Source organism: Sus scrofa, chromosome 13 (genome assembly GCF_054392235.1).
Source record: "Sus scrofa isolate SSC_HxYL_T2T_F1_AM1 chromosome 13, Sscrofa_HxYL_maternal_Yorkshire_Landrace_v2.0, whole genome shotgun sequence".
NCBI classification, from domain to species: Eukaryota; Metazoa; Chordata; class Mammalia; order Artiodactyla; family Suidae; genus Sus; species Sus scrofa.
The window spans coordinates 140,128,544-140,272,722 of NC_139395.1; the positions used below are offsets into that span (position 1 = coordinate 140,128,544).

At 43.7% G+C, this 144,179-nt stretch overlaps 1 protein-coding gene and 2 long non-coding RNA genes across 12 annotated transcripts; 1 reads left to right on the plus strand and 2 right to left on the minus strand.

The window, feature by feature from the left end:
• Nucleotides 1–1,792: 1,792 nt before the first annotated feature.
• BCL6 (BCL6 transcription repressor) lies at nt 1,793–26,002 on the minus strand. Of its 7 annotated transcripts, none has more exons than XM_005657112.4 (10): nt 25,747–26,002; nt 15,238–15,276; nt 14,246–14,417; nt 12,473–12,694; nt 9,909–10,880; nt 9,191–9,375; nt 7,656–7,823; nt 6,159–6,289; nt 5,902–6,039; nt 1,793–3,001 (listed from the first exon to the last, which is right to left on the minus strand). In XM_005657112.4, exons 3-10 carry the CDS (start codon nt 14,404–14,406, stop codon nt 2,858–2,860), a joined length of 2,121 nt encoding a protein of 706 aa, XP_005657169.1. In that variant the 5' UTR covers nt 14,407–14,417; nt 15,238–15,276; nt 25,747–26,002; the 3' UTR covers nt 1,793–2,857.
• A 46-nt stretch (nt 26,003–26,048) lies between these two features.
• LOC106508008 (uncharacterized) lies at nt 26,049–104,317 on the plus strand. Of its 4 annotated transcripts, XR_014822653.1 has the most exons (12): nt 26,049–26,306; nt 38,458–38,573; nt 42,584–42,663; nt 45,688–45,874; nt 47,097–47,211; nt 49,845–49,898; nt 53,236–53,411; nt 56,657–56,871; nt 84,080–84,516; nt 89,743–89,958; nt 94,916–94,998; nt 103,986–104,317. It is a non-coding gene; the product is annotated as an uncharacterized LOC106508008 (long non-coding RNA). The 4 variants fall into 4 exon arrangements; XR_014822655.1 differs by lacking the exons at nt 45,688–45,874; nt 89,743–89,958; nt 94,916–94,998; nt 103,986–104,317; XR_014822654.1 differs by lacking the exons at nt 45,688–45,874; nt 84,080–84,516; nt 89,743–89,958; nt 94,916–94,998; nt 103,986–104,317 and adding an exon at nt 65,749–67,593 and having other exon boundaries at nt 49,845–50,000.
• Nucleotides 52,438–53,825, minus strand: LOC146397661 (uncharacterized). Its single transcript, XR_014822656.1, has 2 exons — nt 53,583–53,825; nt 52,438–53,160 (listed from the first exon to the last, which is right to left on the minus strand). It is a non-coding gene; the product is annotated as an uncharacterized LOC146397661 (long non-coding RNA).
• Nucleotides 104,318–144,179: the final 39,862 nt, after the last annotated feature.

The window sequence follows — 144,179 nt, forward strand, 5'->3', positions numbered from 1 at the left end:
GAGCATGCATCCTGTTCTATAAGCTACGTGTCTGTGAAAGATTGCATTCATGTCACACTTTTGTAATAAAAATTCTGGCTTCCCTTTGTCCTAGCTTATCTGTTCAGGGATGTTTGCCTTTTACTTAGTATTGATTGTCCATTGGCTGCAGTTACTCTTCGATCTTCCCTTTTGTTTGAACTTGAATGCCACCCACACTGTCTGCCCCAGCCCCTAGTCTCTCTATTAAACAGTGTTGATGCATAAACAAACTGGGAGGCCCTTGGGGAGCAAAGGGGCCCTGAGGCCAGCCTCCCCAGGGCCTGTGAATTATCATTCCTGAAGTTGTCTATTTTGTAAGTTCTTCTGCCAAGTTTCTATGGGAGCAGAGGGATCATTTTCTCCCTTTCCAAAGAGCAGGGTGAGCTGAGGCCTCGAGCTGGCAAGTCCTTTAAAGTCGTTTTCAAAGGAAACCTGAGCTGCAAGGCCATGTGGCTGGCAGAGGGTGGTGTGACTTTCTGAGGCTCTCTCTGGGGCTTTGGCTGGTCAGTTCCCACAGGCTTCCCAGCACGTGCTCGGAGCCTGCTGCAGAGGCACTGCCAAGGGACACCACTGTCCAGCCAGTGGCCCAAGGGCCCAGGAGAGGCTCTGTTCCACGCCCCTGCTCCCGGCCACCCAGAAATGGGAAGCAGGGAGTGCGGACTTTCTCCTCTGGGCCAGGGGCCAGGACCACACTTGTCCTCACTGCTCTTAGTTCTTGTCAATCAAAGTTGGTTTTGGAGGGGTTTTGAGATAAAATAAAACTGGGTGCCAAAGCAAGCTAGGGTGAACTTACATCTGAATCATGGAACTGTAAACAATCCAGTTAATCCAATCCCACAGGGGTGGGTGGGAAGAGGACTCAGAGGGGGAATGGATGTCCTAAGTCACACAGGAGGAGGTGGCTGACTTCCACCAAGGAGGTCTTGGGACAAGGTACACTTCTGTAGGGATAGAGGTTGGCTTGGCTCACAGCAATCCATAGTTTCTAAGTCTATAGGTGTCCGTCCATCACCCAGTAGAGAGCCAAGAGCCTCCCAAGGCACCAAGGCAGAGGAATACATGAATTGAGGCTGATGCCTCCATACTGTCCTTAGACCCCTACAGAGAGAAACTATCAAGCCAGGAGGCAAGGTGAGCCTTCTAGCTTCAGAGAAGGAATGGGCAGATCCTCCAAAGCCCAGAGGAGGAAGGGACTCACATTTATGTCAGAAGGGCTAGAACTGAGGCCATTTAAAACTAAGCCTCAGAGTTTCCATTGTGGCTCAGCGGTAATGAACCCAACTAGTACTCATGAGGACACGGGTTTGATCCCTGGCTCTGCTCAGTGGGTTAAGGATCCAGTGTTGCTGTGAGCTATGGTGTAGGTCACAGATGCAACTTGGACCCCATGTTGCTGTGGCTGTGGCGAGGCCAGCAGCTGTAGCTCCAATTTGATCCCTAGCCTGGGAACTTCCATATGCTGCAAGTGCGGCCCTAAAAAGACAAACAATCAAAAACAAAAACAACTTAGCCTAGAGCTCTGAGGGGAAAAAAAAAAAAAGGTAGGGGATCAGTCAGAAATAGAGGGAAGAATTCCATCCAAAACCCTCTCACCTGAACTCCTTCTGGCCAGAACCTGTAGTCTGTGGTCCACCTGGTGCTAGAACATGGAAGCTACCAGGAGCAAACCCCAGCCCCAGCCTGTGCTTTCCCACCAGGTAAAGAGCTGGGGAAACAGACCCATTCAAGTCTTGATTTGGGGCCCCAGGAAAGAGCCCCGGGACAAGCCAACTTGACTTTTCAACATTTTATTCTTGTATTTGTACAGCTATATTTTACAACGCGGTAATGCAGTTTAGACACAGCCAAACCCTGTCTCCGGAGTAGTTATAACACAAGCATGACGCAGAATGTGATGAGACAAACATTCCCAAAGAGAGCTTAGTTAGTGACAACTCCAAGTCCCTGTGTCTGCCTACACTTCCAAAAGGGATGGCGCAGTCGTCCCCCGTTGAAAACTTCCATGAAAAAAGGCACCGTAGGACACGTTGTACAATTATATACAAACCGAAAACTAGAACAAAACTACACATTTTTCCTTCCGCAGCTTTTTTTGTTCTTTTTTTTTTAATACACACTTTGTAAATTGTAAACCTTCACTTGCAAAAAAATACAAATACACTGAGGCATTTTAGACAAAATATTTTCTTACTTATACAGATGCAATACTTAAAATATTCTCTTAAGTGCTCTTTCTCAATAAAGATTCTCAGATCCGTGTCTGCCTGCAGATACAAAATCGAGCCTTTAACGCAGTTTTATATTTTTAATATATCTTTTTTAGGTTTATATATATTTATTTTATATATATATATATTTATATATTTACAACTCTGCCATATATTCCTTCACCTTTGGTTAAAAAAATTAAAGCCCTCTCTTTGATAACATACCGAAGTCTCTTCTTTTAAAAGAATGCACATTTACATACAAAAGAAACATCTGATCCCACAAAACATATACATTCCTCATTTTGCAGACTAAGTCAAGTCAGAACTTTTGCAAACGCCCCCCGCTTTGATATATAAAATGATTTTGCTCTTTGCTGACATGGTTCGCCTTACACATAGGAGAAGAAGCAATATTATTTTCTTAATGTTTTACGGCAGTGGGGGATGGGGAGCTGCCTCGGCTCCCCGTCCCCCTGCCCCTCCCCCCACCCCCCACCCCCAGCTATGATTTGCACTAGTGGATGAAAGAGGCACTACATCATGGGACGAACATCGTAAAGTGTTACAGTATCCTTTGGGTAGATTCTGAGAAGGGGCTCCAATGGAAAGCATCAACACTCCATGCTTCAGCAGGCTTTGGGAAGCTCCGGGGGCAGGTCAGTGGCGGACACGCGGTATTGCACCTTGGTGTTGGTGATGGCGCCGTGCTTCTGGCGCAAGTGAAGACGCAGCTGGCTTTTGTGACGGAAATGCAGGTTACACTTCTCGCACTAAAGGAGAAACCAGAGGCAAACTGTCAGCACCCCAGGAAACGTGTCATTACTCAAGGCCCTTCAGAAGGAGAGTCTCCCTTTGAGGGATAGGGCAGCTCTTTCCTCTGGGAGGCCAGGTTGAGAACCCACATGAATGCTGGCTGCTGCGAATTGACACGGCAGCTTTGTGCAAATGCCCCTTGTCTGCTTTCCAAAGCCTTGCTCATGCTTTTTCCCTGCTTGAGACACATCTCCCTGCTTGAACTCCACAAGTTCAAGTCTTACCCCAAAATGCAGTTCAGATGCATACCCTTCTAATTATTATGGCTTTCCTGAATCTCTAGGATGAAAATAATCCCTCTTTCCTTTGAACTCTGTGAGATAGCTAGCCTTGCTCTGAAATGCAGATAGCCTCACCATCCCATACATCAGCATCCTTCTCAGGTGGGGAATGCTCTGATGGCAGTGACCACTTCCTATTAAACTCTGTAATCTTCCCAGTACCTAGTGAATATACCTCTTAGGCGATTATGCAATAAATCTGAACATATTTGGACAAATGGATTAGAACGATCTGATTCCATGAAAATTCTGGAGTCTAGGGCACACTTTAAAAATGCAGTTATATTCCTTTAACTTAGCAAGATCAGCTAATAAAGCATTAGCCAGTAGAGCTATTTCTTGTTTTGACTCAATATAAGGATGATTCAGTAGGAAAGTTCTTTAAAAGTAAAATAGATCACGAAATGTAATGAGAACCTGATGCAATCATGAAACAGTAAAAGCCAGAAAATCCAAATAAAGTATGAACTTTAGTTCATGAGACTGGACCAATACAAGTTCATGAGTTGTGATGAACATACCCTATTCAGAAGATGCTAACAATAGGAAACAGTGCATATAGGCACTCTCTGTACTACCTTTGCAACTTTTCTATAAATCTGAAACTATTCTGTAATAAAAAATGTTTATATAGAGAATATGTTTTCAAATAAAAATGTAAATAAGTTTAGAAATATAAAAATATTTAATAAAATGGGCAGGACAGCAAGTAGAAAGAGCCCTGGTCTTGGGAGAATGTGGGCACCCCCTCATATCTGTTCCATCCACTGCTGTGCATCCTGAGTCCCTTACTGAGTCAATATACTGAGAAGGTCACTCTTAACTCTGACATCCTGTGCATCTAAACATTTAGCAAGTATAACAGTAAATATATACTGGACTCTTACAATGGGCCAAGCACTGTTCTGAACACTTCGGGGAATTCATTAATATAATTCCACGTGGTTGGTGCTGTTATCAGGCTCGTTTTACAGATGAGGAAATTAAGTTACTGAGAAGACAACTAATTCACCCAAGAATGAGCAGCAAGTAAGAAGATATTCACTCCAGGGTTGATAAACAATTGAATGAAAATAACCACCTTTTCAGATTAACATTCACACATATGGATGAACCATTCATTCATTCCTTCGTCCCTGTGCCCATCACTACCTAGAGTGACGTCATAAATACATCAAAGTCAGCATCATCTATAACAGTACTTTCCACACATGTAAGCCATGGGATTCTTTTTTTCAAATTAAATGGAAACCATAGAGGAAAAGAGGCCACTCCAGCTGCATTCCAGTCCTCTTCTCTGGGGTTGCAGAACCTCAGCAATTCAAAGAACACAGTTTGAAACCTGTTCATCTACAGCATCCTCACCATTTCATAGAGGTAGAGAAATGTGGCCCCATGAGAGGGCCAGGGTTTGCCCATGGTCTTAAGGAGGGTCAAATCCGATTAAGAACCCAGAGAGCCCAGCAGCCCGGCCAGTATATTTCCCCTTGATAGCAGAGATTGGCACATTGCTTGTGTAAAGAGCCAGGCAGTAAATATTTCACACTTTGTGGCCCTGACATTCTCTGACACAACCACTCAGCTCTGTGTAGTGGCATGAAAGTGAGCAGAGACCATGCATAAACAAGTGAGCCTAGCTGTGTGCCAACAAAACCTTATTGATGCTCGTTGAACTTTAAACTTTATATAATCTGCATGTCACAATATATTATTCTTTTGATTTTTTTTTTTAGCCATTTAAAAATATAAAAATCAGGAGTTCCCATCGTGACTCAGCAGTTAATGAACCTGACTAGCATCCATGAGGACTCAGGTTCGATCCCTGGCCTCACTCAGTGGGTTAAGGATCCAGCATTGCTGTGAGCTGTGTGTAGGCTGCAGATGTGGCTCGGATCCTGCATTGCTGTGGCTATGGTGTAGGCCAGCAGCTGCAGCTCTGATAGGACCCCTAGCCTAGGAACCTCCATATGCCGGGGGTACGGCCCTAAAAAGACAAAATATATATACATATATAAATCATTCTTAGCTCACAGAATTTCAAAAATGAGCCCACAAGCCATAGTTGGCTGAGACGATGCCCTAGAGCACTGTGATTCCCGTGGCCCAGTTGTGGCCTCTTGCTGCTGGCCGCCTGCAACTGTCTTTTCTCTCTCTCTTTTTCTCCTTATATCACCACATTCTCTGGCTCTCCTACTCTATGACTGTTCCTTCTCAAACACCTTTGCTTCTGTGAAACAGACACCCAGCCCAGTTTCTCAGCACGTTGGAAACACTCAGTGTTTGTGGAATGAATGAATGAATGAATCCAATATCTTATTTATCCACAGTCCAGACCTCTTCCCTAGGATCAGGATCACCTAGCCAATCCCTCCACTTTAAAGATGCACAAACTGAGACTCAGGCCAAGGTCAAAGTCAAGCGTCTTTGAAAATCAGGACTACATCCAGGTCTCAGGCCCATTAGAGTTTGGTGGTCATCCCCCTGAGTGCGAGCATCGGAGCAAAAGGTTCTGCTGCCCCAGCCCTCCACCTCCTGCCCCTCCCAGGCCCACCAGCAGCCACAGGAGGCTCACGTACATGGTAAGGTTTCTCTCCCGTGTGGATTCGCAGGTGGCTCTTCAGAGTCTGAAGGTGCCGGAAACGGGTGCCACAGATTTCACAGGGATAGGGCTTCTCGCCAGTGTGGATGAGCACGTGGGCACGCAGATGGGCCACCTGAACAGAAGAGTGAAGAGCAAAATGAGAGGCTCTGCCAGGGAGGCCCACAGACGCGCCAAGGTCCCACCTCTGCACACAAGGTCAGTCCAGGTCCTCTCCCCACCCTCGCTGCTCACCTGTACAAATCTGGCTCCGCAAGTTTCGCATTTGTAGGGCTTCTCTCCAGAGTGAATTCGGGTGTGGGTTTTCAGGTTTGCCGGCCGGTTAAACTGGGCCCCACAGATGTTACAACGATAGGGTTTCTCACCTGTTATCAGGAGAAGGGGAAAAGGAAAGTCATGCTTAGCAGAGGTCTCTACAACTGAGGTCATCCCTAGATCCTGGATTTCAAAGCAAGCTTCCCTCCCTGGGGCCGCTTTGGCTTTCTTTCCCTTGGAAGATGGCAGAGAAAGGCATCAGGAGCCTGCCACCCCTCTCTCTCACACACACCAGCATGCCTCACCCGAGGCCAGGGTCAAGAAGCAGGTAGTGGGAATTCCTATCATGGCTCAGCAGAAAGGAATCTGCCTAGCATTCATGAGGACACAGGTTCAATCTCTGGCCTAGCTCAGTGGGTTAATGATCTGGTGTTGCCATGAGCTGTGGTGTAGGTTGCAGACGTGGCTCAGATCCCGCATTGCTGTGGCTGTGGTGCAGGCTGGTGGCTACAACTCTGACTCGACCCCTACCCTGGGAACCTCCATATGCTGCGGGTGCGGCCCGAAAAAGACACACACACACACAAAAAAGAACCAGGTGGTGACATGGAAGAAGGGAAACAACACCAGGCAAAGGACAGGGAAGAAGCAAGGTTCCAGGAACCAGCTTTGTCATTAGGATGCTCTAACTGTGGGATGTGGACAAGTCCCCCTCTGTCTCTGAGCCTCAGTTTCCATCCCTGGAACCTGAGGGGTGACTTTAGATGACCTTGGAAGGTTCTTCTAGCTCTTCGCTTGGCTAAGACTGATTCAGTCATCAACCCACTCGCCAGAGAGATACAATCTGCTGCTCTGGTTTCTCTCCCTGAGAACAAACATGCTTTTCCGCTTGTGGCAACTACAGCTGGATTCCATTTGCAAGAGAGGTGGGGCCCGGCTGGAGGAGACGCTCAGACAGAGGAAACCAATAGAAGGGCCAAGCCTCCCTTCATGGAAAGTTTCTGGGATAATGAACCCCTTTAAAATACCAGCAGGGAGTCAACTCTGGACAACAGTCAGGTTATGAGAAGCTAGCTGGTAAAGGAATGTGGGTCGATAAGGAATAAGCCCTTAGAGGGAATCAGGATGCCTATAGTGTATGTCTGGCTTTATAAAAACCAGATCGACTTTGCCTTTCTCAGCCTAGGTTTCTTCCCCTGTTCAATGGGATTAACATCTCCGACCCCAGCAAAGGTGCAGAAGCAAGACAGAGCATCTCAGAGGAGAGAAAAAGCATAGAGGGAGTGGCCGGCTCACTAAGCAGAGACGTGGCAGGGCTAAGCCCGCACTCAGGCCAGGCCAGCACCTGCTCCCTGCCTCACCCCACCAGGCACCAAGGCCTCACACTGCTTTCTCTAGAATCCTCTCCCCATCCTGCCCCCCACCCCCACCCCCGGGAAACCTGGCAAGCTCCGGGCGGATGGTACAGGGCCATACCTGTGTGGACGGTCTTGTGGCTGGCAAGGTTGCCCTTGTAGCGGAAGGAGGCCTGGCAGCGGTCACACTTGTAGGGTTTGTCACTGTGGGTCTGCAGCGTGTGCCTCTTGAGTGAGGCCTCCTCAGAGAAGCGGCAGTCACACTCATTGCAGAAGAAGGCCCCATTCTCTGTCACAGGTGGGGAGGGGACACCAGCATGAGCACAGGGCTCCAAGCCTCTCTCATCTGTAGCTACCCCCCAGTGCCAAACTGAACCTCAGCGCCTCGCCCGCCCAACCCTCAGCGGAGCCCAGAGCAAAGTGCCTGTGAGGACCTCTTTTTCATAGTGGGTCGAGTCTCAGATATGGAGGAGGAAGGAGACAGATTTGGATATTAAGGTACAGAAGGGAAACTCAAACCCCCGGTACCCACAGGGCCTGCGCCAGTGTGAGGAAAGCTCAGCAGGGCACATCCTTCTCTCAGAGCTCTGAGAACTTTCCTTATCAGTTCATAGTTCTATTTACATTTGCTCACAGAAGCCCTCAGGTAAGACAGCCTCTGTCTGTGTCTCTATCTCCAAAATCAGGATAATAAACCCCTGTCTTGCCTACCTCACAGGAGCATATTGAATGACATAAAGCATCATAGGAATTATGATAAGAATCAAAGTCAAAGATACTTTGAGGTCATTGAAGGAGGAATGAATGATGACATGGTCACCCTTGCACCTATCTGGGCTCCACGTCTCCCAAACACTCCTGAGATAGGGAGACCAAAGACGATGGTGGAAGCAGAAACAGAGGCACAGAGAGAAGGAATTAGAGTGTTGAGCAAAGGCAAATGGCCAGCAGGCCGGGGATGGGGGAGTACAGTGCTTGCTCTCCAACTGCCCACCCATGACCCTGTGCCAAATCTCTCGGTATAAGGAACTAATTTTGTTTTAACAATTAAAAAATGACACATCGTAGTGGCTTAGCCCTGAGGAGGTATTCCTGGGCTATCCCACTATAGCCAGAGCTGGAGGAAGAGGTGAAAACTGGGGATGCTGAGCACAGATGATCCAGAGACTTCAATTTGATAATCGGTTCAACTAATCAAATTCAGCTACCATGAACTGAGGGCCTACTCCGTGCTAGACTCACTACAGAGTCTAGTCGCCTAGGGGAGATGCTGGCCTGAAAAGGACCCCTGCTTCTCCTTCTAGAATATCCAGCCCAGCAGGGTGAACATGCACACCAATCAGTACCAGAAGTTTGGGTCCAGAGGGACAGAGAAGGCTCGGAGCTAGTTAGAGCCAGCCCCACAGCTGCCTTTGCTGGAAGGAAGCGAAGCGGGCTGCATGATCATTGTCTATCCCCCCCAGATTAACAAATCCTCGGTCTCTTTCTTTGTTCCCTACGAGATCAGGAGTAGGAATACGGAAGCATGGTTTAGATGCCGATGGACTTCCCAGCAGTGGCTTCTCCCAATCAGTAACAACAGCATTAATAAGATGGGAACACAAGCCCCGTGTGCAGCAGAGGTAGGGGTGGAGGGAGGGCAGGGAAGGGACTCACCACAGCTGGAATCCGAGTACTCAGACTGGGTCTCCCCCAGCTCCTCGGGGAACGTCGGGCCGGCAGCATGGAGGCACATCTCCGTGTGCTGCGGGGACTGCGAGCCACAGGATGTGCACTTGGGGGGGTGCAGGTAGAGTGGAGAGTGGCTCTCGCTGCTGCTGCGGGGGGAGCCTGTCAGGGACCTGTGGGCAGGAGGAAAGAGCTTTAGCAGCTGGAGCAGGGCCTCCACGCTTCCCCTCCTGCCTGTGCTCAGGGGAGCCTCGAGGACACTCCACTCCACAGTTATTTGTATCCCCAAGCCACTTCCAAACAGCAGACACATAGAGATCATGGGTGGGGGGTGCAATGAGCCCAAATGCTATCCTGGGCCCAATTTCTTCCCCTCAGGGCTGCAGTTCACAGCCTCTCTCGGTCCATGGCAAGTGGGAGTCCCACCCCCACCCCCCCACTGCCAACCCCCCGAGACCACAGGAGCTTGGGATTCCTGGGACGCTCTTCTAACATGCAGGGGAGCTATCTCTTGCTATGAAAATATACTGAAGCTTAATATCCTGCCTTCCTTAAGTTAATTCAATCAACAAGCCTTATCCCCCACCACCAACAGGATCAGTGTTTCAGGCAAGAGGAGGACACAACCCTGCATCCACCAGAAGGGACCCTGGACCCCCGCCCCAGGTAAGCCCTGACTCCAGGCCCGGACTGCCTCTGAAATCACCTGTTGACGATGTTATTGAGCCGGCTGGCCTGTGGGATGGTGGAGTCCTCCCCATTGGTGCTGAGCTTAGTTGGGGACTGGAGGTCAAGGGTCTCAGGCTCCATGGGTGGCTGACAGGCTGGCGGGGCAGTGTATGCTCGAGGGGAAAGGCGGCCCAGCTCAGCCGGCTCGGGTCCCTCAGGTTTGGCATTCTGGTTGAGGCTGTTGAGCACAATGAACTTGTACTTCTTCCAGTTGCAGGCTTTGGGGTCAGTGGGGCTCTTGGCCGGTGGGGAGCCAGAGGTCTGGAGGATGCAGGCATTCTTGCTGCTACAGGACTCGGTGGGCGAATTGGGCTGGCAGTCGGATTTCTGAGGGCTCTGTGGACTGACCAGACCCTTCCGGTTCAGGGGTGCATTGGGGGGCTCGAAGTGCAGGGCAATCTCGTCCTCCGAGGAGGGTCTCTCTTCCTCCTTCCCGGCCTTGTCACAGGGGAAGTACGGGGCGCCCCGAGCTGAGGGGGCAGCAGGCTTGGGGCCTTCAGCCACACTGTAGTGCATGTCACTCCGTGCCTCCTCTGGGGCTGCCTCCTTGGGTGAGTAGATGCTGCTGTGGCACATGCTGGGGGATATCTCCATGGCCGGCCGGCTGTAGTCAGCGTGGATGGGCCTGGCACTGTCGCAGGGGAGGGCCCGCTCCTTGGGAAAGGGGTTGGCCACAGGCATCCGGGCATCCCGCAGCTCCTCGTCGGAGAAGAGGAAGCTGCTGACCGGGAGGTGGCCGTACACAGGGTAGGAGGCTGGCGGTGTGGACAGGCCGTTGTACAGGCTGGGGGCGAAGGCTCTGCTCTCGCAGCCAGGGGCGTTCCTCAGTGGTAGGCTGTTCTCCACCACCTCCCGGCCCCGATAGGCCATGATGTCCTGAGGCATCAGCATCCGGCTGTTCAGGAACTCTTCCCGGGGAGGCTTGATGGCAGGAACCATCTCTGCTTCACTGCAGGAGGGAAAAGAGAAGACCCAGGCCTCTAAGTCAGAACTTTCCAAGTGACACGAGTCTAGGCTCTAGGAAACCACACTTGCCCTTGGGTCAGCTAGACATGGGCCATGTGGTCCTGCAGCAGGGAAACCCTTGCACTTACAAGGCAGTTCTGCAAATGCCTAGTAATCTAGCCCACAGCTGGGGAAATGAAGCCTAAAGAAAGAAAGAGAGTTAGACAGCCTGTGCCTGTTTATATGTGATTCTGTATGTTTAAGTCCCATATGTTTGTATATGTGTGAATCTATAATTATTTAGACGCCATAGAACATTAAGCTTTCAGAGCCCTTGTCTGCTTTCATCCCTGCAGAATCCTGCAGGAAGGTACAGTAGGCACGACTATCTCCATTTTACACACATAAAAACTGAGTTTCAGGGATGGAAGAATGTATCCAATGCTGGTGCACAGGCTGGTTCAGAGGGTCATTGTCAAACTAGTGCCCTGTGAAGAAAGGACTCGCCCTACACACTGCCTGGAGTTTTGGGGAAGTTGACTTTGGAGAACAGGCCACTCATGCCATTGCAGGGAGGACTGGTTCTGCAGCAGTCACACCTGGTTTCCAGTCCCAGCTGTGCCACTTAGCAGCTCTGTGACCTGGAGCACAAGGCCTGACCCAGAGAAAGCACCTGTAAATGATAGCAATGAGGATCTTGCCACCATCATCACCCACAGGAGACAAAGAGTTCAGGCTGCCTATACTGGAAAAGATATTATGTGGGCAAAATATAGGCCAGCTCAGTCTGATCCCAGTTCACAGAACCAGAACCAAGGAGTAAAGGTGAAGGAAGCCGGATTTCAACTCGCCATATAGAGGAGCTTTCAAACTGTCCAAGGTCGACTGCATGGCTCTGGGAACACTGAGTTCCTAGCTCCTGGAGATGATCAAACGGAGGCTGGAAACCTCTCTGTTTGAGAAGGGAGGCAATCAAATGGTTCTAAAGAAGTCAAGCCCTGAGTCTCTGTTCCACTTAGCAAAGCTCTTCACTTCTGTGCCTTGAAGGTTCCTCACCTGTCAATGGTGGTCGTGTCTTACTAGCCCTCAACAGGGGCTTAGACCCAGTGAACCCACTTTAATTCAATAAATGTCCTCTCTAGTAGGAGCAGGGTGACATAAAAGACATGCTCTGGTGGAGGAACTAAGGGGCATATGTAAATAGTTACAACAGAAGCCTAAAGGAGAACTGAAACACATATGCAAATAGTTAAAATAGAAGCAAGGTCAATGGGACCAGCAAAAGGCTTTGGGACATAGTGGAAACACTGAGGAAAGAGCTAAGTGATAATTGCACAAACATCTATGAAGCAGCTGGCATCCAGGCATGGTTTTTCAGGATGGGTGGGAGGAAAGAGCCTATCAAGTGAATGGCAGGAAGCAAGAAGCAGGGATGCCCATGGCATATCTGGATAGCAGGAGTATGCAAGCGCAGTGGAAAGTTAGGTTGTGGCATGCCACAGAGGATTCTTTTTACTGCATGCACACATTATCAAAAGTTTATGATCCTTTCTGATCCCATCCATTTCCAAGGCTTCCATCTGGGTGGCAGCTCACCTGGCTTTGATGAACTTCCGGCAAGTGTCCACAACATGCTCCATCTGCAGGTACATAGCTGTGGCCATCACTGCCATGATGTTGCCCTCCCGCAGATTGAGCCGAGACGTGTACATGAAGTCCAGGAGGATGCAGAACCCCTCCGGGTTGATCTCGGGATCCAGATTGATCACGCTGAGATTGCATTTCAACTGGTCCGTGAAGATGCTGTAGAAGAGGCCACTGTAAAACAAAGAAATGTCTCACTATAACAGACATGTAGAAACTATCATCAGTTATAGTCAGCATCCTGGACCTAGCTCCAGAATTTCCTTGGCAATTAATCATAGCTGCCATTTATAGAGGGCTTAATCAATGCCAGAGAGTCATTAAGCACTTTCCACACACTGTCTTGTGTTCCTTACAACCTTGCCAAGGATAGTAGACTCTCTCCTTGTCTCCCTTTACAAATGGGGAAACTGAGATCAGAGGAGTCAAGTGATTTTCCCAAAGTCACAGAACCTGGATTCCTTTTAGTCTTAACTTCATGGATTACCAGAGCTAAATTTAGCACTCATTTGTAGTAACTATTTTAGTCTCTATCTTTGGGATAAGCATTTTCCTTCTTGTTCCAATACATTACCCTTAATTTTAAATTCTTAGTGTTTGTTTTAGAAGCCAGTTGGGTGTTGATAACAAATAAATAAAATGACGCCTGCCATCTATGGTTTACTGACTCTCTAAAAGTCCATAGACTATTACAAGATCCATATTCCAAGGAGAGCCAAGTCAAAGTCAAGCCATGCCTCCAGGAACCATGATGTCTGGAAGAGGAAAGAGCACTCAGTTAGAGGCCAGAATTCTCGACTGACATCTGAATTCTGCTCCTTCTGAGCGAGCAGCCAGAAATGAACTGGACTTCACCCCGTAAGTAGCTATGCAACCTTGGGTAAGTTACATCACTGCTCTGCACCTTGCTTTCCTTATCTGCCCAGCACGAAACATGCTGTCTATCTTACAGGGTTGTGGCAGGAATGAAAATGTAAAAGGGACAGAATGATGCCTGGCACATGGTAAGCACTTGGTGAGCATTATCTATTCTTTTTATCTCTCTATAAACCTCTGTTCTCTCTGCTGGTAAAAAAAAAAAAAAAAAAAAAAAAAAGTGCTCGTTGTAGGTGTTGAATAAGCCTCTACTAGCAATTGGGATCCTTGGCTCTACATCAGTTCACCTATGAATGTCTTCATTTTATCATCTACAAAACAGAGCTAGTCATGCCACCTACAACACAGGCCACTAGGAAGATCCAGGGAGATGATGTAACATAAAACTGCTCTGAACCCTTGGAATACTTGTCAATCACTTTCACCAACTTACATATGCTCTGAAAGACCTGTGGAAGTATAGTCACGGCATAAAATAAAAATCACAGGAAAATAAAAGAGCAAAAGATTTCAAATTAACTTGCTTAAAATATTTTATAACTCTCTTTCACTTTTCATTATTTCACTGGTTCACTGAAGTCATTCACCAGATTTGCCCCAAACACATCTCTGGAGATGGTATATGATTTCTTCTCCTCTATTCCCACCGAATAGAAATGCTTTCTTTTCTAAAAGTGTGGTCATTCATTTGCTTCCTGGGAACCCACCCTGCCAGGACAGTGCTAAAGATCTGGAGACACAGGAGACGTGATCCCAAACCCGGAATGGGGCCCCCACGCTCCGCACTGGCAGCCGGCACTAGCATACCCCTTACAGCCATCATCTGCCTTCTGCTTCCAGATCCCTCACCTGCAGGCCATGAGGACCGTCTTATGGGCTCTAAACTGCTCTCGGCTCACCACTATGACAACATCAGTCAAGATGTCGCGGCTCCGGAGGCGATTAAGGTTGAGAAGAACGTCGCTGGCATGGCGGGTGAACTGGATACAGCTGTCAGCCGGCGAGGCCATTTTTCCTTCACCTGAAAGAAAAGGTTAAAATCCTGTTACTCCTCCAGGACCTAGTTCCTTCTTCCCAGGAGTGTCAGAGCAGGTGGGCCAGCCTGCTCCCTTGTGTTTGCTTTTGAACAGTTCATGACCCATGTCTGGACACTGCTCTCCACGTCTATAAAAATGAGATAATAATCTTTATCCAATTTGTTAATAGAAACCCCTATAAGGGAAAGAGGAGGGAATGAATATTGGATGAATGTTTTCGGTTTGTTTGTTTGTTTTTTTTTTCCCAGATACCAGCATTGAGAGGCAATGAGTATGACAGAGGAGAGAAGGCACGCTTTGAAGGTTAGCATGTTGGCCATACCTTTTGCAAGCTGTGTGACTTGGAGCAGCTTGTTTTATGGTTTCTGGGCTTGAGTTTCCCCCAAATGGGAGTAGTAATACCCATGGGGTTGTAAAAATTAGTGGAATTTCTCATAAATCACAGCTATTCTCATCAGTATCTCATTTCATTATCCTAGCTACCATCTGTCTCTCCTCTACCAGGCTTCAGAATTATTTGAATGTATCTTGAGCACCAAGCACATTGCTGGTACACAGTAGGTGGTGAAATTAGCGTGAACCAAGAACTGAGTAAGGAAATGAATGATCACACAACAGTGTTAAGATAGTCCAATGCCAGGGTAAAGGGGTTGGGGGCAGGGCTGGCTGTGATGGAGAGGCAACACACTCTCCTTTATCTCATCTAAGGAAAAGTGGCACTGTTCACAGAAACACACGCATTGGCAAATTTGAAAGAAACAGTTTCTCCACAAAATTTTAAAGCATATAATTCAATTTACTTACCCAATGCCTTGATTCACAGTCCAAAATTTTGCTTAAAACCTGCAGGGAAGAGAAAAAAGCAAACAGAAATTGATTTAATGAATGTAAGATTGTCCACTATAGTCTTATTTTAGGACACACATATTTAGTTTTACTTTGATAGCTGCAGCCTGCCAGCTGGTGCGGTTTTACCACAAGCTAGCACACATTTTTTCCAGCTCGGCTCTTACGGAAACAACAGGCACTCGAAGCTATGCAATAATAATGTTTTTTACCCCGAGTATTGGGAATACGATTTCATACATCCATACACACACACACACACACACACACACACACACACATGTATTTCTTTTCTCAAAGTAAGAAATGTATGCCGTTGGGTTTATGGTAAAGAAAAAAAAAAAGAAAAACTATTCTTTCGATATTAATGAGAATGATCCTTCAGAGGCCTAAAAACTCAGGCCACTTTTCAAAATCTGCTAAAATATTATCCTTCAAGTCTTCAAATGATTCCACAAGGCCAACAGGGTCAATCTCTTTATCCCTATTTCACTGATGACAAAACTGAGACTTGGGTTCAAATGGCTTGCTCAGGACAAACAGCCAGGCAGCATTTCCTGACTGTCAGGAAACACTTAAGACTGAATAAAGAATCTGAATACAACCTGAGATGACATATCTACTCTTTTCTCCAGAATATTTGCCCCCCACCCCCACCCCTGCAAAGTTTCCTCTCCCAAGCCTCCTGGGGCTAAGATCAAATCTAGTGCTACAAACTTCCAAGTTTGTGCTTCCCCCTGCTGGTGAAAGATTTGACTGTGTGGTTTAGCTGAGAACTGGCCAGGCAGCACTCATGAAATATGGACCCTCTCCAAATTGGTTTCCCTAAAACAAAATAATTCAAAGCATAGGTGAAAGACTCTCATTTACGATCCCATGTGGGCTGTGAAACAAAACGACATTTGAACCCTATCCCCAACCCAGCACCCCTCCATCGATTTTTTTAAAGCATAACCCTTTAGAGCTCTTTTCTGGGTAAAGGGGCCTGAGGCCAGGGAGGTCATGTTGGGCCACATAGATGGTGAGCGGCCCGGCCCTAGGTCTCCTGGCTCAAATTCCTGTCCCCTTTCCAAATCAGCCTACGTGCTGTTGAACATGCAAGACAGCACCCTGATGTGGGTGAATCTCATTTTTAAGTTCCTTCCCCCACACAAACACTTTGCCCCCATTCCAGGCTGCTGAGTCTTACCAAATGAGCACTCTAAAATGAGAGGTTTCCTTGAGTCTGTAACCAAACACTCTGACATTTCTCTGTGGTCCCAAGTGCCAGTCACTCAATCTCATCGGCTTCAAGGTTAATGTGTGCATGTGAGAGAGGGGGGTGGGGGAAGGAAATGGGGGAAGGGAGAGGATAGAAAAAGACAAAGAACCTATTTCCTCCTCTCCCCATCCTAACTCAAGATGGGCAAAGAAAGATACACTAAATTGGTCCTAACCCAAGTTCAAGGATTGTCTCCTTGGAAAAAGAATGCTAAAGACACATGTGAGGTTTCTCCTCTTCTCCCACGGAAGAGACCCTCTCAACACTTCTGGAATACCTAAGGCAATCCTTGAACCAGCTTCAACCACCATCTCACTTGTGGATTTCCAGTCACAGACTTCTGGAACCACAGGAAGCCCAGATTTGCCATTTCACCTTGACCAGTGGCAGTGACTCACTCCAGATGTGGATTGAAACAAACAAAATAATTCCCCTGTGTCCACTGTCAGCCAGGCCCTAGGAATGGGCACTTTTCACCCTAAACCTCTCTGCCTGGCTTGAAATACAAAACAAAAACAAACACCATACACCAAGCCCTTGTCCCTACTAACTCCACTCCTTTCTAAGCGAGCTTTATCTTAGGAGACGCCACAACTAGTATGTGGGTCATGGTGGCTGTGGACAACACTGCCTCCCTCTAGGTGTTGGAGGTGTGGAAGCCTGACTAGCATTTGGCTTGTTTTTCAGGGACCACTCAGTTCTTTCCCATCCGTTATTGTACCTAATCCTCATAAAAGCCCCAGTTTACCGGGAGGATACTGAGGCTTCAGGGGATAAGGCTTACCAGAGATCTCAGAACTAATTCCAAGCAAAGCCAGAGACACATCCTACTTGCTTTAGCCATTCCACCAGCGCCACAGACAAGACCCCGTCCACAGAGACAACCAAGAGAGCAGAGCTGTCAGAAATTGACATCTGCAAAGGCCCAGACCTGGACTCCCCTGACCCCCAGCCCAGCTCTAGCCCCAGTAACAGCCAAGTGAGAGTAAAACAGGGTTTTTTCCACCCCCCACACACTTTCTCTCCTTTGGCCATTTGCCTGTATATTATTTTCAATGAGGCACCTTGAGAAAGCAGATCCTTTAAGGGTTTGAACAAGAAAAAAGAGGGAACTCCCCCTCAAAAAGGTGGGGGGGGGGGGAAGAGGAAGAAAAGGGCTGGACGAAGGGGAGAGAGACAAGAGAAAAGAGCTAGGGGCTAGGGGAAGAGAGAAGCCAGCCAATAAGAAAGACCCCACCTTTTCCTCCCGCCTCCAGAGGCAGCCCCCATCTCTTGCTGGCTTACAAGCGCACACACCCCGAGCCCTGCGGCCCCGGCCAGCCGGTGCAGATCTGCGGATTTGCCCACCCTCACCACACTGTACCTGTCTGCCAGGGACCGCCCACCCGCGGGCGTGATCCCGGAGCCTCGGCTGGTCCACGTCGAAGCCCCCGCAGGCGCGGCGGAGGCCAGTAGATACGCTGGTGGCAGCCCTTTAATTTGGTTACATTCAAATAAAACTTTTCATGCACCTCGGTAGCTAACATTGTGTATGCTTTTTTTTTTTTTTTTTTTCCTGTTACGCTGTCAAGGCAGGGGGCAGTGAGGGGAATGGCACAGCCCTCTCATTCCCGGAACGTAGTCGATCTCAACTCAGCGGATTTCACAGAACACTCTCTGCCTATCGCCGGCTCCAACGAGAAGTAACTTTCCAGGAAGCTGCCTGCCCAGGCAGTCGCCAGGATCTCTGCCTGCGCCGCACGGGCCGCCGGGGATTCACCGGGGGCGGGGGGGGGGGGGGGTGGGGTGGCCCGGGTAGGCTCGCGGGGAATATGGCACACTTTCCCCTAAATCTCTCGCCCGCGCCGGGCTCAGGACGCTTAGAGTTCACCTAGTCCAACCCAACCCCTACAATTTTATAAATGGGGAAAGTCAGACAATTTAGTTGCACAGCCGGTCTAGATTGGTTTCGGGTCCAATCCCAGGCTTATTTCAAACAAGTTACCCAATCCCAGTGTGTGTTTGCCTGGTGCGTCTTTTTTTCTCTGTCCTGGCCCCTCCACCCCCTATTTTAAAGGGAGCGGTTTGGCAAGGCCTCGAGGTCAAAAAGATGGAGTCCCTGGGGCTGAGGGTCGCCATCCAGGGCGCCGCACCCGAGGTGGAGAAAACTAAACCGAAAGCCCCTTCCGCCTACGTTGGCAAGAAAGGGAACCCAACTCTATTAGGTTTCCGCCCAAGGTCTTTAGAACAGGAGCTACTACGGCGAAGCTGGGCAGATTTCGGGATTTCCGAATCCAATTTCTTTGGAAAAAAAGAGAAAAGGTCGGGATTCGGCAGGGGCCTGAACGCAAACCCCAGCGCGTTCATGGGCGCGCACCAAGGTTGCCTTCCTCGAAATTATAACCCCTGGGGGCAATATCTTAATCGGTCGCAGCAGCAGGCTCTGAGAAACACTTTCAGGGGCCAGGGGTAGGGAATGGGGGGCACGAAAAGAGGTAGCCTCTAAGGCCGCAGTCCAGTCCTAAAACTGGCGGGTAGCGTCGCACTACGCTGCGCACCACAGCAGCAGCGGAGGCGGGGTCAGTAAAAACTAGGCCTCTTTGGCCTCATAAAATCTTACTTTCTCATCTCCTTGCCTGGTGAGATAAAAGTGAAAGCGAAGGCTGAAATGTAATACGCGATGGGGTGTGAGTCTAGGAAGGGAAGCTAAAATTAAGTAAATGCACTTATTGGAAATTAGGAGTCCCGTGGTTCCTGGAGCTCAAACCTAATGATGTTCTATCGCTGCCTAACACTAGAGGGAGCCCTCCACCAAGGCTTGAAACGGACAACTCCTTGTCGCCCCGCCCCTCCTTCCATTGACCTAGTTTAGACACAGTCTCCCGATTTGGAGAATGCCTTCCACCCTTCCCCCTTCTCTATCCCGTTCGGCTTTGGATACTTGGTAATCTAATAACTCCAATAACTCGTTGAGAAATCCAAAGGAGAATATGGAAGTGCAAAGCACTGTTTAGCGGCAGGGACGAGGAATTTTAATAAGCTGCCGCAGTGAAACTCGCGTCAGGGCTCCAGCAGGAGCGCTCCCTTTCTCTGCAGTGTCTTTTAGGCTAATCAGCTGCTCGGGTCTGGCGGTGGGGGGGGGGGGGCAGGGTCAAACTGCCGAGCCGTTATTGTCCTAGGGGAGAAACACTCTTCGCGTTCTTGCCTGGGGGGGCGGGTGCAGAAGGGTGGGGGAGACGACAGTAGATAAAAGCGAATTTGATAACACGGTGGCCTCGGCAGTCGCTTTGAGTGACCGAGGAGGTGTTCAGGGACTTTATGTCCTTTCATTTCTATCACATTTCTTGCCAACAGTGCTCTTGCAAGCCTGCAAGCTTCTAGGAAATGCATTAAAATAGAGGGATGTGTTTTATCATCAAGATCTGAAGAGGAGCTGCAGAAGGGACGCTCCCCAGGCGCCCAGCTCGCGACAGCCTTCCAGAAAGGGCCGGCAGTCAATGCCAGCAGACCACGAGTAGAGATATTTTGGCTATTCTGGCTGGACGGGGCCCGGCCTTTGCAAAAAGGCTGGCGGGGGAGGGGAGAGGCAATGATCTCCCCAAGCAAACAATGCCTTTAAAAATCCGATCTGGACAGAAGTCAGCCAAGGTCTTTATTCACGTTAATGAAGATGGAAGGCACTAACTGTCCTTGGAAAGCGATGAGTCAAACTTGACCGCTCTTCAAACACGTCCCCAGATTCGCTTCCAACCTGAACAGAGGCGCGTTTCTCCCACGCGGCCTCCAACAGCTCCCGCAGTGGGAGAGGCAGAACTCGATTCTGGCCGACCAGAGCGATGGAAACAACCGCTTCACCCACGGGTGTGCGCGCCGGCGGTCGCTAGGGGACGCCAGCACTCGGCGCGCGTTTGCCATCTTAAGTTTTGAGCTCCAAGAAAGAAAACTTTGCTGAGAAGCTGTTGTGGATTACACTCTGCCTGTCCATAGGACGGACACACACACACACACACACACACACACGCGTGATTTCACATCAAGCCACTAAGCAAAGTTTAGAAAAGGAAAAGAGCTATTTTAGGATTCAAATGTGAGCCTCCGGCGCAGCAAGGTGCATTTCTGCAAGTCTAGGGACTGGGCCTTAATCACACCCTAACACACGCACACTCCCTCCCAAGTTCTGAGACCCCTCCCCCAACACACACACACCCCTCAGCACTACAGTAGGCTTTTCACATCTGTTACTGAAAATCTTGGGCCATACTTTCTAAACAAATTCCTCGGAGACAGAGAGGGAACCGTTTCCACCTGCTCCTTTCTCTTAGATTCCTCAAAGGGACGGAGATTAAACTCGCCTTTGACTTTAAGTCACTGACCTGGAATTCAGAAGCTTAAAATCCAGTTCCGGTTAGGTCACTAACTGGCCATTAACCCTCTCATTAGGCTTGACTCCTCACCTGTAAAGAACTGTATGTCCTACAGCCTCCGTGACATCCCTCCACTATTGACTTTCCTTGGGGAGAGGCCACAGAAGCGGGGAAGCAGTGTTCTCAAAACGGGGTACTTTTTGGTTCTCTTAGCGGAGGGATGCCCACGCTGGGCGACTGTGGACGGAGGCTAATTGTCATCCATTTTACCAAAACTCTGGAGGTCAGATGTCATTCTTATTGGAGGTTGCCCTCTCTCAGTCCTAGCACCTCGTTAGGATACTTAGGGACAGGAAGGTGACTCCGTCGGTCCCCTGCCCAAGGCATGGGGAACTCAGCCAGGACCTACCACTAGGTGGCGGACTCAGTCCGTCCAAAATCGTCTTCCACACCCGACTGCCCCCATCATTTTTTTTTTTTTTGATGGGGGGGGCCTCCATAGGTCAATACTGGAAAACACTTAATTTACTGGATATATATATATATTTTCTTCCCGATGTCCACGCCTCTAGGAGCCACAACTCAGTATCTGCAGCTGTGTTCATGTTTCATACGTTGATTTTTCCAGCCTGAAAGGCTGAATGTATTGGGAAGAGAAAGGGTGCACTTGTCTTCAAAAAGCAGAATGGCACTCAACAGTATTATCAGAGTTTCCTGCCAAACACTAGTCGACTAGCAAAAAAAAAGTCGGGAGTAAACTTCTGATTCCCGTGTTGAAAGGGGGCCCTGGAGGCGAAAGGCAGAAGAGTCCAACCCAGGCTTCCAGCGCTCGGCTAAGCTTGGGATGAGGAAGTGGAGACGAGTTGGTCTTTGGATGGGTCTGTTGCTCTCAAACTGGGAAGCCGGGAGGGTTGGGAGGAGCTGTTCCTGGCTTCCAGTGGGGCGAAGAGAAACCGACCAGCTTTCCCACAACACAGCACCCTCCCTCGGATCCCTGTGGCGGCTTTCCCACTTGTTGCGCAGTGCAGGAAACTGGCACGCGCCACACTACTTTTATTCCCAGAGGGCTCCAAACCCAGCTACAGACCAGCTACCATTGCCCTAGTCTATCCAAAAACCTCTCTCCTCAACCCTCCCCTCACAGACACCACCATCACTGCCAGCAAAACTACAAGATGTCCAGTCAGTACGGTTTCTTACATCAAAACATTCTTCCCTATCTCAGAATCACACAGGCAGCTGAATGCAGATGACCGGAGGAGAAGGAAAGTCCTTGAGGGAAAGGGGGCTAACCTCCGCCTGGAAAACTCGCCTACTTAAACCATACAAGGCAACCTTCCTCGTGTGTGTGTGTGTGTGTGTGTGTGTGTGTGTGTGTGTGTGTGTGTGTGCGCGCCGCGGCGCGCGCACACACACACACACACACACACACACACACACTGGAACCACTTCGCCTATCACGATACCCTCCTAGTTGAAAGCAGCTTTTCCCCCTCATTATGAGAGCTCAATTGCAAAGTCTTTTTTTAAAGTTAGTTTTATCTCCCCTTCCTAAAGAAAAAAATCATTTCACAATATTTTTTCAAACATTTGACTTTTGCAAATAGTTTCACCCATCGAGGGGTGGCGCTGCCGCACCACCTCCTCTGAATCTCTAAAAAAATTTTTTACAACAAAGTGGGTTGTGAGTGTGGCTACCAGGCAAAGGAGAGAGGGAAGGAAGAATTTTGACATCCAGTCATGGCTACCATTTACTCAACCAATAACTGGAACTTTTTCAGGCTCAGCAAATGACAGCTTAAGAGTTTAGAGTCCCATTCCTGTCAACCAAACCCAGAATAAAAATTGGACAGTCCCTTCAAGAAAGCAAGGGGTATAAACCTTTCAAAACTGAGCACGGGGGAAGGGGGGGCGCCATTTGGAGGATTTCCACTTCTTCTAGCTGCCTTCTCCTTCAAGTTGCCCAGTCTTTACAAAGAGCTTCTAGCCTTGTCACTATCAACAGACCCTAAAAATCAGTCAATGCTTAGGCCTGCAGTACTGGAAAGCCTTCCAAATAGGATATTGGAAATTTCTATTTTTAAGTGGGGGGAGGGGAATATTTCCCATTTACAGGTTTCTATTTTGGCCTGAAGACTCAATTACAGTCATTTTATGAAAGGAATGCCCCTCTCCTGGTACTCCCTTTCCATTTCCTCCTCCCCCAGGAACAAATATCTTTTCTCCTTTAAAAAAAAAAAAAGCATATATTTTAAAGCAAGAATGTGATTTCACCTTGTTCCTTTGAGCTCATGTTTGCTACCTCCAGGAATAGCGTGTGGACTAGGGCCAGATGAACTTCAACTTGGGCTGCAGATTTACGAGGTTCTGTTCCAGTGCCAAAGGCTCTTGGTAGTAAATAGTGAGCAAAATAGATACCTGTCTCCTGATGGATCTTGCCCCCCCCCCCTTTTTAAGTTATTTATTAAAACCACACACACCTTGCAAAGAAAAGGGAAACTGGCAGTCTCTGTAGAGGAAGCTGGCGGCATCGCTCAGACCCACAAACTGTATTTCTAAACAGCCCTTTCCCTGGTTCCTTCTCTCCTGCCCCATTTTTTTTTTTTTTCCGGGCAGTAAAAAAATGCATCTACTGACACTTTACTTAAAAAAAAAAAAAAAAGTAAAGCACAAGATTTTCCTCCTGGAAGCTATAAACTGATTGAAAAAAAAAAAAAGATCCGTAAAATTCAATCAGTTTCCTTGAGGTGGGGGGATGGCTAGTTCACTGAAGAGGTCAGGGACCGAGTAACAGCTCTGGACTTTGCGCACCCAGTTTAGGGTCATTCCTTCCGCTCAGCTGTCAGGACCCCTAGCACCAAGACAAACGTCGAGAAAGGGCACAACACAAAAAGGGTCTTTTTCCAATCTGTAGGGTTGTGTACTAGTTTTCCATAGGGTAGCTTTTAAAACTCATTATTGCAACACTAGTTCCATTTTTGGCTAGAGTTCCAATAACACGGCATCATAAAGGCAACGCAATCCACATTCTCAAGACATTTACCACGGTCACTACATCCGGCAGCGGGGTGGCCCAGCGCTCCCGCAGCTCCCTAGCGCAGCCTTCCGAGGCTCCAACTCCCTACCCGCTCCCGCCCCGGGCCGCCGCCGCCGCCGCCGCCGCCGCCTTCCCCCATTCTTACTCCCTCGAGGAGAGCCACAGGTTGCAAATCCAACCAACCTCACAATCCGTTTTTTTTTGCAAAATCACTCACAAAGATCTCCCATTCGCGCCCGCGCCCCCTCCTTCCGCGCCGGATTCCCCCAGCCAGGGCCACAAAGTGCCCTTCTCTCCTCCCGGGTCCTGCACGTAGGAACACGGGCTGGGGCAGTTTGTTTTTCCCCTTGCCCAGTGCAAGGACCTCGACAATCTGAAGCCTGACGCCGGCTACTTTCTGACCCACAGCTTTTTGTTTGTTTGTTTGTACAAAGCTTGCACCATGGGAAAAATAAAATTTAGGAAAGCGAGGGAACAGCCATTGGGAGCTAACACCGAGTCACGCAGAGCCCAAAATACAAACACCGCGACCGCCAGAAATCCCGCCACCTTCCCGCTGGGCTGGGCGGGCCTGTGAAGATTCCCGGAGTCCCCGCACGCAGAACAGCACCGCAGGTGCAAAAGCGCATCCTTTTCCGCCCACCCCCAAAATCCCCATCCCGCCACAAGTCTCGCTCCCCAGGATGGGGAGAGAGAGCGCGCGGGGGTTCCCGACTCCCTAGACTACAACCAAGAAAGAATAATTTTCAAAGTATTCAACATCCCCGCCCCCAGGCAAGCTAAACCTCCCCCAAAAACACAGGGAAGGGGACACCAAAACATTCAGATCTCATTAGGAAGACCACGGCTCTGAAAGGAAATAGTAGAACCAATACTTCATCTGGGTTTAAGGGGGAGGGGGGGAAGCCCAAGGAGTTCGCTTGCATTTTTCCTCCCAAATCTCGGCTCGGAGATAGGGAATCTAGAGGACCGAGGCCGATGGAAGGGAGCCAGCGGGGCGAGCGAGCGGGCAGCCTCCCTCCTCGCCTCCCAGAGTTACCAAGAAGGACGGGAGAGGGGAAGGAAGGAGAGGTGAGGGAAAGGAGGAGGGAGGGAGGGAGGGAAGGGGAGGCTAGAGCGAGGGAGCAAGAAAGGCAGTTCGCAAGCGAGAAAAGAGGGAAAAAACACAGCCGCACGAATCCAGCAAGATCAAAAGCCGTACGCAAGCAGCAGCAGAAAGAGCGAGAGCGCGAGAGCGCGTCCTCTCCGCGGTCTGGGGCCAGACAGCCCCCAGACTTGCCCGAATCACCCCCTAAGCACTGTCTCGTCCTCTCTGCTTCGGCCGCCCCCTAATTCCCCTCCTTCCTCTCCTCCACCTCCTCTTCAAAAACCAAAACAACACAAGGGAGGGTGGCAAAAGCCTCCCCAAACCGGCCGATTCACTCAAAGACAACAAGAAAAAAATAATAAATATATAAAAATCTATATCCTAGAGTGGGAGAGACGTGGGACTAATCTTCGGCATTTATTTTAACACCTGACAGCTACAATAAATAAATATATACATATACATCAATAGATGCACACAGGAAACTTGGAGCCAAAGCATTTGGCAAGAGCGGAAAAAAAAGAATTAAAAGGTAAAATAATGATCATGAGCAGCGGCGGCGGCAGCGGCACCAGCGGCAACAGCGGCGGCGGCGGCAGCAGCAGCAGCGGCGGCAGCAACAGCAATAATCACCTGGTGTCCGGCCTTTCCTAGAAACTTCTTGCATCACCACTTCTAAGAACCCCAGTTCTAAGAATCAACAGAGCTCAATTCTCGGAATTTGAGCTGCGGACTTTACCATTGCTGCGTGGCAGGGGAGGACTCGGTGTCAGCTCTCCACGACTTTTGCCTCCCTTCGCCCAGAAAAATCTCTCAAAGCCACAATATTTTCCCACCGTCGGGCATATTTTGGGGTCCTCGCAGGCTGACCGTCTTGGGTTTGGAGGTTTCGTTGCGAGGCTCGAGGAGCCAGACGGTGACTCTCCCTCCCCAGGCCCGGAGCGATGGTACAGCCTGCTCCGCCACCGTCACGTGGGCGCCCCCTCTGTGACGTCGGCGTCTTCGCTGTAGCAAAGCTCGGCCTCTGGAATTCTGAGAACTAATTTGCTATTTGGTGACATAAGAGGGGGAGTGCGCTTTGCTTTCCCGGGGTCTGGGGTTAATTCCTCCTCTCTTCCCCATAAACTCAGCTCCTCGAGCTCAAAACACAAAAGGGAGCGAGAGGTTCGAATCTTTAGGGGAAAGTCTGTTATATACAGTACGTTTCGAGGCGAGTAAGAGAAAAAACAATAAACACCACAGCTTTTTCCAGCTAGAATATTAGGCACCACAAGAAAAATATTTGACAAGCAGTTCTCGGTGGGTTCCTTTGCTTTATTTTTATTTGGGACAGTTTTTTTTTTTTCTTTTTCTTGTTGGTGTGGTGGCTTGGGCTTGGGGTGGTTGTATTTTGATAGTTTTCGGATTTTTGCTTCTGATTTTTGCCTTTTGCAACTTTGTGATGTTACGTAAATCGTAGGATCCCGCATCGGTTGGATTTTGTTCTGAGTGCTTTTTCCCCTGTCTAATCTTTCAAGTGCTTTAAAGACGATGTGTTATTTTAATACTGATACTATTGAAAGAAGCTTACATTTTTGGTCGTACGTAACAATCCCAACCCCCACTTGGGGGGGGTGTAATTGTCTCTCTCCCCTTGGACTTTTACTGAAAGGAGGCTTTCCTGCACTTGAGAGACGTGTTGAAAGGATTTGTTTTGTTTTGATTTGTTTCTTTCCAGGACAGCAAGTGGTGGGTTTTACTCTTTCTGTTATTGTTGACTCTTAGGAAATTTATTGCTGCGAGAAATGGTGTGTATTCGGGGAGAGGGGTATGTGTATGCCTGTGTTCTACAGAATTCTGTGAGCCAAATAAATGTTTGTGTTTTGCTTTTTCTTAAGGTCTTGATTTCCCCCTCCCTCCCAGCTCCTTTCAAGGTCGTTGTAAAAAATCTCTCCTGTCTGTGTTTAAAGCGATCAGCCGGAGGGAATTCTAAAGGCCTGCCGTGCCAGTATCACAGATACTGCGTGTATTTAGAACAGACTGTGCTACAACTACACCACGCTGCACGCAGCAAAGTCCTCAGCTTTAGAGCTGAGTTAGGAGGACGAGGAAAGGGGGGAAATCTTTCTTTTTTCCTTCCTTTCTTTTTAAAGGCAAATGCAAGTGCAGAATCATTTCACTGTGGGCCTTGGTTTGTTTATTCAGAACTGCCAGTTTCCCTATTTAAATGTTGGTTGGGGTTTTTTCCCCTCCTACTCATCCCTGAATGAGGGAGACTCTTGTTTCTTTTATGTCTCTCTCTTAAAAGAAGGGTGTGAGGGGAAAATAATATTTCAGATTCCTCAAGTATTAACCCAAAATGTTTGGACCAGAAGCAGCTTTCAAAGGTCAGGCTGTTCTGAGTCTTGGCTATAAGAGTCCTTCAGGCGACTCATTAAATTACAGATGAGTTCTTAAAGGTTCAACAAAATTTCTGCACATGTTAATTTCTAATAAGATATCTCACAAAAGAATCTACCTTTCCCAACCCCAAATTTGGGTTTACAGTGGAGAAGTGAGCAGAGTTATGAAAGATTGCTGGCTGTTTCCTGGGATATTTGGGTTCTTTCCCTAAAGTCCGTAAGAAGTTCAGATCTGTCGTTCAAAATGTTGCTGTTAGTGCAGCCCCCTTTTGAAAAGGCTGTGTTGGGGTTTTTAGAACCAGGAGAGATCCAGAGGGGCTGATTATTTTCCACAAGGGCTGGAGCTTAGGAAATATGCATAAGTGTCTGTCCCTGTGAAATCTGAATATTTTAATACTTATTGACAGATGGATTACTGCAGCCTCTGCAGAAAAGCCTGTCTTGTGAAGGATTTTTGAAAAATATACATGGGCCTAATCCTGTCACTGTTGTCGAAATGAACATTTTACCCCCCAAAGACTCATGATATCCTCAAGTGCAGATTTATTTCGCCAGAAGGCAGACTTTTTTTTTTTTTTTTTTTGGGTCTCCTTCCCCCTCATAATCAAAGAGTTTTAAAGGAATCCCACTGGATTCAAAATGACACCCCGATTTTGCCGATCTTCTTTGTGTATTTACGCGGGTGATAATTTTTCTATCGTTTTTGAGTAGTAAGAAATTTAGGGTTTCTCAAGTGTTATCTGTATGGTTTAGAATGTGAATTGTATGGCCCTGCCCTATTATTGATTCTACAGTGAGATTACTTTGGGGTCACTCTTCTTGTCAAAGTTGCCTTCCAGCCTCATTGGCTCCGCCGCCACTCTCCCCTCCCCTCCCCCCGCCCGACCGCCCGCCCGCCGCACACACAAAGCATGTCCCTCCCGCGTTCTCTTTGCCACTCCAGTCTTAGCCCCATGGGGGCGCTGCAGAGCAAAGGGAAATGTCCCTCTGGCAGTAGAACCAACCAGAGTGGGGGCTGGGAATGAATTCACCCTTCTTGAAGCTTAGTTCTCTTTAATTCTCTGCGGGGAGCCCTTGGAGGGAGACCCCACCAGGCCAGGTTTATAGATAATTAATCCCACCACCAGGGACCTCAGACTTTCTCAGCACATTATTTTTGGGGCGGGTGCCAGAGTCTCACATTTTTACTACTGTTGGGGGCGGGGGCATTTGTTTCTTTTGCCAAATTAAAGTGTTTACCTTGAAAGAAATTTATCAGAACAAGAGATAAGTTAAAAATTATGGAAAAGATGTTAACGCTACAGATTTACTATAGATATATCTCTTCTCTCTACTGAGTGAATGGTGAGGAAAATTGTGCACCCACTTTTCAATCTTGTTTCAATTCCTAGGCAAATAAGTAACTTTATCAAACTCTATATCGATTGAATATCTTCTAAAATGTCCTGTCTTTTCTCATTCTTGATCTCTCCCCATTTAGCCAGTTGGCTTCTCTATGTGGTCCGCGCTCACTCCAGCAGGATTAAAGAAAGGATTGACTTGAATATATTTAAATTCTTTTAAATCATCCTTAAGAAGCTCTATAGAGAGATTCCATTTCTGGGGTCTTAGGTGTGATTCCTGTGGACTTGGAGGAGCTATGTATCAACCAGTCCTGTGATTTAATGGTTACTGACTTTTAATACTCAAGAGTACAGGACCAGACCAGCCCCTTTGCCTGGTGGCCTGGGTGGTCTGGGCATAGTAAGAGGTTCTCAATCACCAGTTCTGAGTAAAGATAAGCTTTGTTACAAAATAAAATAGCTTGGCCCTAATATTACTTCTAGTTAAGAAGAGGAACAGATTTTTGCCTCCAGTTCCCCTCATGAAACCTTGCCCACAGTTCAGTCATCTCTGAAAAGGAAACTATACTTGGAATAAACACTGTCATGGCCTATTTCTAAGGGGCTCCAAACCGGAAATGAGTTTCACCTGTCAGGAGCTTTTGGCACCTTGGTAGATCTTTAAACTTTCACATCACAGAATTATAGATTGTGGAACGGGAAGGATCCCTGCAGATCTATGACTCAACTCCTGGAGGCTTCCTTCTTTCAAGAGGACAGGACAGCCCTCACTGAGGCATGTGGGACCCCAGGACACAACTGAAAACAGATCTTTGTGGTGTAATGGTTTTGTGTCATTTTAGAGAATCAGGGTGATCTGACTACCTGGATTTGGAGGTGGGTATCTTGTTTTCTGGCAGAACTGAGGAAAGGAAGGCTGCTTTGGGCTCTGTGTAAATCGTAAGCCAGTTCTCGGAACAAACTTCAAGTCCCGATGAATATTGGGCTTGGAGGGTCATTTGGGGCTTGGTTATGCTTGTCACCCCTGCTACAGCACTCAACACTATTTGTGAAGGATAAGGGAGATCTTATTTATCCATTCGTTTTATTTCAAATCTTTTACTTAGAGCTATTGTAAGCGAGCTCCCTATATTATCTTTAGAGAAAGAAAGAAATTTTCTTGGTATGATTTAGAGAAATTGAGCAGAAACTTTTGAGACATTAAAAAAAATAAGGAAGATGATTTCCAGCCACTACCTTCAGAAAAAGAAGTGTCAACGTTTAATTTTGATCCATATGCTGCCTGCTTTCAGCCTGTATTAATTCTGAGCCTTTTTTTTTCTTTAGAAACCTTTTCAGCCTAGCTCAGAGTTTTCCCCCAAAACACTGATTTTTTTTTCCTACACTTTTCTCACTTATTTAAAATGGAAATAAATATCAGGAGCTTAAAATAGAGAAGCGATGGGGGTGCATAATCATTTGTTTATTGCCTTCAATCACTGTTTTGAATAACAGGGTTTTCACTTCCTATGAAACCTTAGCATGAGGGAAAGCAGCAGCTGGACCAGGAGGGAGATGCAGGGAGGAAAGCACTTGAGTGTTTGTCAACTCAGGGTGTCTGGCCCACCCTCCCGCCAGGCTGCCTTACTTAGCTGTCTTTACTACCTAAGGCTAGAAGTGGAAAAACTTGATTTGCGTGTTGTGCCTGCATTTTTTTTTTTTCCTTCTCCACACCGCCCTCTGTACACCTGACCATGCCAAAGCCTATCTGAAGCCGGCTTGACTGCAGGCAGAGCTGGAGAGCAGAAGAATGTGCAGAGGGAGGGAGTGCTCGGTACTTTTCCATTCACATCTCCACAGTGGCTTTTCTTGTTTATTTCAACCTCCACCCGCAGAACCCTTTCAGCTGCCTGAAATCCGAGTCATTAAACTGTTCCCTGAGGTCAGACCACAGATGCTTGGTGCATGTTTCCTACGTGTCCACGTCTATGTAACATATGTACATACAGAGAAATAGGCACAAACGTGTAACTCCATGGGGGCACAGTGTGAGGTAAAAGAAAAACAAAACAAAACATGGATTTCTTGCCAAAGAACCTTGGTTTCTAATTACGGTTCTGCCTGGAACTCCTTATGGGACATGGGGCGAAACCACGTGTCAGGACTCAGTTTCCTCAACAGTTTGAAGGAGTAACCCAGATGTTTTGTAGGCTGTCTCTCTATTCTAACTTTTATACTTTTATAGCTAAATACACATTTAGATAACTTTAAGGTGAGGGGGGCTGGAAAAGAGGCAAGTGTATATGTGTCCCTGAGGTGAGAGAAGGAGTTAAAATGTAAACTTCTAAGTAAAGAAGGCACTCCCAGAATCCTCACCTCTATCAATTTTTAACCAATTGTGGACCAAAGTCTGGGATTCTGCTGAGTAAGTCCAAAAGCCAACTGAAGATTTTCAATGTTAAGAGCTGGAGGAAGCCAATTCTAAGACGTTATACCTTTGATCTCCAGCATTTATAATCAGATGTGACAGTTCCCAAGCATCTTTTCTGCACTATGTTTTTTGTTTTTTTTTTCCTTCTTTTTCTGTTTGTTTTTGGAAATTGTCCCAGTCAGTGATAGGACTTGTAAGCTGGACACTCTTTAAGCCGCTAGGCTCCACATGGATGTAAAAAATATGTCATAATAGTCATAAACACACACACACACACACACACACACACACACACGAAGAAAAAGGAGGGAAAAAAAAAAAAACCTAGAGAGAGATTCCTGGTGAGAAACTTAGAAGTACTTCAGCCGTCATCGCATTAAAGGTAATTATTTGAAGTCAGAGGAAATAACAGATGAGAAGTTTGCCCTTATTAAAATAAATAAATAAATAAATAAGCCTTGCTCTACCAGAACAAACTTGAAGGCAATGAAAGAGATATTTTCCATCAATACTTTGTATCCTTTTTAGATCTCCACTCTTTAAAAAGAAAGGTCTAAGGCCTGCTTATCTGGACAAAGAAAGTCCTTTAACAGACTTTGGCATCTGCAGGAAATAATAAAGTAACTCCTATTTATTAAACGCCAACCTCCCCACCAACTGTGCCCTTCCACTCAGACCTTCTGGAATATGGATGCCCACATACAAGAAGAGATGGAGCCAATTACATTCTCTAAGGGAAAACTATTGAGAGTTGTCATGTGCAACCCTGGGAGGGTCCTCAGCAATTTTCCAATCCAACATGACCGATAGTGTGTAATTGAAAATTGAGGCCCACACAGAATGCATTTGCCACATGCACTGCATCAAACTGAACCAGATCCAGAACTCTGATGTCCTGGTTTTAAATCCATTGTGTTTTTCCATGGCTTATTGTGAAAAGAGGATGTGGGGTAAGCAGCCCTGCAAAAGAGCCATTTGCCATGACCTTCCCTTCAGAGAAGGCCCCACCTTTGGTCTTTTGACATCAGCTCCACTGAAGTTCTAGTCGGTCTTAGCCGTACACTGACAGGATGGAAAGGAGCAGACCGTCATCCATACATTCTGTGTGTGTCCCAGTAGAGGACCCAGCATAGGAGGCCCCACAGGCTCCTGTGGTACTGTGATTTAATACTGTTAATAAACCTATAATTGTCTCATGAAGAGTACAACTGTGCTGTAATTGTATGTATGTTAGTGTTAAAAATGTAAAATGTAATATATTTTTGGCCTAGAAGCAATGATGCTGCAGTATCAAAGACCCTGCCTGGTGCCAGATCTTAATTTCTGATACTTTTCTCCAGTAAGAAAAGCAAGGCAGGAGCTTCTCCCAGGAGGGAAAATTGCTGGTTCTATATCTCCAAACGGGACAGGGAGTATGGAACATAGCACCCTAAATAAGGAAGCACTAAAAAGCAAACAAACAAAGCCCACATTGATGGGGAAGATTTCAAAGAGACACTGGAGCCACCTGAAGAGCTTCCAATAGTCAAAGCCAGAGAATTTTTGAGGGGGGAAAATTGAGTAATATTGAATTACAATCCAAAGTATAAAGTAAATGTACACGAATCCTCAGTGATATGAATAAATTTTAAATAAATTAATAAATGGGAGAAAAGAGACAATTCTCCCTTGCAGAATTCCAAATAATTTATGCAGAAACACTGCTCTCAAAGATGGGGGTGGAGGTGGTGGGGGGCGTGTTTAACTCCTCACTCCTCCAATGTGAACTAGGCATAGTGACTTCCTTCCAAAGGCTAGAATATGGGAAGGGAGGAAATGAGGGAGGGAATAATTTTACATGTAGAAACCTGACAGACACTGCACCAGCCAGGTTATCAAGGTCTATATCAGCAATTATAAACCAGGGTGATTGTATGTACCTTGGATATGAAGTGATGAGAATGGCTCTTTACCTCTGTGGTCTTCTCCCCAAACCCCAGTGTACTTATGAGAAATGTATCAAATTCCAACAGAGGAGCCTTTTACAATATACTTCACTAGTGCTTCTCAAAACCATCAAGGAAAGTCCGACAAACTGCCACAGCCAAGAGTAGCCTAAGAGATATGACAATATAATATAGTATCATGGATGGGATCATGGAACAGAAAAAGACTTAAGGTCAAGCCAGACAACTATGAATAAATGATGAACTTCAGTTAGTAATATTGTGTCAGTATTGTTTCATTAGTTATAAATGTAGCATAGTAATATAAAATGTTAATAATACAGGAAACTGGGTACAGGGTTGTTCTCAGTACTATCTTCTCAATTTTAGTGTTTAAAAAATATTGGGGGGGCATATATTTATTGTTATATTCAATACCAGCAACCTCCAAAAAGTGAGCTAGGTCTCTTTTGAAATCGGACAGACTGGCTTCCCACTCAACCATGCCCCCAAAATAGAGTCATGGAAATGAGGGATCTGCATTTATTCTTTTCGTTTACTAAATTGAAAGCAATTTAGCTAATTTCTGTATGTCACCATCTGGATAAAGAACTGTCAGGAGAACACTAGGGAGGCACCAAAGGCCAAATGTTGTCATGGTGGTAGATGACTCAAGTCACCTCATCAATCTGCTTATTCCACATTTCTTTCTGAAAACCCTCGACGGAAACAAGGCCCTGAAAGATCTAGCCTTCAGTCCCTATGGGAGGTATAATACTCAGAGATCCACCACTGAGTTTGGAAGAGCCCCAAGAGCTTCCTAGAATGTTTGGCCTCTCATGGTACAACTCTGGAGGAACTGTGGATCTCATCAGAGTTTAACTCTGGGTCTGGAGAAGAATGCTGAGTGGACCCTGTAATGTTACAAGTTTGTCTTTATTATCTGAATATGACCCCATCATCTAAACCAGAAGAATCCAGAGAGGGAAACAGTTTGCCAAGACCACCGCACAAATTAGTGGTAGAGTTGATTCCCATTCACCAGTGTTCCCTGAATCATTTATTTGGCTGCAGTATTCATTTTAGTAAACTGAGGACTGCTATTACATCAATATACATTATTTCAGAAATGCCTTATTCATTTCTAACCAATTGTCAGTTACCAGTGGTGCCCATGCTGCACCAAGTTTTAAAGGTTTCTTCCTTCTTCCCCTTCACATTTTTTTTTTTCTTTTTCTTTTTAGAGCCACAACCATGACATATGGAGGTTCCCAGGCTAGGGGTCTAATCAGAGCTGTAGCCGCCGGCCTACACCACAGGTAGAGCAAGCGGGATCGAGCAGAGTCTGCAGCCTACACCACAACTCACAGCAATGCCGGATCCTTAACCCACTGAGCGAGGCCAGGGATTGAACCTGTGTCCTCATGGATGCTAGTCAGATTCATTTCCACTGAGCTATGCCAGCAACTCCCCCTTCACCTTTTCCCGCTGAGATCAGCCTCTCTGCCAAGTGGTTATAAGATCTTTGGTCCAACACTTATGTTCACTATGGAGGCTGATGTTTAAATAATTCTTGGTGAAATGCACCGAGACTGAATGCTTGATGGCATGATTCCTCTAATTTGATTAGTATGACTCTCAGCAATCTGTTTGGTCACATGTCTCAAGAATCAAAAATGCAGTTATGCCTTTTGACCCAGTAATTCTACTTCTAGGAATCTATCTCCAAGGCACAATTCAACACACAGGGGGAAAAAAATGAATGAATGAGTATATGCATCCAAGCATTGTATCGAACAACAAAAAAGTTGAATAACCTTTATGTTCTCTCATGATTGGTTGAGGAAAAGGTGCTGGATAGAGAGTAGCCAAACGAATTATAATACAACTAATTTTTAAAAAGCAGAATTGGAAAGTACTTATGATAACAGGTAAAGTGAAAAGAAGTAGTATATATATGCATAGTGTAATATATATATTTTGTATATGTATATATCATATTTATAACTATGTTTAAAAAATACTCTTACATAAAAAAATATATCAGGTTGGGAATTCCCATCATGGCTGAGTGGTAATGAACCCAGCTAGTATCCATGAAGACATGGGTTTGATCCCTGGCCTCGAGCAGTGGGTTGAGGATCCAGAGTTGCCATGAGCTGTGGTGTAGGTCCCAGACATGGCCTGGGTCCAGCATTGCTGTGGCTGTGGCAGAAGCCTGCAGCTGCAGCTCCAATTTGACCCCTAGCCTGGGAACTTCCATATGCCTCAGGTGTGGCCCTAAAAACCAAAAAAAAAAAAAAAAAAAAAAAAAAAAGAAAAAAGGAAAAGAAAAGAAAAAAATAGACTGGGTCAAAACAAAAATACACAACTAATAAAAGACTGTTTAGATTGGCTGTTTTAGGACAGTAGGATTATGGATGCTTTTTTCTCCTTTATTCTTTTATCTTCCAAATTGTGTGATGTTTATATATTAGTTTGATGCCTATCTCACAAGCACACACACTTGAGACCCTAAAAAGCCTTAGGTAAAGTTTTCTAAATGCAAGCAATTAGCCCTCTGATTCACAATGTGAATGCTTGACCTAAAGCTGAAGCCTCCCACATGTCTAGGGTCTACAGCAAAAGCAAGCACTGCCCACCCACTCTTGGAGAAGACCTTTCACTCTGGGAGACACTTGTCTCCATACCAAGAAAACATCACCCTTTCTGAGCACGTTGGCCATAACGAGATTAAATAGATCCTGTACATCTTTGATCTGTGTCCGCCCCCTGGGTCTTAGTGTGCTTATCTTGTTTATTGGTGTTTCACAGCATTTGCAAATGTCAAAGGGTTTCCTGGTTACTTTGCTGTCTCTATGAGGCCACCTTGGAGCTCTCCTGGTAAAAAGACCTTCTTTGAGATCCTTCTGGGGTTACAGGAGATTTGTTTTTCTTATAACACGTTTGACCAGTGAACTCTAAGGAAGACAGTTTTAAAATAAACGATATCAGTGTTTTCATCTTCAGAGAATCACAAGGTTGTTAGGCACTTGGGGGGGGGGTGGTTACAGTGAGTGGCTGGTTCTCAGAAAAGGGCATGGGGGTGAATATCAGGCTCTAGGAGGTGAGGTAAGGACCGTGTGCTGTTAGCCCCTCTTCCCTTAAATCACTGATCCAATTCCTCACACTCAGCTCACTCATTCACCCATTTACATCACACACAGTTCATTGGCAGCATTTTGTGGGATAGACACTATTCTGGATGGATGCTGGGGAAATGAATATGAAGAGAACAGGGGACTCTGACCCCAGGGAGCACACCATCTACTGGAGAAACAAAGGCCCAGAAAAGTGCAAAAGCTTGCTTGAGGTCATGTAAAACATAGGACCCCAAACGTGTCCTGATTCTGAGCGGAATAAAACTCTCTGACTTCTTCTCAGATGCTGTGTCCTGCCTCCCACTCCAACAGCAGTGTGAGGCATTGACTCCCTCCTTGAGCAGATTTAGCATCTGAGTTTTTTATCCAGTATTGCTTAGAACAGGATATATCCCAGCTGCCTCAGTGAACCATCCAGTAATACCCAATGCCCAATGCAGAAAAATCTGTGAGATCCTGGAGCTCAAAAGGTCTCAGCTGTCTCTACCCAGTGGGCTCGGCTTGCAGGCTAGAGCTTTGGCGGGACCCTAATTTTTATATCTTCATATGCCTGACAGGTTCTACTATGAATAGACATCTCCCAGCTTTTTTCCAAAGCACACAGACTCAAGTAACATCCACAACACTGACTTTAGAACCCAGCACCATCTCTAACAGGATCTGGATACCTAATAGATTCTGATGAATACTCACCTAAGCCCAGGTTTACTTCCATCCTCTGGGAATCCAAGATCTTTGTGTAATAAACTAACAGGTGATAGAGCCAGGCGCCAGCCCTGCACCCAGACCAGTTTCCACAGTACCCTAGCCACCAAGGGATTGGGCCTATATGCCAGGAGCTGTAACCATTTGCTTTCTAAGGCCACACAAGGATGAGTTGGATATAAAAACGGCACATGTGTAAAACCATTAAATAAGATTTCAGCAAGCTTACAATTATTTGGAAGTCCAGCAGCTTTCAGTGTCTAAATATCAAGGTTGCTAAGAAAAATTTACCCTTTGGAGACACTGGCACCAAAATGCCAGCGAAATGCTTAAAAGAAAATGGGACAGAAAAAGATGAATAGTGTCATTAATAAAGGCCACAATTTCAGAAGGTATATTGAGAAGACTTGGTGGTGATGCTGAATCAATAAATCAGGCACTTTAGGCCCTCAGACTTCCTTCCAGTCTCATCTCCTATAACAGTTTTCTACCCCAGAGTCAGCATTCTCCAAGGACCCAGACACTTACCTCCACTCCACACCTTGGACCTGGATCTCTGCCTTTCTTCAATAGGCTAGAAGCTCCTTAAAGACAAGAGTACTTCATTTTTAGTGTATTGGCCTTGTGTCCAACACATGGTGCTTACTTAGGGAATGTTGATTGAATTAAAGTAGGTAGAACTGAAAGAGAGTTTGATATGAAATCTGATGATCCGGGTTCCAGTTTAAGTTCCACAACTGGCTAACTTCTATGAGTCTCAGTTTCTTGTTCTCTAAAAGGGTAATTTCTGTTCAGGGACTACATCACAGGATACCCATGAGAATCAAGTCCAGTGAGGGGAAAGTACTTTGGAAATTATAATGTGCAGTTCAAAATGGTTGTTGAATGTCGAGTGAATGGACAAAGTAATGAGTGAACCATCACAGGGAAGCAAAGCCACGAAGTTATTCCATAACAGATGCTGTGACTTGGATTCTATCTGGAGAACAATGTATTTGAAGTGCCCTGTCTTAACTTTGTAACCATCCTTAAATATGGTTATTTCACTTCCCCCCAAATCTTAACACTTTCAGTGTAGGAAGACTTAAATTACTGCTCAGGATTCATGCTCATCCAAAGAGAATTAAAAAGATCATCAGAAAGTCTTTATGTTCTTGAAATGCAGAATTGGAAATGAACCATTTCCCAGTAGTGGGAACTGAAATCCAGTATTAGATCCTCCTTTTTGGTACCTTCTTCCTCTTCCTCCTCTTTCTACCTTAGCCCCTCCCTGCCCCTCCCCTGCACTCAGATTGAAAAAAAAAAAATCATGTGTTTTGAACTAACTTTAGTTTTAGAAAAAGGTATAAACAAAGCACAGATTTATCAGGGCTGTTTTCTAAGTCAAGAAGGCAGATTTCTATAAATTTTTTAAGCCGTTGAATTGATGGGAGAGTTACTAAAACAGGGAGGTAGGATAACTTTATACCAAAGGCCTAACCTAAATGACAGGGAGGACCCTGAGCCAGGTCTATCCTGCTAAGAGATTCCGTGCATCTCTCTACAGCTCTTGACTCTACAACAAACACAGAGTGAATCCCATGAATGTCACAGCAGTGGATTAGGAGCAAGCTGGTCTTGCTAAAGAGGAAAGAAAACCTGAGCATGGGTGCTGGAGAGAAGGTAAGGGCTTCACTCTAGAAACAGAACAAAGCAATGATTAAGATGAAGCAATAGACTTTTGTTTGAATTTAAAAAAAAAACTACTCCAAAGTCCATATTCCACTTCTTATCATCTATGACAATAGGTGCCTAAAAGGAACAAAATACTCAGTGGACTTGAGAAATAAGAGCAAACAATCTCCAAGCCACCAGAGCATGTGGCAAGATAAAGTTCCTAAGAGTTCCCTAGGAGTGGCTCAGCAGGTTAAGGATCCGGCATTGTCACTGCCATGGCTCAGGTATGATCCTTGGCCTGGCAATTTCTGCATGCCACAGGAACAGCCTCCTCCTGCCCCACAACCAGAAAGAAAAAAAGAAAAAGTTCTTAGAACTGGGAGCGCATCTGCCCATGCTTTCCAGTTTTGCCAGCACCAAGCCTATGATGATCAACAGCTCATTTATTTTTGGATTCCTAGAGGTGGGAAGATGAGAATACTGAATGCATAGGGCATTAAAAAAAAAAAAATACACCTTCAACGTGGGAGAGCTGGGAGGATGTCCAAGCTGTCCAAGGGCAGCCACCTCCCCCACATGGTTCCTTTTTTTTCCCTATCCTTCCTGTTCACAACACCTCTCACCCCACCATACCTGTGGAAGCCACGTTCCTGCACAAAATTAAATGTGTTTGGGGGAGAGCAAAGAAAGAAACATAGTACAAAGAGATCATCCTTCTCAACTCCGAAAGCTGGGAATTTCAGTAAGAAAATAGAAGAGTGCTATAAGATTCTAGGGGTTTGGAAGTAAAAAGAAACTATTCAACCTAATTTTTTTTCTTTTTCCTTTTTTTTTTTTTTTAGTCTTTTTTTTTCAGGGCAGCACCCATGGCATATGGAGGTTCCTAGGCTAGGGGTCTAATAGGAGCTGTAGCTGCCGGCCTACAGCAATGCAGGATCTGAGCTTCATCTGTGACCTACCACACAGCTCACGGCAACACCGGATCCTTAACCCACTGAGGGAGGCCAGGGATCAAACCTGAAACCTCATGGTTCCTAGCTGGATCCGTTTCTGCTGTGCCACAATAGGAATTCCGAAAATTTCTTTTCTTTATCACCCATTTGATTGCACATTTTCAGCATGGAATAAACCTATATTAATGTTTTCACATCTTATCAATATGTTTTGAATTAAAAAAAGTTTTGAATTGAGCACCTACTATGTGTTAAGTATCAGGATAAGTATCTTTGCACATACAAAGAACAATCACAGACCTGTCCCTAAAGGAGCTTGTAGTCTAGTTGAGGAGACAAGCATTATACAAGTAAATCCACAGATGACTATGTATTATAAGTTAGGATAACTAAGATACAGGAAATAAGTAAGGTGCTGTGAGATGGGGAAAGAACATCATTTACCTAGAGTACAGGCCTCTCTATTAAAGTAAACTTTAAGCTGAGATCAGAAAAAGGATGGGTTAGCCAGGCCAAGAGTGAGAGGGAAAGTGTGCTGGGCAGAGAAAACAGAGTTTAACAACCCTAAAGAGAGTAGAACCATGGCATATTCAGAGATCTGAAAGAGGCCAGCATGGCACAGAGTGGTAGGAGGAGGGCTTAGAGGGAGAATCAGAAGCTAGACCATGTAGGTCTTTGTAGACCATGGTCATAAATGTAAAGAATATTCTAAGTGTATTAAGTTCTTTAAGGTTTTTCGGCAAGGTGATGCATAATCGGATTTTTATATTTCAAGAAAAGCACCCCCAGCTATTGTGTGGAAGATGAATTAGAAGCTTGAAGAGATTTTTTTTTTTTTTTGGCCACACCCACGGCATGCAGACGCTCCTGGGTCAGGGATTGAAATCAAGCCACAGCCATAACCCAAACCACAGCAGCGACAATGCCAGACCCTTAACCCACAGAGCCACCAGGGAGCTCCATTCCATGAAGAGATTGTTGAAGAAGCTGTGGAAGGAGTCCTGCTGAGAGATGAAGGTGACTGGGACTGAGGAGGTAGCAGTGTCAGTGGGGAGGTGTTTGGAAAGGTTTAAGACACGCTTGGAAGGCAAACTGACAAGATCAAAAGAAAGACTGGATGAGCAGGAGTGGGTGGTGAAGGAGAGACGGGTATCAAGAATGAATCCCAAGTTTCCGGTTTAGGCAATTAGGGAGATGTGTTTCTATTTACTTAGTTAGAAACATTGCAGAGGAGGAGCTTGCCAGCAATCAAGAGCTCACTTTTGATCGTGGTGTGTTTGAGATGTCTCTGAGGAAGGTGTCAAAGTAGGCAGTTGGATATTCAGGACCTGATCTCAGAAGAGATGTCTGGTTTGGCGATATCAATTTGGGATTTATCAAAATAGAGGTAGTATTTGAAGCAAGAGGAAAAGATTGGTTTTCATATCAGACCAGGTGTTGAAAAATAAAATAAAAACCCTAAAGGTAGAATGAACCTAAGAAATCCTCCACGCCAAACTCGTTTCTCAATTGATAGCAAAATCGACAGCCAAAGTAAAGCCATTGGTGGAAGTGGAGTTGAAAGGAAACTAGATATCCCTTTAGGGCCAGCACTTTTTTTTTTTTTTTGATTTTACAATGTTTTGTCAACATTTGACATCAAAATGGTTGAGACTGAGAAATCTGCGTGAGATATGATTCTGTAAGTGTGACTCATGGTGTCATGTCTCTCTTTATATATATATATATATATATATATACACACACACACACATATATATACACACTATACACTTTTTTTTTTCTTTTTAAGCCTGCACTTGTGGCATATAAAGGTTCCCAGGCTAGGGGTCCAATCAGAGCTGTAGCCACCGGCCTCTGCCACAGCCACAGCAACGCAGGATCTGAGCTATGTCTGTGACCTACACCACAGCTCAAGGCAACATCGGATCTTTAACCCACTGAGCAAAGCCAGGGATCGAACCTGCAACCTCCTGGTTCCTAGTCAGGTTCATTTCTCCCATACCATGACTGGAACTCCTCGTTTTATATTTTATGTATGCAGTCAGTAAACCCCCACATCCTTATAACTGACTTGCTCCCTCTTCCATTCAGCAACTAGAAACCTTCTCTGCTGGTTTCCTACATATTGCAAAGAAGCTGCAGTCAGCTCAGTGAACACAACTGGGCAGTTTGCTATCGAGGGGGCCCACACACCTTAGAGAGGGAACTGAACTGCTGAAGGCAACTTCTCTGCAGCAATGTCCTACATAGCTTAGCGGCTGGGGCCCTTGTAATTATTTAGTAACTGGACAGTGTTTCCTCTCCAGTGTGAATGCCTAAAGGTCAAGAGCTACTTTTACTTTCCTTGGTATGTATCTTAATCTCTCCCTGGCACCTATGAGAAGTAACTTACTCATCTAATAGATGTTTTGAATAAGAGAGACCCAATAAACTTTTCATTGGACTTAATGCACTTTTAGTTATCTTTCCATCCTTCCAAGTAAATACAATTACAGAGCACATACTCTGGGTCAGGTATGGTGCTAAATGTTGCAGTTGTGTTTGGTCTTTAAAATACTGGTATTATATAAATGTTGCTATTAGCTACTGTCCAGTGTATTTAGGCTAACTCATCTGTATATATTTGCATATCTTCCATCCAATTCAAAAGATATGTAATGTGCACCAACCACATGTACAGAGGGAAAAGGAGAAGCCTCAGGGTCACTCAGGGCTGTAAGGACAGCGCAGGAGAGCAAGATACGGGACACCAGCAATGAAAAGGGCAATCACTGAGCTACAACAAATAGAGCATTTAAATATGGAAACAATTGCTTCAAACTAAGACATCTAAAAACGTTTCTGGGGGAGGTAGAGTTTGAAGTCATGATAAAAAATTTTGTAATATAGTGACTGTGCCCTTGAAATAAACATCAAAATAATAAAGTAAGCTCTGAAATAATGAGCTGACACATATAGAGGGCTTAGTACATACTGTTCTAGGTACTTTGCATGTGTGCACTTATTTAATCCTCACCACTATCTTATGGAATTCATGGTGCTGTTATCCTCATTTTATAGATGGAACACTGAAGCACAGAACGTAACTGACCTAAGGTCAAAGAGCTAACAAACAGAAGTGGGAATTTGAACCCAGCCAGGTAAGGCTTTGCTCTCAGCCATTATGTTCTCCTGCCTTATAAATGAAAGTTAGGCCTTCAATAGCCAGGTTAGGAAGAGAGGGTGTGGGGAAGGAGGGCGTTTCAGGCAGAGAGAAGAGCTGAAACAAGGGCACAGAAGTTAGGTATACATCTCATAATGTTTTATTTTGCCTAGAGAGCTTTCTAGTTTGCAAAGAACTTTCTCAACAGTTCTCTAACATGCTTCTCCTTGTGACCCTGAGAAATATGCTGTGATTATTATTCCAATTAGAAAGATGAGGAGACTGGGACCCGGGATGGAAAGGCACCAGCTGGGCTAGTGAGCTGCAGCATGAAGTTCAAGATGCAGTCGTTTAACTTCAGAGTGGTGCCTTTTCCCATGCTGTGGTGTTAATAAATACATTCATTGCTCCCTGTTCTGAGCAAGACCCTGAGCAAGCCCTTCCGCATATGCCCTAATGCCATCCTTGCAATGGCCCTGAGAGGTAAGTGTTGTTGCATTTCAAAAGCAGAAACGTTTTAATTCTGCCCCTACTTTTCTTTTTTCTTCTTTCTTTTTTACATAATGATTTTTTTTATTATAGCTGGTTTACAGTGCTTTGTCAGTTTTCTACTGTACAGCATGAGTGACCCAGTTACACATACATGTATAGATTCTTTTTTCTCACATTATCATGCTCCATCATAAATGACTAGATACAGTTCCCAGTGCTACACAGCAGGGTCTCACTGCTTGTCCATTCCAAAGGCAATAGTCTGCATCTATTAATCCTAAACTCCTAATCCATCCCACTCCCTCCCCCTCCCCCTTGGCAACCAGGAGTCTATTCTCCAAGTCCATGATTTTCTTTTCTGTGGAAAGGTTCATTTGTGCCATATATTAGATTCCAGATAAAAGTGATGTCATATGGTATTTGTCTTTCTCTTTCTGATTTGCTTCACTTAGTATGAGAGTCTCTAGTTCCATCCATGAAATCTTTCCAAATCTTTTCTTTTTTTCCCAAATATTTTATTGTGAAAATGTAAAAATATAAAGAATATTTAAACAAAATTCATATCTACCATTAGATTCTACTACTAATATTAGTTTTCTTTTTGAGGATACTGATGATTCCCTATGAGGCATGCTGGTTTAGGGGTTCATGCTTTACCCACTCTTTTGGCCCTTGGGAACCCCTGAGCCTGGAGTGTTACCTGCACATGAGCATATGCAGCTTTTCTAAAAATGGAAAATCCAAATTCATCTCTTTGCAAAAATCTTCCAGTTCCTCCTGCATTTGGCCAACCTCTCCTGTGTGGTGAAAGTCACCATTTAAATATGAAACCCAGCTCAGTTTCCAAAAATTTAATTGCATTATTAAGAATTAGTTGAAACTGGGCTTTGTCAATCTCTGAGGGGCAAGGCTGGGACTGAAGCTGACCAAACCATCAAGGCTGGCCAGAAATTCATTGCAATTGCTGAAATACTTAATGTAATCTGGGGCTGTGTTGGTTGGCGACACCACCTCCAGTACAGTGAGTACCCGCTGGGTAGGGCATAGTTCTAGGCTCTCTGGGGGAAATACAAATTAGTGGCTAGAGAGAAAGACTGGCTTTACCACGGATCCAGTGACAAGTATGTCAAAGGCCAAAGAAAGATGATCAGGCAAGAGCTGGTAAAAATTCATAGCCAGCCCCACAGCCGCAGGCAGCAAGAGCTGGATTCCCAACATCAGCTTTCTTTGCACTTGTTCAGTCCAGGAGTCAGGTAGGAAAGATCCTGTGTTCAGCCCTGTTGCCTTCCAGATTTGATTAAGGCTCTTAGGAGAGTCATGACCTCAGCCTGGAATGGCAACACAGGAAAAAGACAACAAAAAAGAAAGAGAAGATGACTAAAGCATTTAGTGCAAGAGGAGGGGCGATGGATGGAGTGAAAACTGGGAAGTTTCCACTTGATTTTCAAGGCCACGGGTATAATGAAAGGCCTCATTTTCTTGTGCTATTGTTAAGCCTTTCAAAAGAGTCTCCTCTGCAAGCCTGCCCCCAAACCATAGGTCTAGGATGATTTCTCTCCATGCCTTTTGGCTTGGTTTGCTGATTTATAAAGGGGGAAAGCAACTGCTACCTTACAGGTATTCTTTTGAGGATTAAATGTGGTAAAGCTCAGTAAATGGCTCATTAACATAAATGTATAGAAAATAGACTGTTTGATATCCTATCCAGCTAGCCCAGCCATCTGGTAAAAAGTAGGACCAGACAGTTAGACTCATGTAACAGAAATTTGGAAATCATCTGATCCAACACCTGAATGTGGTAGATGAGAAGGGAGAAAGCAGCAAGTGCTTCCGACCAAGGGTGCAGAGAAAGACAGAGGCTGAGGAGGGCTTTGTGGGTGTGGGGAGGAATGAGAGACAGAGCTTTGCTGAACCCCTTGTGATATAATCTAAACTCATAATGAAGAGAGACATAGGCAGAGTCTGCATTTCAGAAGTCGAGGCTCAGAGTTTCCAAATGGAAGTAGTCTCCCTCAGATCCAAGAGCTAAAAAGCAGATGAGGGAGATTTAAACCCTGGCTGAGTTCAGAGCCCATGCTCTTGACCTTACACCATCTCACCAGGTTTTCTGCTTCCTTGCAAAGACCCATTTTTCAAGGTTTCCGTAGCACCTTCAGAAAAGAGGGGTGGCTTGGGAAGGGGGTTGTTTTTATGTTTTTTAAAGTCTGTGAATCCCTGTGGAACCCTTCTTTACACAGCTCAGTTTTACAATCTAAGATGTCTAAGTCCACAGGCTGCCCCAGGCCTCTTTCATCCCTAACATTCTCGGTGTTTCACACCAAAAAGAAAATGGTCCTCCTTTGCCTCCAAATCCAAGTAGTCCTTACCTACAAAAATGGCTTCTTTAAAATCATCTGCCTATGTTATTTATGGTTATCTGAGGCCCGTGCAAAGAGACTCACCTTCCATTTCCTTCCCCCAGGACCTAGTAGGTGCTAAATACACTTTCTAGTACATTTTTCTTTTCTTTCTTTCTTTTTTTTTTTTTAAGAGATGCACCTGAGGCATGCAGGCTAGGGGTCGAATGGGAGCTGCGGCCACCAGCGTATGCCACAGCCACAGTAATGCGGGTTCCAAGCCGCATCTATGACCTACACTGCAGCTTATGGCAATGATGGATCCTTAACCCACTGCGCAAGGCCAGGGATTGAACCCACATCCTCATGGATACTAGTCCGGTTCGTCAACCACTGAACTATGATGGGAACTCCTCCTTTTTTCTTTTCTTTTTGGCATTTCTCTGACCCATGGCCCCAGTATCTATCCATCTGCATATTCATTATCTATCCAAATAGATTTACATGCATAATTACCAAAATCACACCCCTTATTATACATGGTATTCATGTACATGAAGATACCTGCTTATATTCAGTGGACAGTGATTAAGCCTATTATGTGGCAGGTAACAGGCAAGTTGCTGCAGAAAGTGTCACCAGCTAAAATCTAGACTAGATTGCTAATCATCCAAAAAGTCATGCCATTTCTTACACGACTGATTTTAAAAAAAATGTCTGATGCTCTGAAAGACCAGAGGGCATTGCTGTGAGCTACATTATTCTCATGCTTTGCTGAAAATTTAGCTCAAAAATCCCCATTTCTAAAATGTTACTACTCACTGCTATGAGAAAACATTCATAATACAAGGTAGTGGCCTAGACAAGGGTTTAGATTCACAGGTGGCACATGGACCTTCCTTTTCACTTTTGGAAAAACCTTTAACAGCTCAGAGTCTGTTACCTGCCTGGACCCCTTACATTAGACTGGAATATTATTCACTTGCTCAAATTCAGGTGACCGATGTTAATTTAACACTGTTGGCTGCTGAATCAGTTGCATCAAGGTCTCTAGAAAAGGCAGCCTGTGGAAAGAGCACTGACTCTTTCAACAAAGCTGGTTTCTTCCGGCTCTGATGTCAATACCTGTGTGACCCTGAGCAAATTACTTAACTTCTCTGAACTTTGGTTTTCTGATTTCTAAAGAAGGGAGGAAAAATACCCAACTCACACATGTAGGTAAGGGTGAAAAGAGAAGTAATTCCCAGGACCTGATAGACAGGGAATAGCATGGGTCAAGCACAACTCCAAGTTCTTTGGCCTGAGCAAAGGTACCAAATGGAATTGTTGTTTACATTTGAATTGAATTGTTAGCACAGGGGATAAATAGCACTTCATCTGGATATTAGCCACTTCCTCAGGAAGGTACATCTTCCAATCCCACCTTCTGTGTCCCTCCTCTTTCAAAAGCCCTGATGAAGGATTTACGAATTAGTCACCATTTAGAACTCCCATCCCCCCTTTTCTTGCAACTGAAGTAGATAATCTATACATGAGTCTGAGTGAAGATTTCAAAGATACCCAAGCATTTCGCTAATCCCCACTACAATCGTCCTGCTTTCAGAGGTAAAGTACTTTCCCATCTGTCACCTCCCTGGATCCTCACGACCACCCCAGGAGAACGCAAGCCGGTGATGTTATCCTTCTTTGACAGATGAGCAAGCAAAGGATTAGAGAGGGTAAGTGGCTGGTCCAGGGTCACACTTCTAGAGTCAGGTCTAGGACTCTCAATCCCACCCATGGGCTTCCTATTATACCAAGTAGCCATGAGATTTTTGCTACATGCTAAAAGACAGCCAATAAGGTATTCTAAAAGAAATAAAGCCGGGAAGGTAAAGGCTGATGGATAACAAATCTGTTAGTCTCCCTACACTCATGTCCTCCCCCCCACCCCCGGCCGTGGCCCAGTGTCCTTCTCTCTCCCTGGCGCTCCTTTCTCAGCCTCGGGTCACTCAGCTCCTCCCAATGGTTCAGACCACTACTTAAACCCAGGCTCCCCATGAAGCCTTTGGTCCCAACTGCCCCACCCATTTTTTTTTCACCTAAAATTTTCTGAAACACCAGACACAGTGCTCCACTGTCTATGAGAATTTTCTCCTAGTTGGGGAGAAGCAGACAATAAGCTCCCTAGTAAATATGTACAGTAGTTTTTACAGGAATAACTGCTTAACAGTGGGAAACAAAAGAAGTGGGGAAGAGGGACAGGGCATGTGTGAGAGGGGAGGATGGAAAGTGAGACAGGCTGCGAGTAGTGTAGAGGTCCCTCAGCAGGTTACACTAGAAGCTGAGAGGAGGTGAGGGAGTGAACTGTTTGGATCTCTGGTTGAGAGTGCCAGGCAGAGGGTGTGAGCACCACGGCTGTGAGCCAGAACCCACCTGGTGTGTTCGAGGAACAGCACGGAGGCTGGTGTCGCTATGGCAAAGTGAAGGAGGCCAGGACAGCGGGAGAGGAGGACAGAGAGGAAAGGGGGGTTACATTGTACACACCCCATTGAGCGTTGGAAGGACTTTCTATGACTTTGGATGAGATGGAAAGCCCCTGAGGGTTCAGACAAAATCTAAAGTTGATTTTCACAGAATGCCCCTGGCTGCTCTGTTGAGATGGGCAAGGTGGGAGTATAGACACTGTTTAGGAGGCATTATAATAATCTTGGAGACAGACAATGGTGGCTAGGACTAGGCAATGGTGAGCAGCAGTGTTTGAATTCTGTGCACACTTTTAAGGCAGAGCTAAAAGTGTTACTAGTAGTTTGGATGTGGGTCGTGGAGAAACAGGAGTCGAGAACAGCTCCAAGTTCTTTGGCCTGAGCCACTGTAACAAGTGGAATTGTTATTTCCAGAAAAGGAAAGGCTGCAGGTGGAGCAGATCTGCAGGGGTTAGGGGCACACCAGGAACTCTGACTGGGAGGTGTTCAGTCAGAGAAGCCAAAAACACAGGAAAAGCACAAAGACTGAACAGGCAGCTAGATTTCAGAGTCTGCAGTTCCAGAGAGAAATCGAAGCTGGAGATTGAAATTTAGGGGTTGTCACTGTGCAGATTTTGTTGAAATTGTGAAACTGACTAAGATCCCCAGGGAAGTGGATGCAAACAAGAAGAGGTCCAATGGCTGAGTCTTGGGACACTTCCCGGTCAGAGGTTTGGGAGAAGTTCACCAGGCAGGAGTAGTGAGGAGTTGCCAGAGAGCTAGGGGAAAGCCTTTATATCCTTTATGTGAAATCCTAACAAAATTGTTTAGGAGTTTCCATCATGGCTCAGTGGAAACAAATCTGACTAGTATCCATGAGGATGCAGGTACGATCCCTGGCCTCGCTCAGTGGGTTAAGGATCCAGTGTTGCCATGAGCTGTGGTGTAGGTCACAGATGCGGCTTGGATCCCATGTTGCTGTGGCTGTGGCTGTGGTATAGGATGGCAGCTGCAGCTCCCATTTGACCCCTAGCCCGAGAACCTCCACATGACACAGTGCCGCCCCCTACCCCCCGCCCCAAAAAGACCAAAAAAATTGTCTATCCTCTTTGACTCTTGGTTTATGTTTCCTGGGTGGAGGTGGACTCCAGGCATCTTTAGAGCAAGAATCCTGTCATTTCATCCCCCACAGTGCTGGGCACTTAGGAGCCCTTCATGTAAAACAGCTTCTTGTCTTATAGCTGAATCACAAAATAACGAGGATAAGGGACCCAAGAAATTATCTGGCTCTATGATTTCCTAGTTGTATTCTTTGGAGCAAGTCAGAGAGTTATTTTCTGTCATCATTGGGAAACCTATAAAGCTGTGACCCCTCCTTTCCTAGAAGAGCTAATAAAAGCAACAGTGTCCTAGCAATCAAAGACCTCACCCCTTCCTTCTAAGAAATCTTTGCGATTTCCATCAGTTCTCAGACATTTCAGGAAGCTCCAAGGGCTTGGTGCTACTCAAGAACATCTGCAGGGCAGAGGAGCTAAGAAAAAAGATGCTATTCTCTGAGACTCTGGCCTTGTTTCAGATTGAACTGAGAAGGCAAGACATCATCTGCCTTATTCCTTCCTCTTAAGACCAACTGGAGGCCCAGGAACATAGGAATCATCTAGTCTAACCACCTCCTAGAAAGATGAGGCGTTTGGTCCTAGGAAGACCACAGTACCCTGTTCAAAATCACAGACCCAGGGTGTTAGATCCAAGACCTAAAACCAGGTCTCAACTTGAAACTTGCTGCTTAGATTCAGATTCAGCTAAACTCTATGAGCATTTACTATGTGCCTGGAGACATGCCAGGTGTTTTCACATGTTGTCATCCTTAATCCTCTAAGACAGATCTTATTATTCCCCTTTTACAGGTGAGAACAGTGATGTTCAGACAGGAAGGTGATGGGTCCAGGGTCACATGGCTGGTAAGCTGGAAGAGCAGGATTGGAGGCCATGCCTATTTGCCTTGGAGTCCAGTGTTCACCCCTGCATACCCGCTGCCTTCCTGAGCAGCTCTGTCTTACAAGGTTATGCATCCCCATAGTACAAGTAAATGTCCTGAACCCTGCCCCCCTACCCATGGGTGATGCCCCTCCAGCTTGGTGTGTTAGTAAATGACTAAAGTTAGAGTGCAGAATGTGGACTCTGCAACCAAATTGCCTGGGTTTGATTCATGACCCTGCCACTTATTAGCTTTGTGACTTTGGGTCATGGAACTTCCGTAAGCCCCAGTTTCCTCATCTACGAAATGGAAACAATGACATACTTATCCCCAGGGAACTTGGATTAAGTAATAGAATACATGTAAATCACCTAGCACAAAGTCTGACATGTATAGTAGCTGTTCAATAAGCATAAAATGTAATTGATAAATGGCTGACTTTTTAAAAACCCTGGAGCTGTTTTGAAACATACTGTCCAATGCTTCGAAGTTCTTTTCTGGAACATGTCCAGGTGAGGAAGCCAATAGGTAAATCTAGACCTGACATGTTTTAGAGTTTCAGCAACATGTTCTGTATCAATTGGGGTTCAGCTAAGAAAGGGAAATATCACAAGCTATATGGAATTATAGGAATTAGATCTTATACCACTGATAGAAGACCAAGGGTGTATTGTGATTATAAGTCCTAAAAACTTCTCTGAAATACCAATGAAAATTAAAAGGTATGAATAGCAAATATATCTGTGTACATGGAGAAAAAACACTGAAAGGAAACTCACCACCATGCTCACTGTGATATTTCTGAGTGATGGGGTAATGAGAGATTTTATTTTTACTTTCATTTACTTGCTTTCTAATTTTGTACACAAATAGGTATTCAAGTCAGAAATTTAGTGTTAAGATTCATTCATTTTTTTCTTTCTTTATCTAACATCTTTTTTTTTCTCTTAACCCTCCTCCACAAGACAATATCTTGTAAACATTTATGATTATGAAGCTAATTATGGGGAATAGATAAGGTGGAAGGGGTTAGAATGGATATAGGATTGGGATGCAGAGTAGATGGTCACTGGATTTAAGTCAGGAAGTAATCCTCTAGATTCTGAGAGTCATGAACAGAAGGTATCATATCCAAGTGAGAGCTTAAACAAGAAATATCCAGCATGGTGGTGCCATGGAACAGGCATTCAACTGGGGTGTCGGGGTGTCAGGGCTGGAGGCCTGGCCCATCTCAGGAACTGACTGGGTCTCACTCTCCGGTGACTCCCTTTCCTCCTCTCTAAAGTGAGAGCCCTCCACACGAGGGATTTCCTTTCATATCTGTGCATTTCATTTGCTGAAGCCTAAGATCATTGGCAGAGGGAAGGACTGGGGAGGTTGGGGGGCGGGGGGCCGGGGGCGGGGGCTGGGTGATCACAGTGAGACCTCTGACTACTGTGTGGAAAGAGGTGCTGTTTCTCCTGCCCACTATCACCCTGGAAACCCTGAGAAGGGGTAGGCAAATCAAAGGCAAGAAACTTGAGGATCTTCTGACATTCTCGGTTAAGTGTCTGCAGAACAGAATCTGATGTTCTAGACAGAATCAAAGAATGTCAGACCTGGAAATGTCAAAGGCCATGACATCTGAGTCCTCATTTGATAGATGGGGACACTGAAACTCACCAAGGCAGGTGACTTGTCTGACACTACCCAGAGCCTGGAGAGAAACAGGGCCCTCATACTACTTGCTGATTTCTCCAAGGATTGACTTCATGATGCTGATAATGACCAAGAGAGGAGGAGAGGGGAGGAAGGGCCCTTAATCTTAGCCTTATGTAGTAGGAACTGGAAACTTTCTCCACGGGTAGGTACCCTAATTTGGTGAGTTTTCTCCAAGTTCCTGGACTGCTCCCAGTAGCAGACTCTCAGCTTCTGATCGATAATTATCTTCTCTCCCTCGCATTCCAGAGGTGATCCTAGTGACTCTACTAAACAAAGCTCTTGGGCAATGCCAGCTGGCTAGATGCATGCCCTCTATCTGGTCCCTTTCTCTGATAGCAGATGTAGACCTGCTTGAATTTTCTCCTGGATCTCAACAGAAACCTCAAAACTGGTCATTGCTCCCAGAAAACCTTCCTACCAGGAAACTTGCACATAGCCGGCCATGCCGCGGAGACAAAGAAGGAGCCAAGAGAAACCAAAAAGAGTGTGGTTTTGATATACAGGATTTTATTCCTGACATTAGTCAAGTAATCGTGGGCCAGCAAATTTTCAAAGCAGTCTTAAAAAAATAATCCTTTCCCTTGCTTCCCAGACACTGTGCAGAAAAAGAATGATGAAATATAACCTTTTCAAAGCTCCTTTTATCTGAGTCCTTTTAGTAACTCCATGGACTCAGCTCCAGAGTCTAAAGACTAAATCTTAAAAGATTATTGTGTGGGAAAATTATTGTGCGATGTAGTAAAAAATCACACTGAGTCTAAAGTCGGAAAAGTGATGATGTGATGATCCTGTCTGTCAGGTCTACGACCCTGGGCAAGGCATTTTGCTTTCAGGCCCTGCTTTCTCAGAAAAACTGGAGTAATACTCATACTTGTCCCTTCGAACCTTGCTGTGCTGTTCAGAGGATCAGTGCAGGGAGTTTAAAAACATTTGGATACTATTGTTTCATTAATTATAGTTTTAGTACTAGTTTTCAACAGCATTAGGCTGCTGCACAAAATGAAATGGGTATCAAATGTATATGCACATTTCTGAATGGATTGGGAAAAGAAGATAGAAGGAGCAAAAAAAAAAAAAAAGAAAAAAGTCATTCTTTTCCTGGAAAGCTCTGTTGTTTAATCCTTTTCTTGGAGTAAAAAAAATTCCAGCTCTACTGTAGGGAACATAACACAGCTTCTCTTTGATGTCACCACTCACCCCATGGCCAGTATCACTTCTCGTTCCCCCCCACCCCCAGATTCAAAACCCTTATGTTTGGGCTTCTCTGGTGATCACGTTAAATGTTTAAATCTCCCGCGAATATATATTATAGTCTAAACAACCAAAAAGAAGACAGAGGGGAAGGAAGAGGAGAGAGAGGAGAAAGACAGCGATATTGTTGAATGCTTTGAAAGGAGGATGGTTAATGAGACTTACACTTTAGTTTGGAGCCAAATCATTTTCTTCAAAGAGAGAAGGTCACAGCAACTCCTGACAGGAGCGAGCAGGAGCAGAAACCTGAGCTCTGCTCTCCAGCTGGTGGTGTTACCACCCATTCGTGGTTCCTGAGAGAGAACAGGGAGGTGAGCCAGGCCTTAACACCCTGTGTTGCATTGACAAGCATGGATCTGGCCTTTCAGGTACAGTCCTTCTAGGGATGGGCCTCTCTTGACGGTCTTGGTTTCCGCCTTGAAGCCAGGGTGAGTCCTGGGAAGACTCTAAACCCTTCTTGATCTACGCAGACCAAGCTTCCATGCCTACCAGCACTGGACTGAGCCACTTCTTCATCCAGCCAGCAAATCAATGCAAACCCAAGGTGAGTCATGGTGATCCGAAAAATGAGGTGGGGGCGGGGGGGCACAGGGTTGGGTCAAAAGCCTGAGAGTTAGGGCAGGATCCCTCTGTAGTATCTCCTTTACCACGCCGCTCTTTAACTCCTGAGTCACCCTCCACACCCCAGGTGCCAACCAGTACTCAGCTGCCTTACCTAATCTGGACAGATGCTGCAAATGCTGCCTCCAGTGGCTATGTCAATTCGACCCAGTGTCTTCCTGGTTGCATGTCAGATCTTCTCATGCACCTTTTTTCAAGTGGTCACTTCTCCGCTGAATCAAGGAAAGACCAGCCTGGTAAAGACAAAGCCAGTGATCATTAGCCAGTGTTGTGCCTTAAGCAATGCCTGAGTAATTATACTAATCAGTTGATTGATGCAGGTTCAGTTGGGAAATACTACATTTTAAGGAAGTACAACCTTTTAACTTGTGAGCTGAAGTGGGCAGCATGCCACCGGAAGGAGGACTGGCTTAACTAGAGACGAATTCTTTGAGCCATAAGCACAGTGCTGGTCACAGACCAAGTTGGGTCTGTGGATTCTTGGAGGATGCAGGGAGGTAATTGTCAGGTACCATAGCAAATACCAGCGAGGTGATCGTACCCCCTCCTGTGTGCCAAGTCCAGGTTTGGGCATGTCAGTTCCTTCTACTGAACTTTTTTTCCCCACAATGCTGCCATTCATATTTAATCAAAATTTATAAGCCCATGGCTCAGAAACCTGGAGTACTGGCTTCATCACATTAATAGACTCATGTACATTGTTGGCTACTCTCTCTTCCTCAGCAGGGATGAACAACTTGTTTCTGTTTTAAAGCATGAAGATAAAACCCATTACCCACATTCCAGAATTACCCTGATAAGACTAAGTAGAACCACGAAACCTAAAACTGCCAGGTTCAGAAGGAAATTAGGGATCACTCCGTATCTGAATCTCCAACATAACACATCCAACGCAGTGTCCATCCTATTCCTTCTTAGATTATCTTCAGGCTAGGAACTTTCTGCTTCCCAAGGTGGCCCATTCTGTGATTGATCAGATTTAGAAACTGAGTGATTTAAACTTGGACTTAATTTATTGGTTCCATATAGGAAGGGATTTACCACAGCAAGATAACACTCAGCAAAGATATTAGGGACTGTGTGTGATAGGTGACCTCAATGGATGCAATCAGAATACGTGATCAGAGACTACACCCCAAACCCCAAGCCATTTGTTCATCCTTGGTCAATAGAGTGAACAGGAAAATATTGTACCCTGAGCACACAGTGCCAGGACTAGAGAAATGTTTATAAATGACGGTATTGATGACAAAGTTTGTGTGAAAATCCTTCCTTGGTCACAGAGAAAGAAACTTGATCTGATCTCCTTTGATTTTCGCTTTTAAGGGAACATGAAATTCAGGTCAGTATCACACTTTTCCAGACACAAGATGGATAGTTAATCTCTCCAGCAGCTGGCTTAGTCTTTTCTACAGGGTTCCTTCCTTTTGAACCTATACTTCAGTTTGAAAATCATAGATTGGGGTACCTAATACAATTTTAGAACTGGAAGTTTCCCAGAAGACATCTCAATCTGATTTCTTCATTTTAAAACCAGGAAACCAAGGTCCAGAGAGAGGCGGTAACTGACGCAAGGTCACAGAGGCCTTTTGAGATGAAGTCAGAAGTAAATCACTAGTCTTCCTACTCCTAGTAAAGTGCTCTGCTCTTCCTTGTCAATGGTGATATGATGAGTATGTACAAAAAGTGATAATCTGTCTAGGGAGCTTTGGGACAGGCACTATAGAAAGTTCTATGGACTAGAGGAAGGAGCCAGCCTCTCCTGGTTCCCCATGTGACAACCTGGCAGTCAATCCTGCTAACATACCTTTTAAGATATCAGTATACAACAACCACTACCAAATATACTGCAAACACCATCCAATTATATCTGCATGCAAATATATCAAAATTATCCTTCTCATCAGAACTGCTCATTATGAAGCATCTACTATGTTCTAGGCACTTGATATAACTTATTAGCCCAATCCTTTATATACCTTATTTAGTTCTGTGAGGTTGGTGTTATTATGATTGCTTTTCATATGAATAAACAAAGGCTCAAAAGCCACCTGGCCAGTGTGGCAGAATCAAGATTTGGGTCTCAGTCTTCCTGGCTCCAAAGCCTGTACTATTTTCACCATAGCCACCATTCCCTAGAATATCCCAAGCCCATTCCTGGGCTCTGCTGCCCACCAACAAGCCCCAAACATTTTCTGTGGCTAGTTCTGGTGTGAAATAAACTTGAGGGTTTGGGGGAAATTCCTAGACTATTCAATTGAGTTATCTCTTCAGACAACTTGAGAAGTAGCTCCCTCTTTTACTGGTGTGTTCTTTTGTTTAAAGCATCTTAAAGAAAACAGGGTAGAGAAAGACCCTAGCATCTGGTGTGGAGTTGCAATATTTGATAGGTAAACATAAAGAAATAGAAATAATAGCACTTTGAAAATATTTATTCATTAGTCATAATTTTTTAAACTGCTGTTTTTACTAAAACATGTTTACAGTAAAAGACTATCTGCAAAATATAAAATCAGAACTTTTTTTTTTCCCTTGAAGTAGAGTTAGGTCCAGGATCTGGTTATAAATTCTTTGCACAAATAAGTTTTTTCTTTCATGTATGTGTTTTTAAATATACATTTGTGGTTTTAAATAGGAAAGAAATACAGGGGTTAAATCAGCATTTGCCTTAAAAAAAGAAACACCTATTTTCTAGGTTAGAGTAACATTTAAATACCAACAGTAGATCATGGATTCTGATAGATGCAATGGTCTGGTGAAGTGAGGGAAAATATAACTGCGTGGCTTTGGTGGAATTATTTGACGGCCCCATTAAAGTCCACAAACATGGAAAGTCATGATCCATGTGGAGCTCTACTACAAAGGACAAGGACAATTGTAAGGCATTTTAGAGAAGCTAGCCCCTAGGCCAGTAAGAGCACTATCATCTTAGCAATGAAGTAATTATAAGATGTAAGATGTATGGTTTCTCTCCTACTTCATACCCACGTGAAATGTAAGCATCCTCTCTTCCTTCTAAAATTCACTAGGGATTCTTCAGTTCAAACGTACCATCAGAATCAATGGTAGAAGTATAATAAAAATTGCTAACCTTGAGTGAGTGCTTCTATAAGCCAGACATGGTTAAATGTATGCCTCTTTCAGGTATTAACTCTTTGGTCTTTACAGCAACTCAGTGAAGGAGTTGTGATTGTCTGCACTTTCCTATATGCACAAATTTGCAGAGTGGCTCCAGGAGGAAGATTTCATGAGAGTGAGGCAGTGACCTTGAGAGCCTGGGATCTCCCATCACAGTGCTGCCTGGCCAGCCTCCAGCCCTGGCCAGTGATGGGGTCTCCATTCCTCAGTCTGTAGCCCAAGCAGCAAGGGTGAAGTGGATTGTGGTAAGTATTTGCGCAGGAGCTTCGTGGTTTCAGCCGCCTGGATGCCACTGTCTTCCAGACAGAGCTTCCTGTTTTGATGGGTGAGTCATCACTCACTCTTCATGATTTTCAGCTATGTTTCCTCTTTAAGGGGAGGATCCCACTGTTCAGCATGAAGCTTACCTTACTGGTCACTTCTGAATGTTTTTTTGGTCATCCCCTGAGCTTGAATTATTTTTGCTTGGCCAATGTTTGGTCTTTCTCAGACTTGAAAAACACCAGTCAATTCTCATCTTCCTAAAATGTAAGCACCCACAGACCAGGACTTATGTCTGATTTATTCTTTATTCTATATTACCTTCCCAGTATAACTCAGACTTTTGATAAAGCCTAAAAGAATAAATTGTGGTGAGTAAATGTCGAAAGAATGAGTGAAGGGGGTTCCTTTTGAGAACATTCTAGACTTAGCAGTTCCCTGACATCTGCTCTTGTACTGACTGTTTCCATCATGAACTCTGCAAATATTCCTTGAATGGCCATTAGCTGAAAGAGAACTTGAAGTTCTGTGCATAGAATGGGAGTATGTATGCTTGAAGACTCATATTTTTTCATTCATTCACTCAGTTGATAAGCATTTGCTGAGTACATCTTATGCTAAGAACATGCAGGATGCGGAGGCATGGATGTTAAGAACCATGGATTTAGATTGGAAAGGTCTAATTTCTAGCTTGACTTCTCCACTAAGTAGCTGTGTTCTTAAGTGACTTTCTTCACCATTCTGAGCCTCTGTTTCCTTATTTGCAAAATGAGGAAAATACCAGTATCAACATCCTCTGTTAGCTGTGAGGATTAAATGAGATCACACCTGTTAAGTGCTCAATAAATCTTAGCATTCGCTATTATAATTTCCCTGGTAAGTGAAACAAAGAGGAATTAGACCTAATCCTTCTGAGGGAACAGACAAATCTATGCAAATAAACACTTTTAGAATATGAGGTACAAATAAAACTGCTAGGGATATTCAGATTAAGTCAAGATGATGTACAAACAGGGAAACTCAGAGACAGCATTCTTCTCAGAGAAGGCTGCAATTAAGCAGTTTTGGATATGCAGACATGTGGGGGGAAAGACATTCCAGGAGATGGAATTAACCCAAGAAATAAAGGGAAATATTAAAGAACAAGCCAATACTCTGGGCCCCTGAGTCACTGGGCGATTGCTTTGCCTGGACCATAGAAGACGTTAAGGGAGATAGGAAAAGAGGTGATTGGAGAACAAAGGAACTATCCCGGGGAGGATCTTGAAAACCAGTGAGTGAGTTTGGGTTCCATTCTCTGTAGACTGGGTGTGTATCTGTGGTTTTCTGTGCATCATTCACTAGTTTCATTTTTGTTTCCTGTCGATGGGAAAGGTCACCTGTGTCCAAAGCCTTTTAGATTTTAAGTTATTGATTCCTTCATGTTTGAGATGTTCAATCACCTCTGAATGTTCTTTAACCTCCTTCATGTCACTGGAGTGACTCAGGAATGCTGTGAAGTAAACCACACAGGGAGATGAGGAAGCTCACACAGATAGGGAAGATAACCCATCTGCGGCAAGGATTGGTACTTGGATGGACTGGGATGTGAATGTCATAGCTTCTGATTCCAAGACTTTCTGTTTTCTGAGGTGGGAAAATGCAAATATACTGCAAGATGAAAGCCACGGCCATGTTGCCTGAATGGCAGAGAAGAGAAATTTTAATGACAGGGCTCTCCAGCTGGAGATGACTTCTGCCACCATGGCTGCTTTCTTTTGTTGTGATTTGCAGCAGTAAATGCTGTGCAAAATGGAATCAGCTCTAGACATTTCCCCGCTTGACTGGCTTGGACTAGTGGGTACATATCCTCTGGCCTCCCCCCAGGTTTCTTAAAGGGCTTCAAAAGAAATTGATAGTGACTATACTCTGGGGTTATTTATAATGGAAATCCAGTCTCTTATTCCTCCAGACGTCTACAGATGAGTTGGGCTCTTAATCTGAACCTTGGGGAATCAGAGGCCCAGTTAGCTTTATTTAGCTTTCAGGACATTGGTTTTTGTTTTTGTTTTTGTTTTTTGAAAGAGCTCAAAGTTCCACTGAAGATAAAAGTATCCTGTGTTCCAACATACTGACCAATTTTAAGTAACTCTTCTTCTTCTCCAAATCCTATCCTCATATTTCATGAAGTTGGACCTTCTTCTTTACATTCTTTCCTTAGGCAGTTGTAGAAAAGGACAGTTTGGATAAGAACCAACTTAAGAGCATATCTCAGAGGCAGTTTTCTTAGGTAGTACACATATATACACACAATAATTTCAGCACATTCATCTGATAATTTATCCAAGAGTTTGTGGGGTCCAAGGAGGAGGTTCTATGACTAAGTGTTCTGCATTTCCTTGACTTGAACACTTGTCCTTGCATTTAGTATGTGCTCAGTTGTCTGTTGGTTAATGAATCAGCAATGTGGAAGTGTCTCTCCACATGAAGAAGGGCAGGACTACAACTTGTGGTTAATTACAGGGATTTTATTATTTTTTCTGCCTATTTTTCTTTCTTTCTTTTGGCTGTGCTTGCAGTATGCAGAAGTTCCCGGGCCAGGGATTGAACCTGTGCCACAGCAGCGACCCAAGCCATGCAGTGACAATGCCGGATCCCTAACCTGCTGAGCCACAGGAGAACTCCTACAGTGATTTTCTTCAGCTAGAATTTTCTAATGCTTTTCAGTCAGTTTCTCATCCCTTCTCACACACATACACACATGCACACACACAAGTTCTCTAGTTATGTTTTAATATTCTGCCTCTGCTATATTGTTCTAGAGATCTTGCCAGCCACTCAAGACAAAAGTTTTATTTTGACAGAAGTAGTATAAAGTAATATCAAATACACCATATATATGTCCAAAAATTGTCTTTTATACTTAATAGTTGTGTGATCTTAGTCAAGTTACTTAGGTCCTTTGGAGATAATGATAGCATCTATCTCTAGATGAAATGAGATGATGGAGAATGGAGTAGTTAGCCCCGCCTATGGCATGTAGTATGTGTTCAATAAATGTTTGTTAAGATGAAAACAGCGATTTTTTTTTGTCCAGATAAAAGGATTAGCACAATGATATATACACATTTATAAACTGTAAGCCAACTTCTTCTTTGGTAAGATATCAGATTTAAAAAATCCAGTAAAATGTTTTAATTATTCATGCCCTTATTAGCTATGGACTACTCATTTAATCAACATGTTTGAGAAGGCTTATAGTCAAATGGTGTAAACAATATCATCATTAACTTTTGGATTAAGAAAAGCATGAGTCATTTATTGAAACCAAACAGTTATATAGGAGTTCCTATCGTGGCTCAGTGGTTAACAAACCCGACTAGCATACATGAGGCTACAGTTTGATCCTTGGCCTTGCCCAGTGGGTTAAGGACCCGGTGTTGCATGGTGTAGGTTGCAGACACGGTTTGGATCCCACATTGCTGTGGCTGTGGTGTAGCTACAATCCCCTAGCCTGAGAACCTCCATATGCCATGGGTGTGGCCCTAAAAAGACAAGAAGACAAAAATAAAGTTGTATAGCACTTTACAGACTTCTTGGTATTTTTGCGAACATTATCTATTCTAACCCTTAATTTTCACAAGTCTTGTCAGAGAAGCACTATTACTTAACCTATCTGAGGAGGAGTAAAATGACTTTGAACCTAAACTCCTAGTCAGGCTTGTGCTGAGGGACAGTAGGACAATTATCAGCTCTGGCTCTAGATCTGAAGTGTCTCCTGGTCCTCCTACTTTCTAGCTGTGTGAACTGGAGCAAGTGAGATAGTTCTCTGAGCTTTGGTTGGCTAATATGTAAGATTGGAATAATGGTACTTCACCAATTTTTGTGAAGATTAGGTGAGTCAGTGCTTACTGTGGAGACAGAAATGTGGTACACAGGACACATGATACAGGTCGTACACCAGTCTGACTTTGGCTTGAATGGCCTTGAAGGCTTGACATTCAAGACCCTTGGCTATCAGAAGGTGTGACTCAGAAAGGAGGTGTATTTGCTGTGAGGGTAAAGGGAGAGGGGATATCCAAACTGAGTTAGAGAGAAAGCAGGAGGGCTTATAAAAAGAAAAAGAGCCTGTAGCTGTCCAGCCCATTGGATCCAGAAGTTATCCCAAGGAGTAGAAGACAAGGATGGAATGAGAATCAGGAGATCAGAGTTCTAGATTTTTCTTTGCTACTTCAGTGTATGACCTTGGGCAGATCCTTCTCTTCTTGGGAACTCAGTTTACCATCTGAAAAAAGGGACATTGGATAATCCAGTGTTTTCCTTTCAGCCTCGATATCCTATCATAAATTCCAGGGAGTCAAGGTTTGGCTAGAGAAAGAGCACAAGAAAGGGTCGAACCCAGAAATAGCAGGTTTGTCTATTTGGTTCCTATATGGTAATTGATTTGAAATATCTAGCTCTTTACATTTTGTGTCTGAATACCTTTTTCCTCTTCTCAATTCTATTCAAGCCCTCAGGAAATAAAGATCATTACTCACTTTGTTTCCATTCTACATCCTATTGCAGCAACAAACTGGGCAAAAAAGTTGCTAAGTCCACTACAATGCCTACCCATCATGTGATGCAAAAAACCCTGTTGGGTCAAAGGAGTTCCAGCTGGGCTGTCACTTTAACTATCAAACTAGATCCAGCTCATTGTAAGAATGTCTCAGTGATGGACAGCAGGGCTTCTAAGCAAAGAGAGGATAGGGAAAAGGAGATGGAGTGAGAGGGAGGCAAGAGGACAGGGTGAAAGGAAGGAAAAGGAAGAGGAGGAGGATAAGGGAGGGGGGAGAGATGGGATAAGGAGCTTAAAAGCACCTCAGCAAAATAATATTCCATCTTGACCCTCATAATCACCCCATGCTTATTATTACACTTTTACAGAAGAGGAAACTAAAGGCCCCCCCCAAAAAATTTTATTAAGCAACCGCAAAAGCCATGTGAATTGATCTCATTCCAGATGTCTCTCTTTTCATAAATCCCTTTCTATATCATATTAGAGATTTGAGGGGTCTATGTCAGAGGTTCTTCCCCACTGTTCTGCATGAACTGCTTAAGGACAAGGCCTATATTATATTCAAGTCTATTCTCCAACAGAATCTGAAGTTTAACACCTTGTACATAGTAGGTGCTCAAAGATGTGTGGTTGGATAAATAAATAGCTCCCCAAGTATAACTTCTAAAATCAGATGCTATAAAACTCTACCCTGGTTTCTTTCTCTTAGTGAAAGGCAAGACTCAGGTGAGACTATTTACCCAGACATGCCCATTCACCTTTTCAGAAATCATCCCAAGGAACCCAGGTAATGGCATTTAGTAATTTCTGGAGTCCTATTTACTTAGAGAAATTCTCACACTGGTTATTTCATGCCATGAGATGGTAAAGCAGGAATTGTTTGGGACTCATATTTTGCAGACTGTGTCTGGGGAAGTAAGCAGCTGACTTGAGATCACCCAGTGCGGAGTGGCTGAGCCCAGATCATCTGCAATCACCCACTGAGGCTCTGGACCCCATTCCCAGCACTTTTCCTCCTGCGTGTATCTCTGACACCTCCTGAAGTCTCAGCCAGCTCAACGGGAATACCACCCGCCTGAGCCCAAGCCATCAGAGAATGTTTACACTCATAGAATCAAGATAATATGATGGCCTTAACAAGCTAAAGGAAGCTCTCTGCATCAATACAGGCACTGTCAGGTGACATAGTTCCATATCACCTCTGTCTGTAAAATTAAGGTTCCCAGGAGGAAAGGAAAATTTGGCACTTGTATATACCCTAGAGCTTGGTAGAACCATCCCCATGATGGGTGACAGGGTCAAACTTCTGCATTTTCAAGTCTTTGGAACTCCATCTGGTTGACCACTAGTTCTGCCCATCTACAGTGCCCTGAAATTTGCCATGCTTGGCAATGATCTCAGAGGGATTTTTGACATTTTTTTGTGGTCATTGTTTTTATGTCTGAGAAAAGAAAAAGCCCTCCTAATTTGAATTATTCTATACACATTGTCCAATAAAAAAGTCAATGTACAAAATGTATTTTAAAATACCTTAAAAAATGACTCACCATGACTAGTAATTTAATAAATATTTATTGAATGCCTACTTCAGGCTACACACAGTTCTAAGCCCTAGAGAGACAAGAGTGGATCAACACAACAGACAAAAATCCTTGAGCTCACAAAGTTTATATTCTGGTGGGAAGGAATAGACAAGAAAGACATGGCTAGGGAGATGCTACCTGCTATGCAGAATACATTAGGGGGTGGGAGATAAGCAGCATGGATGTACTGCTTAGGGAGGTGAGATTGGAGCCAAGGTCTGAAGAAAGAAGGACACCCTGTGGGAGGAAGAGTGTCCTAATGGAGAAAACATTTGAAAGTCTTATGCTGGGAGGTGTCCTGGGAACTGTGAAGAGGCCGGTGTAATTGAAGCAAAGTTCGTGATGGGGAAAAGGGTAGGAGTTTAGGTCTGACAGGCAGCAGGGGAGTCTGTTGGGTCAGGCAGGCCCTGAATGGGATTATGGCTCTTACTCTTAAGTGAGTCAGGAAGCTGCTGGAGCATTTTGAGCAGAGGTGTCACAAAATCTGACTTGAGTTTCAAATGGATCACCCTGGCTGCTGTGTGGAAAAGAGACTTGAGAGGTGGGTATTATGAGGAGAAGGGAGATGGATAAATAGACCATTCCAAGAGTTTAAGCCTGAAATGATTGTGGCTTGGACCACAATAGTATCTACTGTTGGCTTTAAATAAAGAGAAATCCCTGGGCCAAATTTAGGGATAATTTATCTTTAAAGGCTTGAACTGTGGGAGAAAGTTCAGGAAAATTTAAACTCGATTTAAAGCTATGTGGCTGTTTCCACTTCTCTAGGGTAATGCAAATAAATATTATCTTTGATAAGTATATAGGCAATTTCCCCTTCCAATTTTGGAAAATAAAGTAATATTCCATATCACTTCTCCTGGTTCTTCTAGGACTTGGGTCATGAAATGGGTCGTGAGTTGAATAATTTAGCCAATTGTTAAAGTGATAAAAGAAGGAAAAGAAAATAATTCTCAGGACTCTATGGACGTTAACAGCAAAGTGGAATCTGCGGCAATCAGAAAAGCTGAAATTCTCTCAGAAACATAAATATTATCTTACCATGTGAAAGAGGCAGGAGATTCCACTTTGTCCAAGAAAAAACTGACTCTGGAGGGAGAGAAGCTGTCCAAGTGACACAAAAGTTACTAAGTTTGGACTAGAACTTGATTCTCACTCCAGCATGTTTCCTCCTCCCTAAAAAAAAGGTTTCCTCAGAAAGATACTTTGTTGCTAATATGTTAGCAGGTTTGAATTCTATCATGAATGGGTGCACCCTTAAGAATCCCTGTCTTCTGCATTTCTCTAGCGCCTAACAGTAACTGGCTCCCATCCACGTTATCCTAGCCACACCATCTTGGTTCCTTAAATTCCTCTCTCCCTGTCTCACACTCTATTCTCATGTAGCCCCATGGGGATTCGACTTCTTCTGCTCTGTTTTCCTTGGGGAATCTGCCTGGCTGGCTTGTACCCTCTCACTCCACAAAGAGGGCGAAGCTAAGCAGATAACACCTGGATGTTCAGATGGGTTGGGAGAACCCCCAAATTTTAATGTTTTTTGTTCCTTCACAAAAAGGAGTCACATTTTCAAGCCTTGGAATTTCAATATATGGCTTTGTTCCCACTACTTTATATGTACTCATGCATTAATTTTCTGAGGAAGGAACACAGTGTGAATTTGAATGTCAGAAAATGCATAGGATTCTTTTTATTATGTTTATGATAACACAAATTTAGAAGAAAAAAAAAAAAGACGGGAGGAAAAAAAACTTGAAAACAAGGATTGGACCAGCTCCAAAAGGCACTAGAAAGCTAGACCCAGCTCTAGGACTCAGGGGCTTTGTCACTTTCCTCAAGGTCATTTTCCTTCAGGGCCTCTACCATCTGACCTGTGAAATGAAGGGAAGAGGAGATTGGGACATTACTGCCAGCATCTGTGGGGGGAATCTCAAAGCTCCCTCCTAAGACTTTACCAGGCATATGCCAGACCTTTTCACATATCCCCAGGCCATTTATGCAGTCCCTTCCTCACCCCACAATCCCAACATCCTCCTTCATAATCTCAAATTCTGTGACTCATATTCAGATTAATACATATTTACCGAGAGCTTTTCTTGTGCTCACTGCTGTACTGGGTATCACAGAGCAATAAAAAGAGACATAAGGCATCCTTTCTTTTCTTAAGGAAAACTAATTGGAAGAGACACCTTTTTGCATTAGTGAAAAGTTTGCATTATAGATTTTTTTAAGGAATAAAGTTTTAGTGTCTCTATGCACCTTTTGTAATTTGAAATAAGCTCAGAAAGATCTGCTTAGGAAAGCTCTTAGAGGAATGCTTTAATTAATCCGCCAGACTGCTTTGAAATGAACAAATCAAGGACTCTTTGTAAATGAGGGGGTCAGAGACTTGGAAAACAATCGATTCTCTTAAATATTTGGAACATTTTTGTCATAGTTTTACAATATTAACCTGTTCTATTATGAAAGAAAAAAAATAACAGTCTGGAGATTTTCTGAGGGCTCACATTTTCAGAATGACTGGAATCTAAAACCTGAATGAAAAGTACAATCCCTCTGCCTGACATGCCTTGCTCTTTTCTATTTGTCAAAATTATAACTGTCTTTGAAGGTTGAGTCCAAATATTGCCTCATTCATCACCATCACTGCCGTCATCATCATCAGCACCCCCCCCCCTTTAAATCTGCATGGTTGACCACCCTCACTACCTCAGAGCACTCAAAACCTCTCGCTTGCCTCACAGCAATTTGAGTACCTGACGTCTTTCATCCTGGACTGGCTTCCTGGAGGAGGGAGTGTGTCTAATTCACCTGCTCATACTGTGCCTTGTAAGTAGCAGGATTTTGCATGATGTTAGAGCAGTGGTCTGGTTGCCATACTGTAATGTATGACTCTGTCACTTGGGATAGAATTTCACTTGTTCTGAGAGACCCAAAGTAGTACCGGCTGAAAGAAGTTAGAAATTTCTTTCTTTTTAAGATAAAAATACCCATGGGGAAACTAGGGCTAGTGAGGTAGATCTAAAATATTTGGAAGCCAGACTCCTCCTATCTTGTTGTTTTGCCATCTCTCTGAAGTTGCCCTTAACTATATGGTGTAAGATGGATTATTTGCCATGTCTGGATTCCAGACCATTGGAAGGAGAAAAGGGGGAAGTAGAGGTATCCCATGCACATTTAAGGCACATTTGGGCAGTTGTGCACATTGCTTCCACTCACATCCCATAGAGAACTTCATCTTCTGGTCCACCTAGTCAGTGTTGTGCTGGAGTCCAGTCCCAGGGCATATGAAAGCCCATTGTGTGCATTTCCTCCCAACTCAATGTTCACTGGGTCATGTTGGCCGCTTGAAATCAGACATGAGAGAATTAACACCACAGAAATTGGCAAAGGCTACAAATCAAGGCTTTTTTTTCTTCCTTGAAAGCTGATTGCTAAAAATTTGCTTGTAATCTGCTGCACATAGCTGCAAGAGAAGCTGGTCTGTTTTACCACTCCTTGCTCCCCCATGTATGGACTTGTTAGTCAGACAGCAGTTATTTAGCTAGCAATTCTGTACATGGGAGCAAGGAGCTGTGTTTCTACAGAAGCAGCTAAGGATCAATGTTTGCAAACAATTAGAAGTGTCTCTAAACATGACATCATCTAGAAAAGTAAATTAGGAAATTGGAAAACTTTATTCTAAGTTGATTTAGAACTGAGAGAGCAGTTCTATCTACAAGTGTGTGTTTATGGGAGTTTTCTACTGCCATCTTCCAGCTGTGAAAGACCTCACAAGAGAGAAGCTAAGCTTATTTGTGTGAGCTGAAGGTATAGGTCTCTGGGCAGAGGTTACATGAGCCAAATTCTGCTCATTTTGGACTATTTGTATGGTCCAAAAATGCAGCACTGGTTTCCATCACTTCCAGTGTCCAGGCAGAAGCTGTATGATCACTGAACGGGTTTCCATGGGGGAGATTTCATTCTGACTGGAGGTTTCCCTAGCTATGTCCAAGTCTGTTCATGCTTAGACACTCCGCCTCACCCCTCAGACTCCAGGGCTTCCTGTGCTTTCCTTTGTTCCACTTACCACAGCATAATTATTGCTGTACTAATTCAGTTCATATGTCTCCTCAACCAGCCTGTAAGCAAAGCAGCCGTGTTGTTTTACTCACCACTGTGTCTGCTACATGGAGCAAAGTGTATGGCCATCGTGGGCACTCATTACACTCGTATCTAACGGAGGATGAACACTGTGACACATCATGTATGAAAGTGCCTTGCAAACTGCTCATGATAATTACTCTTTACAAACAAGATACTGAAATACAAAACAGAACAGAAAGCAGGTGAAGGAAGTGGCAGTAAATACTACCAGACATCTAGGGGGAACTGAATTTGAATCTCAGCTTCCTGGAACCAAGTACAAAAAGAGAACATGTTGGGTTACTGCGTTTTCTTTTTCTAATGGGATATGAAGTCATCTGAAGAAGCCAGGTTTTTCCCTAGTGATTTATTAAAATGAGGCCATTGTTTCCTCACAGTTAATGTTTAAGCATGATGAAATTTCTCCTAACTTAAAAAAAAAAGACAAAGAAAGAAAAGAAAAGAAACCTCTCGGGGCAGCTGTCCCACCCGCCCCAATTCCTTCATCCATGGTCCATGCTGTCTCCATATCCTCACCTCCCAGTCATGGTTCAGGTCACTGGAGTCTTGTTCAGCTCTGATCATCCTCCCAGAGCTGTGGCCTGAAGGACCACAATAGGTTGTCCTTGCTCCATTTCTGCTTCAATCTCTATTGCAGTAAATGTTCCTTAATTATTTGACACTCTTAACCCTGCTAGATCCTGTCCCTTGGTTCTGTGACACAAAACTGGTTTTCTTCCTGGATTCTCTCTCTGGCTCTTTTAAAGATTGCTCGAGCTCTGCTCCTCCAGTAAATTTTGGCATTCTTTGGGGTTCTGAAATTTTTTCTTTGACTCTTTTCTTTTCTCACTCCACATACTCTCCCTAGGAAATTTGACCTATGCTAATGGCTTTAATTGCTTATTAGATTGTAATGACTCCTCTTTTGGTTTTTAGGATGGATGATCCACTTATCCAGTTACACTCACACATTTAACTTCCTTATGAATATCTCCTAGGTACCTCTAATGCAGTGTGCCCCAAACGGAGCCAATATTTTTCTTCCTCTTGGCCTTTCATTCCTCATGTGTTCCTCACTTCAGTGAAGGGTCTTACCTTTCGTCCAGCTTCTCAAGACAGAAATCTTTTCATCTTTAACTCCTCTCTCTGACTCCTCATCCCCAATGCTCAGCCAGTAAGTCCTATTAACTCTCCTTCCTAAGTATCTCTCAGATCAGTCCACTGATCCCTAGCATCAATATCACGTCTTTAGTGCAGGCCTCTGGAATTCTGTCATGGCTCTTCATAAGCCATGTCCTGGTCTTACCGTGCTTCTAATTGATTTTCCACAGAGCAGCCAAAGTGGTCTTTTAGAAAGAACAATCTCAACTTGTTCTTGCCCTGCTTACAACTTACCAGTGGCTCTCTGTGGCCTTCAGAATAAAGGCCTAACTCCATAATGAGGTTTAAGTGGCACTCCTGGTCTGACTCCTGTGTACCTTCCAGCCTTGTCTCCTTTCGACTTCCAAACCCCACTCCTAAACACCACACTCCCATCTCAGTTGAACCACATCCTCTTTCCACAGTACCTGGCTCTCTCTTGCCTCAGGAGCATGTGATATGCTCCTTTCCTACCCATCCCTCTATACTCCTCCTAAATTACTCCAATCATCCTCTCACTCTCACCTTAGAAATAACCCCATTCATTCATCCATTCACTCCATAAATATCTGCTAAGCAATCTGATATATGCCAGGCAACCTGCAGGCACTTGTAATACAACACTGAGCAAGACATACGTGATCTCTGCCCCCCTGGTCCTGGTCACGTGGCATTCCTTGACTTTCCAAGTCTGTGGTAGGTTTCCCATGGAACCCTGAACTCTGTCCTCACTCTACATGGCACTATCTCTAGCATATTTTAAAGACTTTTAAACCAGGGGACAAACCAGGTCAATAGACTTTTTCTGTAAAGGAACAGCTTACAGATAATAAACCTTTTTGTCTTTGTAGGATGTACAGTTTCTGTCAGAGCTACACAACTCTGCAGCTGGAGAGGGAAATCAACCATAGGCAATGCGTAAATGAATGGTGTGGTTGTCTTCTAATAAGACTTCATTCACAAAAATAGATGGTGAGCCAGCCTTGGCCCATTGGGCATAGTTTGCTGACCCCTGGTCTAAGTAGCTGAACTAGTATGTTTTTCTTTACCTTTGTATCCACAGTGCAAACAAATACTTGACATAGAGATTCCTCCATGACAGTTGGATGAACAAGAGAGTGGAAAATGAACAAATTAGGATATACCTGTTCCCTTTTTTTCCTCTGTGATCATGATATGCTCTATGTTCATTTTACATGGTCAGTGAACCCCCATGAGATGGTTTTCATCTGTTATGCTCACCTAAACATTTGTGCTGAGCAAATAACGTATCAGGAGTTTTGGCTCCTTTGGTGGCGTTGGTCAAGTTATAAATCCTTTGTCACTACTCCTCAACCACCCCCCACCGCACAGTGGTTAGTTTGTTTGTTTTTTCTAGGCATGATTGTTGAATGTTGGATTCTCCAGATGTACTTCATATAATTCATTATAGACCTCAGTCTTTGTATTTTGTGTGTATAGATATAGTCATTCCTTTGTTCCATAAATATTTATTTAAACCTACCTTAAAGCCTTTCTTGAGCAGGGAGACTACTAGAAAAAAACCCTCAATTAAATCAATGCACAAAGCCCTTACTAAGCATAGGGTACTAGGTGAGGATTCAGTGTGTAGTCAGTGGGGATAAATATAACTCAGATAAGGCATTGTCAGTGAGGAGTAATGAAGAAAGGAGATAAGAAGAGGGACAGATAATTTCCACACAGTGTAGAAAGTGCCAAGTCCTTTTGGAAAGGGATTGGAAAAATACTCTGGGACTTTCATCAGAAGTAAAATTTGTCTTTAGCCAGAGAGATCACAGAAGGCTCTGAGAGAGGAGTATTTGGGTATTTGGAAACATAGGTATTTCGGAAACTGATATATCACTAAAGGGCCTTTGAGACAGAGGAAAGTACAGGCACACCCACAAGTTACTAGAAAGCAAGTTTTAATGAAGCTGCGTCCATGGACTGGCTGATAAAAGTGCAGCCAAATCCCTTCGAGAAGGTGCCAAGTCCATTCTGGTCTGGAATGCATTGATAATTGGGACATTATGCTCAGAGACTGCAAATTGACATTCTGTCGTCATCCCTCTTGGAATAGAAACCCTGATCCTTTAAAGTAATTAGCACCAATTTGGAGCATGTGTGCAAAAATAAATCGCAAGTGTCCAAAAACAGATACATTAAGTTCATGGTTAGGAAGCAAACGTTCTTATTAGCTCCACCTACATCAACAAAATCAGAAGCGATTAGCATTTAAAAATAGAAGAGACAAGGAGAGTTCACAGTTCCCACTGGAAAATTATTATTTATATAAATGTCCACAGTGATGACTTCCATGTGCCCTTCCTGATCTTAGTCACATTGTTTCAATGGCTGAAGGATCGGGGTTTTTTCGTGAAGGTTAGGAGAAGAAAGCTGATTCTGAGCATATTGTCCTGGTTGAAATTGAAAAGTGTTATGTCCACCACACAGATAGGTAGGGCTCTCTCTCCTCTTCATTGGTCCTCACCCCATCTTCTGCATGGATGAGAAGAAGATTTACTGTGTCTCAAGATGATCAGCAGATCTGCCCCTAGAAGCCCACCTGCAGGACCTTTGCCCATGGGACACCTGCCTGTTGTAGAAAGCTCCATGGTTCCCTTGAAGAAGGGCGGCTGTTCCCAGGAACTCACCAGAGCACACTTTGCATGGCCCTTGACATGCTCTTTAGGACATGGAATGTCTCAGTTAAGGAGAGAGTCTTAATATTGGTATTTGCTGTCAGACTGCGGGGGCAAACTAACCACGGGGCACCTGAGGACCTGATGTGGAGACCGGGAACATGTGGCACACAAACACTGGCCTCGGGTCCTTGTGTTACTGACTTGCTCTGTAAACTTGGTCCAACCACTTTTTCTGGGTCTCATTCTCACCATCCTTAAAACTAAGGGCTCATGGAGTTCCCATCATGGCTCAGCAGTAATGAACCTGATTAGTATCCATGAGGATTTGGGGTTGCCCAATGCATTAAGGATCTGGCGTTTCTGTGAGCTGTGATGTAGGCTGCAGATGCGTCTTGGATCTGGCGTGGCTGTGGCTGTGGTGTAGGCTACCAGCTGTAGCCCTGATTAGACCCATAGCCAGGGAACTTCAATATGCCACAGTTGGGGCCCTAAAATGATAAAAAAATTAAAAAATTTCAATTAAATTAAGGGATCTACTGGTTACCTTCTTGCTTTATCCCATGTAGGTTTTTTTTTTTTTTAAATCTTTTTAAAATTCCAGTCTTATTTTTTTTTTCCTCTCTCTTTCTCTTTTTAGGGGCACACCTGGGGCATATGAAAATTCTCAGGCTGTAGCTGCCAGCTTACACCACAGCTATAGCAACACCAAATCCGGGTCACAACTGCAGGTGATCTATGTCACAGCTTGCGGCAATGCCAGATCCTTAACCCACTGAGTGAGTCCAGGGATAGAACCCACATCCTTATGGCTACTAGTCAGGTGCTTAACCTACTGAGCCACAATAGAAACTCCTAAAACTTCAGGTATTTTTTTTTACCTTTTTATCCACTTGCTTGGAAAGATGTGGTGAATGGCAAGCTTGGAGGTAAGTTGTAGGACTCCAAATATTTTTCTAGTCATCATATATAAAATGTGTGAAAATCTATCCCAAAGACTGTGGCTTTAGGAGCACAAGACTGACGTGGGGGACAAAGAAGATCCATTTGGCAGCGGCACAGCAGAACCCATCAGAATGCCACCAGCTTGAGAAACAAACAGCACGTTTAAAGCTGATGGGAACTTGGAATCATTTAGGGCTGAAGGAGAAGGGATTTGCTAGAAGTGTCATGTTAAGGACAACTGTGATTCAACCTGTTGGCGCTAAATCCTCTTTCCACCATGTCTTTATTCTTCTGGCTTTGGGCTGTCTAACCTAGTGTCAAGGCTTAGGGGTTAATGAACATGGGTCTACTTAAATAAAAATATCAGTAGCGTTTTGTGGAGGTGAAGAGTGGATTAAATCTTCGACCATTAGTTTTTGTTAAGGCTTCACTCATTTTTTCCTTACCCCCCTAATTTTGTGTTTTTCTCCCTTATAATTAATACTACTCCCCTGACCACCTTGCATGCACACAAATGATTTTCCTTTTTTTTTCTTTTTGCAGAAATTAAGAGCTGAACTGTCTCCTTCTTGTGTATTTTCCCATCCGCTCGTCATTCTATTCCGACACCTCATCCATAGTTTCCTTGTGCTATTCTAATTTCCCTGCATACAGATCCATCTCCTCTTTTAAGTTCATAAGCTTTTTGAGAACTGGGCATCATCTCTGTGTTCCTGTTTCCAAGGCCAGAACTTCTGCTCAGTTGTCAGCAGAATAAATTAATGGAAAAAAGAAGCACTTTATCTATACCTAGATTGTGCCCTTGAAGCCCCCCTCGAATGACCAGCTTACCAGTGGCCTCCATTCCATCCTTTCTGGGGAATCAGGAAAGGTCAGGGAACACAGATCTCTGGCTGCACTGGCTCTCTTATCTTATTGCGTCTTCCTGGACATAAACTCATCCATGAGCACTCACACGTGGCCAGAGTAGACAGAGGGACAAAACCCAGGCTTAGGAGATGGGAAAAGGAATAAGATGCCAACTCCTAAACTTTAGGTTGCCAGTCAGCATGAGGGCCAGCTTTGGCTAGGGACATGGGTCTGTTCTCCGTGCACCAGCATTGGTCAACCTGGCTATTGGGAGGGGATCCTGGCAACAGACAGGCAGTAGGGCTGGTACCTGAAATCATTTGAGATCAAGTGGAAGACTGTACAACCTTTCTGTTCAGAAGCTTGGAGGAGTAGGAGTAGGAGGGGGAGATAATATAAAAAACTGTCTAACTTCTGTCCAATAGTATGAGCAGGAGAGCAAAGAAGAGGCTCCTCAAAGGGTGGTGAAAGATGAGATGGTGTGGGGATGGGGGAGTGAGAGGCAGTCCTTATGGATGGGAGGTGGAGGCAGAGTCTGGACTGAGGTTGGAGGAATGAAAGACAGCAATAAGAAAGACTGAGGACATCCTACTGTACAGCACAGGAAACTACAGTCTCTTGTGATAAAACATGATGAAAGATAGTGTGAGAAAAAGAATATGTATATATAACTGGTTCACTCTGCTGTATAGTAGAAATTGACACAGTGAAAATCAACAATACTTTAATAAAATAAAGAATTTTTAAAAACCCTAAAAAAAAAAGAAGAAAGACTGATAACAAATAAACATAGGAAGGAAGGCAATGAGGGAGGGAAGGAGGAAAGAAGAAAGGAAGGAAGGGAGGTTAAAATGCTAAAATAAGGAAAGGCACACATATCTGGATAGAAAATCAGAACTAGCTTGGGAATGAGAGAAACTTTTGAGTAGAGAGAAGAGGGATGCTGTGTAGCAGCATAGGTACACACACTGCATGGACCACTTAATGCGCTCAGCTCAGGAAAATTTCTTTGGTGAGCCTAGCAAGGGGAAGATCTGTTCAGAGAGGAAAATGTGCTGATTCCTGCCCAGGGCCTTTTGGAGGACAGAAACAGATCAATTAACCTGGGTGGGGCTCTCCTGTGCCAGGCCTGGCGCTGCCAGTTCTCAGCGCCCAGCCAGGCCAGGCCAAGGACTCTCACATGATCATTAAGCTATTAAAAGGCCATCAGCTGCAGGGCAGAATCAGTCTTTTACACTGAGAAAATGTTGTGCCATCATCTCCACTGGCCCAGCTATCACCTCTCAGCCGGGCCCAGCCCTGGACCTAGGAAGACAGCATCCCTTGGTCTGGGGAGATGGACCACTGGGAATCTGAACAGGCTTCGAGGACCCCTGGGGGGTCAGCACAGTCTGAAACTACCAATGGATGGAGTGATCTTAGGGCATGTCTGTGGGTGGAGCAGGAGATGTCTGGAGCAGAATGTTCCCGTAGATCTTGGATCACTGGGTGCACATTACAGGGAGAAAGATTTCAGCGCCAGGAAGGACTTTGAAATCAAAGCTAGACAAAGCTGGATTCATTCATTGGTACATTCATTATTTTTCCAACAATTTTGGAGCATCTACAGTGGGTGGGGCACTGTTCTGGAAGCTGAAGAGATAAGCCAACACACCCACAGCACTCCGGGAGAGAATGGCGACTTGCTACCCCACATAATGGAAGGGAGATGTGCCCAGAGTGTGTTGAGAGCCCAGAAGGTGACTGATGCAAGGCTTTCAGGAAGGGCACACTGGAAGATCCGCTGGGCAGGGAAAAGAGGAATCCTACACCAAGAGAAGCATGGGTAGACGCTTGGAAGATGTGGCTGGGCAGATGACATCTGGGGATGACCTGGATGGATGGATGGCACGCAGACCTGGCAGGAGATAAAGGTGGGATGGAGGTGGGTCCAGATAAGGACAGGCAAATATAAATATGAAGAGACACCCCACATTTTAGTCAGAAGGGAGTTGAGAGAGGTAAGTCATCTTTGTCCCTGTATTTTTAATTTTAACGTGAGTGTATATGTGTGAAGTAGACAGCATTGAAAGGGTACCCTGCGCTGGACATAGAGGAAGAGACATGACAGCAACTCAAACAATTTCAAACTAAATTTGTGACTCCTCTTCAGAGACCTGCCAGGCTGTTTTCACTGACTGCTTTACCTTGAGTGGTGGCCCCCAGCCTCCTGGCTTCTCATGGCTTTTCTCTTCCATCTGCATCTCAGGTCCTCCTCAGCCCTCCAGCCTGGCCCCCAGGCCCAGAAAATTCTCTCTATTGAGGTTCCTTTAGTAGGTAAGTCACCAGAGAACAAAAGAGCCTCCTGTTTGCCCAGATCCTCCTTCCTTAGAGGGCAGGTGTTAGTTTGTATTTGAAAAGTTCTAGAAGCCCAAAAAAGTAAAAATCACCCTTATGCAGTTCTTTTAAAAAATTACATAATGAACTGAAAGTTTCCTCCTTCAGTCTGTTAGCATTTATCAGTCAAGATATCTTCCCAAGTTAAAGCAAATATATCTCCCTCTACATATATATATATACGTGTACACTCACGTATTTATAGAAAAGAAATTATGCCTTACATATTGATGTTTTTTTAATTTAAAAATATGTTGGGAAAAAATTTCCAACTCCCTATCTCCTAGGCAGTCTAGTCCACAGACTAGATAGGCCACAAGTTTTCAACTATTTTCCTGTTGATGGACCTTGATGATATCCTGTTTGCTTGTACGACTAATGCTGCCGCAAACATCCGTGCATGTGATGTGCCCTTGCTATGATCTCAATAAGGTGGATTCCTAGAGGTTAGCCTGTTAAAGACTCTGCACATTTTATTTATTTATTTATTTAATTTTTTAGGGCTGCACCCATGGCTATGAAAGTTACTAGGCTAGGGGTGGAATCGGAGCTACAGCTGCCAGCCTACACCACAGCCACAGCAACTCGGGATCTGAGCCTCGCCTGTGATCTACACCGCAGCCCACAGCAACGCTGGACCCTTAACCCACTGAGCAAGGCCAGGGATCAAACCCGTATCCTCCTGTATCCTAGTAGGTTTCGTTAACCACTGAGCCACGAAGGGAACTCCGACTGCACATTTTAAATCTTACTAGGAACTACCTCATTCCCTTTGAAAAGTGTTGTGCTAGTTGACACTCCTACAGACAGTTGAAGGGGGCTGCTTCTTCCACACTGGCTTTCCAACACTGGAACTGCCTCCTCATTTGCCAGAGGAGGAAATGGCGTGGAGAGAATTAGCCTTTCTAATAACACATATTTAGATACAGGCACCAAGATTCCAGATCTGTTGTCACTATACAGGGAGATGACGCATGTAGAATATTAAGAAGAGTGCCTGGTACAAGGTAAGTGCTCAGAAAGCGTTGATTGTTGGTATGATAAAAGCACAACGCTATGATAGGGACCCATCAGAAGCTTTATTGGCTGGCTCAGCATGGAAGATGTGCTGGATAGAAGCAAGGAGGCTCAAGTGGTTCCTCCCAGGCTGGCTGTAAAGCCTCTTCTCTTCATACTGTCCCTGTCTCTTCACAACATTGTAATTAATTAGTTGATTCTTTGTCCCTCATAATACTGCCCCTGGAGAAAAAGCAAGTGAGGAGGTATGTTCTCTGATATCAAAGACTTATAACCTATGGGCTGGGATGCTGGGGTCACTCTCAAATACCCCAGAGAAATTTGAAGCGATGAACTTGTGTGTTTGAGGTTCTCTCATTCCATTAGGTGTTTAATGCCTGCAAGTTACCAAGGAGACAGTTATGGAATCATAAAATCTTATAATTTTTAAAATATGTCTCCTCTCCTCAATTTGGATACAAACTTTAAAAATTAGGAATCCTGGAATTCCCTGGTGGCCTGGTTCCCTAGTGTTATCCTTGAGGTGGCTCAGGTTCAATCTCTGGTCCAGGAATTTTTGTATGCTGTGGGTGCAGTCAAAAAAATACAATAAGGAGTTCTCATCATGGTGCAGCAGAAATGAATCCAACTAGGAACCATGAGGTTGTGGGTTCCATCCCTGGCCTCAATCCAGCATTGCCATGAGCTGTGGTGTAGGTCACAGACAGGCTCAGATCCTGTGTTGCTGTGGCTGTGGTGTAGGCGGGCAGCTACAGCTCTGATTAGACCCCTAGCCTGGGAACCTCTAAAATAAAGTAAAATAAAATAAAATAAAATAAAATAAGGGGTCATATCTTAAATTTTTCTACCACAACATCTATAAGGTGAGGACCACACAGGAGGCTCTCAGTACATACCAAGTCGGGGGAAGTAACAACACTGGTCTTAGATGGGATTTAATGTAACCAGACCCTTTGCTTTAGAGTCACGCCTCATAGATAGTGATTGACAAAATCACCATTGGCTATTATCTAAAAGTCAATTTCATCTTTGCAAAGTAATGATGCTACCCTGGGAACTACCCTCACAATGACCTAGCCTTTCTCCTGCACACTCACCCAGGCAGGCCCCTCATTCTTCAGCTCAAGCTGTGGATCTGGGTGGGCCAGAGAGGAATGTCTGGGAAAATGGGATTGTAGAAGGTAACAGCCACTGGAGGAATTTGGCCCCAAAGTCGAGGACTCCTCAATCAATATGCATGACTTTCAGAATTCCTATTTTAATCAGCGAAACGGAAATGAAATTCCAATGTAGCTTTTAGTTAAAAAAAAAAAAACAAAATACAAGTGGTATATGATATTCATGCATACCATTTCCTCTGAAATTCTTTTTAAGAATTGAAGAAAATAACCATATAACATACTGGAAAGAACACTAGCCTAGGCGTCCAGAGATTTAATTTCATGCCCTAAATTTATCACCTAGTAGCTGTGTGATCAAAAGCAGTCAGTTCCCCCATCCTTACCTCATTTCACTCATATATAGAATGAGTGGGTTGATGACATGTAAGCTCCCCTTCAGCCTCAATAATAATTGAGTCCATAATTCCCTGATTAGTATTGAAGATCAATCCATCCATCTATCCATCCATCCATCCATCCATCCATCCATCCATCCTTTCCACAAACATTTGTTAAATTCCTACTTGTGCTATGTCCATATGCTCCTTCTGCTTTAGGTTGACAGCATCATCACCCTCCAAGCTCCCAAATCCGATGTGGAACTGTGATCATGGAGGATCTGACACAGCTCAGTGTTAGATTTCTCCCTCTCCTCTCTCAAAACCTTCCTCCTTAATTGTTTCCTCTTCCATGCACATCATAGTACTTTTTTTCATGACTCTGGCATCTCACTCATCACATCGTTTTACTGTTCATTCTCCATTTGTCACTCTCCAGACTATAAGCTCCTTGATGACAGAGATCTAATCAACTTAAGCCAGCTTTGCAAGTCAGAAACCTTGGGTGGCTCCTTTTTGCCCTAGGGTAGAAGTCCAGACCTTCATATTGGGTGTTCAAAACCCTTGAGAGTTTGTGTCTAACTATCTTTCTAGTTAACTCTGCTAATCAGCCTATATTCGATCCTACTTCAATCCCAAAACCTCTTCTATTCTTTCTAAGAATTTTTTCAGAGAATCCGATCCACCCATTGAGAATTTTCACCTGCTCCCAGATACTTCTTCTAGCAAATGTTCTAACACATGAATGTCTATCTTCTGCAGAGATTTTGTGAACCTTTCTGGCTACTTCCCATATGATGAACTGCTGGGAGTCAGGGGGGAGGGCCCGTATTCCTTGGGTTTTTGGATCCTTCATAGCACAGAGCCCACCCAGTGCTTGGCACTTAATCTGATTCTGTCCCAAGTAGTTGCCACATGCCAGGTACTGCACAGACTCTGTGACATTTTATGCTCACAGTAGGCCAGGAAACTGAGCTCAGAAAGAGTGGCCAAAAAAATCTGCTTAAGGCCCCAGCAAGCATGTAACACAGTTTAGTTAGTCGTAACCAGGTGACACGGTCTCCCTGCAAGGGACCGCAGTAAGTGTACAATGGTTTTGTAGCCGCTTGGATGTTGAGGATGTGCTCAACAAATATTTCCTGATCAGCTAGAGAGATTTCTAAAGGTTTTCCTGGCTGAGTTGGCTCTGATCTTGCCCTTGAAGACTGAAGAGGAATTTCACAAAGATAAAAGATAAGAGTATTCTAGTAAGAGAATACAGTTTGAGCAAAGTCCCTGAGACAGTGGAAGGTGCTTTTGGAGAGAAGAGGGGAGCTATTTACTGATCACTTCCCTAGCCAGACTGTAAGCACAGAAGGAAGGCAATGTCTCGGTCTGGCTGAGGGCTATGTCTCTTTTGCCCACAGCAGGATCTCTTACAGAGCACGTGTTGAATACCCACTTTGTATGAATCAATCTACTCAATACTATCTAAACGTTTTCTGTGTTCATGGACATCTAACCTCACTCTTAGCCCCTAGAAGGCCGAACGCCCTGATTGTCTTTGTCAAGGTTTTCAAAAGCCCAAACCCAAACTTTCAGCCCCTGAAAGTGAAACCTCCAGTCCCTAGAAAGTTTCACTGACCAGCCCAGTTTCACTAACTGGCTGAGTAAAAAACAAACATTAAACCAACAGAACAAGCTATGAAAAATCAAATAAGAAAAAAAAATCTTTCAGTTCCAAGAAACCCAGGTATTTTCAGTAATGTGCCTCCTGTGAGGAAGCCTGAGTGCTTATATGGTATCAGTTTCATTTCCAGTAGAGAGCTTTGACCTTCTGCCTCCTAAGGAGAGAGGAAAAGGGCACCCCTGCCCAGCAGCTGTGCCAGGGGCCTGGGTCTTCAGACCCAAAGGGACCTGAGGCAGAACTGAAGAGGTTCTTTTCATGTTGGATTAGGTTGTCTCCCATCTCCTGGTTCTGCCTCCGAAGAGGCTATGAGTGGGTCTGTGAGGTCTGTCAGTGAGCAAATTCAGATCATGACGTTTGTTGAATCAGTGAGTCAGAAAACGGCTCAACGCGGAGATGGTGTGCGGGGAATTTAGCCTGATGAAGAAGAAAATGTGTCCAACTTGGGGCAGGAGGACAGGCCTGTGACTTTTCCACTGCACATGAGCTTGGGTGACCCTGAGCAGGCCCCTCTTCTCTGGTCCCGTTTCCCCTTTCAGTTATGACATAATTGGCAGGTCCTCATTATGTATGGTAGGAGGGGAAAAATATGTGAAAATAGCTCTGGATGTTTTTAAAAAGGAGACACTTGGAGTTCCTTGTGGCTCAGCAGGTTAAGAACACAACATTGTGTCTCTGAGGATGCAGGTTCGACCCCTGGCCCCACTCTGTGAGTTAAGGATTTGGTATTGCTGTGGCTGTGGTGTAGGCTGGCAGCTGCAACTCTGATTCAGCCCCTAGCCTGGGAACTTCCATATGCTGCAGGTATGGCCCTAATAAATAAATAAATAAAATAAAAATTAAAAAAAGATACTCATGGAAAACTCTCTGTGTGCATGGGAATCTGAAAATTGGAAGGTTTTCCTATTGCTCTAACCTAGGGCTTCCCAACCTTGGCACTGTCACCATCTGGGGTGAGATAAGTCCTTGTTATGGAGGGCTGTTCTTTACCTTGTAGGATGTTTTGAAATATCTTTGATCTCTACCCACCAGACTCCGGTAGCATCCACTTCCCTCTCTCTAGTTGTGACAACCCCAAATGTCCCCAGACATTGCTAATTGTTCCCTGAGGGCAAAATTGCCCCCAATTGAGAACCATATCCCTGGAGTTTCATTTGCAACTGAAAATGACAGATTCCTTAGAATAATGTAGCTGAGGATGGACTTCAGAGGGTGTGGAAATCAGGCTCAGGGTCCCCCTTCACTCCTAAGGACCTAGAGGTGGGGCATCTCACAGAGGTCAGGAAAGGTAGAGGTGCTTGGAGTTTGGAGGCAGGAAATTGGCATTTGAGTCCCCTCATCATCCCTGGCTTTTTGACCTTCACCACACTACTAACCTTCCTGTGCCCAAGTCCCTGTGAATCCAAAGGAAGTGGTACCTCTCCTCCACACACACCTCCCCCTGGCCCCCGTTTTGCTAGTGCCCCCCACACTACCAAAACAGTATGAGGAGGACCCAAAGTTATATAAATGAAAGGCACCATGAGCTGAAAAGTCAAATATGTGTTTTCACACTAAAGCTTTATTTTTCCTAAGAGAGCACAGAAAAGGAACATCTTTCCCAGATAATTTTTCCATCAAGAGCAGTAATGGTAATATTTTCAGGTACCACCACAGCAATAACGAGAACAAATAACAGAGACCCTTCCCAGGGAATACTACCACAGTGCTGGCTCCAAAGCTGGATTTCCATCGGGCCATGAGTTAGAATTTTTTTTTTTTTGTCTTTTTTCCATCTCTTGGGCTGCTCCCACAGCATATGGAGGTTCCCAGGCTAGGGGTCTAATCAGAGCTGTAGCCATCAGCCTACGCCAGAGCCACAGCAACACAGGATCTGAGCCAAGTCTGCAACCTACACCACAGCTCACGGCAACACCAGATCCTTAACCCATTGAGCAAGGCCAGGGATTGAACCTGTAACCTTGTGGTTCCTAGTCGGATTCGTTAACCACTGATCCATGATGGGAACTCCAGAATTTTTCCAGTAAAAATGAAAAGCCGCCTCCTCATAGGAGGTGTCATGGTTTTATTAGGCACAGGCAAGGATGAGCGGTTATCTGTTCATGTGCATGGAAATCACTTGGCCCTGTGCTGACTGTTTCTTCAACAAGGCTGTCAACTTGGATGATGACTTAAGGACTCCTGTCTTCAAACAAATGAGAACTTCAGAGCTAAGAGAGGCTTATGAACATGGGCTGGTTCCTCAGAGTGGGAGTCAAGAGACTCTGGTCATAGTCAGGTCTAAAGTGGGCAGCCCTCCCAACCCCTCAGGACAAAAGCCAAATCAGCCTGTGTCCAGGCTCTGAATTTCACTCCCCAGCAGTGGGAAAGTTCACATCCAGGGTAGCATCCAGCAAGCACCAGATCAATAGGCTGGTGACTACCTAGGAAGCTCCATTAGCCCAGAAACAATCTAAAATTTCAAATCAGAAACCTCTGGGGTTCAAGGGTCAGGTTCAAGTTAGGAGGAATTGTGTAACTCGCATTTGGAAATGCTTTGGTTTATGGACCACTTCTTCATCCTTTGAGGGTAGTATGGAAGAGTGGCACACACTTCTGAGCCATGAGCATTGTATCCTGGCTCGGCTCCTTGTTAGCCTGTGACTCTGGGCACCCAGCAGGTGCTTTGTAAGTGTCAACTGTACTATTTGATGCTACTTGATGCTCACAGCAACCTCTGAGGTCAGTGGTGTCATCATCTCCACGTTGCAGAAGTGGAATCTAAAGTTCAGACAAGTGCATCCCCACAGAGCTCCCCCACGCCTCTTTGCCCTGCTCTTCCTCTTAAGTCATTCTTTCCTCTATCACTGTTATCTAAATGCCATCCACCCCTTGAGTCTGTTCACATGCTAGCTCCTCTACATGTTCTGCCTCCAGAGTTAATCCTTCCTCCAAGCTCCATAACTTCTTGCTGGCATCTCTATGACATCCAGGCACTCACTCGGGCCATGGAAGTCAAGGAAGGGACACTGCTGACTGTGATAAAGACTAGAGAGGTGAAGGGGATCAAAGCAAGGAAGATTTCCTCCCTGAAGCATGCCTTCCCTGCTTCTCCCATCTACCAGTCATAAAACATCATGGTACCTTTTAAAGCCCTCGTCATCTTCTGGTTCCAATCAAAGCTAACTATTAAATGCTCTATCTCTTCTGCAATGGAGTATCTTAGTGGGCGGAGTGGGTTCATCCCCACCTCCCCCATAGCACATGGCCAAAGGTTGCAAGCACTTAAAAACTCATACAGCTCTGAACTGAGAAAAGCTTGCTGACGGTGGGTGATGGTGCTGGATGACGGTGAAGATGATGGTGATAACAGGGAGGTTAACTGAACCGAAACCCAGCCGTCACGAAGGGTGATATACTCACGACGTTTCATTATGACTGAGTGAACAACAAGAGATCCAGAATCAGACCTAGAAACAGAGCCCACTCATTGGCAAACTGAGAAGAAACTGGAAAATGGAAAAGGTTGGGCGGGGACTATCTTAGCATCTTGGGCCTGATCTTTAGATTAATGCAGCAAAATGGCCTGTGGAAATGTTGTTTCCCTTGATGGTTTAAAAAAAAATGTGGCTTTCAAAATCATATAAAAAAACCACTAAATAATAACCTCTATTTATTATTGTCCATTGAGGAAGATAATAGAAAACCAAAGGTATAGGTGAGAGAAACAACCACGTCACAGCAAGCTGGAGACTATTAAATTTCATTGCAGTTCCATTGTCCTACCTGTCTGGTTTTTATGAGGCTGAGATCACACTGATTCTGTGTATTACAAAATATTTTAATGCATTTTTAGGATAAATAGCATACATAAAGTACACAATTTAAAAAGGCACAAAAAAACGGCAGGCAGGGAAAAATCAATTTCTCCCCTGACTCTCACCACCCAGTGTTCTCCCATCCAGATCTCCTTCCAGAGCGGTCCAGGGCTCCCCCTTATCCATGTTTTGAGTGAGTTAATAGCCTTTGACCCTTCAAGATTCTCAGGAATGAAAAATTGTCTGTAAGGTCAAATCATGTCTCTAATATAATGTACTATACTGATAAAAGATAAAATTATACCACCTCGATGCCAGTCACAGAACCAGAACTATATCCTGCAACTCTTCTTAAAGAACATTCTGAACTGACAAAGGCAGCCGAAGGTACTCAACAGTGATAGCATCCTTTAACAGATCTCTGTGCCAGAGATTTCCCTGAGGGGTTCCCAGGGATGCCACCATGGTTCCCAAAGCTCAGACCTTGAAGTCAGAGTCTGTGTGAATCTGGATTGCAGTGACTGTGACATTAACCTCAGGCCCACGTCCCTGGAGGCAGGCCCCTTCTTCCCCCAAAGCTCAGAGCTGGCAAGGATATCCTCACCTTGTTCTGCCCTCGGGTATCTGCTGGGCTAGGAGGTGTGGGGAGAGTGGGTGGAGTAATTCCAGCTCCAATGGAGCAGTTTCTAAAAAGTCATTTCCATAAAATATAGCTTCAAAGAGAGAAAGCCATTCTGCACTTACCCAGACTATGTCTTCTTCAAACTCACCTCCCGACACTACATGTTAAGAAGTGGAAGAGTGGCCCAGGGTTTCCCTGGAGATCTGGTGCCATGCACTGTTCCATGGGCTTACATGATCACAAATCTGCCCCCTCTGAGTGTGCACCAGACAGCACCTTACTGCGGATTTTCTCCCTGGCAGGATGTTTCAAGGGTTTTTCAGGAATGGGCTGCAATTTGGAAGTTTATGTGCCAGTGCAGTGAATTTCTCTCTCTGCTCTCTCTCCTTGCCTCCCAGGATCCATCTGATAAAGTTGCAGAGGCATCTTGGATTTACAACACCCCCTGCCAGCCCCTCACTGAACCACACATCATCTGCAGCAGGAGGCGTTGGATTACATTTGGCTGGAGCGCCCGCATCAACTCCAGTTGTCCCTGAATTGGAACTGATGGGCCTCACGTGCCACAGCCAACAGTTTGTCTTCACCCACTCCCCTCTCTGGAATGAACCTTTCTCTGGGAAAACAAGAAACCTACGTGCCATCCTGGGTGAGAGACAAACAGGAGCTGCATCCCAGGATCGCATCCCCAGTATGATGGGTTCCCCACAGCAAGCCACACTTCAAGCATCTCTGGAAAGACCTTCTGAACCACAGGACACAAATGCTCCCTCTGGAGGACCGGAGCCTCTGTGTTCCTCTCAGCTCACAGGCATCCATTCTTCCTGCATTCAGGGTAAGGCACCAAGCCACTGTCCCTTCAGCAAGCCTCCATGACCTCCCTCCCCTCATTCTGATTTATTTGCTCAGTGAGTCACTGTGGCAGACAGAATAAGATGTCCACATCCTAATCCCCAGAACCCGTGAATATGTTATATTCAATGATGAGGGCTAATTAACGTGGCAAATGGAATTAGGCTTGCAAATCAGCCTAGCTCAAAATGTAGGGACCCAGTCAGTATTCCGTGATGATCTAGGTGGGGAAAGAATCTGAGAGAGAATGGATATATGTATATGTATGACTGGGTTACTTTGTTGTACAGCAGCAATTATCACAGCCTTGTAAACTGACTATATTTCAACAAAACTTTTTAAAGTAGGGATATTGGAGTTCCCACTGTGGTACGGAGGGTTAAGAATCTTACTGCAGCAGCTCAGTTCACTGGGGAGGCATGGGTTTAATCCCTGGTCCCTAACAGTGGGTTAAAGGATCTAGAGAGCAGTTCACAGCTTCAGCTTGGATTCAGTCCCCTGGCCTGGGAACTTCCATGTGATATAGGTGTGGCCATAAAAAAAAATAGGGATATTATTCAGGAATAATCATGTGGCCACAATGTAATCACAAAAGTCGTTAAGTAAAGAGAGGGAGGCAGAAGAGTTAGAACCAGTGGGGTGGCATCATGAGAAAGACTTGACCTGCTGTGGCTGGCTTTGAAGATGTAGGAAGGGGCCACAGACCAAGGAATGTGGGCAGCCTCCACAATCTGGAAAAGGCAAGAAAACAGACTGTCCCCTAGAGCTCCCTTGATTTTAACTCAGTGAGACATATTCAGACTTCTGACCTTCAGAACTGTAATATTGGTGCTGTTATAGCAGCCATAGGAAACCAAGACTGTCACCATGGACTTTGCATGTACCTGGCCTGATATGAGATGCTGAGGGAACATTCTCCAGGCACATTATTTCTACCTTGTACAGTCATCAGAGTCCAACTGGGGGAACTAAAGCCACTCTAAGGGTCTAAATACAGGAAATCTAATGCAGGTCACTGGCTACCCAGGTGATAGAAGCCCAAAACTCTTCCAACCATTAGCCATAACAGTGGTTGCTACTAGGATGCTACTGGGCTGGGCTAGAGGGACAAAAGCCATATATTGGAGTCCAGAGGCCAGGATCACTTGGTAGATGCTGGACCATCGTGGGCAAGTCTAGCAGGGGCTGGAGCCATGGAAGGGACACAACTCTGCAATAGAAGCTGCCTGAGACAGAGAGAGAGAGGAAGAGGGAGAGAGAGACCCTGGTTTCTCCCTTTCTCTTACTCTCCAGTTTCCTTCCACCACCTCTCATTGGCTCTTACCAGCTGGAAGCCAGCTGATGTGGGAGCCTGGCATGTGCAGGAGGCAGCCCCCCGTCCTACAGAGCAGAGCTGAGGAAGAGCACCAAATAGGCTAATGGATTTGCAGGTGAAAAGGCTCCAGATTGACCCACATCTCCTTTCTGCACTGATCACCATGAATCTTGAGGAAACATAATTAATTGTTTAAAATCCAAATTCTTTACCGCTGCTTCTAAGACTCCACATAACCTGGTACTTTTTTAAATTCTCTGCCCTCATCGCATACAGTTGTCCTCTCCTTTACAGCATCCTCCCCGTGCTGGCCTTTGTTCTGTCCTCCATACACCATGCAAGTCTCATCTTGGAACTTTGCACTTCGTTGTAGGACTTGCTGGACTTTCCTCCTCTTGTCTCTCCCCTAACTGATCACCTTTTATCTTTTGAGTCTCAGCTTGGGGAACCCCTTCCCCTACCTAAAATAGGTCCCCTCGCCCAAAGTCACCATGGTATGCCCCTATTTTATATTCTTTAGAGCAGCTATTATTATCTGAAATTATCTTGGTTAGGTGTGTACTTATTTATCGTAACTGTCTCAAAATCCTAAGCTCCTTGAGGGTGGGAAGTTGTTTTGCTGTTTGCTATGTCCTTGTATCAGAGCTGGCTCAATGTTCACCAAAATTTGTTTCTTCTTCCTGGAAACAGAGAAAAGCTCACTTCATATTCCTTTGTGGTTAGGTGTGACAGAGTTCTAGCTAAGAGGACAGGAGCAGTTTCCCAGGCCTGCCCCATGAAAACCTCCCAGGAACTCTCCTACATGTTTTCCCCTGTCTGCCAGATGATGACCGTGCCCTGTGGGATGGTGAAGGCACAAGATAAAAGAACCTGGGCTGTGGAATGACTAAGTGAAAAGGGTTGCCTCGGCCACCTACATACCCATCCGGGACTGTTATGTGAACAAGAAACAAATGTGTTTTGTGTTGAGTCATTCCATTAGCTTATCCTAACCAAAACACTCCCCCTGCCACCCTGCCAAGAATTCCCAAAGCCTTGTCTGTAATGGGCTCTCAATCGTTAGCAAATCATTGAAAGTTAAACTCTTGGTAGCTACCTGTTCGGTGAGGGAAACTCCCTGTATATTGATCTCTGGACTCTCCATGGCTCCCATTGACCCTCAGTCTTTGTAAACGTTTGATGGGCATGTGGAGCGCTGTGTTGCTAGGCAGCATGAAGGAGACGGAGATTGACAAGGCCTGGTCTGCAAATGTGAGTCAAAGGAGGAGTTCTGCGTTGCTGTAACTACAGTGTTTGTGCAGCTCTTTAGAGTTTACAGATTCTTTACCTCTGCTTCTAAGTCTCCGCATCACCTGGTCCCTTCTGAGTTGTTACAAGGGCTACTCACTGGATCCTCGTAACAATTCAGAAAGAAAATTGCCATTGTGATTCCCATTTCACAGATGGTGAGTCTGAGCTCACAGAGGTTAACTGTCTTGTCGAGATCTCACTTTCTCAAGCGATAAAGCTGGTGTTGCATTATTGTTCACAATTTTTATCTAAAATTACCGTTAAGTCATTGTTCAAAAATATGTACGGAGTACCTACGATGCGCTAGCCCCTTCTGCACTTATAGGGACTCAGGAAATAGGAACCCCGCATCCTGAAGAAACTGGAATAATCTCCCACAAAATAAAAGGGAGGCCCCAGTTCTAGCCCAGGACCTAGAGAATTTCTGGGTTGTGCAGCTCATGTGTTTAACTGCGCCGCTGCATGCTTCAGTTCGAGTTTCTGGGTGGTCTCCCAGACCTGCCTGCAGGCAACGACGTCTCTGTAACCCCTCAGCAGCTCTCCCACTTGCCCAGGCTAATGGCCCTGGCGTTCGAAGTCTGCCCTTTTCCATACATTCTTTCCTCCTTCCCGTGCCAAGATTCCACTAGACGATTTAGAGTGGGTTCCAGGCCATTTAGCTCAGTCAGAGATTTGGGCAAAAGTTTCCTCCCACCCATGGCAGTGCTTAGATAACCCATCAGGGTGTGACAGCTCACACGAGGGAGGGGGCAGAAACGCTGGAGAGACTTTCAGGCCAGGGTTGGAGCAAAAGTTTCGGCAGTCACCATATCTCTTCACTCTATTCTGGCTGTACAGAGTGTGTCAGTAATGGGTCGATTGGAGAGCTCAGGACAAAAAGCCCAGGAGGATGTAACTTGTCTAAACAGAGATGGCAATATGTCCCGGAGGGTGTCCTGCAAGCTGGGTTGTTTGCCAAGGCAAAGAAGGCAAGCCCTGGAGTCTGGGGGCTGGAGGAAGTGGAAAGTTAGGCGTCCCGGGCTCTGCCAGGACTCAGCCTTTCCCAGCCTGACGACACTCCTCTCCTGCTTGGGTGATTCTCTCTGTAAATAAATCCTGGCTGCTCTTACAGTGCGGGACGTCCCACATACCGTACATCTGAGGTGGGGTGAAATACAAATATGCCTTTTCATAATAGCTTTACACCTGGAGCAGCAAAGGACTGGTTTATTGCCTTGGTAAACAAAAGTTTGAATTCAAGCGAAGTACAAACTTTGCCCAAGGCACTTCTGACAGTGCACCTTGTGTTTGCGAAGTGAACTCGATATATGTATACGATGTGAAGCAATGGCTGGCCTTTCTTTCTCTCTTTCTCTCTCATCTGGTTTCCAAGGTTTAAAAGTTCACGTGAGTGCAAGGGATGGGGGTGTGTGGAGAGGGAATTTGCTTTGGCTCTGGTTTTTCTGAGCATTTTGAAATCGTGCTGTTTGGTGTGAAAAAGTCTGTTGGCCAATTTATAGTTTTCCCAGGAGAGAGTGTACTTCTTGCTGCTCTCAGGGCGACAGGGTAAACCAGTTTGGGGAACACATAAAGGAATCAGCATTTGCATTGAACTTAAACCATTATGTTAAACATTAAAAGCTAATAAATATGTATTCAGTGCCTATTATGTGCCAAGCAGGGAACCACAAACCTTTAGAGTCATTATTTCATTTTATCTTTGCAACCACATGGAGCAGGGATTGTTGATGAAAAGACCCATGGTCCAAGTAAGGAAACTAAGGCTGTAATTCAAAAGAGATTCAAGTCCCAGTTTTCTAATTCCAGGTTCAGAGTTTTCTGTACTATCCTCCAACCTGTCCCGTCACTTTGTTTGCCCTCCCTGAGTCCTCTCTGTTTCTTTCTCCTTCTCTGCCTGGATTTAAGGAAATGACTCCTCTCCATTCTTTAATGCATTTCTACTTACAGGGCTTTGCTGCTATTTAGCAGATACCGGCCATTTGGGCCACTCTGACACCAGCCTGAACCTCCATGGCTTCAAGTGCAAAGATTTGAAACATATGGATTAGCTTTTCCCTAAAAAACCCAAAGGCTTAAAAGCAAAGGCAGTAACAATGAAGGGAGGACATATAGTAGGTTCGGTTGGCTCCACAAATGCCTCTGCGTTCCCTCATTCCCAGCTTGAATAAATCAGATAAACTTCAGCAAAAGCATCTGAACTTTTTGGGTTCTTTTCCAAAACAAGCCTTTGAACCTGAAGAACTTTGCCCATCTCTGTTTGCCTGTTCACTGCTCAAACGTTCAGCTGGGGCTTGCCTGCTGTAGCACTCAAGCTGGTGAAATTTTAACTCTTTCATCCACAGATGAATTATCAGGCCTTTAAAATGAGAGTGAACTCATTAGGCTTATGTTTAAAAGAAGTCTCTATGAATGCGTCAACCTGTGCCTGTCTCCACAGATGAAGGACTCCTTAAGGGAATATATTTAACTGAGACTAGAGAGAGGTGATGTCATTAAGGCATTGTCAACTCAGCAGTTTTGGGGTACCAGGGCTGTGGTTTTCAAGGGAAAGTTGAGCTCCCCTCCTATCTTCACTCCTTACCACTAATACATCTTTAATTGCAGCTCCTTGAGGAATGCCTTTAGCTCTAGCTATTGCAAGCTTTTAAGAACTTATTGGAACACAAATGCTCATTTCAAGGAAACAGATAACAGTTGCAAATGGATTAAACGTAATCCCTGTGCTGGAGCCCTTGAAGGAAAAGAGATGGGGGTTTCTGGGCTGTGAGATGAAGCTTGGTCAAGGATGCTTGCTTTGAGGACTCTGCTCTGAAAACCCAGGTAAGCAAAATAGTGGAATGTTAGCCCTTAAATGAACTTTGAACCCAACCCAACCCCATTCGCTTATAGAGGAGGAAACCAAGGCTCAGAATGAAACAAGCAAGGCCAAGGTTAACACAACCAGCCAGTGACAGGCCTCCCCAACAGCCTGGGCCTGGGCTCTTAGCTCTCCCCCATGCGGTTTTTCGTCCTGGGAGAAAGTGAAATTAAATAAAGACAAAAAGTTAGTTCTAAACTCTGGCCTGTAACCACTTATCCTAGCTTTTCATTACTGCTTGTCAGTACAGATCCACAGATTGAGTCCACGGAAAGATGTTTACCCTGAGAAAGAGAACAGATAAGAAACCTGGAATACTTCCGAAATGGTAATTGGAAATCTTCTTCAAGGTTAAGAGAACTTAGTGTTTCTTTACATGGTTATAATTTTAGAGCAGAGAAGCAATACTTTAAAAATATCTACAGGAGTTCCCATTGTGACTCACTGGTAATGAACCCAACTAGTATCCATGAGGATGTGGTTTGATCCCTGGTTTTGCTCAGTGGGTTAAGGATCTAGCATTTCCATGAGCTGCGGTGTAAGTCACAGATGTGGCTCAGATCCCAAGTTGCTGTGGCTGTGGTGTAGGCTGGCAGCCGCAGCTCCGATTGGACCCTTAGCCTGGGAATCTCCATATGCCGCAAGTGCAGCACTAAAAAGACAAAAAGCAAAACAAAAAATAAAAACAAAACAAAACAAACAAAAAAAACACAACTATAAAAGTATTGCTTTCCTACCTTCAAAATCATCCTCATTAGCACTCGTAATTTTCTAGCTAGTGATTCTAGGCTGGTCATCATCCCTATCAGTGGGAAGTATAGTTGGTCCTCCCATAATTGGGTCCTAAATTGAAGGAACTGATAAAACCTGAGATTATTTGGCCTAGAAGGACTTAGCGATACTCTGGACCACATTCCCTCCATTTACAGATGAGTATAATGGAACTGAGAGAAGTCAAGTGGGTGAGTTACTCAGTGCATTAAATGCACTACACCACTGGTTTTCATAACCATGTGGAAGGAAGGTCTTTCCATCTGAACTTTGCAAAACAGATCCCTTTGTAATACTCAGATGTTTTTGATGAGTAATTAATAGTTGTACCCAACTCCAAGGAGCTGAATTCTTCTTGCAGCCTGGGTCTGACTAATCCACAGGTACCTCCACGAGGTATGGATCAGGAATTGTCCTTGCCATCTTTTGCTTCATGGAGAGATGGGTAGACAGAAAACAAGGGAATTTTCCAAGATTACACGATGAATCAGCAAGGGCTCTGAGGCCACATGCTGTTACTGGATGAGGAATTAGAAGACATAATTTCTAGTCTTTACGTTATCTCATCACGTGAGCCATTTAGAGCAGCTCACTTCCCTTTCTGAGGCTCAGTTTCCCCATTTATGGAAGGGTTTTGCTGGGTGACCTCTAAGAAACTTGTGGCTCTGATGGTCTGTGTGTCTCGAAAACAAGGCTCAGAGCTAAAATGTGATCGTATGAAGCCTGAAATTAATTGCTACTATGACATAACTCAAGCTTTCTCGACCTGCAAGGGGTAAGTGTGTTCTGCACCCAAAAGAGAGTAACAGTGTCTTTTAGCAATTTGTATGCAAAAAAATAATACGTTCAGTTTTCTTTTTACCATTACTTTTTTTTTTCTCAAGCTCTTTGTGCCTATTCCCACCTGCCTGCTTGCAAGGGCAAGCACGGAACAAAACAAATAAATGAATAAAAGACAAATAAGAATAGGAAAACTCAGAAACACAATTATCTTTATCATTTGAAGTAGAGCAAGGAAAAGAAGTAATACTTATTGAACGTTTACCACAGTTTATATACGCCATATTATTTAGGATCTTTAAACAATCAGTGTTATTATGCCCTTTTACAGAAGAAAGCACTAAGGCTCAGAGATGAAATCATTTCCTAGTACACATGCAACTGGTGAGCAGTAAAGCCCAGATCTGAAGCCAGTTCTCCAAAATCTGCATTTTCTTTCTTTTCTTTTCTTTTCTTTCTTTCCTTTTTTTTTTTTTTTTTTTTTTTTTGTCTTTTGTCCTTTTAGGGCTGTACCCGCAGCATATGGAGGTTCCCAGGCTAGGGGTCCAATCAGAGCTGTAGCCACTGGCCAACACCAGAGCCACAGCAACGCCAGATCCGAGCTGAGTCAGCGACCTACACCACAGCTCATGGTAATGCCAGATCCTTAACGCACTGAACAAGGCCAGAGATTGAACCCACAATCTCATGGTTCCCAGTCAGATTCATTTCCACTGAGCCACGATGGGAACTCCAAAATCTGCATTTTTCTATATTCAAAATTTTGCATGCAGGAATTCCTGTCATGGCACAGTGGAAACAAATCTGACCAGGAACCATGAGGTTGCCGGTTCGATCCCTGGCCTCACTCAGTGGGTTAAGGATCTGGCGTTGCCGTGGGCTGTGGTGTAGGTCACAGACGAGGCTCAGATCTGGCATGGCTGTGGCGTAGGCAGGCAACTTGGCTCCAATTAGACCCCTAACCTGGGACCCTCCATATGCCACAGGTGCAGCCCTAAAAAAAAAAAATTTTTTTTGCATGCGTGAAACACAGACATACCGTCTTTTAGCAAAATTGATTTTCCATAAGAGAGAGAAATTAAATGTATCAACATTTTATTGGGCTCCACAAAGAACACAATGGTTTCCCTGGGTTCCAACACTGGAACATCTTTGAAAACAGGCGAAGAATGACAGGCAGTTGTCTGACTTTCCCCAAGAATTTTATTTTTTACTATTTCTTTGGCTGTACCCATGGCATATGAAATTTTTGGGGCAGGGGATCGAATCTGAGCCGCGGCTGCGACCGTGACCAGTGCTGGATCCTTAACCCATTGTGCTGGTCCAGGGATCAAACCTGAGCTGCTGCAGAGGTAATGTCTGATCCTTAACCTGTTATACCATAGTAGGAACTTCTCCCCAAGAATTTTAAAAAGAGGAGATACTTATATCTAGAAATATTGATCAAAGTATTTATTAATATAGCCATAGGATTAAAGGCGAGGTGACTGTTTCTTTGTTTAAAATTCATGTTACTTCAAACACGAGCCATGCACCCAGCTTCTGTCCTGACCTCCCTCCCTGGTTATTCAATCCTGTAGTCTTCCCAGGGCTATAGGGTGAGATTACAGTGGACTTGAAGAAAGTTTCAGATTCAGAGTCTCCCTGAAGAGGAGAGCTACACAGTGTGTCCTCAAAGTGGCCAATACATGAGTTCCCAAATCTATGGGGCCACCAGGACCAGAGCATATGTTCCTTCATCTGACATGTACTGACATTCCTGGATGATTCTGGCATACTGTAAGGCTAGTGCTACCAAAGCAAAGACAATTTAGCCTTGACATGGCCTTGGACACCTAACCCACATCAAGCCTAGACCCCAGGAACAGCTGAGGGAGGCTGCATTGTCTGTAACAGCTTCCAGGATCTAGAGATAAAAGCCAAGTGATATGGCAAAGGGCCCTGCATTTTCTATTTTGGTTTCCACCAGAATTAAATATCTGTGCCCATTTTATCTCCCAGTAGTTGCCAGAAAAATCAAAGAATCAAAGTTTGAAATTACTCTGGAGGGTTGGCTACCACTTGGCTTCAAATCCCTCCCTTTAGAGATGAGGTTACCAAGGTTCAGAGGGTGGGATATTGGGTCAAAGTCACCCATAGAGTGAATCCTGGCTCCAGGCTCAACCCTCCTTTCATTGCTGTTGTCTAATTGCTTGGTAGTGGTAGAGACATTAGCTAGAAGGAAAATAAGTCAGTCTTTGGCTAATGAAAAATTACAACCAATTTCATAGATAGATCTGTACTTCCTCACATTGCAGTGGCTCATGGTTATATTGGACTGATTCTATGGCCTAGTAACAAAACACTTCATGCTGCCACATTAGGAACATTCTAAACACACCAGACATTTTCATTCTCTGCAAATTATATTCCCCAGGTCTGGAATATCCTCATTTCTCATTGTTGGCAAACAGTCTTTCACATTCAATTCCATCTGTGGAACTGTGGTGGTTTTGTTCTGGGGCAACTTAGATAGGCTAGAGCTATGTTCCCAGACTCCTCTTACATAGCAGCATTGGCCATAAGAAACATTTTTTTTTTCAAAATATTTGGAATATAGAAGTGAAGCTACTATGTTATAATATTAAGAAAGTTGATGCAGGGCACCATGTATCTTGGTGCCTTATTCATATTGTCCCTGATCTGCTGGTTTACCTGGGGGGTGGAGGGATGCAGCAGCTGAGTCTCAGCTCCTCCAGTTCTCATCAGAGCACCTCTTGCATCTCTGAATCCTGGACTAGCATGTAGAACTCTACAGGGAAGACCAGCTTTTCCTGCAGGTCACTGGAATCATCACCTAGAGATAGGGAGAGGAGATGATGAACTCCAGTTGGTCCTTGCAGGTTGCGATCCATCATTTCTTCCCCCACTTGATGCCCATTTCTCTTTCCCCACTGCCTGCCCTGCTGACTTGTAATCTAGCACCAAACACTGAAGCAGTAGCCTCACATCAACTGATTAGGCAGTTCCTACAATTGTGAGGACCAAGCCCTGACAATGAATCTCTAATTCTGTAGCACATGAAGTGGTTCTGCTTCTCTGATCAAGACGCTTCTGTGAAGCTTCCAAAGTCAATCATTTCCAGGCTGTGCACATCTATTAAAGCACACAACACACAATGATGTACTTCAGAAATTGATACGTCTCTCTCATAGAAATGGGGAGAGCTGACTTGTATTGCATGCTGACTTTGTGCCAGGTACTATTCTGAGGGCACGGTTAATTCTTACAACAACTGAGTGAGGTAAGCGTTATTATTGTTTCCATTTTATAGACAAGGCAATGGGGGACCAGAAAAGCTAAATGGTTTGCTTGTGCTTTCACAACTAGGAAGGAGAAGACTTGGGATTCAAAATCATGCAGCCTAATGCAGAGCCAGCACCCTGACCCTCCCTGTGAGAGCTCTTCAAGGAGTAAGTCTCATTAATAACCCAACTCGTGCACTAGAATGAATGAACGATCCATCTACTTCATTTGCGGTAAAATGACTTTTCTGCCAAGTTGATGAAAGGTGGCTAACAAGGGGAGTTTTGGGGCCTAGGATACTGCTATACCATGAGTGCTATCCCTCCCAGACTGCAAGGTGAGATTATAAACAGTCCATAGTCAAGGTCTTGTTGGTAGACAAGAGACCTGCTTACGCATGAAGTATGCATCTCCTGAAAACCATCAGCATGCTCTCTGGGAGCAGTAAACACTGATAATGCAGCATACCACCAGATGAGCCTACTTTTCTCTCCAGCCCAGACAGACACCCCACCCTAGGTGGAGGGCTCTACCCTGTAAGTCTCCTAGAGTGAAGGGCTAAGCCTGGCTGGAGGGCAGAATTCCCACACAGATGCCGGGCATACAATTCCTGTTTAACACTTCCCTTCTTCTATGTAACCTTAAAACTGTCCTTTGTATGTAGAAAACACAGACTAGGACTCACATTTAATTTTTGATGTACTTGCCAATTTCTGGACATCAAACTAGAATGAAAATTCAAGTTTGGACTTCACACCAGAGGATCTTGGGCCATAGAGTCTGCTGTTCAATATGAAATTGAGTATTCCTCGTTCCCATATCCAGAGGAGATAGGGGAAATTGTGACCTCTATCTCATGTGTGACATACCAAAAATTTAAAAAAAAAAAAGAAGAAGAAGAAAGAAGAAAATGGAAAAGAAATTAAAATAGGTAGGAAAAAATGGTAAGGAACAAAAATCAGTCACTACAACAATGAAGTACAATGCCTGTACTGCTCTTCTAGGGCACAGAAGAGAGGCAGGTAAAGGTCTACAAGTTTTGTGCTACTCGACACGTTTCATTATTCACATAAGAGGAGCAAATCCTTGTGATGTTCATTGCACCACTGATAGCCAGTATCAGCATTACATACCTGTTCAACATAAGCTAAACAGCCAGAAGGGCTTGTAATATTCAAATCCAGAGCTTTTATTCAGGGTCAGACTTGGAGAGGACCTCCGAATTGATCTAATCTAACCTTTCATTCACAACTGGGGAAACTGAGGATCTGAGAAGATAGATTCTCAGATTCTGGACTGATACTAGCCAACTTGAGAAGAGACTGAGCAAAGGTGCCCCAGCCTGGAAGCAGGGGAGTTAGCTGAGACCCAGGGCTCCAGCTCCAGGATAGCAGCCCCCCTCCTTGCAGGGTCCCACTGCTCTGCAGAGCCCCCAGAGTACCCACGCCTCCTCTTTGAGATGTTAAAGCAAGGGATTGAGAGTGTGCCTACCCGAGGCCCTGCTGGCAGTAAATTCCTGTTGCACTGGCTGTGTGCAGTGTTTCAAACCTTCTTGGAACTTTAGCCCAAGCTCATAAACCCTTTTCATTCTTCCCACACCCTTTGAGAGCTTGCTTTCTGAAACAGCCCCTGCCATGCCCCCAAACCTCCTGACAGGAGCCTCACAAGAGCTCCTTCTTCACTTCAAATCCCAAAGAGAAGAGGGGCCCAGAGGTCGGGGACATCGCCTCTAAGATTTATTTCTTTCTCCTTTACAAATCTTTGTTCCTTCCAGGAATATTTCCCCTGGAATAAAATACCACCAGTGCAGACTCTTTAGAGACATTCTAGTTCAATTCACTCATTTATTGGGTGAAGCTGGAACCCAGAGAAGGGGCATACTTTGCCTAAGGGTCCATGGAGAGTCAGGTAGGCTGGGGCTTCAGGGGGGCCTCTGGTCCTGGGCACCACTCTTCCTGCCAAGGGTGTTTGTCCAATGTGTGTATGTGTATGTGAACATGCATGTACATATGCAAGCATGCATACTTGAACTTCATGCCAGGAGCCAAGATTTTACTAAGTTTTTTTTTGTATATCATGGAAGGGTTGAGGTGAAAAGTGGATTTGTTTGCAGGTAGGGTCAAAAGGACATGCATATGGTGGATAAAAATTTTATCTTCTACGGAACCAGAAATGAAGCGTCTGCCTCACAATTTTACCTGTTACCTATTTTGAGCAATCATTAACTGGGAAGTAATATGTTTGTTATAGAAAATGTGGAAGTTAGAAAAAATGTGAGAGAATTAAAACCACCCAAATTCCACCATCTAGAAACCACCTTTGTCAATATTTTGTTTTACATTCTTCGGTCTTTGAAAAAATGTAATTATGTGGCATGTTCTTATTTAGTAATCTCATATTTGTATGTTCTGATGAAACTTTATTTTCATAATATGAATTATTCCTTCATAGAAAGTTTTCAATGGTTGCTTAGGTATTCATGCTGTTGATTTATCTGTTCAACCCATTTCTTACTGAAGGATATTTTGATAACTCCTCTTTTCTCCCATCACAAATAATAGTCAGATAAATGTCTCTGAATTTCAGATTATTCCTCGTTAAGATTCTTAAGACAGAATTGGTTGTAAGAAGAGAATGAAACTTTAAAATTTGGACATATATGTTTCCAAGTCATGCTTCAGAAAACTTTGATCTACATTCCCAACAACAGGATGGTACATGAGCATCAGTTTCCCTACATACTTTTGCTTATAATTTTATGGAGTTCCAAGGAACTTCAGAAATTAAATTACTTTAAATTACTTCAGTAATTAAATTATTTTAATTACTGGTATGTAGGCGTTCACTATGTTCTATTTGGTTTTTATAAAAACTATAAAACTAAGCAAGGCTACAAAATACTTCTATTTTTCATTGTTTAAAGTTTCATCTTCCTTAATAAACATGCGCTTTCGCAGAATTATACATAAGTATATACAGGCAACTTTGCATTCTTTTATATAAGTATTTCTATAAAATGCTATAATGTACATACTTGATGTTTTAAAACTACAGAATACTTTAAAGCACAGTAGTGGTCCACAGTGTAGTATCCTGAGGTTTGGTGAGCCAGTGTTTGAGTTGTTTTCAAGTTGATTGGATTAAGCCTTTCTTAGTTCTTGCTGTGTGTTGGTAGCTCACACTGAGCTATGTGCAGTGATGCTTTGCGCATCATTGGAAACAAAAACAACTTCCATTTTTGCTTCTGGTTGCCACATTTTGAAAATAGTTTTATCTTTATCCGAATTAACATTGTATTTTTCACAGCCCCCCAGATCTCTGTTTTGTGGTTTACTGTGATTGTCCAAAAGGAAATGAAAAACTGAAAGAGGTATTGGAGACATAGTTATATATATTTACATGTATACTTTCAACTTTTTCTTATACAATGAAGATATGTTATAGTAGAAAGTTATAGAATAGAGATAAAAAGCAGGAAAAGTAAAGTAACTTGAAAAGATAATGCTGTTACTGTAACAGTGTTAATGTCTTTCCAGGCTTTTCCCTAAAGAAATATATACATAGTGTCCACAGTGCTTTTATAATGTACACTGATATGTTTTGAATATATCAGCATGCCAATATGCCAATAAATACAATAGACCCCCTTTACCTGAATATACGTCCCAAGACACCTAGCGGATGCCTGAAACCACGGGTAGTGCCAAACCCCAATATACTATGCTTTTTCCTACCCTAGTGGGCAGGTGGCATATACAGCTACTAGACAAAGGGATGATTCACGACCCAGGCAGGATGGAGCAGGACAGCACAAGATTGCAACATGCTATAGTCAGAAGGGCTCAACATTTAAAACTTGGAAATTGTTTATTTCTGGAATTTTCCATTTAATATTTTCAGACCAAAGTTGACTATAGATAAATGAAACTGTGGAAAGTGAAACCATTAAAGGGAGAGTACTGTCCCTACTTTTAATCAGCTTCCTGGTGTGTGCCAGGCACAGCAAGAGAGACAGTTATGAGCAAAATGAGACACAGTCCTCAGGGAGCTGACAGGCCAAACGGGGGAGAGCGGGAAAGAGCCCTGTTCCCTGAGCCCTGGTCCAGCGCCCTTTCTCCTTGTTTACTCTTGTTGTTAGGTAAAATTGGACTCCCTAACAGGTTTTATTTTATTTATTTATTTATTTATTTATTTACTTACTTACTTACTTACTTACTTATTTATTTATTTTAGGGCCGAACCTGCAGCATGTGGAAGTTCCTAGGCTAGGGGTCAAATCAGAGCTATAGCTGCTGGCCTACAGCACAGCCACAGCAATGCTGGATCCAGGCCACCTCTTCTACCTACGCCACAACTCATGGCAATGCTGGATCCTTAAGCCACTAGAGAGGCCAGGGATCAAATCCATATCTCATGGGTACTAGTTGGATTCATCACTGCTGGGCCACAGTAGGGACTCCCCAAGCCCAGCAATTTTAAATCACAGTTTTCTTAAACTGATCTTTAGGTCACAGCATCCTTCTTACTTACTTTAAAAAAAAAATTCATTGGAGTATAGTCGACTTACATTGTTGTGTGCATTTCAGGTGTATGGCGAAGTGAATCAGTTATATGTATACATATCTTCATCCTTTTTCAGATTCTTTTCTCATATAGATTATTACAGAGTATTGGGTAGATGTCCCTGTGCTATATAGTAGGTCCTTGCTACTTATCAATCTTATGTGTAATAGTGTGTGTATGTTAATCTCAAACTCCTAATTTATCCCTCACCCCGCCCCAGTGTTTCTCCCTTGGTAACCATAAGTTTGGTTTCAAAATCTTCAAGTCTGTTTCTGTTTTGTGGATAAGGTTTTTTGCATCATTTTTATTAGGTTCCATATATTAGTGATCTCCTATGATATTTGTCTTTGTCTGACTTCACTTAGTGTGATAATTTCTATGTCCATCCATATTACTGCAAATGGCATTATTTCATTCTTTTTTTATGGCTGAATTATATACCCACTACATATATGTACCACATCTACTGTATTCATCCCTCTGTTGATACATTTAGGTTCCCTACTTATTTACTTTTGCTCCATAAAGAATTGAGAGTTTTATTTTTTATTTTTTTCCAATTTTATTATAATTATTATTAGTATTATTATTTTGCTTTTTAGGGCAACACCTGTGTTGCATATGGAGATTCCCAGGCTAGGGTTCAAATTGGAGCCACAGCTGCCAGACTATGCCACAGCCACAGCAACACCAGATCCAAGCCACGTCCTCAACCTACACCACAGTTCAGGGCAACACCAGATCCTTAAGCCACTGAGTGAGGCCAGGGATCGAACCCGCAACCCCATAGTTCCCAGTCAGATTTGTTTCTGCTGAGCCACAACAGGAACTCCAAGAATCGAGAGTTTTAGTCAGCCTTTTGTATTCCGTGATCCCCTATATGATATGACAAAGTTCAATTCCCAGAAGTCATGGAAGCAAAATTTTCCCCATAGCAGGTGCTGCTACAAGTAGAAATAAATCCTGGCTTCTGGAAGGGCAGATCTCCCTGGCTGTAGAGCATCTCCTGAAGCAGGATCTTCCCAGTTTCACAGAAGGCTCTCTGCTCCCTAACACCTGCCATCACGACCCATGCAGACTTCTCCGAGTGGGGAAGGCAAGAAAGGGAGGCATGTGGCTGAGGCCCAGCCTGGGAGAGACCAAGCAGAGCCAGGGTGAAGGCCAGGCCATGTGGTGTGAGTGAAGGGCTCTCCTTACCCTTCCTTACCTCTACCGCAGGCATGGCTGACTTGGCTAAAGAACCTGAATGGGCCCCAAGCAAGCCACTACTGTCTGCTTTTCTTTCACACATACACACACACACACACACGTGAAACACACAGGGGCACACTCACCTAAAAATAGGCAATCCCAACAGGGACATTCCCAGGCATTCTGTAAGTGCTCCTACCCTGAGGGGATCTGCCCCATCTTGTGGTCCTTGCACCTTTGCTAGAGACTGATTCATACTTAATGTTTGTTTGGACCAGACCACCCACAGAAAGAGACCATCTCCAGACGTGCCAGGATCCCTCCAATGGGAGTTTCCAGGCCTTCATCACACATAACCCAGGGACATGCTCTCCGCGAGCAGGTGGGGTCAAGACAGCAGACACCCAGACAGCAGACACCCAGTGAGATGCAGGGCTGAGCTGTGAAGAGAACCCCTGACATGATCTAGGGCTCCAGGAAGCACCTCATGTATGGAGAACCATATCATCTCACTGTATGTGGATTGTGCTTTATGATTCATAGGTGTTGTTCTGCCAACATGAGCCCTCAGTGAGGGGTGTACTGTTAATTCATTTAGCAGATGAAGACACTGAGGTTCAGAGAAGATGAGTGGCTGGGCCTAGATTAGACAGTGAGTGGCACAGCTTGGACCTAAACCCCAGATCTTCTGACTCCAAAACCAACATCTTCCACCCTCTCTAAGACTGACCTCAATATGTTGTGTGAGTCTCGTTTCTCACTGTGACCCAGGAGGTGAGGCTGGCAAGGCTCCCTAGTCTCATCTAAGCAGTGGGGAGACAGGCTTCAGGAGGTGATGACAACCATAGTCACCAGGGGCCTTCTGGCCCAACATCTGGCTCTCTTTTCTCCTCACTTGTCCCTGCTATGGACCAGTTCCCTGGAGAGGAGGGAACTGTGCTCAGAGTAAGAACAAATATTCAGAGCTGATTGGGAGCTCCCTATGAGGGCAGCAGACACATGTTTTGGGTACTTCTGCTGAGAACTGCCCTGGGGGAGTCCCAGAGCTTACCCAGCATGGGGTTGTAATGTATGTTTTGAGGTCATGTCCACTTCCTCTTAGATGTTGTCACCCTTGATCTTCCTTCTGGTCTAGGTCAGGATATCACTTTCTATTGACCAGGCATAGGGTCCTACTTTAGAAGGTCCAACTGTTGATCAGCAGTGTGGTTTCTTTGAAGAAAACTGTGGGCAGAGCAAGGTGGGGCAGAAGTCAGCAAGAGAGGACAGACACGTACACAGGGGCACTGCCTCCTGCCTGCTCTTGGAAAGGGTTGTAGAGCACTTCACACTGGCCCTGGCCTCTGCTTTCCGCTGTGTATAGAGCAGGGTCAAACATTACACTTTTCATTTCACAGAGATGCTGATGGGAGCTATCAGTGGGGAGACCAATTGGGAAACACTTGCAGAAACCCACGATGGGGACTTAAAGGTATCATTAGGGTCAGGAAGTGGACACAGACTGAAGAAAGTCTTCAGAGTAAGAATCAAGCAGTCTTAGGGACCAGATGGTGAAGAGAAGAAGAGTGAGTGAGAAGAGCCCGGCTTGACTTCTGAGTTGCTAACTTAGGCATCTATGTGGGTGAGCCAGGGACAGGGCTGAGGGTTACAGAAGAAGGAGAAAGTTTAAAGAGAGTATGAGGAGCTTCATCTTTTATAGGCTGAGGATGCGTGTCTTGAGAATATTCTTGTTAAGCTGACAAGGAAGCAAGATGCTCAGAAGAGAGGTCCTCTGAATTTACCCTAAGGAGTCACAGATGTTGCTACAGCCACCACTGCCACCACAGATACAATAAGGAGGGATTTGGGAAGGGGGACTGGGAAAGAGTGGGCTGTGTCTATGGCATCCGTGGTAAATAAGGGAAGAGTCCTAAGTGGGGTCAGCTTGGTTTCCCTGATTCCCTTACTGCCCATTATTTTCATGGATTGCTTGGTAGATAAGTACCAACATCACATTGGCCATGTCATAATGGAATGACTGAGCATCTTTAGTTAAAAGGTCTGGATTTGGTATTATAAATTATTAGCTATGTGATCTAGGGCAAAACACTTAACTTTCCTGATCTTCTTTCTTTCTTAATAAAATGGTTGTCTTGTGAAAATGCTGTGTAAATTATAACAGGTTGTTCTTGGGTAAATTATCAGTTTAATATGTCATACCAGTAAGCAACTAATTTTGTAACTGAAATTAAATGCTTACCAATTTGAGAAGCAAAAGCTTTAAGGAGGAAGTACTAACAGATTGGAAAAACCCAGTGAATTTTTTAGAGCAAATTATAGGAAACCCTCAGAGCTCCAGCATCCTGTAGTGATGTCTTTAGGGAAAGGAAGATGCAAGAATGGGAGTCAGGGGATGTCCCACCAGCCTCCTTACCCCACCCCACCCCCACCAGCTGGGGTGATGCTTGCATGTGGAATAAATCTCTGTGCGCTTGTGGATGTTGTGTTTGCTGCCCTGGCACAGATTTATGTCAGTTCTTACCCTTAAGTCTCCATAAGGCTTTAGTTTTTCACCTTTTTGGGCACCAGCTGCTTGTTATCACTCCACAAGTAATCACTTCAGCATCAACTCTTGAGTCCATAAAAGAGGGAGCATGGATTTTAATTTAATAAAAAAAGTGTTTATTGAGATTTTGGATGTTTTAGGCACTGAAATGCTAAGCAATGGAGATAGAATGCTGAATCAAACAACCAAGGTCTCTGCCCTCATGAAGATTTTACTCTATTGAATTTCAAAGCTTGTCCTTAGAGACTGGGTGGATATAGTGGGAAAAGAAACATGGGATGACAAATAGAGGCCAGAACTTGGAGTGATGATTTAGCCTGTCCCTCACAATCTACACAGTCTTGGACAAGTTCAAGGTATTGCAAAATGGGAAAGATGTTAAAAAGAAGACCTACCTCCCTTACAGTACACTGGGAACAAGAAAGCGAGAATGTGTTGTTATCATTGGCAGAGTCCTGGAAAAACAGAAGTAATTATTGCTATTTAATAGATGAGAGATGTTTTATTTTTAAAAGAGAGAAGGATGGAAGGAAAGAAGAAAGGAAAGAGGGAGGGAGGAAGGGAGAGATACCTTCAGTCCTGACGTGAATATCTTTTAAAAAAATGCTAAATGCTCAACAAATCCTTTCCTGATTTTTCTACCACTTCTTGTGCCTATTCACACTGGTATTCTGTTATCAGACTATGAATCAATCAAGATGGTAATATTAATTTGTGCAATATAAGCCAAGATTACTTCAAAAAAAGAGGGGACTTATTTTCTGTTGGCACATGCATTATGAAAAAACTCTAAGAAAAATAAGAACACATATGCATTGGAGGTTGGTGCTCTCATCCTTTTTTTTTAATTAACAGAGCCTTCAGTGGGTTCCCTATGGTTTAATGTTTCATGAAGCTTCTATAGTCCAGGCTCCAATCCTGAGAACCCTGATGTGAAAAACCCTGGAATGATCAAAGAGGGAAAGGTGTGTGAAGACCATCAGAAGTTACAGAACAAACAGTAACATTTGTGTTCACTCAAATCTGAAGTCAGAGAGTTGTAAATTCCTTGTGTGGACAAGGAAGAGTGGCTGTATCATACCAAAAAAATTTTAAAAACAAATGTATTTTTTGTTCAAAAATGTTCTTCCATTTATCTGAAAACTGAAACACATGCTTTTCCAATAAAAACTATGCCTTGATTAGAATATGGGCTTTTTTCATTTTAAAGCCATATAATTAAAGTAAAATTTTTCATCTTAAGCTTACATCTCTGGTCTTGGGTTCGAGAAAATAAAGTCTATGGATATGTTGTTAAAAGGAAAGGACCAGTGGCATTTCCTGAGCACCTAGTATGTGCCATCCACTATGTGATACATTCTTTATGTGCATTGTCTCATTATCTCATTCATCCTCACCACTCTGCTCTCTCTTGTCCAGGTCTTTGGACAAGGGAATTCCAGGGCCTAGCACATTTTTTTGGGCCCCTTCTGCTCCCTCAACAACATTAGCTCCTCCTCATTCCTCAGGTCACCTTGTTACTCTGCTCCTTCAAGACCCAGCTTGGCCCAAGTTTGCCCAGTTTCCCTGGTTTGTATTCCTTCAGCTGCAGTTCTTCCTCTAACATGCATTGCCATAGAGTATAACATTAGACTGTAATTTCTTTTCCTTATTATATTATAAGCTTCATGAGGACAGTGGCCATGTCTCTTCTATGAGTCCAGTGCATAGGCTAGTTCTTGGGACAGAGAATACCTCCCTACGATGCTGGTTGAAGGAACAAAAGAATGAGTTATTGAGTAAGCTAAGTATTATTAGTCCCCAGTCTTCAGATAAGGAAAATGAAGCTCAGAGAGGGTTAGTAAGTAGTCCGACCATAGTCAATGTTTGTAGGGTTTGAACCAAGTTGTCTGACTGCTCTTGCTCTTACTATTGGCAAGAATGACAGGGAGGACCCTGAAGTCCCATCGCCTGTCCTCTCTGACCTCACTTTGCTGTTCTATGGTAGGAAAGCATTAATGAAATACAAAGGCCTCAAAGCATCTAAGGCCAACCAATGGTGAACAAGCCCACAGTTAACCTTGAGCCCAAAAGCATCCAGAGCCTCTGCTAAGGACAGAGAATTGAGGTCAATAAATTTTAACATGGGTTTTCTGCATGTCTGCTGAGTGTTCCACTCACATGGTAAGCTTCGGGGAGTTTGGAGATGGGTACCAGAGACCTCTTGGCTCTCAGCTTGCTTTCAGGTGCTCCACAGTTTCCAAGATGACACATAGGTGGGTGAAATAGCTTCAAGTCGGAGGAGGTGATAAGCAGATGAGAAGGGCCCCTGGATGGAGTCAGGAGGCCTGATCCTGTCTTCTACTGTGATGTCTGGAGAGCTCCTTAGAGCTTTAGTTCCCGTACCTGCATAATTAAGCCAGTGAACTATAACTAGGACAGTCAGCAGGTCAGATCTGACCGTCAGATTTGTTTTTGTCCTGTCCATATATTATAGATTGAATTGTGTTTCCCCCCAAATGCATAGGTTGCAATCCTAACTTAACATCTCAGAATGTGGCCTTATTTGCAGATGGTGATCTTTACAGAGAGAATCGAGTTAACAACAGGTCATTAATATGGGGTCTAATTCAGTATGACTGGGGTCCTTATTGAGCAGTCATGGGTACAGGGAGAATGCCATGTGAACATGAAGATAGCTATCGACAAGCCAAGGGGAGAGGCCTGGAGCAGACCCTCCCCTCACAGCCAGGGAGCAAATGCCAGCACCTTGACAATAAATTTGCTTAAGCAATAAATTTGCTTAAGTCTATAACTCTGTTATGGCAGCCCTAGCAAACTAGACACTATTGTTGTTATAAATTTAAACACTTTGTGGTTTTCTCTCATTCCTCACCATTTTCTATTTCCTTCCCCCAGTCATTCAATCCATATATTTTCCCATCTGGTTCTTGGGGCATTTAAGTCTATCTTCCCTAGATAAAGACTATCCCAATGGTCTCCTTGAGTGCTCATATTTCATGACTATCCCCTGCAAGTCTTTAAAGACTAAGAAACAAGGGTGACATTCCATAAGAAGGTCTATTTGAGAACCTGGTAAAGGAGATGGAATATGCCCAAGCCACTGCTGTTTAATAATCAGCTCTTGTGGGGAGGGAGAGGGAAGCCCTGATTTGCAGCATTTGCCTGTTTCCCACCATGGCCAATTTCAAACTTTTGACATGAACTCATTGAAAGTGGAAATGGGAGGAAATGTGTGTTACTGGCTTTAGGAGGTGATGGGAATGACCAGCACACTACTGCCACAGCTTTCCCAGGGCTCTACAGGTGAGACATGGAATTCTCGGCACCTAAACACTTATTGCCTGAGCTCTTTAAAGCATGTGAGCTGAATGGAAGGAAACCAGAGTCTTAATCCAGCCTCTTCTTTTGACTCATCAAGGGAATTGGGATAAGCCTCTAGGCCTCAATGATCATCATTTGTAAAAGGTTTGAAAAAATTAGGGGCTTACCGGTTTGTTAGCTTGGCCTCTGCACCACTGAAGGTGGGGAGGAGGGCAAGTATGCAGGGCCCCCTAACCACTCTTCAACCAGAGGCGCTTTGCCTTTATGTGGTTCACATAGTGGGAATGTCAGTCAGGTTTGGTTAGGGTGGGGGAGGAGGAGGTTCCACTGCTTAGAAGAAAGGGTGGCTTCCGAGGTCCCTACTGCTGAAATGTTCATGCTCTTCCATGATTCTCAGTTGGAACTCTTAGCCTCATCCACAGACTTTAAAAAGCATGCACAGAAGGGTGTGGTTGGGGGGAAGAAGAGCCAACAGGGTGACCAGTTCCAAAGAACAAAGCAAAGGCTAGGGACAGGCCAAAACCACTGGATGAGCCCCAGTGACTCCACACATTTTCAGAGCATGTTTATTCCAAAAGGCTCCTTGGACAATTTATGTGAAGGGAGGAATATTTTTACCTATCTTTGGATGGTATCCAGGTTTAGGGTGGAAGGTGGCAACTGTTTAACAGCCCACGATAGCACTGCACAGCAATTAGGGCAGGAAGTGAAGAAGGCTGCATCGCCCTGAAACTGCCGAGGTAGAATTGAGGTCAAGAGAACACAGCCCCTCTGGATTGAACTCAGCCTCCTGCCCCAACAGGGTGTTCTTCACCCCTGATGGGACACCTGGAGAATAGGGGATGGTTTCTAAAGAGGAGAGTCCTTAAAGCTGTGGCCCAATGTAGATACCAGGGTGCAAAGACAGGTCTTGGGAACCGTATGTCTGGTGGAGAACAGGTTGAGGGGAGATTGCTGGGTCAGGGGACCAGGTAGCAGATTATAGAGATTGTTCAGTTGACAGATCATACATGATTCTCTTGGTTAGGAGTAGTGACAAGGATGGAGTTTGTTCTTAGGGGACTAGACACTTCAAATGGAAGATACCTTCTTGCCCAGACCTTCCAGCCTCTCCATTGTCCTCTGGGTTGGCCTTTGGGCTTGGCAGTTCCCAGGCCCAGGATTGAATCCAAGCCACACCTGGAACCTACACTACATGCTGTGGCAATGCTGGATCCTTAACCCACCACACCAGAGTAGGAACTCCACTTGCCTACTTCTTTCATGTCATATTTATACTTGGCACAGAGTATGATTGAGTAAACATCATCCATCCCGGCTATGGAACAGGAGTCCAACTTCCATGTGGGCTTAATAATCATGCCAAAGAAAAAAAACACTACTTCAAAAAGATGCATGCACCCCAGTGCTCATAGTAGCACTGTTTACAATTACCATGGCATAGAAACAACTTTATGCCCATCAACAGATGAATGGATAATGGAGTATTTTTCATCCAGGACAAAGAAAGAAATTTTACCATTTGCAACTACATGGATAGATCTTGAGGGTAATATGCTGAGTGAAATAAGTCAGACAGAGAAAGACAAATTCTGTAGGTTACCACCTACATGTGGAATCTAAAAAAATACAACAAACTAGTAACACAACAAAAAGAGAAACAAACTCACAGGTATAGAGAACAAGGAGTTACCAGTAGGGAGAAGAATGGGGGAGGGTCTATATAGGGTAGACGATTAAAAAGTACAAACTCTTAGGTATAAAATAAGCTATAAGGGGAGTTCCCAGTGTGACTAGTATCAATGAGGATGCAGGTTGGATCCTTGGCCTCACTCAGTGGGTTAAGGATCCAGTGTTGCTGTGGTGTAGGCCACAGACGTGGCTTGGATCCTGGGTTGCTGTGGTTATGGTGTAGGCTGGCAGCTGTAGTTTCGATTTGACCCCTAGCCTGAGAACTTCCATATGCCACAGATGTGGCCCTAAAAAGAAAAGAAAAAGATATTTACTCGCTAAAAAAATTAAAAAATAAAATAAAATAAGCTATAAGGATATGTTGCACAATAATAATTATAAATGGAGTATAACCTTTAAAAATTGCGAATAACTATATTGTACACCTGTAACTTATAAAATATGGCGAATCAACTATACTTCAAGAAAAAAAGAAAAAAAGGAAAAAAAATCATGTCAAGAAGCAGGACTTTTGAAAGAATTTGGATCTATTTTTAAAAATAGTCCAGCCTGGTGTCTTTCTTTCCACAATTGGGCAGGGGAGTTTGTGGAGGTGATGATGGGATTCTAGAGAAGTCAAAGGATTTTGGGGCTGGAAGAGGCCTTAGAGATTGAATTTGGGTCAGGGAAATTGTGTTGGTTCCACCTTTAAAATACAGATCCCATCTTCTCCTCCCTTCCTTTCTTTCTTTCTTTCTTTCCTTCTTTCTTCTTCCTTCCTTCCTTCCTTCCTTCCTCTGTATAATTGATTTATAGTGTTGAGTCAATTTCTGCTGTACAGCATAGTGACCCAGTCATACATATATATACATGTATATATATATATATATATATATATATATATATATATATATATATACATTCTTTTTCCTCATATCGTCTTCCATCATGGTCTATCCCAAGAGATTGGATATAGTTTCCTGTGCATCTACCAACCCCAAACTAAAAAATTTAGTGTCTACAAAGTACAATAATAATAATAATAATAATAATAATAATAATAATAATAAAACCATCAGCAGATCTGGAATTCCATCACTTTCACCCTCTGCAGCCATCCTTCTTGGATTGTTGTAACTACCTCCTACCTGGTCTCCCTGCTTCTACCCTTGTGCCCCTTGGTATATTTTCAGACTAACCCTTGCAGAACTTAGACCAGATCGTGTCACTCTGCTGCTGAAATCCCTGCTTTGGTATCCCATTTCTCTCACAAAGAAACCTCAGGGCCTTCCAGTAGCCTTCAAGGGCCTGCAGGACGTGGCTGTGCAGAGCTGCTGTGACTTAATCTCCTAGAACCTGCCATGGCTGCAGCCCCACCACGATGCTCCAGCCATGCTAGCCTCCTCCTGCTCATGGAATATGCTCCAGTTCAGGCCTTTGCTCACCCTGGCAGGATTTTCCAGGGTATCAGCTTGGTTAACCCCCTCTTCTCCCTCCCTTCTGGAGTCTGCTCAATCAGGGCCGCCCTGACTATTGATGTGTCAACCTGCAAGTCCTTCCCCACCACCCCAAACCTGACACTTGGGCTCCCTTTTATTTATTTTACTTTTCCTCCCGTTAGACTTAATACCTTCTAACATGACAGACAGTTCTCACATTTGTTGTGTTACTATTATCTCGTGTTACTACTACTTTTTTTCTTTGCGTCTCTGCCTGTTGGGATGTCAGCTCTACAAGGCAATGATCTTTGTCCCTTGTCCACTGAACTTTGCCTGCCTCTTGGTGAACCTGGCTACATGAAAGAGAATGTCATTACAAAGAATATGACATTTAAAAATTTTTTTGTTTCCAAGTAATTTTAAGTTTACAGAAGAATGGCAGAAATAGTACAAAGGGTTCAAATAATCCCTTGGCACAGATATGTTAACATTTTACCACCATGTTTCCTTTGAGAAGGTATAATGATGTTAATATTAGCATTCATAATGATAATAGTACCAAAATCATATGCTGACATCCTAACCCCTACAGTGGTATTAGGAGGTAGGGCCTTTGGGAGGTAATTAGGTCATGAAAGAGAAGCTCTTGTGAATAGGATTAGTGCCTTATGAGAGAGGCTCCAGTGAGCTCTCTGGCCCCGTTCACCTCCTGGGGACACAGTGAGAAGGCTCCAGCTGTGAACCAAAAAGTGGGTGTCACCAGAATTTCACCATGTTGGCAACTTGATCTCAGAATTCTCAGCTTCCAGAGCTGTGAGAAATAACTGTTCTTTATAAGCTACTCAGTCTGAGGTAGTTCATTATTGGAGCCCAAACATAATAAAATACTTGTGTACATCCTTCTAGGTTTGTGAAAGTCTTTATTATTATTATTATTATTATTATTATTATTTTGTCTTCTGTCCTTTTTTTTAGGGCCGCACCCACGGCATATGGAGGTTCCCAGGCTAGGGGTCTAATGGGAGCTGTTGCTATGCCACAGCAATGCCAGGTCTGAGCCACGTCTACGACTTACAGCACAGCTCACTGCAACGCCGGATCCTTAACCCACTGAGCAAAGCCAGGTATCAAACCCACAACCTCCTGGTTCCTATTCGGGCTTGTTTCCACTGCACCATGACGGGAACTCTATTATTAATATATACTTTTTCATGTGTAAGCCTACTGATCACTCTTCACATCTCTAAGATAGGGCAGGCAAAGACTACTGTACCCATGAACACATGAAAGTAGTCAGGCTCATCAAGGTCAGGTGATGTCATGCCCAAGGTCACACAGTTGGAAAGAACAGGAGCACAGCTAGGATTGAGCTGAGGTGTTCTAACTCCCTGGTGGTCACCAGCTCTTCTGCCCAGGTTATAGCCAACTCTCTCTCCTCTGCTTTTACCGTGGTGGCTTCCTGGGCCAAGAGTGATGACAAAGTGAAGATGGCAGCTGCCTCACCCGGGCCGGGATGTCCTCTGAACAGCTGTGAGCAGCTCTACAAAGGCCTGAGTCACCAAATTCTTGCCCTCTCCCCTGCACGTGCTCCCTTCACTCAGCGCCTCTGCCCTGTGCCCATGGCAGCGATGTGGAGACAGGCTGCCAGCCTGGGGCCAACCGTGGGGTCCTCAGATGCCCTCCAGCCTGGTGACTGAGATGCCATCTGGCACCCACCACAGCTGCGGGCCCTCCAGCCTGGCCCCAGGAAGCGGGAGGAGGGGAGCATGAGGAAGACAGGGGACAGACTTCCCACCTCTGGTCCAGGCTGGCACGTCTTCAGCTGTGAAATGGGGGAGCATAAAAAATTCTGAAATTGATCTTAATTTCTTGATCCTGAGTCATCTCAGCCCATGATTTGTCTTCAGGGAAGTCTCAAGCCTTGAACCCTCAATAGGAAAACCACCAGGCACAGGGACCCATCAGTAGAGATAAAGGAGGGGTAAGAGATGTCAAACAGAGAGTGGTCAAAGCTGCTATTAGAATTCACTGAGTTAATATAGGTAAAGCCTGTGGTCAGCAGTCAAAAAAATCTTTGCAACAACAGTGGTGAGAAGAACATCTGCTTTTGAGTCTCCTTCTGTGCCTGCCGGCCTTCCCAACACAGGCCTCATTCCCCCCCCCCCCCCCCCCCCGCCTCTGAAATTCTGCAATAGCCTCTGGTCACCAGTATCTTCTGGTTCCAACCCAATATTCCCTGGGGCTGTTAGAGAAATTTTCCTAAAACACAGTTTTGTCACGTTGCCCCTCTCCCTCACAGAATCCTTCAGTGACCCCGCTGCCTCCTGAGCTGGGTTCAAATGCCGCACCCAACAGTCAAGCGCCTCCACAAGCAAAGTCGCAGCTCATTTAGCCCAGTGCAGCCCACCTACTCCCCACACTCGTGCATTGCTTCTGGAAACCAACTCCTTGCTGTGCTCCAGGCAGAAGCAAGCTGTCTTTCCCTTTCCGAGCATGCTAAGATGGTAGAGTAGTTCAGAGATCCAGTTCTGGGGTCAGAAAACCCAAATTTGAGTAGCTGTGTGGTCTTGGGTAAGTTGCACAACCTTTCTGAGTTTCAGTTTCCTCATCTGTAAATGAGGGTTTCAACAATGGCGCCTCTTGTAGGGATGGTTGTGAGGATAAAAGAACTCTGGAAAGCAACTGATATACAGAGAATACTCGATAAATGCTCTCCTTATTTAATCCTTCTGCTGAATATGTCCTCCCTACCCCACACCTATCCTGCTTGTCTTTTAACCCAGTTCTGCCCGCCCCAATGAAACCCTCCCCATTGCTCTCTTTCCTTCACCTTCTGAGGCACTCCCTTCTTTCCCCTTCACAAGGTAGTAATCTGATTGGGCTTATTTTTCCACTGTGACTGCAAAGTCCTTGAGGGCAGAGAGGAACCTGTCACTCAGGTTCAGAGGTCCCTGTATCTCAGCATCTAGGACAGCGCCCAGTACCTAGAAGGTCTCAATCAGGAGGTGCTGAGTGAAAGAATAAAGGAATGAGATCATGGAAAGCTCAACAATGGATGAAGGCGCGAAGAAGGGAAGTGAGGAGAAGCCTCCCGATGACCTGGGGGTGTGATGTAACCTCCCCAGTCAGGGGCGGGGTGGGGTGGGGGCACAGGCTGTCTGAGCGTGGGCTCTGGGTTAGGAAATTTGACAACTGTCCTAGGGATAAACCTGCCGAAGCGGCCCTCTGTGTCCAGGACTGGAGCTGGGGCAGGGCATGATGCCCAGGCCTGGACAAGGCAGGGAGGGGCCGCCAGAGAGTGGGCTCTACTCTAGCTCAGCTCTAACTTGCTAAGGAACCTCGGAGGAGTTTCTTGGCTCTGAAGGGAAAGTAGGGGCCAGATCAGTAGTTCTTAATGTTGTCCCCAGAATGGCAGCATCAAGGTCCCCCAGGAGCTTGTTAGAAATACAGACTACCAGCCCAACCCTGAAATGCTGAATCTACAGCTTTGGGGAGGGGTCCAGCTGTCTGTGCTTTATCAAGCCCTTCAGGAGATCTGGGGAACCTTTGGATTTGAGAAACCCTGGGCTACATTGATGGGGCTTTGTTTGCTTTTTTGTTGGTTTGGTTTTTTGTAATTGAGGTGGACTCTGTTTTTGTTTTTTGTTTTTTTGTTTTTTTCCTCAGTGAAATCTCAGGCAGATGCCCAGTATGTAAAGTGAATTTAGAGCAGAGTCCCTTTTATCGATGGAAGGGCCAGGCCCACCCCCTCTGACTCTTCCCCACCAGGCACACAGCACACTGTGCCTGGTAAGTGTCATCCATCCAGCAGGCCTCAGACCAGTGATGGGCATGGAATTCTAGGCGTGTCAAACCCTGTGTTGCCGGTGGGCTGTGAGTCAAGAAGGCCCCCCACCCCTTGTGGGCTCCCTGCTCAGTGTCCCCAGAAGACACTGCTATACTCAGGAGGCCTGATATGGAGTGTGGAGGGTGGCCCTGAGGCTCCATGGTGCCAACCACAGTGGCTTCTGTCCTGAGGCTTCCCAATCAGTCGCTGAGCCACGTCTGAGCACGGGAGGCAGGAACTGCCCTGCGTTCTGGAGAGGTGGTCATCATGCTTCATTTTCACTCTGCCTGCTTTTGGAGACAAGGTGGCACTGCTCAGATTTTTATAGCCTCCCTTTCGTGAAGCCCAGCAGATCATGTGAAGCAGGCAAGAGGCCTGAAGAAATCCTCATCTGGACCCACAAACTCACTCTCTGCTGCTCCCCTCCTGCCATGTGGACTGATGAGTCACTTGAATTTCTTTTTTATTTCATTTTCTGAAATGAAGATGATGGTGAAGGGAAGCCTGCGGGGAGGTGGCGGGGGGTGTTGGGGAAACCCGTGGTTAGAGAACTTCGCAGAAGAGGCCACGTTGGTGGAGAAGCAGAAGGAGGAAGGCTCTGGGGACTGTTGGAGAGTGTAGATGATGGCTGGGACCTTCTCAGAGGTGGAGAACCAGATAGAGGCCAGAGCTTATTTCCCTGAGTGGAGGAGGTAGTGCTATTGGACGCAGCCTGCATCCAATAGCAGAGATCACACGACAGCAAGAGGATGGGAAGTGTGGGGTGAGCGGTGGGGATGTGGGAAAAGAGAGGCAGGCACCAGGGCTCCCAGCTTGGTGTGATCTTCCTGATTCCCTGCCGTGACACATGTGCCTCATGCAGCTGAGCAGAAGGACCTGGTCTAGATCGATGTCCCATACATTAATGGAACAGTGTCATTCTCAAAAGGAGAGGAAGTACCAGGCCATGGGCAGCACTGGAGTCTTCCCAATGAAGGGAGACCTCTTCTCTCGGTCCCAGCACTAAGGAAGGGGACCCATGTCCCTTCACATCTCTGTGCCTTGACTTCCACATCTGGAAATAGGAATAATAATAACATTGGCTCACTTAAAACAAACACATGAAGCAGGCATGATGGTATTAGCACCTTCCATTTGTCTAGGGTTAACATGCTTCACACCCCAGATCTCACTGATACTCAATTTATACAATTGATACTCAACTGATACTCAATTGACACAATCAAGCTTGGGTGCAAACAGTCTTCCCCGTGAGGAAACCAATATTCGGAGAGGTTAAGTGTTCTCCTGAGGTCACACAGCAAGTCAGTGGTGACCCAAGTTTTCTGACTCTCAGTTCATTTTTTTCTTCCAGATCCTGCTGCTCTCCCATCTGTGAAATGCAAAGACCTTTTGAGAGAAAGAGTAGACCTCCTTGGGCCATCATTGTTTCTTGTTGCTCTAAATGCTTGCAACCCTAACAAGTTTTATTATGTTTATCCCACTCCTGGAACTCGGCCTTTTCTGCCATAAAGACTGGCTCAGTGCTTCCTTGCGACAAGCTGGCAGGAGCCTCAGCTGTTACTTTTCCCCTATTTATTCCTGAACCCAGCCAGAATTCCTTAGGATTCCATGGGGCTCATTCTCTTTTCCAGTTCTCAGAGTCACTGGGAAATATGACTTTCCTGTGGATTCCAGAGAACTTGACTCCATGGCTTCAAAGACTATCCAAACCCTGAGACTGTGTGACTTTAAAATCTAGAAGGGAAAAGCTGAAAGGTGTTCCCTGGGATGGTGGGATCTTTGCCTGTGGTTGGAAATCACCGATTTCAGGTCTAGTTGAGAAGTGTGTTGGCTCAGGCCCTAGGCAGCTCTGGAGCTGGGGGCCTTTTTGTACCTGCTCACGTGGTGGCGGGCCCCTCACCTGTCTCTGAATCCCCTTTCCGCCACATTTCTGAAATAAGGCTTAGCAGCTGTCTATGCAATGCTTTGTGACCACACAGCAGCCGTTGTATTGCGGCCAATATTATGGAACAGATGAGCTTTGTCTGAACCCATCTCCCAAAGCATACAATTGGGGGATACTTGGAGGCACACAGAATGCCATTTCATGGAAGGGGTATTTTAGCAGTTATCTAGCCAAACCATCTACTCTCTAAATATATGCTTTATACACCATTCTCAAGGAGGGAAGATCCAGCCTCTGATCGAATGCTTCCAATGATGGCAAGCTTACTATTCCAGAAGGCAGTTCATTTCTCTGTTTGTCTCTGTCAGGAAACTCTGCCTTATGATGAGTAGGAAGCTGGTTGCCTTTAATTTTCATCCCTTTCCTCTACTTCTATCCTCCTAGAACTCCTCAAAGTAAATCTAGCTTCTACCCCACTTCCATCCTTTATACATAGGATGTACTTGAAGGTGGTTCTAATGGTCTTTTTTTTTTTCTTCAAGGGAGCCCACGTGTGCCATAGACCTGGTAGGGATGCCATGTTCCAAGAAGGTGGGGAAGGTGGCATTGGATTCTGCCTTTGTCTCTTCCAGCCCTTGAGGACCAAGAATGAAGCCCTTCTCCTGCCCTCACATCCAGTAGGTACAGGCAGCCAGTCTATTTTCCTGGGCAGCTCATCAGTCAGAGTGCTGTGTATTGTACCTCCATGTTAGGACACAGTCAAACATTAACAAGAAAATGTTTAAAAGGAAGGAAGGTTTAACTAACTGAGCAGAGGATGGAGTGCTTCTATGATGATTTCAGCACTGAAGCAGAAAAAGAGATGTTTGCTCTGTCATGCACACCTGTGGCCCTTGGAAGGGATGGACTAGGCTTCTGTTTAGTCATCTAGGGATTAGAAGCCACTGGTTCCTCCCTGCCATGCACAGTCCTCAAGACCACAGTTTTCTACAGAACAGCATTCCAAAGACACCCAGGAGGAGGCTATATGCCCACAGTAAAGAGTTTCTGATAGTTCAAACGTCTGCCATTCTAGGATTCATTTTGTCTTTGAGGGGCAGAGTGGGGAAATTAAGGGATTTGAATCCAAAATCTTGGGTTTGGCTGTAGGCTCTCTTTCCATGTGATATTGGGCAAGTCTCTTCAACCCTTTAAGTCTCTTTCTTTCCCTTTCTCTCTTTCCTTTCTTTCTTCCTTCCTTCTTTCCTTCCTTCCTTCCTTCCTTCCTCCCTCCCTTCTTCCCTCCCTCCCTCCCTCTCTCTCTCTCTCTCCCTCCCTCCCTTCCTTCCTTCCTTTTTTTCTTTCTTTCTTTCTCCTTTTTTAAGGGCTGCACCTGTGGCATATGGAAGTTCCTGGGCTAGGGGGTTGAATCAGAGCTGCAGCTGCCAGCTTATACCGCAGCCACATCAACACTGGAATCCAAGCCACATCTGAGACCTCTGCAGCACTTGTGTCAACACCAGATCCTTAACACACTGAATGAGGCCAGGGATTGAACCCACATCCTCATGGATACTAGTTAGGCTCTTAACCTGCTGGGCCACAACAGAAATTCCTTAAGTCAATTTCTGAATCAGTAAAATGGAGAAAAAAGTAACCCCTAAACTGTGTGTGTGTGTGTGTGTGTGTGTGTGTGTGTGTGTGTGTGTGTGTGTGTGTGTGTGCGTGCATGTTCATATATACCCATTATCTTCAGGATTAAATGAGCTAAAGTTTCTTCTGTAAACTGCATTAACTATTGTTCGTGTTGGGATGGTGTGCCCAAAGTTCTCTCCCAGTTGTCCAAGATAATAAGTTTGAAAGGTGACAGTTTTTTACTGCATTCAATTGTTTTGAAAGTTAGATTACATAAATAGGTTTGAGTCTTTATTGACCAGTCAATATACATAAAAGAGTATAATACAGCTCTTAAGTACATCTATAAATATTGGGAAATGGACCTCTTGTCTTCCTTTTTAGCTTGGAATCTTTGTAATATGCTACAGATCCATATCCATGTTTCTTAGTAGTTTGCACCTCAGGCCACCAGGAACATATCAAGTTATATTCTAAAGAAATCACACCCAACCTAGTTCCTTTGCTGTTGTATCTTTGGCCATCCATCTACTTATTATTTTGTCCACCCATTAATTCACCTACTCAATGAACACATTTACTTTGTCCCTGCTCTATGCTATGAAGTATTAAATGTGGTCCCTTATCTAAAGAGGTCACAGCATGCTTGGGCATTTGAGAGATGTCCACACATAATAGCAACCTATGGAACAGTGAAGTACTACATGGTATGTACAAACAAGCTGCTTTGGAAACTTGAGCAGGGAGCAACTTCTGCTCCCCACTAGTAGGAAGAGGGAGAGGGTTCAGGGTAGGCTTTGCCTGTTCCAACTAGTAAAATTAAATTAAAATACACATAAAGGGTTAGCATGTGTGGGTTTTGGCTCCCTGGGTTTGGTTCCTGCTTTCCCCATTTCTTAGCTTTGTGGCTTTGGGCAGTTCTCTATTCCTCAGCTTTCTCATACTAGTACCTGTCTCCTGGAATTTTTGTGAAGATTAAGTGAGATAATGCAGTGTCTGACATGTAGTAAGTCAGTAAATGTGAGTTGATATTATTATTTCCCACAGAAGGTGGAGGCTAAGGTGAGCCTCTGTGGACGAGTAAAATTTCAAAAGATCACAGTGGAAAGCAAGGATGTTCCAAGCAGGGGGAACATTTGGAGCAAAGGCTCATGGGAAGAAAGTTTTCAGAGAAAGATGTCCAGCCCTTTGTGTTTGTACAGGGCAGTATGTGGGTGACCATGGGAATGTGTGGGGTTAGCAACAGTTGGAGATATGGCTGAAGAAGTAGGTCACCAGTCTTGGAAGGCTAAGGACTCTCATTTGGGTAGATAAAGGTTCCCAAAGAGGAGTGCATGCTCCCAGGAGGGTGTGCAAATCAAACTGGGATCTTCATTTATATTTAGTTTTATTTACATAAAAGAAGGTAAAGTTCCTATTATTGCCTACATAGATGGACTAGGGGACCCATGTTGGATCCCAAGGAAAATGAGTCCATCTCCAGCTAAGGTTATTCTGAGGGAGGGGTAGTGATGCTCAGCCCCTAGAGGGTCCATGAGCTCCCCATACTTCCATTCTCCTTCAGCTACTTTCTTGGATTTATGGAAGATTTACCTCGATTTTATGAAATAAATTCTCACTAAATGGACAAGTGCTTTTATAAGATTCCTGCACAGAACTCATGGAGTGAGAATAATTCTTGTAACAATTACAAGCCAACAACAAAACAATGATAGAGCTGATGTTTTCTCCTCTTCTTGGCTTCCCACTGGCTACATTTCAGGGGTTAAAGCCAATGATGATCTAATCACATATAACAAGCAGTAGGCAAAAAGAAAAAAAAAACTCAAAATTCTCAGAAAGAATGCTTGAAATATGGGTTTACACTCCTGTGATTAATGATAAACCCCTCGTAGAGTGTTGATTACGTCTTGGGATGATAGAAAAGATAATATGATGTTATAGGATTAGCAGGACTTTTAAAGTATTTTTTATTCCACATTTATCTCCTTTATAATTTATATTTTTCATTTATTTTTATAATGTGCATAATACACTGGCATGGTTTGACACACATGCAGACACACGTATTATGAATCCATTTGAGCACACAAATTATAAATCTTTTAATGGGTGGGGCTCCATACTCAGAAAGTTTGGAGACTGCTGATTAGGACTGTGAAAAACCATTATTGGAGGTTCTTAGTGTGAGACAAGATCAGAGCTGTGATTGAGGTGATAAACTTGATCACATTTTCTCAAGGGAAAAAAAAAAATCTTGCACAGGCAATCAGGGAGACAGAGTCTGAAAGAGAGTCATTAAACTTGGCTCTTCCTCTTTCAGAGATGTTCTCTCTTCCTTACTAAGGTAAACTTCCTCTACCCGCCAGCAGGAGCTCTGTAGGACATGTTCCCAGAGCCAGGCTTTCTCTGGCTGCCTGCACAGGAAGAAGACTGCCTAGAACACCCTTCAGCTAATTTCCTCTCTTCCACAGTTCTCGCTTTCTGAGAAGCCAATCCTAAGGCAATCCTCAGCATTGACTCAGAGCAGAAGTGACTGAGATTTTTGTTGTGACATGGAGCTCCAGCCTTTCCTACCTAAAGGTAGAATATCAGAATGGCCATCAGCAGGGGCTCTGGAGTTGAACTACCTATGTATGGCTAGTCCTATCGGATATTCCTGGACTCACCTTGGCCAGCCACTTGCTCTCTTTACACCACAGTTTCCTCATCTGTAAGTTGAGGTTAACCATCACACCTGGGTGGCAGTGGTGAGGAGTAAATAAAACAATGAATGTAAAAGACAGTGTATGATTTTTGGCATAGAATAAATTCCCAAGGAATGTGCATTCTTCTCATTACAAAGGAATGAATTGGAGCATGGTCTGAAGGGCCTCAGGGAAGAAACAAGGAAGGAGGCTTCCAGGAATACAGATCCTTTGATATCCTTAAAGCAATATCCAAACAAAAGTATAAATCTCTATGGAAGCTAGCATATTCAAGGCTGCCAGTTGTGTTGCGGTGGGGGGATGGAGGGGAGGTTGCTAAGATAGTTGCCTCTGAGTCACCCTCTCTCCTTGACTCATCTGTCACCTATGTCATCTCTGGCCATTGCCACAGTTTCTTGTGAGAAATTATGAAATAAATGGCCTGTTCAGTAATGCCTGGGTGACTAGGTGAACCCTGGGCATATGGCCAACTCTCTTTAAATATCCTTCGGTTTAGTGGACTCTACATAATTTAATTTCCTTAAAGGAAAAAAAATGCTAATAATCATGCTCAGGAGGACTTACAGATGCAAAATTAACATTCTGAGGCCTTACAGAGTAAGATTTGCCCGAAGGAAAAAGATGTGGTAGGTGGCAAGAGTGAATCCTGCTCATTCATAGACAGGTCCTTCTGTTTCCAGATGTAAGGAAGATCCTGGTGGGCAAGGGAAGGTAGTCATGGTAATAGTTAAGTCATCACCCCAATAACTTTGCTCATTTATACCAGGATGGAGAATTTCCAAAGTGCTTTCCTATGTGATGATGATGATGGTGATGATGACGGTAAATTCTTTTACTTGGCCCTTTATCACCTTTCTCCTTCAACCTCCCAGCCATTCCTGTGGAAGTATTATGATCCTCATTTTGCTTGTGACAAAACTGGAGCCCAGAGACTTTGAGGAACATGATCCCAATCACTCAGCTGGGAAGCAGCAGAGTCAGGCGAAAACCCAGGTCTCGTGGTTAAAACAAGCACTCTACCCCGGCTACCTCCCCATTTTGCTCATCTGATCTTCACAAAACACTCCAGATCCCTTTGGTGTGGAGGGAGGTTTCCTTTTCTGTCAGACCTTTTTCCTTTCCCAGGCAGATCTGGCCATTGCCTGAACATAGCTCTGTCAATTTCTCTGTGTTACTGAGCATTGCACCACAGGATGATGATCTTCACATGAGTGTCTCCCCTGGGGGTTGTGATCTTCTGAAGAACCGGGATACCATCTAATTCCTCTATACGCCTGGCTCCTAGCTCAGAGCCTGTGATGGGGCAGATGCTTATTGACTAAATGGTGAAAAAATGAATGCCTCCAAATGAAATTTTTTTTGTACTCCTCTCTGCTTCCTTCTAGGCCCAGCATAGGGCCCATGATGTTATCCATCTCTTCTGAACTTTTAGTAGAACCACAGACTTTCAGCCATATCCTTAGAGCATATATATCTTATCTCTTCAAAGGGTTCTTGATGGTAAATCTTACATCTGAGTGTCCGATGGGTCCCTTATGAGATCTAGGCTGATTCTAGGGAGAGTGGGCATATGGTGAGTATCCCTGACTATGTCCACATTGTTGCCTGCACTTTGGAAAGAGCGGGCAGAACAGGTTGGGGGTAGAGCCCAAGGAGTCTTGGCAGAGACTTAATTGGAAAGAGACAGAAGAGCAGATGGACAGGAGACCAGTTTTACCTGGCTTATCAGCAGGCCCCTTTCACAATCACTGAGACTCTGCCTCACGGACACTTTTGCAGATGGGGAATTCCTTGAAGCCAGACAATAGATCTGTGAAGTGGTGGATTCAGGGTGAAAAATTATCACTGCAAATTATTTGTGTAACAAATACGTGAACTAGAGGTTCATTGCCAGAAAGGGGCAGATGTAAGGGACTTTGTGAGCCCATTGGATGTGAGAGGAAAAAACCAGGAAGCTGGGACACTGAGATGGTTAATGAGTGAGCTGGTGAACTAGTAAGTTAGTCTGCTTAAATGAGGGGGGAAGACTGTGGTTAAAAATAAATACATTAAAGGAGGTAACGACCAACACTTTCACCAAGTTCCTGTGGCTTTTGGCCCAACAATTCCACTGTTGGAGATTTATTGTAAGAAAATAATCCACGCCTAGGAAAAGGGATGGCAGAAAGGTGCCCAGAGGAGTATTATTGATAATAGAAGTGAACTAGAGATAATATAAATGTCCAAGGATAATTTCAAAATGCTGATATAAATGACAATATAATCACCAAAGTTATATTTTGAAGCCATTCAAATAGGTCATTATAAAGACCACTTTGGAATTGTTCATTGTGTGGTGCTTATGACAAAGATTAGAATGCAAAATTATATTTGTGCTGCATGTCCAACACTGTGAGAAAATATGCTTTTTTGGAAAAGACAGGAAAGAATGGAAATAGATGATTTATAAAGATAGTAAGCTTGTGGGTGGCTTTTTATTTCCATAATCATGGTATTATGTATTTGTATAATATAAAAAACCTTTATGTTAATCAGATACTTAAAAGAAAAACACCTTAACATAAGGTATGTGGCGCCCAGCAGTCATTTCAGAGAAGCCAAGCATTAGACCTGATCCTTTTCATACCCTTATCTTCAAACACAGGTCTAGTTTAAATTCCTTTCACTGGCAACAAGTTTGAAATCATGTACTTGAATGTCAGAAAGGCTTTAGACCCACAGCTATCGATATGGATATAGATACAGATGTGGACACACACATGGGTATGGATATAAGCCCCCTGAAAGATAGAATTCATGAATCTTTTCATGTATCCAATGCCTCATGCAAAATGATGTCTGCATATGCAGAGTGGAAAGATTATGAACGTGTGAATTTCAATGCCCTTCAAAATGCATGAGTTTAAAAATCAAGGGAGACCATGTTTAAAGGATCCAAGGAGGAAACAATTCTGGTCTTGTTTTCAGTGTTTCTCAGGTACCCATACAGCACCCGTCTTTCTCAGGTCTCCTTGTCCCTTAGTCCTGTGAGTTACCACCAAACGTTTGAGCAATTGGAAAATCTTCAAGCTCACAGAAGATTAGCAGTTGCCAAGAAGTACCAAAGTCAACAGTAAGCAGGAAATAATCACAACAAAACCAGAAATACTCCTTGCCCATCTTTAAAGACCTGGATGTCTGTCTTTCAGGAGTCTTATTTCTCTAGCTGTCAGAAAGAAATTTCAGGGTTTTTTTGTTTTTGTTTTTGTTTTAAGTGGGGGCGGAAGTACTCAACACCAGACAATTCCATTCATCCACTTGCCTCAGACAAGAGCAGTTGGAATTGTTAATAAGATGATTAAATCAAGGGTCACCTTGCTGTACGGTAGAAAATTGACAGAACACTGTAAACCAGCTATAATGGAAAAAATAAAAATCATTGTAAAAATGATTAAATCAATATTAGACTAGAAAATGAACTAATGATTTTTACATATTGCTTTTAAGTATCATTAGGTATCACTTTTTATAAAGTATCAGTATCACAGAACGTAATTATATATGCTGTTGCCTATGTCACAGTTTTCACAGAACTTTAAAGTTCTTGTGCCCAGAGTATTAATTTTTTCTGCTTTTTTAAATGCTGAAATGCTATTTTTAAAAAACTGAATATAACAGTATATTGCTCAACTTATTCAAATTTATCTTAAGTAGAGATCATATTTAGCTCTACAATAACCAGAAAATAGATTCAATAGTCAGTTTGGGCATTATTTATTTATGAATTGTCTCTCTTGTACTCTTTTCTTCTGATTTTATATTTTATTGGAATATCGCTTCTATTGCATATTTGATATATGACTTCTCGATTTAGAAAAATCATTTTCTTTAAATAAATAAACATTTAAAAGTGAAAAAAAATCAAACTTTGATCTATTTGGTTGTAAAAGTTTGCTAAAAGTATTAACGGCAAACAATAATTTATACCAAATAACAGAGAGAGTAAATTCAAAATTAATTATATTTTTCTTCAAAGACCATAATTCAGTGTTTCTTTGAGGGTCTTTGACTATTTCGCTTCTTTCTTCTAGGGCATTTACTATCCTATTTCTATTAAATTTAATTGCTATAATAGCATTCCCCATCATGTATTCAAGAATGCTTGTCAGGTCAAATAAGATGTATGTTGCTCTATTTTTAGACAGATCAGAAGAAAGGAATATAATCTTTGACTTGTTCCAAATAATGTGATTTCAATTAGCACAACTGAGGCTCATTTTCCAGTAACAAATTTAAACTATGATTATATATAGCAAAAGAATGCTTTGGATTTGGGAGTCAAATTCTAGTTTATACACTTTCCCCCAATCATCCATCTTAAGGTCATTAGAGACTTGCCTTTGGCAATCTTTTTTTTTAAACCACTTTATTGAGATATAAATGACTTAAAAAAGTTATATGTATTTAATGTATACAATTTAATGAGTTTAGAGATAAGTATCTATCCATGAAATCACTATAGTCCATATCATAAACATAGCCATCCCCTCTTTTCACATTCTTATTTTGTTATTATTATTATGTGTGTGATAAGAATACTTATAATATCTACTATCTTCATACATTTTTAAGTATACAATACATTATTGTTAACTATAGCTACTATGGTGTACCACAGATTTCTAGGACTTATTAATCTTGTATAACCGAAACTTTGTATGCTTTGACTAATACCTCCCAATTTCTTTTCCTCCTCAACCTCTGGAAACCACTGTTTCACACTCTGCTTCTATGAGTTTGGCTATTTTATATTCCTCATATAAGTACTATCATGTCAAAATGGATTAAAACTTAAACATAAAATATGAAACCATAAAACTCCTAGAAGAAAATATAGGAAGAAAGCTTCTTAACATTGGCTTTAATAATGGTCCCCTGATATGACATCAAAAGCAGAGGTAACAAAATTAAAGTAGACCAGTGGGATGACACCAAATTAAAAAGCTTCTGTACAGTGAAGGGAAAAATCAACAAAATGAAAAGGCAACCAACAGAATGTGAGAAATAGTTGCAAACCACGTATCTGATAAAGGGCTATTATCCAAAATATATAAGAAACTCCTGCAACTCAATAGAAAACAATGAATAATCCAACTTAAAAATGGGCAAAGGAACTGAATAGATATTTCTCCAAAGAAGACATACAAAAGACAACTGTTTACACAAATACTAAATGCTAAAAATTGCTTTTTCACTTTTTTACTTGCCAAAACCTGTACTTTTTTTTAACAAGGGATGTAAACCAATGAAATTAATTTTATATTCTGCCTTCTTATCTGGTATAGTTCAGTTACATGTATAATAATTTTTAGCTGTTCGTGTCTTTTGTCTCTGAAGCAATCTAGTTGTACTGAAAAATATTTGCTTTTTAAAATTTTACATTTTTTTTGCACTTTACTACCCATTTAATAGTCTCATTTTGTAATTGCCATCCCAAATAATGAAAATTCATTTTGTTACTTTTTAATCTGTCTTCCATGTTTGGGACATTCCAATCCCTCATTCCGAATAATTTCTACTGGGCCCAGAAATTTTCCTGAAATGATTGATCCATCTGTCCCTTGAAAAGCACCATTATGTTTGGCTACATATTGGCTAAAGAATATTATTCTAAAAACTTCATATTAACATTCAAAGCAAATGCTGGCTTTAAATTGTCTTTCTTGTATTTTATCGATTGCTGCTTTTTTCCAGTCTTTTTTTCTGGTCAGTCCATATAACCTTACATAGGGTTTCCTACGTGCAAGTCAATTTGTTCACTTCCATTATTTCTATTTTAAAGAATTAGGCAGGCTACATATTTATTTCTTTTTCTCTTCAAACTTTCTTCTCTTCGTAGATCTTCCTGTGCTTTTTCTTTATCTATTATATAGACGTGTTCTCATTTTCAATAATCTAGAAATGTGCTGTTCAATATAATTGCCACTAGCCACATGTGGATATGTAAATTTAAATTAGTTAAAATTTAATAGAAATTAAAGTGAAAGTGTCTCAGTTGCATTGGCCACACTTCACATGCTCAGCAGCCACAGGTGTCTAGTGACTATCATTTTGGCAGCACGAATATAGAATTTTTCCATCACAGCAGAAGTTCTACAAGACAAAAGTTTTATTTAACAATATTAATTGCATTCAAAATATATAAAATTTGAATATATTTTCCTCAAAAATGTAAATGAAAGTAAATATAATAAATTTAACAATTAAATTTACTTTCTATATATGTCTTCAAAAATATTACTTCAAAAATATCTTAAATATTAAAAATTAATTTGAATTAAAAAGGAAACTACAAATAAGTTCTAATTAATGGATATTAAAATTTTAAATAAACACCTTGTAAGTAAAGCTAATTTTTAAGTTTAATTTTAAATTTAATCAAATTGTATTCATTTCTGTCAAAAATTACATTGGCCATGCCAGTTTTTAATATCTACTTAGATGAAAATGTTATGAATCTATCACATACTTTTCAGAGAGATTGTGTCAACCAACCTATATACAAATTTAAGAGTAATATGAATTGTTTAATTTTGCAAAATATTCCTCAACTGCCATGCCAAATTGATGGAAATCCATGCTAATTCAGGACTACCTCTAAAGGTATGCATTAGAATATAAGCAGAGGCAAGAAAAGGGACACTCTGCACAACTTTCTTACTAAGCTTCTATTACATGTATGCCATCCAAGAGGAAGGATTTGACAAGTTAATTGTTTAATTTCTCTTACCTAAGTGCTTTAAGCATTCAAACCCTCTCTGTTCTCCGAAGCAGTATCCGTTTGCAAAGTCAGTAGTGACACAACACCCCACATTTCACAACATCCAAACACAGTTCCTTATTGTTTCAAGGACATGGGGCAAAAAATCTGAAGGTCTAGGGATCTGAATGGTGTTTGTCACAAGAAATAATTTTTTGGGTTACGGGTCTTTCTGCGCCAGCTCTGAGTACTGATCCTACATGACAGAAACGCTCGTGCCTTCTTTTCAGCTTTGTTTGTTTCTGTGTTTGTGGTACACCATAATATCTTTCCTCCAAGGTAAGCCGGGGCCTTTCTTGCCTGGGTCTTGGGGCAGCATTGTCAAGAGTCACATGGATGTCTTAAGTAACATGGCAAAGACATCGCAGGTTGGATAGATCTGAGCAGATAAGGGTTGATGGAGCACTTCCATATGCTATCAATCAGATCCTCTTAAGGAAACCCGACAAGGAAGGCAAAATAGTCTTTCAAACCCATTTCACAAAGGGCAAACTGAGTCTTTAGACAGGGGAAATAACTTGCTCAAGATAACAGAGTGGAGAAGAAGCAGAGCTTTATAACCAGGACTGTCCGAAGCCAAAGTTCTCAGCCTAACCACAACACACCCTACCCCCAACAGATGAGCTGTGGATGGGAGAGCCCTCAGCACCCTGGAGTCAGTCATCTGAAGGGAGGCTCTTTGTGGAAGGGGCTGGAGCTGAAACCTGCCTTATTTTATGGCTGTAGGGGAGCAGGGCTGGACACTGATGGGATGAAACCTGAGAGTATAGGTCTCCAGCAAGAAGGCGATGGGGCAAGAGAGTTACTGCCAAGGCCACACAGACCTGCTCACATCACTTCCTTGTCCCCAGATCTCTGTGTGTACTGCAGTGCCTTCAGGATAGGCTACACCCCCAATCTTGCCCCAACGGCTTATTCAGTGACATCTTTCCATTCCCACCTACCCCAGCATAGCCCCAATTTTAGTCTCCATGAACTCCACATTCTCAGAAAACAATATGCCCTCTCAGCCCTCCCACAAGTGAATATGCTGTTCTTCTGCCTAGAATGCCCTGCCTCCTCCCACCTGTCAGGACAAATCTTACTCATCCTTCAAGTTATAATTGAAATGTCACCTCCTCGGTCACTGGTTCCTAGACCCCCACAGGCGGTTGGTCACATCCTCCTCTGAGGCCTCTAAAACTGTATTCAGACCCCATCATCACAGAAGACCGTGATGCTTGCCTGTATGTCCAGATTTCTCACCAGACAGTCAGCTTGTGCACAACAGAAGTCATTTTATATTCACCTCTGGGTCCTTCCTGCCCCATCTCCATGCTCCCAGGTTAATCCCTAAAATGTAGCAAGCTCTTGATGAGTGCTGAGTATGAAATGAATGCACAAATAAGAACCAAGGTGACCCGGAGGGCTTGGTGTCCTGGGAGGATACTTTGCCCTCTGCACCCACAGCCCCTTTTGAGCAATCCCCCATCCACAGCATTGAGCCACTGCCAGGGCCATTGCAGCAGCAGGAGCCTAGGGTGGGGATGGTGTGAAAACAAACAGGGAAGATGAAAACAAGGGGTGTGTTGAAACCTTGAAAGAGTTCTATTCCTTGGTGTGCAAACTGGCCACACCTTCTAAGTCAGGTGGGTTCTTAGTCTGGAGCTTGAGAGGACCCATGGTAAATACAAAGGCTTTGGGATCAGGGCTGCGGGGCCTGGGGGAGAGCAGGGGATGTGAAATCAGCTTCCTTAGTTAGGTTAGCTTTTCTCTTTGCATGTGCGTTTGTCTTTCCAGAGAGAAGAAACCCTGACCTTCCCCTGCTTTAATTACCTAATTGCTTTGACACCTTGGGCTGTTGCATCACCAACAACACATTGTTTTGTCAGCGTTACTGCACTTGGGTGGATCTAGGCTTAGGGAGAGGCGACTGATGGAAACAAGTTCTGACAGCCAGGGAGACGTTGGGCAGAGGAAGATATCTAGGGGAGGGGTGGAGAGGATAGCGAAAAGAAGAAAAAGGAAATGTTTGGTATGGAGGGAAGGGGAGATCCTGGGAAAGGTGGTAGCTGGTGAGCAAAAGTGGGTATCTCTGGGGAGTTCCCAGTGGCTCAGTGGGTTAAGAACCCAGCTAGTATCCATGAGGATATGGGTTCGATCCCTGGCCTTGCTCAGTGGGTTAAGGATCCGGTGTTGCCCTGAGCTGCGGTATAGGTCGCAGACTCAACTTGGATACTGCCAGTGGCTACAGCTTGGATTCAACTCTTAGCCCAGGAACTTCCACATGCCTTAGGTGTGCTCTCCCCCCCCACCCAAAAAAAAAACCTGAATGTCCCTGTCTAGAAGATTTCCCAGATGAGGCTTCAGGAGATTGTACCCAGGCAGGAAACCTGTCTGCTATAGGTCCCCAAAAGGAACAAAATTAGAGAGCTCAGACTGCCATTCTATGGACTACAACTGGCTAAATTTTCTGTTTCTCTACTCACAAATGATGCCCGATTAGGAATCTGTCTCACAAGCCCCCAAATGCTCCTTACTTAAACGCCCTTGAGACAAAAATGGGAGAAATAGTCTAAACCGCCATAAAGCCTTTCACAAATATTCCAACAGTTAGCATTGAGGATTCTGAAAACAAACACAGTCAAACAGAGTGTTTGTCAAAATTTTGAAACAGCCCCAGCACATTTAATCTGGCCTCTAAGTAGTGAATGAAGGAACCAAAGAAATAGACGTAGAAAAACTAAAAGCTTAAAGATTTTGAAACGTGAGGATGAAGAATTGTACACTTCCATTGTATGAGCCTCAGATGTAGGGCTCAGGAGACCCAGGTTTCAGACCAACTCAGCATATTGCTTTACAGACGTGAACCTAGATTTTTCAACTGCAGAATAAAAGGATGAATCTCTGTGGCGCTTGTGGGCTTGTGTTCCTCCAGGTGGGTGGCTGGGGCTATGCAGCCAGATAGATACTACAAGGCCACTGTCAAGTATGATGCGTCTTACTGGAACACAAATTTTACCTGAGGGCAAACACTTGAAACATTATTCTCATTCAAAAATAAATTCACTTGGTTAACAAATACAGAGTATTTGCTACCTGCCAGGTACTGTTGTAAACACTGTTTTAATATCAAAGGAAACATGGTTATATTATGGAAGAATGTGCATAATTTACACGATTTAAGATACATAATGGTCCCCAAAATTATTTTTCACATGTAGGGGCATTTCTGGCTGTGTCCATTCACTCTCACTCCAACCAAATAAAACGTATTTGTTCTTCTTTGCCCCTGAGCACACACCAATGCATAAGGCCAATGGTCTTAGGCCCCTTTCCAGTCAATATAGCATATTTTGTCATGACCACCAGAAATTGAGCAAATCCTTATTGTTGACAACAGGCTTGATATTCATATCCACCAAAAAAGTGAGGAAAGAGAATTAACTTTTAAGAAACACCACTACCTACCTAACAGGTAATAAGCATGTCAGCCTTTTTAAAATAATTTCACATGACATTCACAACCATCTACCTGCAAAGTTGGTGTCATTGCCTCCATTTGAAAATTCAGGAGAGGAAGCAATATCTATCTCAAAGAGGTTGAGTGATTTGTTCAAAGTCTCAGTGTTAATACATGGAAGAGTCAAGATTTCAGCCTGCCTTGGTCTGGCTCCAAGCCAGTTCCCTTCTCATGCTATGACTCCTCCCTCTGAAGGTGATAATGATCCTGTTACTGCTTCCTTTGCTGTGTCTCTCTGTCTCACAATGTGGCAAAGGCATCTTAAACTCAGGTACTAAAGACACAGCATTAGAGAGAAGATGCATATGACTTACTCCACAGAACCACAGAATGTCAGAATAGGACCAGATTGTCGAGATGGTCCAATATTCTTGTTTCCAGAGAGGAAACCTGGGACCTGGGCTATAAAGTGAACATTTGTGGGAAAGAAGCACCGAGGTCAAGCACTGCCATGTACCCGGGGGACACTGCAGTCCCCTAAACTCCTCAAGACTCTCTTGCCTTCTCTATAAAATGGGATAGAACAGTGAAATAATGTCCCATGAAGAAGGCTGTTGTAAAGACTATATAAAATCATGTACATACAAGATTTAAAACCCCAACATGCTATATACAGATGTCCATGACTCACCTAAGTTCTCCGAGCACAGACCCAATACTCAGATTTAGGCATCCTGACTCCCACTTCGATATTCTCCCATTGCCCCCACCATGCTGGAGAGCCTTCCTGAAGCTGCAACCACCCCCACTAACCTTCAGATGAGACATATAGTTCTTTGCAGAAGAGTGGAGGAGCGCACACTTTGATAACTTGAGAAAGTGGAGCAAGGAGCCACAATCTAGCTTTACTCTAAGATGCTCCCTGTAGGAGGAAAACACACACCACAAATAGCATGATTAGTGCCTGGAATGAGCTGGGCTCTGTACCCTGTGCAGCCAGAATGGAGGTCTCTTCCCTCTAGGAGCAAGTCCAGATGAAGGGAGTTTCCCCAAAGGAAGTGACTCATTCAGGGAGTGTCCCTTTGATATGGCATGTGCCAAGCCAAATCTGTTTTGATCACTACAACATCAAGCCTGTAAACAGTGGTGATGTGGAGTTTCCCTCATCCCCACTCCCCACCACCTACCCCACCCAGCCACCCCCAGCTTTCCCCAGGCCCTCTCTGAATTGACAAGGTCAGTTCATGGGCAGAATGAATGGAGTATACCACATGGCCACCAGCTCCGCTGGAGTGTTCTCTCCAACATTCCCCAAGTCCAGTCCTGCCATCACCAAACCAACCTCAGGCGGGGGGAAAGGTGTATAAAACATTCACATGTCTCATGGTATCTTTGGAGAAACTGAAGCCCAGGAAAGAGTCAATACCTGCCTGTGAATCAGCATTATGAAACACCAGCACCCAGGAGGCACTCTCAGCCACCAGACCCTTCCCACTCCAGCCTGTGTTTCCCCCAGGAAGCAGAGACTGGGGGAGGGTCACAGGCTGTGGTGGCCCTTGGCACTTCCTAGCACCAGCCATGGCACCTAATAGGCACTCGCCACAGTGTTGATGAGTGACAGAGATGCCAACTTACCTCTCCCTGACTTCCTGTTTCATGCCAGGGTTAAATCAGATCATCTGAGACACCTTCCATTTCTAACAAATATTTTTAGGCCAGTTGAGTACCTTAGTTTGGCAAATGGGAAGTGTGGACATCAGATGAGGAAAGTGGGTTGGGGTCCCAAAGACTGATGGAGAATCCCACTGTTGGGCATGCAGGGGTTAAAAATGAGGGAGGGGTATGAGAGGTGAGCCCTCATAGAGTCTACAGCCTGGGACAAAATAGCATCCTCCATAAGAATGGAGGTGGACAGGCAGAGATGCTGAGAGGAAAAAATCTCCATATGCTTGAGAGTCCAGAGACCTGGGTGCTGATGCAGAGCCTGACTTAGTTTTGCTGAGGTGCTCTGGGAAAATTACTTCTTTTTTCTGGATCTCATTGGTTTTCCGGACCTCGTGTAGTGGTTCAAAGTCATAAATGCCCACTCTTCTGCAAAGTCATGAAAGGAAGCTTTTCCTCCTCTTCCTTTGCAGGGGTGTGTAGGAAGATCGTCTCGTCCATGGCCCGAGACACTTTCTTCAAAACATGGGCGGTATGGCTAACATCACCTCTTTTCACGTGGGGACTCTTTGGAGTAGACCCTGGTCTTCATCCTGACTGCATGGACAGTGAATTGTAGAAATCTGAGTATGTTACAGATCTTGATCTTCTCCAGTTCCTCCAAAGAGGTTCCCTTTATCTTCCTTCTGTTAATATTTTAGGTCAGACATCCTGCACAGAGGAAATTGCAGACTCTTGGGCCTGGAAGAGACCTGAGGGTCTTACATCTTGATCTTCCATCTCAATATCTATCCATCCAGGATCTGTCTGAACAGCCCCCAGGAACAAGGGTTTCGGTGTCTCCCAAGGCAGTCAGTTCCATCTGGAGTGGTTTTTTTTTTTGTTTTTTTGGTTTTTTTTTTTTGTCTTTTTGCCATTTCTAGGGCTGCTCCCACGGTGTATGGAGGTTCCCAGGCTAGGGGTCCAATCGGAGCTATAGCCACCGGCCTACGCCACAGCCACAGCAACGTGGGATCTGAGCCATGTCTGCAACCTATACCACAGCTCACGGCAACGCCAGATCCTTAACCCACTGAGCAAGGCCAGGGATCGAACCCACAACCTCATGGTTCCTACTTGGATTCATTAACCACTGAGCCACGATGGGAACTCCAGGAGTGGTTTTATTTACTAGAAGATTTTTCAAAGGAAAGCCAACAGCTCCTTTAATTGAAACAAGCCTGAAGACCATCAGTGGTCAGCTCAACAGCTATTTCCTTGGGATCTGTCTCCAGTAAGACGGCTGAGTTTCCGCAGGAGGATTATAGTCATAGTTATAGATGTGTATAGATGCCTCAGCAGGTGTTCCCACCTCCCATCCTAAATCTTTGCCTTCAAAATCTAGGCCCATCTTGATCATTCACAAATCCCATGGTAATTGTTACTTGTTAAATAGTGTTTGATCTTGAGATTATTTTTTCTACTTCATTTTTTAAAAAGTTTTAATGAAGTATAGTTGTATTAATTTCTTCTGTACAACAAAGTGATTAGTATCATTTTCTTCAAGGGAATGTAACTCAGGAGTTAATTCCATGAGTTAACTCCACGCGGAGATCAGGTGTCCCGGCTTGATCCAGGTCTCAGTTCTGGCTCACTCAGTAGTGGTGTGCCTATAGTTGAGTTATTTACTCTCTCTCAGCCTCAGTTTCCTACTCTGTAACAATGAATAATACTTACCTCTTAGGTTGTTGAAAGAATTAAATAGCTCAGTGGAGGTGTTTGTCCTAGTGAGAGGTAGTGTTAATGAATCATTTTTTTTTCTTACAGTCCATCTTCACTTAGAGTCCACATCCATCTTTCTGTAGCAGTTACCGTCTTCTTGGAAGTAGTCCCTTCCTCGGAGACCATGCAAAATAGGCTCAATCCCTCTTCCATGTGGCAACCCTTCAAATATTTCCATTTGACCACAACCCTTCATATGGCAAAGGGCCTCACCAGAGAAACTAAGGTGGGATAAAGTGTATCCAGGGCCTCACCACAATCTGGATGGAGAACTGAGAAATGCTGACTTCCCCGGCCTGGAGTGACCACTCCAACATCTGCCTCCAAGAAAAGTGGACTGAGCCAGGACTCTTGGGAAACCCAGCTCTGGCAACACATGACATTGAAGTGTTGAAACATGCCACTTTGATGTGGCATGAGCTCATGATATTGCTTTATTTTCTTAATTTAGAAGAAAAGCACAGCTGCTAGAATTTTTAATATAATAATTAGGATGGTGGTACACCAAAGGTTTTCAGGAATTTTTCCACAAGAGCGCTGCACCCAATTGTGTAACTTTTTTTTAATATTCATGCAAATCCACTTTTTATATTATGCAAAGATCTTCTCTTAAATTGTTTTCTAACCTTTCAACTTCTAAACTATTGAATCCTTGAATGACCAATGTCCTGTGCCTAGCTGAAATGATTTCTAGAGCAAGAGAGGGCTTAATTAAATAAACAAATACTTAGACTGATTCGCTCTATTTGTTGAGTGGAGATCCTAAGATATTTACCTGCTACCTTTCTACCTGCTTGGGATATGAGCATTATTTGATCCCATGTTTTGAACTCACTGCAATGAGACCACTAGATAAATGCAAAATATTATTCTCATCAGCTTGTCCATAAGATATTCTATAGGTAAATTTCCTGTCTCTGAATGCTTTTCAAGCTTGGATTTCTACTGCCAGGGAAGCTATAGAAGAGACTCTTTCATTGGGAGGAAGAGTGAAGAGAAAGCCCCTTAAAGATAGTTTCAAACCATAAGATTTTTTTTTTCTTTCTTTCCTTTTTTTTTTTTTTTTTTTTTTTTTTTTTTGGTCTTTTTAGGGCTGCACCCATGGCTAAAGAGGTTCCCAGGCTAGGGATCCAATAGGAGCTGCCGGCCTACACCACAGCCAGAGCATCACAGGATTCAAGTCTCATCTGTGACCTACACCACAGCTCATGGCAACGTCAGATCCTTAACCCACTGAGCGAGGCCAGGGATAGAACCCACATCCTCATGGATACTAGTTGGGTTGGTTAACCACTGAGCCATGACGGGAACTCCAGGCTTTATTTTCTTATCAGCTGTTGAGACAACATGTGTTAGGGGAAAAAAGAGAGCCAGAGAAGGCTTGCTCTTTGAGAGATAATTCAAAAGGAAATAAATCTGATCATACAGATGGTCAAAATTCCAGAGTTTAATTATGCTATTTTCCCTGTAACTCTGGAAATTTCTCTCTCCCGTGATAGAGAGCCTGCTCAAGTCAGACAAATCAAGGACCATAATAATTTTTCTTTTTCTTATTTTCTTTACTAATCTCAATGCCCAAGTCACTGATTATTTATTATGCGGAATGAATCTGGTAACTGTTTTTATTTTTTATTTTTATTTATTTATTTACTTTTCTTTTTGCCTTTTCTAGGGCTACACCCGTGGCATATGGAGGTTCCCAGGCTTGGGTTGAATTGGAGCTGTAGCCGCTGGCCTACGCCACAGCTGCAGCCACAGCAACACGGGATCCGAGGTTTGTCTGTGACCTACACAATAGTCATGGCAAAGCCGGATCCTTAACCCCCTGAGCAAGGCCAAGGATCGAACCCGCAACGTCATGGTTCCTAGTCGGATTTGTTAACCACTGAGCCACAATGGGAACTCCAGGTAACTGGTTTTATTAATCATATTTGTCCACCTGCAGAATTTTCCAGGTCAGTGTTTGCCCAGTGGGTTCTGATAATACCCAGAAATGGATGCTTTCAGCCTTTGGGATCATGAGCAGGACTTGGAACAGCCAGGGTTCTGAGCCAGCTGCCTCCAGTAACAAGCAGTCTGCTTACTCCCGTATAAGAGAGAAATACTATCAGTTTCTTTCTGGGCTGTGTCTTAGAAGGGGCTGGGAAGCACCGAGTTTCACTGTAAAATTTAGGCCTTTCAAAATACATAATTTAATTTTAATTTTGTGGAGACAATCAAAACTGGTCACTTTCTGTTTTCTTCATATTTGTTTTTTAAATTAAACTTAGGTAGAAACCTATCCCTTTCATGGACCTGCTGGCTGTGGATTGGTCATCCCTGCCTGATTCCACTTGTCCATGGGAAGAAGAGTAGCTATAACTTAGAAGAGTTAGTTAAAATCTCAGGAAACTGGCAAAACATTTTCACCAACACATTCCCTTCACTGCCCTGAAAAAGGTCCTTCCTCAGGTCCTAGTCATTCAACACAGGAGCCGTTTCCTCCAGGAAGCCTTCTCTGGCACCTCACATTCCATCACTGAAGTTAGAAATAATCTCCCCATTCTTTGAATCCCTATAACTCTTGTTCTGTTCTTTTCTTACAACATCGAACAATTTTTGAATCCTGGTCAGTCATATGAAAATATGATAATAGCTGCACTAGAATGTAAACTTTGGGAAGATAATGTCCATGTCTTATTTTCAATATTCTTTAAAATATTCCTCAACAAGACTTGAGTTACACATGAAAGGCACTTAACCAGCTAAAGGAAAGACAAATTAGTTTGACACTTCTGTTTGATTAATATGTAAATTTAAGTTACTCCCTTAAGTTATTTGGGAAGCATTATTGAAGGGTTTTCAATAAATTCTAGAAATGTGTGGCTGCTTGTAATTTTATATATAATATATATAAATAATAGATATAATTTTAATAACATGATCTAGACAAAACCAAAAATCCAAGGAAAACATTAAACTTTGCTGTTAAACAGAGAAATACAAATGAAAACAAATTGGAAATACTGTTTTTAATATATTAAAGTAGAAATAAATTTAATCAAACAATCAATGTTTGAAAGACCTGCTGCTAAATTGGCTAGTGGCATTTTAAATTAACACTTGCGTTCCCATAATGGCTTAGTAGTTAATGACGCTGACTAGGAACCATGAGGTTTCGGGTTCCATCCCTGGCCTTGCTCAGGAGGTTAAGGATCCAGCGTCGCCCGTGAGCTGTGGTGTAGGAAACAGATACGGCTCGGATCCCGAGTTGCTGTGGCTGTGGCGTAGGATGGCGGCTACAGCTCCAATTAGACCCCTAGCCTGGGAACCTCCATATGCCATGGGTGCAGCCCTAGAAAAGACAAAAAGACAAAAAAATTAAATTAATTAATTAATTAACACTTTTAAAAAAGTATAGAAGAGCTATAAAGATGCCCAGGCATATTTTCTTAGTCATCCCATTCATAGGAATTTTGGAATTCATGCAAAGGTAACAGCAATAACCACAAGAACAGAAAGCAAAATATGCAAAATGCACAAAGACATCTATGACAACATTCACTATAATACCAAAAAAGCAAATACACAAACAACAAACAAAAAAATCGGGGACAACCCACATGTACCAAAGTAGGAACATGGCTTTACTAATTATAAAACAGTATCAAAAATTATACTACATAGCTATTAAAAAGCAAACTTCAAAAAAATGTCTATTATATAATTTTTAAAAATCAGGACATGAAATGCACATTATGCATGCATGATGATGACAACAAGAAATAGATAAGAATGTGCAAAAATACAAGTCTTTGAATGTGTTGTAGAATTCTGGCTTGTTTTCTGTTTTAAAGTCATTACATCATCCTTTCAATGACAGACTACATTTTAAGTAATTGAAAACAAAGTCTCATTAGCTTTGTCCTTGTATAAGTTCCCAGAGAGAACACATTATTCTTATTCATTTCTACCTCTGCTACTTGTCTTTGATTTGGACTTGCTCCATCCTCTTTTCCCACTTCTCACTCCCCTAATAAGTCTGGAAAAAGACCCTCACCATACAAGGAAGCTAAAAGCACCAAGTTCAGCAGAAGCTGTGTATCCAGATCAGCAAACGTCAGAGGACAGGATCTGATACCTCGCCCCCACCATTGCAAAGGCAGACCCAGATTCTTCAATGACCACAAGTGGCCTTGGTTTGACAAGCCTTGCCAACAAGGCACAATGTTCCCGTCCTCAGAAATAGTCCCCGGCAGAGCTTCCAGGGGCCCATAAAAGTCTGCACTCTTGGAAGAATGTGACAACTCTGGCATCAAACACAGATTCGTCATTTTCTATAATAAGAGAATGTTCAGTTGCATCAGGCTTTTTTAGCAAAGCCAACACTTAGTAAAATTTTGAGGTTGTGCAAGTGAATTTTTGCCCAGCCCTAGACTCCTTTCCCTGCTCTGGATGATCAATAAAATCCGTTTACAAAGCCCTTTCACATCCAGTTTCTCACTTGACTCTTGTGTCAACCCAGTGAAGTTGATGTTATTATTAACTTCATGTTTCAGAAGAGGACACTTCAGGGAAGTGAAATGACTTGCCTAAAGTCACATAGCAGGTCAACAATGGAATGAGAACACAAACCCAGCCGTGACTTCTGCTCATGGCCTCTATTTCCAGTCCAGGGGATACACTGAATCAGTGCACCCACTCACACTAGTGTTCCCTGTACTGCCATCCCAGGGATGTATACTTAAGCATTAAAGGAAGGCAGAAGGGGAGGATAGTGTGTAACCTCTAAAAAGGAAAGTCAAGTAGGCTTCCTAAGAAGATGTTGAACTAGCCTGACCCACTAGCTCCTTCCCTTGAAATCACTTCTGAGGAACTACAGAAGAAAAACATGAAGTTGCAGAGAAAGCTGTAGGAACTCCCCAGAGAGACAGAAGCGATTTTTATTTGGCATGTGCATGTGTCTGGAATGGCCTTATCCTAGGGATATCCAGGCTTCTGTGACAGAACAAACAAGAAAGGAGTCCTCGTTTCTTAGAATCTTCATCTCCCCTCCAGCCCCACCCTTATTGCCTTGGGACAGACAGGGCTGGCTTCTTGAGCAAGTGTGCTTCAGGTGTAAAAGCAAGGCAGGGAAGAGGCCCTCTCCCTGAATGGGGGTGAGAAAAACACATGAAGACTGACTGGTCTCAGGTGGCTGCCTCCCTACCCTCTCATTCTAAATTCCCAGGGCTAGTAGATTACATTCTCCTCTTCTAGATGCTAATTCTAAATTAAAGAAATATATCTAAGGAGCTATTTGGGTAGGGAGTGATTTGCTCTGGTTTTCTGATGCCTTGAATCCTCCACTTCAAGGTTCATCCTCCATCCTCAACCTCTACTTTGAACACACTGATGCTGACACAAATGGAGATCTGGCTTTAAGCCCCTCTGCCATCAGTACTGCTGGACAAAGTAGCCCAGAAGCCCAGAAGAATGGAAGCCCATGGGTGAAAAGAGAAGTACCAATATTTCCAAAGTGAAACAACAAACTGAGTTATAGATTCCATAGGAACCAGAGATATTAGAACTGACAGATCAAGAATTTACATATGTTTTTAACAATTCATTTAATTTCTTACATTTAAAAATAAGGATTGATACTAGTGATATATAAAGAAAACAACCCTAAAAAGAATCAAGTAGAAATGTTGAGTATGAACATATAATAGTTGAGATAATGTGCTAAATAGATGGTAATTAGGAAAGTGAATTTACCTGAGGAATTAATTAGTAAACTGGGAGATAAGCTTGAGGAATTCTCCTTAACAAAAAATTATTTTAAAAATAGAAAATATTTAAGAAACAAAAGGCAAACATAGTCCTAGAAAGAGAAAAGGAAAAAAGAAAAAAATAGATCCAAATGTAGAGGAGGAAATATTTGAAGAAATAATGGAGATAATTTCCCCGGAATTAATGAATGATAAAAAGAGAACAAAAGAGGAGAGAGACAGGAAATCACACTTCTGGACATAAATCATGTTGTAATTTCAGAATATCAAACAAAAATAAGGTAAAATTGTTTTTAAAAAATAGTCCAGAGAAAAAGAAAGAAGATCCCTTACAAAGGAATGAGAATAATATAAATATCAGATTTTACAACCATATGGAAGGATGCAAGTGTAGAATTTCATTTCCAGCTAAACTTTCATTGAAATGTGAAGGCACGATAAAAAATACTCTGACATATAGTTTCAGAGTGCTTGCCACCCAAACACCTATATAAAACGTTTTAAATGACTACTTACACAGATAGAAATCAATTTAAATGATGATGAAAAAAAATGTGAAGAAAAGTTATTAAAATATCTTTGTAAAATTTGTGGTTGTCTTAAAAATTAACTGAAATCAAAGAAAACAAAAACATGTCCGTAAAAACCAAGAATTAAAAATCTAGATGACATCAATATGATGGAGTAGAAGACCAAGGAGCATCAGAGTATATTAATATCTTTGTCTAATATAAGAGAAAACATAGACAACTTTAAAACAATAAATAAGAAAGACAAAATATGGAGAAACAAAATATGGAGAAACGTGTGAAAAATTGGAATAATAAACTAATAAAGTAGAGTAGTCAACATATAGGACTTTATACTACTAGATAACTACTAGATATGAAAATGAGCTAACTTGCCAAATAAAAAATAAATTTCAGCTATTTGCTATTCACTAGACACATTCTAAAGCAACATCTATGCAAAATATAAAAATAAAAGGATAAAAATGATTAATCAGACAAGTAGAATAAAATAAAGTTGCTATTGACATAATAGTATCAGATAATATGAAGATAACAATCTTTATACCAAAACTAGCAAAGAGCTATAAGGAAAAATAATTACATAGCTATGCTACTTATTGATATGTGTAAAAATCCAAAAAAAAAAAAAAGTTTCAGTAAACCAAATGCAATAGTGCATTAAAATGATCATATGCCACACTGGGTTTTTCTTAGGTATATGAGAGTAGTCTTAACATTAGAAAATCTATAAACACAATTTAACGTATCAGCTAAATATTTCTAGCACAATAAGAAAAAGAAATTCGACATTTGGCAATTGAAAAGAAGAAAGTAAAATTACCATTATTGTCAGATAATGTGATTTTGTGACCAAATTTCATAGCTGTTTTTGGTTAGATTAGTCATGGCTAAAACTGGAAATTTGTAAAACCGCTTAGAAAAATAACTTGATATTATCACATAAAATTGAACTTTATGGACTCTATAAGCCAACAATTCTACTCCTATGACTATGCTTAAAAGAAACTTGCATATGCAGACCAGAAAATGTGGGTGAGAATGTCCATTGCATTATTGTACATATTAATGAACCGGAAAAAAGATTCTCATCAATAGGGAATGATGAACAAGTTATGGCATATTCAAATTAAATGAATCAACAACAAGCAACAATACAGATGAGTCTTCACAATATAATATTAATTAAAAAGTAAAAATATACAACTGTGAATGATGTCCTTTGTAAAATATTAATAACTAGATTAATAAAATAAACTTTTAAAGGAATACATATAGATGAGATGAAATTATTTAAAAAGGAAACCAAAGGAATGCTGAATGCAAGATGCATGATGGTGGTTACCCTGGGAGAGGGTCTCAGGGTTGGGGAGGAAAAGACCACAGGGAAATGTGTGATCAAGCTGCTGTCATTTTCCTAGTTTTCACATTGAGGGGTCATTTACAAGTGCTTAAAATGTTAGATTAACTAAATAAGTCAATGCAAGTGCCATACATGCAACAAGGATTATGATTAATCCAATTCTAAGTCCCTGAGATCTAAAAGAAATATTTCAAAAGGGAGACTTCAGGCACTGAGGCCCTGGAGGTGGAGATTTCTTTGAACAGAGCTGTCTGAGTCATGTATTTAGTGGCCATTTGCTCCATTAGCCCTGGAGGCCTGCCTAGTTCCATAAATATTGGTACCAAACCTGTTGTAAAGATTATGTGCAAAGACTGAATTTCCATGCTCAGACACCCTGACATTAACCAGAGGTAGGCTCTTGCTTCTGCTGCAGTGGTACCCTAACAGGTCTCCTGACCTCAGCATCCCCTCACTTACAGGTCTCCATACTGCCTCCAGAGTGTTACTGTTAAATTGCAAAACTCATCAGATTGCTCTTTCTACATGACTATCCCTAGATCAAGTCTTTGGCTGGATATTACAGGAATTTAGTGATTTTCTCCAGAAAAATAGCTCTGCATTAGTCACCAATCCCTGAGTACTCCCTGCAGGTCCACACTAGCCTGCCTTTATACAGGCTATTCTACCTGCCTGAAATAACCTTATCCTTATCTGCTGGTATTTCTCACATTTTCACATTTCAACTCCCCTTCCTCCTATTCTATGAAGACCTGAAGGGAGGAGGCCATGGGCAGGGCAGCTGGGGCTATCTAGGGGCTCAAAAGTAATTGTATCTTTAACCTGAACAAAGTTTAGACCCACAGAGGTAAGCCACTGACCAGAGCTGGCCTGTCACATCCAGCTTGTAACTGAGGCCTGATTCTGGTGACCTGAACCTGTGTCAAAGGTGCCAAACTATGTGGGCATGAAACTCTGATCTCTTTCCTAGTCTCCCAGAGGTGGTTTCTAGGCAGCAGTGTACAAAGATCTTGGGCTTCAGAGTCAGACTGATTTGAGTCAAATCTGCATCTATCCTTTAAAATGCAATGAATCTAAGGGAATTTACATATTGGCACTCCAGAAAATGAGAGAACAATTTAAGTAGTGCAGATGAATCTGCCTATCACTTCATTGAGGTAGCGGATGTCCCTCAACAAGCATAAGACATGCTAGAATCTGCTGCTTACGCAAAACTGTATACACTGTACTTTACTGATAAATTAAAGGATTTCCAAGGTAATTTTGACTATGGCCATGTTTACCTTATTCACTGTTTTGGAAATTCTAACCCCTGGGGGAGGTGTTACTCCAGTGTATAAGCTTTTTGACTGAACAGATATGTCAATCTCCCTGAGCTTTGATTTCCTCATTCTCCAATCCTGGTAGGAGGGTAGCAGGTGGTATTTCCCAGAGATTGTCACAGCAACATCTGCCATCCTACCGGAGCTCTCTTTCTGCAGTGAGTGGGGTCTGTACATTTCCCCCTGGAATACGAGTGGGATAGTGACTTGCTTATCACCAACAGAGTAAAGCAAAAAGAATATAACTTGACTTCAGAGCTAAGTCACAAAAAGTGACCCAGCTTCCACATTTTCTTTTTCCTAGAACATTTGCTTTTAGAGCAAGGATCCTCCATGAAGAAGGAATAGAATTAGAAATTCAATAAGAAATTCATTTCCCTGTGGTCACCAAGCTGCTGGAAACCCAGGCCACAGGGAGAGGCCACATGTGGGTGCTGCCATCTCAATGGACAGAGTAGCAGCTGCCAGACATGAGATTGGTGATACCTCCAGATGATTCCAGCCCACAGCTGTTGAGTCCCTGGGCCTTTGTATCTCCCAGCTGAGGTCGCAGACATCATGGAGCAGAAACGAGCTATCCTGTTTGCAACCTTTCTGAATTTCTGACCCCCCAGAATCATAATAAAATGATTATTTTATGGCACCAAGATTTGAGGCCATTTTTAAAGCAGCAGTAGAAACCAAATCAAAGATTTTTCTGAGGACTGAACAAAATAATTTATGTAAAGTACCTGGCACAAAGCATGTGATCAGAAAACAATGGCTGGTACCAGTACTATGTCCTTTGTCTGGCCTTGAAACCAGTCTCCTTTTCTGGGTCTAAGGCTTCTCTTGAGGAATACTGCCTGATTAACTCAAAGTTTGTTGTGTGGATCAAATAAGAAGATGGGTGTAAGTGCTTTGGTGGCTGTGACGCTCTTTACAAATCAAAGGAATTCTTACATTTATATTACATCCATCCACTAAGGGCTCAGGATAGGAGGGCACTCATAATCCTCTAGTGGCAGCCAGTGTCTGAAATCCCAAGATCAAAGAACCTGAAGCCTGAGGCCCTACATTTGCTTCCTGTAAGAGATCATTCATTTCAACCATTCATCTCATAAGCTTTTATTAATTACCTAGTACAAGCAGAAAACTGCTAAATGTTGTGAGTTTTCTGGAGAAATTAGGGTGTAGTCCCCCAAGGAATTTCTGGATAATTGGGAGGACAAGAAATAAACATAATGCTGGTAGAATGGAGGCTTTCTACAGGGCTTCCTGAATGAGCAGGAGGAGTAAAATTACTAATGAGTCTTGAGAACCTGCAGTGTGCCAGGGACCATGCCTGACTTTGAATATATTGTCTTATTCAGTTCTTCCAATGACGCTATGATGTGGGTTATTTACCAGTAGCCTTTAGAAAGGAGAAAACAGATGCTTGGAGAGATGGTCCGGCCCAAGTTCACAGGAGTAGTAAGTCTGCCTTGAAACCCAAGAAGATACTTCACCATGCTTAACACTCCACAATACCCTTGAATATTGTTTTCTGTCTCAAAGAATTCTTCCTCCACCCAGACCACCCCAAAATTTCTCATCTGAGATTTAAATATTTATTAGATGGTAACATTGCTGTTCAATGAATTTTCTTCTGAAATTTATGTTTAAATAATTAAAACTAATAATAGCATACCATTAGCATAAACTTATGCATTTACAAAGCATATTCACATCTTTCTCTTCCAGGGTCCTCCAAAAGCACTGTGATGCAGGCGTAATGTTATAACCAAGGTCTCACAGATAATAAGAAAGCAAATGATTGCACTCAAGTTTGCTGTTACCTCATAAAAGGAGTAATATGTATGTCCTTAATGGTTTGTATCTTGTCTCATATTATGTATCTCCTGATTTTAAGCACTGCTGAAAATCTTATACAGGCTTGTCATCCTATTTAAGATGTCTTACAAATCATGA

Bases quoted from the DNA above. Each gene is read 5' to 3' on its own strand.
- BCL6 (XM_005657112.4), bottom strand. From the start codon at position 14,406: ATGGCCTCGCCGGCTGACAGCTGTATCCAGTTCACCCGCCATGCCAGC. The intron at 6,290-7,655 runs GTATGGCCCTGT...TCCTGATAACAG, and splicing joins CCACAAGACCGTCCACACAG to GTGAGAAACCCTATCGTTGT. The intron at 3,002-5,901 runs GTACGTGAGCCT...TTTCTCCTTTAG, and splicing joins CGGGAGAGAAACCTTACCAT to TGCGAGAAGTGTAACCTGCA.